At 31.6% G+C, this 144,179-nt stretch overlaps 8 protein-coding genes and 2 long non-coding RNA genes across 21 annotated transcripts; 3 read left to right on the top strand and 7 right to left on the bottom strand.

Annotated features, from left to right (window-relative positions):
- Positions 1 to 5,586: 5,586 nt before the first annotated feature.
- LOC103497191 (zinc finger protein CONSTANS-LIKE 3-like) lies at positions 5,587 to 8,794 on the top strand. Its single transcript, XM_008459295.3, has 3 exons — positions 5,587 to 6,032; positions 6,352 to 6,501; positions 8,409 to 8,794. The coding sequence occupies exons 1-3, from the start codon at positions 5,634 to 5,636 to the stop codon at positions 8,607 to 8,609; spliced, it is 750 nt and encodes a 249-aa protein (XP_008457517.1). The 5' UTR covers positions 5,587 to 5,633; the 3' UTR covers positions 8,610 to 8,794.
- An 8,172-nt stretch (positions 8,795 to 16,966) lies between these two features.
- Positions 16,967 to 22,984, bottom strand: LOC103497190 (calcium-transporting ATPase 4, endoplasmic reticulum-type-like). 3 transcript variants are annotated; one of them, XM_008459294.3, is made up of 9 exons: positions 22,838 to 22,984; positions 21,036 to 22,468; positions 20,454 to 20,526; positions 20,246 to 20,367; positions 19,428 to 19,712; positions 18,919 to 19,302; positions 18,483 to 18,592; positions 18,000 to 18,228; positions 16,967 to 17,890 (listed from the first exon to the last, which is right to left on the bottom strand). In XM_008459294.3, the coding sequence occupies exons 2-9, from the start codon at positions 22,443 to 22,445 to the stop codon at positions 17,306 to 17,308; spliced, it is 3,198 nt and encodes a 1,065-aa protein (XP_008457516.1). In that variant the 5' UTR covers positions 22,446 to 22,468; positions 22,838 to 22,984; the 3' UTR covers positions 16,967 to 17,305. The 3 variants fall into 3 exon arrangements, with proteins under 3 accessions (XP_008457516.1, XP_050936377.1, XP_016902118.1); XM_051080420.1 differs by having other exon boundaries at positions 21,036 to 22,536; positions 22,838 to 22,950; XM_017046629.2 differs by having other exon boundaries at positions 22,810 to 22,905.
- Positions 22,985 to 31,496: 8,512 nt separating this feature from the next.
- Positions 31,497 to 32,075, bottom strand: LOC127144456 (uncharacterized). Its single transcript, XR_007816108.1, has 3 exons — positions 31,913 to 32,075; positions 31,735 to 31,808; positions 31,497 to 31,659 (listed from the first exon to the last, which is right to left on the bottom strand). It is a non-coding gene; the product is annotated as an uncharacterized LOC127144456 (long non-coding RNA).
- Positions 32,076 to 46,927: 14,852 nt separating this feature from the next.
- LOC103497245 (uncharacterized) lies at positions 46,928 to 47,338 on the top strand. The gene has a single exon (XM_008459356.2). The coding sequence runs from the start codon at positions 46,928 to 46,930 to the stop codon at positions 47,336 to 47,338; it is 411 nt and encodes a 136-aa protein (XP_008457578.2).
- Positions 47,339 to 64,519: 17,181 nt separating this feature from the next.
- Positions 64,520 to 82,691, bottom strand: LOC103497188 (E3 UFM1-protein ligase 1 homolog). Of its 2 annotated transcripts, XR_007816107.1 has the most exons (21): positions 82,449 to 82,691; positions 81,869 to 82,180; positions 81,521 to 81,787; positions 81,156 to 81,203; positions 76,690 to 76,755; positions 76,489 to 76,592; positions 76,149 to 76,242; positions 76,010 to 76,066; positions 75,017 to 75,455; positions 74,774 to 74,928; positions 74,546 to 74,611; positions 74,390 to 74,458; positions 74,195 to 74,287; positions 73,965 to 74,030; positions 72,713 to 72,759; positions 72,559 to 72,622; positions 72,113 to 72,190; positions 71,954 to 72,016; positions 65,724 to 65,816; positions 64,884 to 65,029; positions 64,520 to 64,784 (listed from the first exon to the last, which is right to left on the bottom strand). XR_007816107.1 is itself a non-coding variant. In XM_008459292.3 (20 exons), the coding sequence occupies exons 1-20, from the start codon at positions 82,620 to 82,622 to the stop codon at positions 64,937 to 64,939; spliced, it is 2,448 nt and encodes an 815-aa protein (XP_008457514.2). In that variant the 5' UTR covers positions 82,623 to 82,691; the 3' UTR covers positions 64,520 to 64,936. The 2 variants fall into 2 exon arrangements, 1 of the variants encoding a protein (XP_008457514.2); XM_008459292.3 differs by having other exon boundaries at positions 64,520 to 65,029.
- Positions 82,692 to 85,731: 3,040 nt separating this feature from the next.
- On the bottom strand, positions 85,732 to 89,806 carry LOC127144455 (glycosyltransferase BC10-like). 6 transcript variants are annotated; one of them, XR_007816105.1, is made up of 10 exons: positions 89,415 to 89,804; positions 89,196 to 89,300; positions 89,047 to 89,127; positions 88,745 to 88,786; positions 88,606 to 88,662; positions 87,487 to 87,556; positions 86,981 to 87,041; positions 86,462 to 86,521; positions 86,271 to 86,330; positions 85,732 to 85,981 (listed from the first exon to the last, which is right to left on the bottom strand). XR_007816105.1 is itself a non-coding variant. In XM_051080419.1 (9 exons), the coding sequence occupies exons 1-6, from the start codon at positions 89,238 to 89,240 to the stop codon at positions 87,001 to 87,003; spliced, it is 336 nt and encodes a 111-aa protein (XP_050936376.1). In that variant the 5' UTR covers positions 89,241 to 89,806; the 3' UTR covers positions 85,732 to 85,981; positions 86,271 to 86,330; positions 86,462 to 86,521; positions 86,981 to 87,000. The 6 variants fall into 6 exon arrangements, 2 of the variants coding, with proteins under 2 accessions (XP_050936376.1, XP_050936375.1); XR_007816106.1 differs by having other exon boundaries at positions 89,196 to 89,277; XR_007816104.1 differs by having other exon boundaries at positions 89,047 to 89,277; positions 89,415 to 89,791.
- A 16,392-nt stretch (positions 89,807 to 106,198) lies between these two features.
- LOC103497187 (uncharacterized) lies at positions 106,199 to 107,780 on the top strand. The gene is made up of 2 exons (XR_007816102.1): positions 106,199 to 107,074; positions 107,207 to 107,780. It is a non-coding gene; the product is annotated as an uncharacterized LOC103497187 (long non-coding RNA).
- A 1,339-nt stretch (positions 107,781 to 109,119) lies between these two features.
- On the bottom strand, positions 109,120 to 112,559 carry LOC103497243 (phenolic glucoside malonyltransferase 2-like). Its single transcript, XM_051080417.1, has 2 exons — positions 111,982 to 112,559; positions 109,120 to 110,220 (listed from the first exon to the last, which is right to left on the bottom strand). The coding sequence occupies exons 1-2, from the start codon at positions 112,420 to 112,422 to the stop codon at positions 109,291 to 109,293; spliced, it is 1,371 nt and encodes a 456-aa protein (XP_050936374.1). The 5' UTR covers positions 112,423 to 112,559; the 3' UTR covers positions 109,120 to 109,290.
- Positions 112,560 to 113,728: 1,169 nt separating this feature from the next.
- LOC127143771 (phenolic glucoside malonyltransferase 2-like) lies at positions 113,729 to 118,148 on the bottom strand. The gene is made up of 2 exons (XM_008459288.3): positions 117,528 to 118,148; positions 113,729 to 114,858 (listed from the first exon to the last, which is right to left on the bottom strand). Exons 1-2 carry the CDS (start codon positions 117,966 to 117,968, stop codon positions 113,929 to 113,931), a joined length of 1,371 nt encoding a protein of 456 aa, XP_008457510.2. The 5' UTR covers positions 117,969 to 118,148; the 3' UTR covers positions 113,729 to 113,928.
- A 2,145-nt stretch (positions 118,149 to 120,293) lies between these two features.
- On the bottom strand, positions 120,294 to 131,920 carry LOC103497183 (phenolic glucoside malonyltransferase 1-like). 4 transcript variants are annotated; one of them, XM_051080416.1, is made up of 3 exons: positions 131,350 to 131,913; positions 129,733 to 129,890; positions 120,294 to 121,158 (listed from the first exon to the last, which is right to left on the bottom strand). In XM_051080416.1, the coding sequence occupies exons 1-3, from the start codon at positions 131,788 to 131,790 to the stop codon at positions 120,387 to 120,389; spliced, it is 1,371 nt and encodes a 456-aa protein (XP_050936373.1). In that variant the 5' UTR covers positions 131,791 to 131,913; the 3' UTR covers positions 120,294 to 120,386. The 4 variants fall into 4 exon arrangements, with proteins under 4 accessions (XP_050936373.1, XP_050936371.1, XP_050936372.1 ...); XM_051080414.1 differs by having other exon boundaries at positions 120,294 to 121,100; positions 129,675 to 129,890; positions 131,350 to 131,909; XM_051080415.1 differs by lacking the exon at positions 129,733 to 129,890 and having other exon boundaries at positions 120,294 to 121,316; positions 131,350 to 131,920.
- Positions 131,921 to 144,179: the final 12,259 nt, after the last annotated feature.

Raw genomic sequence — 144,179 nt, 5'->3', positions numbered from 1 at the left:
AAAATATTTGAGCAATCCGAATGTCGTTGTGAATGTTTGAGCAAAATATTTTAGGAAAAAAAAATTAGAAATTACATATTTAAAAATATATATAAAAAAGAATTCCCAACGCCGCGTCATGCGTCGACATAAGGTCCGTTGGGAGAGGAACTCCCGACACTACCTTGGCCGACACATGTCATGACGTCGGGAGAGGCATTCCCGACACAGTGTTAGTACGGCGTTGGGAATGCCTCTCTCGACTCATTTCTCCCGATCCCGTGAAAAACGTCGGCATATCCTTTTTCGACATTTTTTTCACTTTCCCCAATGTTTTTGTGCGTCGGGAGGACCCCCATCTCTTGTAGTGTCATTTAGATTCCTGTACAAACTAATATAAACTTGAAGAGTTGAGAAAATAATTTATTTTCAAATACAATAATCAATTACCAGATGCATGTTTTCATATATGCTAAATAACTAAGTTACATACTAGTTGGAAATGCTTCATTGAAAACTGATATCTCAACGGAACAAGTTGTCACCAATGAGTTTTTGGGATATGTTAGAAGCGTGTGGTAGAACAAATAGATTCGAGTTATAAAAACCCTAAAAAATGAAAAATATTTTCCTTGCTGGTTGAGGATGTGAATACGAGGGAAGAAACCATGGACATGATCAGTAGTTTAATTAGTGAAAAAAGGTGTCAATATCTAAATATAATAACGAAATTTCAATAAAGTATGTCATGACATAAAAAACGAAGGAACTTGAATTAATATAGTAAAATTAAATGTTCTAATAGTACAACCAGTAGGGGTGGGGGAACTTATTGAATAAGTCGAGAAAAAACATAGAAATTAAAAGAAAACAACAAAAATAAAACCCTATTAAAATTTACATGGAGAACTTCCAACTAATCAAAAGAAAACCACGTCCTATTTGAAAGAAATTTCATTATGTGAAAAGTTATTATAATCACACCAAAATCTCTCACCGACTTCAATTATATTAAAAAAAAAGTCTCTCAAAGCATTATACAACTCCCATCACTAAATCAAATATACTAAGATCAAAGTATTCATAATTGAGATGATTATAATTAAAAAAACTAAGAACTTAAATAATCTTTCAAATATTGCAAGACAAATATTCTTTTAATATTTTGTCAAAACCTAACAAAAGTTTCCATATCAAAACAATCCTCCTCCCCAAAAAATAAGCAAACATGCAACCTCAGGATCAAATTACTCTCATTACCGATGGAATTTATCAAATATGCGTAGTATAAGAACCCATAAAATCCAAAGAAATATTTATCAAGGAATAGTTGAATATCAAATAAAAGATGCATCATCTCAATGTATCATACAAAATCTCACATTTGAAAAGATAGAGAGAACCGTGCATTATATAAAATTAATTTTCTTATTATTGAGTACAACATGTAATATACACACACTTTTTATATATATTTTTTCAGTTAAAAAAAATGAAACCCAACTAATAAAATGGGCTTATATATATATATATATATATATATATTATTTTACAAAACCCAAGAAGTTATAAAACTTGTGGTACAAAAAGAGCCATATATATAGAAAAGAAAAAACATATATTTATATATATATATTGTAGCATTGGGTCAAATGAAGAGTGGAGATGGTAGGATATAATTATTATTAGGCACAAAACATTGAGAAGGGGCCCCTTTTTCCAATTAATTCTTTAAATTTCCCTTATACTAGGGAATAGCTTAGCTAGGTAGTTCATTTGTTAAATTAATATTGTGTTCCACTACCACCATGAACATGAATATAAATATGAATATGATTGTGATTATGATTATGATGATGTCAAATCTTACCAGCCTTTTGCTTAATAACCAAAAACAAAGACAGATATTTGCCCCACCACTACCACCACTTCTTCACTATATAGTTTAATGCATCCCCATGTGACCCTCATATATACTTCAATCATAAGTCTATATTTCACTAATTAAACTTAAAATTGTGTCTAAGGCCTCTCTTTATTTTTAGGACATTCATTCTCAAACTATAGCTTATTTTTAAATTAAGTTTTACTAACTTTTACAATAATGTTGTTAGTTAAGTTTTATAACTTTTTGACCATGGGTTAACATTGTGTTTGGGATGAATTTTGAAAAAAAATAATATATATATATATATATATATATATATATATATTAAATCCAATACTTGGTTAAAGAAAATGTTAGTGAATCTTCCTTTTAAGAAGTTGCTTTAGAATTTGCATGGTCATTTTGAACTAGGTGTGTATAGGAAAGGTATTCTCTGAGAAACTTCTTTAGGATAAATAATTTTTGAAAAAAGAAAAAGTACTTCAACCATAAGTGTTAAAGTAAAAGAGGTGCGACTTAGACGCAAGAAATGATCGCTATCTCTGATTACACTTTGCATTCTTGAACCTACATCATGATCAAGACTACAAAAATAAATGATGGGACTTTACAAGAAAAATGCATTTTTTGTGTCACTCTCCCAAACTCTGATTTTGAAGAAGTGCTTTTAACTACTACAAAGTTCGGTCCACAAAAGTTATTTCAAAATAAAATAATGTGAGAGTTGAATTAGGAATGATATATTTGAAAACAATACTATTTTTCCTTTTCCTTTTTTTAGAAGGAGTAATTAAATGTTTACTTAAGTATTTTTTTTTTTTTTTGAATTTTTTCTAAGACACTCCTAAGATAATTAAATTCACCTATAATAAAAGATTTTATTTGTACACTCTAAATGTATTTTAACCATTTGAAAAAGTCATTCAAAAAGTTAATAAATTTTACAACCTAACACACTCATCAATCTATTATAATTCAAAATTTTGCACTTTTGACCATGAAAAGGATTGGTGATTTATTGGGTCCAAAGTTATATGGTGAAAATGAGTTCATGTTTATATATAATTAATGAGGAATATATTAATATTAATTAGTACAAGATCGATATTGAAGAAAGTCTAAGGTTTAAGAAGGTTAGATGCTTGGACTTGAAATATCAAATCATGATGATTTTCCATTTGAAAATAGAATAATTTAGAAATGAAACTTGATATCATGCATATGCAAATGGCTATGAGGTGCAAAGAGATGGCAGGGGACCTCCAAATAGCATCTTTCTCCCAACTCACAAAGTAGGCCCATCAAAATCACCTATATCACTTCAAAAACCACTTTCTATTAACTTTACCTTTTTAATTTCAAATACATACATATATATACATACATAAGAAAATAATATATAGGAAAAATGGATTTATACTTATAAATTTCTGGACTATCACTTTAAATTAATCCCAAACTGATCACACTATGGTTTCATGAAGCATAATTTGGATAATGAACTAGAAATACACACATCCATTAATGATCTAAACGTAAAGCATCGATAACAATAGGAGGCAGCTTACTGCATAAATAACGTTACAATGAGAGACTTTATTCGAACAAGACAAACTTAAATGTGAAACATAATTGCTTTGAAATTAGAATATAAAGAGGAGAAAAAAGCATGGAGAATGAAAAACAAATTGGGGAAAGTAGATGAGTAGTTTTTGATAGACTATAATTAATTGTTTGTGATATAATTAATATAAAAGATTTAAATTGTTTAATTTAATTAAAAGAATATAATTAATTGTTTGTGATATAATTAATATAATGTATATAGTTACAAAATAATATATAAATAAATTTTGAATAAGATTCAAAATTATATAATATGGGAGATATATTTGAATAAAATTCGAACAATAAATAATAAATAATATGACTAAATTTTATATTAAAAAAGAAATATGCATTTCAATATGATTCAAAATGTTTAATTAAATATAAGATAAAAGATAATTAATTAATGAAAAATTATTTAAAATGACAAAAATTCTAAAAATATTAACAAATATAGTAAAATTTCACAATCTGTTAGTAATAGATCACAATACACCAATATAGACTATTATATAATAGATAAATATACTACTATATGATAGACCAAGATACATATAAACACATTAGTCTATATATATTAGTTTTTTTGTAGATAGACTACGATATTTTGTTATATTTTGTAAATATTTTCCTATATTTAAAAATATATCTTAATTAATTAATATATTTAAATTAAATTAAATTATTAACTTCCACGTACTACACAGAGGTGTAGGTCAGGGAAGTTCACTCGCTTTCTTAAATGTGAAAGGTTTGCGTTATATCAAGGGGTTGTTGAATTTCACGTAATTTTGGCTCTCTAAAATTCTTGAACTCTCTTAATTATTGACAACGAAAAAAATTTCTATCAAAACAGTTCTCCCTTCTTATTCAATAAAGTTCCCACAAGCGTTGAACCTTGTCAAAGGATAGTAGGGACGATCTTGCGGAAACGTTTTTGAACATGAAAAGTGTTATGTGAATCCGACCAAAGTCTCACATTGGTTAGATAAGGGATGAGTATATAAGTGAGGACAACTATCTCCATTGATATGAGGTCTTTTGGGTTGATACCAAAAGCAAAGCCATGGGGTGTATATCCAAAGTGGATAATATCATACCATTGTGAAGATATTTAGGGGGTTTGTTGTCCTAACAAGTGGTATCAGAGTCATGCCTCTAATTTAATCATGCTAGTATTATCCTCAGGTGTCGAATAAAGATGTAGTAGAGCCTTGAAAGCCTCAAAAGTAGGTAAAACCATGAAATCCGTGGTTAGACTCTATCAAATAGGCAGATGCTCCGAGAAGAGGAGTTAGCTCAGATAGAGCTTAGTGAATGGGATGACTATTTAAGAGAAGGATCGTGCTAATCGATTTTCCTTCAAGAAGGGAAATAATCTTACAAAAATCAAGGAGATCAAAGACTTGGGTTCTTTACGTGGTTGGATTTAATAAAAATTATTAAAGTTATTTTGAGTGGTTGGCCAAACACTTTACAATACCTTCAAAAAAATATTTTACTTTTAAAATTAAATACCGAAAGAAAATGTACTTAAACATTCTCTAAGTCTAAATAGTTAACTCAACCCAAGATATTATATTCCTTTAAACATATAAATTCTAAATTTGAAATGCCATAAATATATCCTTAAAAGATGCCATAAATACACATTGAAAATCCCATATAAACACATGAATTTATTTTGTTAGAAGTAAATACAAATATATACAACTAAGAATTAGAGAGCTCTAGCTAGTTGACTCTTTGAACAAAATGGGATATGTCAAAAGAATTGGAAAAAGGAACACCCTTTTTCAACTTATATTGAAAGGGATATAGATATCATTATCTTTGAGAGCCAAGAAACCAAATTTATCACAATGGAAACGTTTAGAGAGAGAGATACTAAAAGATCCTTTTTTTTTTTTTTAGTCAAAAAGATTGTGCAAAGGACACAAGTCTTCCTTCATAGAGATACAAAAAAAAATAAAAAAATAAAATAAAAATAAAAAGATTGTTATTATTATTTGGATTCTCAAGAAAAAGAAGTAAAAATGGTCAACCCTCTCCCAATCCTACATAACCCCCTCTATCTCCCATCCCTTCCTTTCATTCCACAAACCCAATAAAAATTCAAACTCTTCTCCCTCCTCCTTCTTCCCTCCGCCACCACATCATGCATAGCTTCTCCCCCGCCGTTGACACCTCCATCTTCCACCTCCACTCCCCCGACCTCATTGTTTCGTCGTCGCCGCCACTCTTTCCATCATTCCCTAACTTCTCCTCTTCTCATTCCTCTTCCTTTCTCCTAGCATATAGCCAGCTCGCTCTGGACCCGGTGCTCGAGTCACCTGACCTTTTACCCTTAGAGGTGATCAGTTATAGTGGTAGTAGTGGACCTTGTAGTAGCTACGGGTCTCCCACGTCATCGCAACCTGCCCTAATACAGCGGAGCATGAGTAGCCAATCACTCCAAAAGGATAGGGTAAGGCATGGACCGGGTGCTAGGATTTCCTCGTTGATCGACACGGATATGCCGGCCGTGAGAAGGGTTTACAGCTCCGGTGATTTGCAGGTGAACCCCAAAATTGGCTGCAAAATTATAGTGTTTCATTATTCTTTCGCACTTATTAAGACATTGCATCTTAACACTTATTGTCTTTGAGAATCATCTGACTCTTTATAAAATCATAATCAAACACACCAATTATTTGTCCCACATTTGTCAAACACACCAATTATTTTACAATTTGAGCAAATATAATTAATGGTATAATTATTGTAGCTAACATATATGTTTTGAAATCTATTTATTTTACCATTAAGTAAATAATATGTTTCTCTTGTAAATAGAGAACAATATACTAAAAAGAATTTCATATGAAATAATTCAGGGAAGAACAGAAAGAGGATGCTCAAGTGAAAGCAGTTTGATAATAGAAGGAATGACCAAAGCTTGTAGATATAGTCCTGAAGAGAAGAAAGAGAGAATTGAAAGATATAAATCCAAAAGAAATCAAAGGAATTTTAATAAGAAGATTAAGGTAATTATTTATTTTTCACATTATTATTATTAAGTGCATTTTTAAACGACCAAAATATTTACAAAATATATTAAAATCTTAGATATATTTTGTAAATATTTTCAACGATTTTTTCATTTACAATAATTTTTTTATTATTGTTCTACAACCAATACTTTTTTTTTTAGGATAATTAGAATGGATAACAATTGTTAGAATAATTATTAACTATGTAGCAACATTTTAAAAAATTGCAAATATAGCAAAATCTATCGGTGATAGACTTCTATCGTTGATAGACTCCTATGGTTTATCAGTGATAGACCAACATTTACTACATGATCTATCGATGATAGACTCCTATCATTGATAGATTTTGACAAATTTTGCTATATTTGTAAATTTTTTAAAATGTTGCTATATACTTAATTATTTTGAATATAATTGCTACATTTGCAACTATCCCTTTTTTAAAAAAAGAAAAAGTGAATTTTATGTTTAATAAATAGTAGACAATATAGATTCGTGAATTTTAAAAATAAAAGCTATCGTTAGAGAACAAATTTAAAAGTCTATTAACCTATTAGACTCGAAATTTAAATCTATAGATCTATTATAAAGTTTAAAACATATTTGACACGGTTGAATAATTAGACTTGAAACTTAACCTACTATATTTTATATTTAAAAAACATTTCTTCTTCTTTCCCTGCTTTCTTTTTCCTTTCTACCTTTTACGTAAACTATTACTATGATAAACACATAAATTATAATTGGGATTAACTATTAATTCTTTTAGAAAAAAGTTTATTATGCGATGTATATTTTCAGAGTTAAAATCAATTTTATTTCATATTATCTATCTACCATATATGGTGATAGGCCTATCACACATATAGTAATAATCTATCGAAGAAAATTAAAAACAATCATTACCACAAAGTTATGATCATCAAAATTTCACTTTGAGATTAAAATATAACTAAGTAGGCAAATAATTAGTGCTTTTTTTTCCTACATGAATATGATTTAGAAAGAGAAGAAATAAAGAGACAAGATATTTCTAAAATAATTGAACCATTTTGGAAGTTAAAAGACAAAGTGGAGTGAAAAATGATTGTGGATAGGGTTTCTATTCATATGTAGCTAACAATAGTGATATGTTATTTTTCCACTCCAATCACATTTTTAATTGAATTTTTCTTCAATATTCTCCTCCTTCAAATAAAAAGTTGTTTAAAACAAAAACAATTCATTAATTTGAACTTTTTAATATTGTCACACTTCTGTATTTGTGTCTAATCAATGCTTAGATTCTTTTAAAAAATTCTAGTTACCTTTGTTTTTTGATTTTGTTTTTAATAAGTTCCTAAATTTTTAAGTTTATATAAAACGTGTCATTCAACGAACTATTTTAAAAGTTTATGAACTTAATATCCATATAATATTAAATTTAGAGAACTATTTGATATATTTTTCTAATAAGTTGAACTTAGTAGATAGGGGAATTATAAAAAAATTAGCAAATTTGACATAATATTTACAAAATAAAGCAAAATTTCATATTCTATTAATGATGGACATGGATAGTTACTGATATGATTCTATTAGTGATATTGATAGACAATGATAGAAGTCTATCAGTGTCTATAATTAAGAGAATCTAAAATGTTGCTATATGTCGTAAATATTTTAGTTTATTTTACTATATTTAAAAATGCTCCTAGTAGATACGTAAACATGAAAGTTCAAATACAATTAGATTATATATATTTTTAAAGTTGGAAAATGAAAGCTATATATGGATTAATTAATTTAACGGTAACTTTTATTTATATTTTCATAATTAGTCTCCATCTTTAATGAAACACCACTTGTTAATCCAATCACCACTTGTTAATCTAATCATTTGTTACATAAATTGATAGTATGAGTGTAGAAAAACATTGGCGGATAGTAGAAGACGAATAAGAGGAAGATTCGCAAGAAACGAAGAAATTGAAAACAGTAACTCCACCAGCTCTCCATTAGAGGCATGGAGCTGTTATGATAATCCCATGGTGAAGGAATTAGACACCACCCAAGATGATGGCTCATGGATCACCTTCCTTGATTCTTACCATTGTTAAATTAATAAATTAAAAAAAAAAATTGAACCATCCAACTTTTGAAATGGTAAAAATGATATCTTCTTCTTTTTTGTATCGTTGAACTTTGTAAATTGAAATCCACTTTGAACGTACTATTGTAACACACATGTGCATTGTGCATATTTTTGTATACGTAATATCAATTATTACTTTGATTTTGCCAATTCCATGGCCTATTTAAATTTCATGTTAAAGACTAAGTAATTTTCAAAATGTTTGTTTTAGTTCAAACTATATTATTTTAGTCGTCGTTTGAAGTACTTTAGGAATAATTTTGCCAATAGAAAAACTGTAACGTTATTTGATAATAGTGAGTGATTAAAAAATAAATTGAAAATGAGCTAATATAAAGAATAGACGTTTGAAGAATATAAAAACTATATAATAACACAGACACTAAATTAGGATTTAAATAAAACATAGATAGTTTTAATCATCATGTTCAGCCCCTTGTAAAGTATGCAAATTTAGAGTGTATTATTTGGATTTTTTTTCATTTTGGTTTCTAATTTTATGTTTTAAAAATATTTTTTCAAAAATATTTTGATTTTTTTATTTCTCAATTTGAACTATGTCTCTTTTGCTTTAATTTCTTTTAAGAAAAAAAAATAGAAAGCAAATTAAAGACCATTATGAAAGGAAGAAGACATCTTTCTTTTTTTTTTTTTAATGAAAAGAACTAATACACGAACATTAGAATATATAAATGTCACCAAATAGGCACTCTACTAAGATAAACTTATTGCCTACAAAAATATAAATATAGAAAATATTAGAATATGTTATCAAAAAAAAAAAGAATAAAATGATATTTTAAAAGATACTTTTCCCTCTAAACTTTTAGAATTGGTTTATGCTGAATAATAATAATAATTTAGTGGTTGCAATTTTAAGGATGATACTTTCAATTTACTTTACTTTATATTTTAGTCATTTTAAATATATATAAATCAACAATGTCGTAGAGATAGGTGATTGAATCTCTCTCCTCTAGGATGAAAGATCATATCAAATATCATTTTCAATTATCTTCATTTTTTACGAATGTATATATTACAGATGGAAATTCTCAATGATAATCATAAAATTCTATACTTGAATTACATTATCAATATCTAAATATTACATCTATAAATTCCCTTTTAAACATATGTAGTATATAAAATATAGGTTTTGTTTAGACTAACCTTGCTTAAAAAAAACATATGAATAGTTTTGTAAATATAATATAAAAACATAATATAATATAGCTTGTATACTTTTATTCTTGTATTATATTCTTATTTTATAACAACATGATGATTCTTAATTTACCAACTTCATTTGTAAAATAGTAGACTAATTTTTGGGGTTTTTTTAAAAATATAAAATTTTGACAAATTATTAGAACAAAGCAAAAAAACAAAAAAAAAAAATTACGTTCGATTTTTATATGAAGCGTAAATATTTTGTCGACAATTTTTTCTCATTTTTATTTTTATAATTTTATTTATAATTAATTTTTCCTTTTTAAGTGATTTTGTTTCTATTTTTGGAAAAATCTGTCTCAATTAATTTTATCTGTAGACTTTCATTCAATTTATATATACATTATATTGTGATTTTATTTTTCGTATAATTATCACTCTTTTGCATAGATAGTGGAGTTATATTACATTTTTAATAAAATTTAAACAACACTTTTATCATGATTTGCAAAATTGAGTATGTTATACTCCATATAAAATTTGTTCTCAACTAAGTTTAGTAAATAAACGTTTGAATCGATCTAAACTCTTAAAGAATAAAAGTCAATCGGTTAGTTTAGTCCTTTTAATATTTTTTTAGAATTTTCTCAAATCGATGCCAACCGACCCCTCTAACATTTTAAAACTATAAATTCTTTTTTTTTTAACTCTCTCTAAAATTATCGTTTATCATTTATAAAAATTTTGCTTACCAAATGGCAGTTGTGGCCAATAATGAAAATTAGGATATAACATCGTTTTACACCATATTGTTGTCATCTAACATTTTTTTTTAAAAAAGATATACTCGAAACTACGAAGGAAGCTTTAAACATTTATACAAGGTGAAGGGCAAAACCCTAATTTCGAAAAAATTAGAGCTAGCTTTTAATTTTGTTAAAATGGATAGTATTTGTAAATTTGGCGAATGTATTAGGATATTTTGTACTATTTTCTAAAACGTAAGAGCATGATTTTCAAGATAAGTGAATTATAGATCGAAATACCATTTAGATTTTAATATTTTGAAATTTGTTCAATTTAAGTTTATATAATTTTAAATGTGTAATTTTAGTTGGCGTACTTTCATTAATTTCATAATTATTGAAATTTGATAAATAATAATAATCATAATTTTTATATAAGAAATATAATATGTGAATAGGTTTTCAAAATTGATAGCTTCGTAATAAAAGGTGTTTTAAAAAACCAACAAAATATTTGGGAAGAGGGAAAACAATTTTAAGTCTATTGTAAATAGAATGGTATCAAATTAGATATATTTAAAAATATAAGAACTAAAATTTAAACGGACAACGAAAGTATAGACCAACATGTTATCGCAACAAGGAGTGCAACAAAAATTCAAAAACTTGATCCAATTAAAATCAATCCATCGGTTTGGTTTAATTTAGTATTTGTAAATTTGGCGAATGTATTAGGATATTTTGTACTATTTTCTAAAACGTAAGAACATGATTTTCAAGATAAGTGAATTATAGATCGAAATACCATTTAGATTTTAATATTTTGAAATTTGTTCAATTTAAGTTCATATAATTTTAAATGTGTAATTTTAGTTGGCGTACTTTTAGTAATTTCATAATTATTGAAATTTGGTAAATAATAATAATCATAAATGTGTAATTTTAGTTGGCGTACTTTCAGTAATTTCATATAAATGTCACCAAAATTGATAGTAAAAGTGTTTGGCGTACATAATAAAAGGTGTTTAAAAAAACCAACAAAATATTTGGGAAGAAGGAAAAAAATTCAAGTCTATTGTAAATAGAATGGTATCAAATTAGATATATTTAAAAATATAAGAACTAAAATTTAAACGGACAACAAAAGTATAGACCAACATGTTATCGCAACAAGGAGTGCAACAAAAATTCAAAAACTTGATCCAATTAAAATCAATCCATCGATTTGGTTTATTTTTCCAATATAAAGTTGGACATATCGAATTGGTTTAGTTTTTATTGGTAAATAAGTCAAAAACCAAACTGAGTTGCAAGAATGTGAATATATCCTTAAATAAAACATCTACCGATTATTACTTTAAGTATTTTATTGTGTTGGATGAACGTAGATTGAATTATTACTTTTACTTTTAGTATTTTAATTATTATGCATATGGAAAATGTAAGTAATTTGCTATTAAGAAAGAAAAAGACTCAATTATTATTGAAAGTAAAAAAGAAAATTGATATAACTATCAACCTTAACCTTCAAACTTATATAGGTTAAATTAATTTGCATATCTCCCATGAAAAAAATGATCACAATTTTGAGATCACTAAAACTATACTTTAAAGGCCATATGATTATATATATCTTAAAAGGAAAAGAATGTGAAAAGGATGAAGGCAAAGTCATTATATAGTTGAGAAAGAAACAGGAAAGGGGAAAGTGGTGATAGAGATGACAATCACAATCACACAATTACTTTTCACAATATATATATATAAATCTTGAAGTTGATGAAGACATATATACTTTGAAATATAAACTATTTTGCCTAATTTTGTGTACTATTTGACAAGACAAAAATCAAGTGCTCTTTCATTTTCACTTCCCTAACTCAACACACAATAATATTTCTATACCCAACTCTTTTTGTTTATTCAACTTCATATCTTTCATGAATCTTTTATTCTACTTGTCTATTCAAAATAAACAACAATAGTAAGAAGTCTTTCTTAAGTTACCATTTCAAAAAAAAAAAAAAAAAAAAAAAGATTTGATCTTCTACTTTACGATTATTTTATTAAAGATAAAACAAGTTTCTTTGTATGTTTATTAGATTCACTTTTAATAGTTATTTCCTCTACTCAATTTGTGATAGCAATTTAATGTTGGAAAGATAGATTCATATATACTATTATGCTTTATGGCCGGAAACACTGAACCTTTTTTCAACTTTGACTTATTTGATTCTATTCACGTCTCTTCAAATTGAGAAAATGAAAGAAAAAAAAATTGTTTAATTTTAAGTGATGTAATTCAAAATGAGATTGTAAGAACAAAATTGTAACGCATTCTTTAAGCAATATGCATAATTTATTCTCACTTACATGCATTGTAGAAAAATTTTCAAAAGATCATCTAATATAGGATTGTTCCAAATTAAACACACTTAATTTAAAGTTTCTACGATTAAACCACTGAAAAATAAAAACGTACACTTTATCAATATATAAATAATAAATTTTATTTCCTTAATATCCCTCTTAAATCATGACAAAGCCTATGTGTATATATATATTCAACCTAAAATTTTATGAAGGATAGGTAAAGTAGTGGGTAAAGTACAATAATAATAATCTTTAATCTCTTTTTCCTCTCTTCTTCCCACCTAAATTATATTAATAATTGATGGAAATATCTCTTTTCTTTCCTTCACTGTCAATAATCCTAATTTAATGTAATTATAACTAAATTCTTTTTAAGTTAAGATTTTTCTTTCTAATTTAACAAACTGTGTGTTCACACACTTTTTTTTAAAAAAATATTCTGTTAATGAAAATAAGTGCAAATATAATAATTATATTTAAAATAATTAAGTATATAATAATCATTTAAAAAAATACAAATATAATAAAATCTATCGATAATAAGAATGTATCACTGATAATCTATGTATCAAATATTGGTCTATCACTGATAAGTCATAAGAATATCAGCGATAGACTTTGCTATATTTGTAATTTTTTTAAAAATATTATTATACGTTTAATAATTATTTTAAAAATTGGTACGTAACTACTCTAAAATTTGAAGAAAAAAAAAAGAAGAAGAAGAAAAAGAAAGAATATATAGTAGTAAAAATAAGAAGAAATAATAAGAAGTTGAATTTTGATGGTTTTTGGAACAACAACTAATTCAACCCCCACTTGGAGAGGGATATAAAGTAAAATAGCGACGTTTCACGATATCACCATTTGTGCTACCCCTCAACCTTAGCCCCAAAATCATGATGTTCATACCCTATAGCAAATTTATATTTTAAAACTTATACTAAGTTCCAGTCATTAATTTTAATTTGTTTCTAATTTTTGTTTTATGGTAAAAACTTATATAATTACTTAAAGTTAGTTTAATTTCTACATTTTGTTTGGCCACCATAGTAACTTCTAAATTTTAAGATGTAACATTTCATCTCACTAGTAAACTTAAAACTTGGTAAAATGATTAACAATATGTTAATTAAACTACAAATGAAACGGCATGTTATTTAGTATTACTATTAAATGAACCTAAAATCTTACAAAGTTTAATAAAAAGGGTCTCTACATATATACAAGATCTCATTCTTAACCTACCATAAAACAAATAATATAAACTAAAAAAAAGAAGTTAATCAAACAAACAATATAGAATGATAGTATAATATAAGAATGAATAATTAAATTTTTCTCCACATGTGACATCCATTTTACACACCAATGCCCCACCACCAACCCTCCGGCATATATTTTTTTTCCTTTCTCCAATCAATCAATAAATATATATATATATATATATATATATATATTATTTTCCCTTTTTTTCCCACATATTATTAATTTAAAACAATTTTTAAAAGAGAGAGAGAGAGAGAAAGTTGATTTCATGTTACTAAATCATAGCACTGAAAAACTTAATGAGAAAAAAAAAAAAAAAAAGGTTAAGACAAAGGCTACTTGGGGATGAACTTTAGAGAATGTGGCCGGCGGCGACGGTGGCCCGCCCACTGATTTTAATGGCTTCTTCTTTTTACAATTGATCAATATAACAAACTAATAATAATAATAATAATAATAATAATAATAATAATGGGCCAATAAAACATCCACTCCCATTTGTTTGGTTTAATTATTTACTCATTGCATCATAATTAATTATTATTAAGTTTTAATGTTGTTCTTAGGACAGGATCTAGCTCGGCTAATCAACATTTTTAATTTAACTTAGGATTCTCTAAGCAATAGTTTAAGAAATTATTAATACACATGTTCCTCTTTATTTCTTCATGTGGGGCTGGGATGTTTATATTAATAACTTAATATATACCATCGATGGAAAGAATATATGTGTAATGTATATATGTGTAATGTATGAGTTAGAGAAATATATAAATGAAAATCAAGATCATATAAAAGGATCGATCGTAAATATATGAGAGTATAGGGTTAAAAAAAATTTTAAGTAACTCAAAGTGTTGGTTGGCGGCTTAGAGTAAGCAAATTATTCTTGAAAATTTTCTTATAAAATATGGTAATATGTAAGTTAGGTGTTAAAACATGTTGAAAGAATATCAAGAAACATTAAAATTATTTTATGCCAAAATCTTGATCTAATGATCTCGGACATAACAGATTATGATATGTCTAACTTAGATGTTAAGTTAGAGTTAGAAATGTGAATGTGGATGCGGAGAATGAAAACATTTTTCATTTAATAATAGCACATATTTTTTAGATATACTTTTATAGCTTACTTTTGTTTTTATGTGGTTCTTTTAAAACTACTTTTGCTAACATATCTATTCATTTATGTGAATCCAGCTTTTAAATAAAACTTAAGAATATCGAAAACACAAAGGGTAAAGTTAGAAAATTGAAAGAGTATTGGGAAACTAAAATAGAGAACACATATTATAATTAACCTTCCATTTACATGTTTTCCCATATTTGTTGGATTTAAGTTTTATATTTTGTGAAGTTAAGTTACATTTAATAATATAATATAATACGTCTACTTTTATTTCCCTAAGTTTTTGGTATAAAGAGGAAAGCCTAACTTCGCTTCTCACCTTGCCGTAAGGGTAAGGGTTGGGAGGATAGACTTTCATTCTTTCTATCTTTTTCTTCCTTTACCTTCTCTGTGTTTATATTTAAACAAGAAGTAGGGTATATTTAATGTAGATTATGATTTAAATTGGAAAAAGACTTTAGTGTATATATATCTATATATATATCTATATATCTATATATATATATCTATATATCTATATATATATAAAAGTATAGCCAAAGTGATTATTCACTAATTTAAGCTACTCATATGTGAATATAAATGTCATTTATTTACAAATAAGTACTAATGGTTCGACTTATATTGGTGAAATTATCTTTTATGGGCATATTGCTCATAGACATGTGTGATAATATACCAAACTAGGTTTTTTTTTATATTCAATTTGAGTCTCTTTTCTATTGCATTCGATTCTTCTTTAATGTTGCTTTTGCATCGTATATTTGGTTGCAATGTCACGAACTTCATGTTTTGTAATTTTTCATAGATTTAGAAGATTGTATTTAGAATCTTTATGTTAAAGTTGCTTATACCTTAAATTTTAAGTGAAAAAATATATATTTAATGTATCAGTTTGATGTATTGTTATACACTATCGCACTCATATCTCGTATATGTATGTGTTTATCCATTGTACCTCCTATCTATCCCAGTTTTTTAGGAATTGATGTATATATCGTATCGTATCCCATATCTATATGTACCTATCCTTCGTAGGTTCTATCTTTTTCCATGTTTGTTGTGTTGACCGTTTACTCTTGCAACTATTGTAACATTATTTATAACTAAGTCATAGTGTGTCAGATAACCCTTCTTTCATCTGCTATGCATATAGGTTATTAGTTCTGAAATATTTCACAATATTCTAATGGAAAGTATCTCATGGCTTCTACTTGGACCACTGTGTTAAGATGGTCCACTGATCTTTGAATGCCCAAGCCCATTAGAATACAAGGGTTGAAAAAAAGGGCGCACTGTTTGAAGGCCCAAGCCCAATATAATATAAGGGATGAAAGACAGTAAATTAGCTAAGCCTGATAATTCAAATTGCTACCGTCCTATTTTAATAATTACAAAGAAAGTTGGGTTAAAAAGGTAGTGACTACTCAATAATTTGGTTCATTGATTGAGGAAGTGATTTTGTGAATCCATAATTGAATCAACACCTTGAAATTTTGAACAAATATTTCAATCTCAAAGCAAGTACTAAAATAATTATAACTTCTTTAGTTGGCTAAAGTAAAGAAATGGAAGGTTCGTGTATATAAATGCAAATGGCAGTAATAAAAGAATGGAATTCACTTTGAATTAAGCAACAATGAGACCACATCCTTCAATTTTTCACTAATTGGGGAGTTAACTAAAAGATGTTCTTAGGAATGAAAACAAATCTAAGTTTTACTGTTTCACAGTAGTAATAATATGCTCTGCCACAACAGCTTCAAAAATATTGTTGATGGTAAAATGTGAGTTAAAGAAATGGGAGTTCGTAAAACAAGACCCACCCATTTTCTCTACCGCCAATATACTCTTCTTCATTTCAACTTTTTCAGAAACATCAACTCTACTTTTCCACTCTGTCACTAATAATGATGATTTCGTAAATGCCATTGACGATGATATACCTCTCTCTACTTCCCGAAATGTTTACTCTGATTTCTGCTTCGATGATCTGCTCGGGCGAGAAGTCCTCAAACCACTCGTGAGTCTTCCAATGAATTTCAGAATCTCATCAATTATGATTACGGGCAATGCCACAGCTAGAACCAAGAGCCATTCGTTCAAGGACAGCGGGACAATGCCGAAAATCTTGGCAAGGAATGGCACATACAGAATCAAGAAATGCAAGCCGAATGAAACTGACATTGCAAGGAGGAGCCAGGGGTTAACCCAAGGGGGCATTGTCAACAAGCTACCATCCTCGGAGAGGGCATTGAGGGAATTGAACATCTCGATGGCGACCAGAACAGAAAGTGAGAGGGTTGATGCCTTGATCTTGCCTGAGCGGAAGTACTCGCATGGATCTGAATCGAAGTTGAAGACTTCATCCCCGGCTGTGAAGGGTGACACGGAGAATCCTTCCCAAGACGGGCACTGACCCCAGTTGGCAAGCTGAGAGTAAGAGACGAGACTGTGACCATCTCCAGACAGGTCAATGCCCAAGAATGAACCATGTGTGTACCAAATAATAAAAACGCCTACAGTTGCTAACCCTACGTAGAGTCCAATCACCTGTGCACCAACGTAAGAAAATTATGGGAAAAGTACAAAATGATATCATTTCACACAAAAAGGTATTTTCTTATATAGTTAGTTAAAGGAAGCGTGATGGAGCAAATACCAAATAGCGGATCAAAATCCAGGTTGTGATCAACGAGTCATCACTTTTCCTTGGCGGTTTCTTCATTATATCGTTATCAGGTGGATTAAATCCTAATGCAGTAGCTGGGGGTCCATCTGTAACAAGATTAACCCAGAGAAGCTGAACAGGGATCATCCCTTCGGGAATACCCAGTGCTGCTGTCAAAAATATCGATGCAACCTCACCGATGTTCGAGGAAATCATGTACCTACAATCATTGTTTCGCATTTGAAAGCAATTGTCAAATCCTAAATCCTGTGAAGACGCCTGAATTGTTTTCAAAATAAGTCTTCAGGCAAAATGCGGAAGTTGAAACTGTTTACACTTATAACTGAAATCACGCATGCCTACTTGAGATATTCATGTTTGATGGCAATGAAAGACCAACTGAACTATGTAAAATGTCATACTAAAACATTATCAACGAAAATGGATAAGAGCTGGTTCACGTGGAAGAAAAACCTGATAAAAGCCTTCATGTTGTCGTAAATTGATCTTCCTTCACCAACTGCAGCGACTATGGTACTAAAATTGTCATCGGCAAGAACCATATCAGAGGCTTCCTTTGCAACCTGGAAAGATAAAGTCATATGTGGGGCCAGATGTTAAAAACACAGACACCAAGCAATGTAGATGTACAAAATGCAAAAACAACCAAGATTGATTTACATGCCTCTTCTTTTTACCCTTCTTTTCTCATGGTGAAAATCTGAACATTTAACATTTTGGTCCAAATATAATGGCTACCACAAGCATTTCAGTTTGCTCTAAACAGGATAAGTAGTACATTCGCTCCAAACAGGATGAAGGGGAAAAAAGTGCAGGGTATATAATACGTATGACACAGTGACTTATTTGAAATTCTGTTTCACAGGAAAGAACACATCAAAGTTTGTACCTCTGTCCCAGCAATGCCCATCGCAATCCCAATATCAGCCAACTTCAAGGCAGGTGCATCATTGACTCCATCTCCTGTCATTGCAACAACTTCACCATCTTCCTTGAGCAATCTTACTATCTCTTGTTTATGTCTTGGTTCAGCCCTAGAGAAAAGAAGTCCTCCATCTTGTCTTAGATGAAATTTCTGATCCTCCCGGCTCATTGTCATGAATTGTTTACCAGTTAAACTTCTGGAATTTATAGCTTCATGTTGTCCAAATACACCTATTTCTCGACATATAGCTTCAGCTGTGTTCTGGTTGTCTCCTGTGATAACCATGACGCGAATACCAGCAGCTTTACAGTCTTCAATTGCTTGATGAACCTCTTTTCGAGGAGGATCCTATAAGAACAAATTGTGGAGCAAGCTCAAGCGATTGAAAAACTATAAAAAATAATAATAAGTACTAACGATTACAAAATATCAAGAATAAATAAACTATAAAACATTCACGCTGAGCCACTCACCCTTAACCCAACAAATCCAGCAAAAATAAGATTGCTTTCAATTGTAGAGTATTTGGATGGGTCAAGTAGAAGCTGATGTGCTGGATGATCTTCGTCACCAACAGTATAGTCAGAAAATTCTGGAAGATATTCCTTGTATGCAAAACCTAAACACCTTAGTGCACTAGAAGACATCTCACGCAAACAATCTAAGAGATATTTCTTCGAGTCTGAGTCCAAATTCACTATAGTTCCATCAAGCAGCTGAATAAATGAACTCCGATCCAGAAGATTTTCAACAGCACCCTGCCACAGTTCAGTGAATAACCATCTTAAAAAATGATAATTACCATAACACAATGAGGAGAGAGATGAGTGATTCAAAGAAGCAGTGAAGAAAATAATGAGAAAGAAACAAGCGACTACAATAGTACGGAATTACTTTACAATAATGAAGGCTTAAAAGATGAGGTACAAAAGTCACAAGGTTGATTGATATCAATCAAGCGTTACAACCTAAAAAGTTCTGTAACCATTTCAATCCTCTTTCATGAGCTACTATGTGGGGTGAGGCACAAAAGTCACAAGGTTGATTGAAATCAAGCGCTACAACCTAAAATGTTTTGTAACCATTTCAATCTTCTCTTTCATAAGCACTATGCGAGAAGACCCAAAGTAGAGGTGAGACGCAGAGGGAAATAGCACAGCACATTCATATAAAAGAGAAAAATTAAAATTTTAAAAATAAGCAAAATAATACAATATCTAAAAGTAGGAATTAAAATAAAATTTTTGACCAAACCAAATAAGGCTTAAATAATCAGATTATCAGAATATACCTTCACGAGTAATGATTTCTTCCCTGATTTAGAATTTGTGATAACTCCCATGGATTTACGGTCCCGGTCAAACTCCAAAGTAGCAATGCGCTGCTCATTCTTGTTCCAAGCTTGGCAGCATCCTTATTTAATCATATTACCGCGTCAAAGACATGTCAACATAAAGATGCATAATAAAATAAGAGAATAATAGCAGTCAAGAACTTACGCAGGACATCCCCATTAGTTTCAACTGAACTTGAGTCATATCCTTCAGGAAGCCCCATCTTTTCCACAAGAACCTTCGCATGCAGACAACGAAAGGAATCAGTAAGAAAGCTACATAAAATGTACAACACAAATTATTTGTTGGCATCTGGCCCTTGTCTTTATTTTCAGCACATCTTAACAACGTTTCTTCATACTCTATCAACAGGCAGATCCATAAAACAAAAGAAAAGAAGCTTATCAAACATTACACTCTAAAATAACCACTTCTTCACTATTGTTGTGGAGAAAAATGTATCAGAGGTTACTTAAAGAAGACTTGAATCTTCCTTCTCTTTCCAAATTTCTTCTTTTTTCATGAGTTGAGCTCGTTATTAATTGTCCAATCAGCCTCATAATTTTCTGTTCTAAGCATAAAAACATTTAGCTTTCAAGGACATGCCAAGTCACTCTTAGATATCCTAAACATCATCTAGGGGCTAGTCTTCGACATACAAAACTGCTACCAGAGTTAAGAGATGAGACAATTAACTAAGTGACATACAATCAAATGCATCAAAAAGTCATGAGAATATTTGGTCACCTTCAGAGCTGCTTCAGTAGGCATTCCACTTGCAACAAAATGATGGCCAGATTTTTCAACACCTGCATCATTACAAACGGCAGCAATCTTTGCCAACATTTGCAGATTAGCATCCAGTTGACCTTCAAGCCAACCAATTATTTTTCCATCCAAAGGATCATATGTCGTCCCCTCCACATCAAAGGCTCGTAGAGTACCAACACGAGAACCAAGAGCCACAATTTTCGCCACAGCCATCTGATTAGTCGTTAGAGTACCTGTCTTATCAGAACATATCACAGTTGTACAGCCAAGTGTTTCAACACTGGGCAGCTTACGAACAAGGGCATTTTTTTGGGCCATCTTCCTAGTGCCAAGTGCCAAGCATGTTGTTATGACCGCAGGTAAACCTTCAGGAATTGCTGCCACAGCCAAAGCCACAGCAATCTCAAAGTAATATGTACATTTCTCAAACGAAAACTTAAAATTTGCAGGCCAACCATCGACGTATTCCCAAGTGAGGAAGTATTTGACATTAATAAGCCAGACTAGAGCACAGATCACTCCAATTATTGCTGTTAAAAGCTCTCCAAACTCATTCAACTTCTTCTTCAATGGTGTATCATCTTCACTCTGGGCTGCTTCTTGTATCTGACAATGCACCTGTCCGAGTTCAGTGCTCATTCCTGTTTGGGTAACAATGCAAATACAATTCCCATTTACAACTGTTGTCCCTGCAAAAACCATACACTTTTTCCCCTGTATATCTGTATCTTCTGGCACAGTCTTAGAGGTCTTGCTCACTGCTTCACTCTCACCTGTCAAGGAACCTTGCTCAACTCGAAAAGTAGAGCTGATTAAACGCAATACTCTCATGTCAGCAGGCACCTTATCCCCAACTCTCAGTTCTACTATATCACCAGGAACAAGTTCTTTTGCAACAATTGAAGTTCGTTTACCATTTCGTAACACTGAAGCCTGTTCAGACTGAATTTCTTTAAGAGCTTCCAATGCTTTCTCGGCATTGTTCTCTTGCCAAATGCCAACAATGGCATTAACAATCAATATCAAGAAAATAACTAGAGGCTCCACAAATGCTGTGATCTCCATCTCACCTCCTTCCTCTCCATCATACCACGCAAGAACAAAAGATACAACTGCTGCGGCTAATAGAATCCTAACTAGTGTGTCATTAAATTGTTCTAAAATCAGTTTAAAGATTGAAGTACCTTCATGTTTCTCCAACTCATTGTAACCATAGATCTTTCTCTTGTTTTCAACCTCTTCAGTTGATAATCCAAGATCAGGGTTCACTTGGTATATCTCTAAGCATTCTTGAACATCTCTTGCCCAGGCTGGATAAGTTTCTTTCTTGGATGAGTTAGCAGCAAAAATCTCTTTTTTCCCGTAGTTTTCACCGCCTCTACCCATTTAGATTACCAAATCAATATCGCCTGCAAATGAGCAGTTAATTCGGACGAAATCCAACTCAAGAAAACCCCATTAACAAAAAAAATCAGAACTGCAAAATCAAACACCCAAATCTCAGTTTAATCCACTAAGAATCCACAATACCCGAACATTAACACTAAGAAATGAAATCATACAAAACAAAGAACACCCATTTCATCTATCTTACTAAAAACCCAACTGAAAATATATAAAAAAAAAAAAAAACCATCGAAATTCAAACGAAATTAAAGCCGTTAATCCACAGATCCACAAGAAACAACAAGATCCTCTACAATCAAACATGATCAAAAACAAGAAATCAAGAGTGAAAAGAAATCATTACAATCTCAAAAATCAGACAACATAGTTACCAGAATTCCTGGATCTTTGAAGCAAGAAAAGCTTCCGTTTCTCTCTCTAAACTACGAATCGAGAGAGAGAAGTAGAGAGAAGTAGAGAGAGAATCAAACCTAAATAAGGAACGATTCAACCGCATAATCCGCTGCATCCGATACTACGGAGCACGAAGTGTAATATCATTACATTGGGACACGTGTTGGAAAGTGGTGGTAGTAAGAGTGATTTGTGGTGAAGGTGTAGGGTAAGAGAAATGTGGGATCCACATGGAATATGGTTTTTTAATCGTTATTAAAAGAAAAAAAAAAAAAAAAAAAAAGAAAAGAAGAAGAAGAGGAAGCCCACGAAGCTTCGTACTAATTTTCACTTTGGAATACCAAACTTGGGGATTTGGAAAAGGTACATTTGCTTATATACCCTTGTATTTTTGTTGAATTTCAAATAAGGGCTTGATTCGTTACGAAGCTTTACGTCATCCTCCACTTTGCCCTTTGGGGTTTCATTTTTGAATCTGCGTTGAATAATGATGCCGTTTTGGAATTTTGTTTCAAAACACTACATATTCATTTTTATATTTACTTTAATCATCCAAACCCTATGCTATAATAATATTAATAATTTTCCTTTTTTTATTTTCACATGACATCCTAATTAACTTCCTAAGTAACACTACTCACCCATTAATTCTTAATCTTAAATTTATTTTAGGTTTTTCCAAATTACTGATTTTAGCAAACTTTGGCTTTTGTTTTCTATAATGATCTAAATTTTGGATAATTTAGAATTGTGTTATATATATAGTAAAATGACTAATTGATTTATAAATATAATAAAATGGCCAAAAAAACAATATTTTTTTTTTTTTTGATATTTTTCTATATTGGTTGATCATTTTTCTATTTAAAATTCTCTAAAAAAAGAGAAAACATAATAAATATGGTATTGTAGGTTGTGGCCTCAATCCAATTTTCTTTTAAGTTAAGATATGTAATATGTATTATGTTTTAAATTATAAGAAACAAAATACTAATACTAATACTAAGTACATAATTCATTCAAAATAAATCTTCTATCCCCTAAAACATTTTCATAAATCAATTTATGTTATTGCTTCAAAACTTTAATTAACAAAACTTCATATCAATTTAATATTTAATGGATAATTATCCTCCGTTATCAAACATATCTCAAACAATTAAATAATTGGAGACTTGACTTCTTTCTTTTTAAAATCACAGGGAACAAAATTAAACTTTAAATTTAATTTTTCTATATATATATATATATATATATATGAGATTATTTCATTGTTTAAACTGTCATCTAATCACATTTTTTATAGATCTTGTTTTTTTTAAAAGAATAGGTAAATATTGCAATTAATTATCGATGTTCTTTTTTCTATTTTAGGTACTAAAATTTTCAAATGTAAAATTTGAATAGTAGGTAGAAATTAAAAAAAAAATTATTATTATTATTATTGTGATATATTCATTAGTTAATTTGATTTAAGTGAAAATAATAATAATAATAATAATAATAACAACAACAACAAGAAGAATTCATTACAATTCATTTTACAGATTTTACATGTGAATGTCGAAAACCTTCCTATGGTTTATCGAAAAAGAAACAAAATACCATAAGTTAGTAGGTAAAGTACACTTACCGGAAAATCAAAGGTTCTTATATTCCTTTCATCTTTTAGTTGTTGAATCTTGTTCTTTTTTAGTCTATGAATTTATTCTTATGGTTTACCTTTTATTTTTTGTAGTAGTATAATTTGATTATATCGATCTTTTGAATGTAAGTTAACTGGATATAACTCCCAAGACATCAAAGAATCGAGATTGCATTTGAATGATAGAAATTTTGAATATATTAAAGTATAGTTAAGAAAGATATAGAATGGTTAAAAGTTACAAAACATTGATTAATAACAAGAGGTACCTTTTTTTTCATGTAGCTCGATCAATTGTAGAAACTCTATTGTTAAACATGCTTAGTTGGAGTAACTCTACGTTTGGTGAATTCCTAAAAAGTTTCCAGAAAAACGTGTGAGTGAAAATCACATAACATACTGAAATGATCTGTGTTGGGTTATGGGGATAATTTTTACTCTATTTGAAGCATTCAAGGCAAGTAAGAATGATATAACAAGTTGCAGGAGATGCAGAGAAAGTAAGGACAACACAATAAGTAGTAGGAGATGTAAAAAAATATGTCAGGACAATTAAGTGTGTCAGATCAAATTTCTGAATTATGGACATGAGGCACGTTACACTACATATCGGGACAATATTTCAAAGTTATCTAGTTTTGTTGAGGAGATTATGTTCTTGTATGAGGTAGATTGTTTGGTGTTCGAGATTGACAAACGAAGTGGCCAGCCACGAAATGCATGGCAAGTGTTGAGTTTGAAAATTATAGATGTTTTCTTTTTGTTTTGGAAATTTTATTCACCTTCTTTGTTTGAGGGAGGAGGATGATTAGTTATTTCTAAGGATGATAATTTTTTTTCTTGATATGGGTGTTGTATTCTCCAAATAAATAAATCAATAAATAACTTTAAATTGAGAAATCAAATAATGTCATCTATGATCCATTTAAGTTGAGATCCAATCGGTCAATTTGTGGTATGCCATATAAAATTAGTCCAATCAAGATTTGAAGATGAGACATATAGGTTAAAACTGAATCAAATTGTATACCTAATATGCATGTAGGCCCATGACACAAGTTGGTCCCAATCATTCACATAAAAATTGAACCAATCAAATTGTACCATTTGTATTGAGATGACGTAAAATCCTCCAATTTAATTGAGCCACGTGGCCATGGACTTCAACCAAGTAGGCCAGGTCTCTCCACCTTTTTCAACCATACATAATTCCTCTTGTTCCGTTTTTCATTTATAATGTTTTTACGACTATCACCTACACCTACATCTAATTCTACCTTTAAACTCATTTTATGAACCAATCGTATCACCTACAATATTGATATGATTTTCATCTTTTTTTTTTTTCTAAGAATGTACACGTTGAAATATGTTAATTGTTCATTCATCACACGAATCATGATGGGAGATTGTGATCACGCAATCCTAACTACTACATGACGATGATGTTTGACTACACGATCCTAGTATTACATAACACCAAGATTAATTAACACTTCTTACGTTAAACCATAATTTTAATAGCAATGACTAAAAGACTACTTCTAAATTTTATTTTTATTTACTAGATGACATAATATATTAAATATATTATTATCTATTAATTTAAACTTTGATCCTCAATTGTAAAATCTAATAATAATTTTAAGATTTTGTAGTTGCACAAGATAATAAGATAATGTTAATAATAAAAATCATTTGATTGGTTTGGTAAAATAAAAATTTAGATGAGGGACAAGCAAATATATTTTAATTTTGCATTTAATGAGTGGTTAGTGGCATATTAGTAAGATCACATGAGAAAAAGGTTGGATCTTTTTCTTTTCTTTTCAAACTTTACATCATATTTTTCTTAGTAGATGACTTCTAGCCATTAGCATTCATAATAGTACATATACTCTTCTCATGAAATAAAGATAATTTAATATTTGATCTATCAAATTCTTCTCAAATTGACTATTCTCATCTTTGGAGTATTTTTAAATATAACCAAATGAACTACAATATCAAAACATAACAAAATATTAGATTTTATCAATTATAGACCTAGATGAAAAAATTGATAGAAGTTTATTAATATCTATTGTATTTGATAGAATCTAAAATTTTCAGCAATTTTGTTCTTTTATAATAATTTTCCTCAACTTTTTTATGGTTTTAAGTGAATACTTTAATTTTTGTTGAGTAGTTATAAATATAGCAATCAGATTCCAATTAGTAGTAGATACACATCACAATAAGTTATAGACCGTATTTCTAGCATAAGTTTATCAAGAGTAATATGTATCTATTAATAAAGACTCTATCGCTGATAAATTTTGTTATATTTATAATCTTTTAAGAATGTTGCAATACAAAACCAAAGCAAATTTTCTTTTTTACAATACTTGAGACGAGATAATCATACCATTAATGTAAACTCAAAGTTTACAGAACAATCTTTATGCCCATTTTTATTAAAATAAAAAAAACTCCTTTAAATGATAAAATTATTAAACATATTTATAGAGTAAAATGTGAGAGACCTATCAACAATAGACTATGATTAATTATGATAGACTATTATTTGTATCTATCAATGACACAGATAGACGCATATAATCACGATAGACTATTATTAATATCTATCGATGACACAGATAGATGCATAATCCTTAATCAACAATAATATTTTACTATAACAAAATATTAAAAGGAAAAGGTAGAATGAGGTAAGATGATAGGAAAAGAGTTATATGGGATGCAAGCAAAGTGGAATAGCCAAAGATTGCATAGATGTCGTGTTGGTATAAGACAAGCCAAGAGGAAAGAAGGAATTGCAAGAACAGCATCTTTTCACATGTCACTTTCTAAGTTTGAGTTCATTTAGTTTTCTTTTACCTTTTTGGTTTCTAATTCTTTTAACAAATTTTGTTGTTTTCCTTTTTGATTAAGAAAACTTAAATTTATAATTTCAACCATTAACTTTACAAACTATTTTCTGTTTTAAAGTCTTATTCACTTTGAATATTATTATTATTATTATTATTATTATTATTATTTCATTTTCCAAATATAATAAAATCGAGGGGTCCTTTTACAAGTAGAACAAAACGACAAAAGATTTACACTATATAGAACAATTCAAAAAATGAAAAAAGCCCACAAACTCACCGTGTAAAATACAAAAAATACCTCATCAACGCAACGTAAGCGTAATATATTTGGTATAAGAACACACGCATAATATATTTGGTACACGATCATTTAAATTTGTCTATTGTTTGGTACACGATCGTTTAGATTTGGGTAGATAAATCGTTTTTCTTTTGGTGCACAATCGTTTAGATTTGGCTAGACGATTTTTTTAAATTTTTTTTGTATGTGATCGTTTACTTTTTTTACACGATCATTTATTTTTTTCAAGATTCTTTAGTACACGATCGTTTAGATTTGGATAAACAATTTTTTTTTAATTATTTCGGTATGCGATCGTTTAGATTTATCTACATGATGGTTTGTTTTTTTACACGATTGTTTACTTTTTGGTTACTCCAATAAAAATGATTTTTTTCAAGATTCTTTATACACGATCTTTTAGATTCTACTATTTTTTATACGCGATAGTTTAGATTTTATTACCCAAATTTTAAAAAGAAGAAAGACGATAGAAAGAAATCGCAGATGAAAAAAAAGAAGAGGAAAAGAAGAAAGACAATGGAAAGATTAAACGACGTACAAAAAGAAGAGGAAAAGAAGAAAGACAATGGAAAGAAATCGCAAAGAAAAAAAAAGAAGAAAGACGATGGAAAGAAATAGCAGCAGAAAAAAAAAAGAGAAGAGGAACAGAAAAAAGACGATGAAAAGATTAAACGATGTAAAAAAGAATCGAAAAAAAAGAAAGACGATGGAAAGAAATCGCTGCAAAGAAAAAAAAAAGAGAATAAAAGAAATTGCAGCAAAGAGGAGAAGAAGACGGAAGGGCAAACTTAGAATATTTAAAAAATGACTAATTTTATGGACTTTGTTACACGAGCCATAAATAATTTGATGTTTTATTACCTTCATGAAAATTTCCCTAAAATCAATCAAAATATTTACAACTATAGCAAAATATCACAATTTATTTTCTATGAATCGTAATAAACTACTATTTATATCTATTACGACACAAATACACACAAATATTAGTTAATATGATCTATAGCGGATAAATGTTAATATTTTATTATATTTATAAATATTTTTAATAGATTTTTTTAAACGATATTTTTTCCCTTATTTACTGGCAATTGTTTCATCTTATTAATATCATTTTAGTAGCTTCATCCATTTTTCTTCTATTTAATGTTGGGGTGACATTATTGTTTAAAAATGTTTTTTTTTTAAATATTATTGTTTTCAAAAGCTATTTTTATGGTCTCCTTAGCTCATAAGTTTTGTTTGATGAATAATTGAATATGAATATTAAAGATCTAAAAGTTGAAATTTTGAGATGTTTAACATTTAAGATCATTGACATCTTGAAATTAAAATATTGGATTTGTCTTACAACTTTTGTCTACAAAAACTATAACTTTAATCCATTAAAATAAGAATAAAAATCAACAAATACTTTACATCAAAATATTAATTAAATGTAATTTTGAAGATTAAAGAAATTGAATTACTAAAAGACAATAAATTAATTACAAAGTAATTAAAATATTACTAATACACAATTAAATTAGTAATCATAAAGATTTATATTAAATATCTAGAATATACACTAAAATTTAGTGGAAAAAAAATACATTTTTGGTAGGTGCTATTACGCTTTAAAGTTTTGAGTTTGGTTTAGTTCGGTTGTTAGATTTCGAAATGTTAGAAATTTAGGTTTGAGTTTTGTTTCCAATTTAGTTTCTAGGTTTAAAGATTTATATTTTTGACATCACTTTTTTCCCTAAATACTAAAATTTGATCATTCCATCAAAGCTTTTGACTTTCACTTGTGACAAATCGAAGGGTTGGGAATTATTATCATTTTAATGATTTATAGTTACTATTTTCAATAGAAAATATGATAATCATTATTACTTTATAATTACAATATTACAAAAAATCGAAGGTCTACTGATGCAAAAAACGGTGTCGGGACAAGTATCGTCGTAAGAAGTGTCCTTTTGCGACGCCTTGAAGGAAGCGTCGACAGTATGGATCTCTGGTGATGTCGCACAAACAACGTCAATAGAGGGTTTAACTTCCACGACAGAATGCAAGTACGTGTCATCGTTTTCTCAATTACTACCAACGTTGCATGCAAGACGTCGTGAGTGGTCAACTTTTTGTCGACGTTCCTTTGACCACATCGGCAAAGGGGAACATTTAAAAAATTCTGACAAAAATATCATGATGCCGGCTTGTATGGCGTCATGAGAGCTGAAACGTCTGCCGACGTGGGCTGTTGACATCGCGAGATGTGTGACATTTTGACTTTGACAGGGTTCTCATGAAGTTGGATTGCATGGCGTCGTGAGAGGTCAAACGTCTGCTGACGTGTGCAGTTCACATTGTGAGATATGTGACGTTTTGACTAATTTTGACAGTATTCTCCAGATGCCATAAATGACTATGTCACGAGTTTAGGATCCTATGTCGACGTCATAAGTGAAATGTCGAGAGTTCCTTTATAAATACCCAAACTTGCGTTCTGTAATTCAAAGAACTAAGAAAGAAAGAAGTTTTCAGCTAAGAGATCCTTTTCGGCTAAGAGAGATAGGAAGGGAAGGCCGAGAGAGAAGTCGTCACTGAGAGCTTTCTTTGAAGGGAAGGGAGTTGCCATCGAGAGTCACCGCCGCCCACTCCATTTTTTATATATATGTCATTATATTGTCTATTCATATATTTCATGCTTGTTTTGTTTAATTGATGCCCTTGTACTAGTCTTTATAAAATTTGATGCATATGTTTATTTGATGCCCTTATATTAGTCTCTAAACGCCTTGTTCTGTTTAGTGCATATTTTGATGCTTTTGAATGTATATTGTATATATTTTTGATACCAAAATTGTTGTGTATTTTAGAATTATGTGCAATGGAGGAACTCAAACAAAGGAAAGGAAGTTGAACATTATTTTAGCTAGTATGATCATAGAGACATGGTGTAACGACCCAACTCCTTATTCTGAGCCGAAGTCATTACTAAATGTAAACTACATGATTTAAGTCATAAAGTTTAGTTAAAACGAATAAAACCTCAGAATTTTATTTATAAAACCAAATCCGGGTAATATGCAAAATGTAAATAATGTTAAAATCCTACTCGGGCCCTATCTACTTTTAAAGAAATGAAATAGTAAATAAGGAAGAAAATAAAACTCAAGTACTAAATGTCTAAAACGGGGGTAAGCGGAAGCAGAAATCCCTATGGCTCGCCACGGTCACTTCTGGTCGCTCGCCAGCTTGCCCTTGCCCTACCTCGACCTCTACCTGAAAACATGTCATGGAAAGAGTGAGTATAAAATACTCAGTAAGGGACCCACTACTAGTCCCATTAGGTGCCTGTTAACTTCCTATTAGAGTCCTGAAACTGGTACCCCCATAACTGGCACGTCCCCGAACACGTGCAACACGCGCCCCCGTAGGGGCAAGCTGGTCCTTGGTAATTCCCAAGGGAATACCTAAGACGCTCGGGCTGTGAGCGGTCCCGTCGGATCACTCACGTCATGTCTGTGTCAATGTCAATGTCAGACTGGTAATCCCGTCAGACTACGCAGTTATAAGGGGGAGCGACCCTGTCGGGTCTCTCCATCATGTCTGTGTCATAAAGGTGGTGATCCCGAAGGACACCCATGTGGGTACGACTCTAATAAGGAGCTAACATACACCCTAACCATAGCATGCATATACATAACATTATCATGTAATCATATCACATCTCATCACCACAACCAAACATAAAGTCATAATCAGCCGTCACACATTAACCGTGTCATCATAATAAGTCACATCAGTAGTCACATCATGCCCTCATTAATTATACTATCGTTATGCAATGTAGTCCTCAAGTGCATAACTAGGAATGCATACAGTCTCATGATTCTAGTCGTAGAGCTAGTAGTAGAAATCTCTTACCTGGAGATTTGGTTGACGAGTCCTAATAGTAAGAAAAAGATGTGCTTTCCAAGCAGCGGGGCCCTAAATGATTAGGAACAACAATTAAAACCTAACCTTCACGTAACAGAGGTCCAAGAGTCGATTGAAGCAACTTACCCAAGATCAAGGTTGCGCTAACACCCTTTAAGTCGAGAAATCCCACGCTCCAACACCAATTGGTCCAACCGACCCTTTCAGAAAAATAATTTAATTTAATCCAAAAATTAAATTATTTAAAACTAAAATTACTCTTCGTTGGGTATGCCAAAACCCAACTAACTTACCAAAAACTTACCAAAGACACGTGGGGAAAGACCAAAAACTAGGTGGCTCCAAAAAGCTTGGCGGCTCGGCTGGATGAATAGGGATCGGCTTGGCAGCTCGACTGGGAAAGCAGGTGTCGGCTCGGCACAGGACAAAGGGCGCTGGCGCGGCTTCAGGCGTCGAGTGGACGCGCGGGCGTGGGTCGGCACGCGGGCGTGCGAGCGAGCAGATGGGTCGGGTCGCGAAGCGGGCGCCCATGCGGCGACTTCACGCGGTGAAGTCACACAGCTGCGGGTCGGCTCCGACGGATCGGGCGGGCGACGGCTGCGACGCTGGGCGCGGACTTTGACGACGCGGCGTTGGCTGGAAATCGACGGTGGATCGGGCGGCCTACTGCGAAGACGCTATGACTGCGATCGATGGCTCTGCTTCACGCGAGAGGGCTGGCGCGGGGCGGACGAAGAACCGGCTCGGATTTATGGCTGACTCCCGAACGTTCTGGCTGGAAGCCGGCGGCGCGGCGAGGCTGAGGTCGGCAGCTAGGGTTTCAAAACAATTTCTTCTTTTTTTTTTCTTCCAAAATTTCTCTAGGTTTCTCTCTCCTTTTTCTTTTCCAAAAATTTTACTTTTGGTATACGGGTCCCAAGGTTCATTTAAACCCCTAATAACTCCACATTCTCTCTCCTCCTCCGAATCTCATCAAATCCCCCCTTTTTCTCTCTTTTTAAAATAATTCTTCCTTTCTCTTCCCTAATTAATTCCTCACCTCTCTCTCCTTAACCAACCAACCTTAATCTTTAACAAATAACTTCACCAATTTATTTCCAAATAAAATAATTAAAATCCAACTAAACAAATAACTCTAATCCTTAATTAATTATAAGGTTAATTATAAGGTCAAAAGAAAAAATCAAATTCCATAAACAAATTCGAAATTTACCTAATTACTCTTAAGACGATAAAATAAAAAAACGATCTGTTGGGGCGTTACAAATGGACAAGATGTGTAAAGAGGGTAGTTGGACATTATTACGAGCCGCGTCCAGAGAAATACAAACTTGCTTCAAACAGAAAGAACCTTTACTCTGGTGGTTCAGAAAATTGATTCAAAAGAGAGGAGTAGAAAATGACAAGATCAGGAATCGAACAAATAAGCCATAGAAAGTTTCTCACTAGCATATTACCTAATATGTTTAAGTTTGATGGAATGATTAAACATTACCTAATATGCTCACAAGTGGAGAAATTGGCATCGACGCTGAGAACTATGTTTAAGTTTTTATTTTTACTCTGTATTATTCATGTAGTTTCTAAATTTACAAATGTGTACTTTTGTAATATTTAAATTAATAATAAATTTGATTTTTTATTTTAATAATTTCTTTTTAATTTTACGTTAATTGTAATTCAATTTAGATTTTTAATAATTTTTTACTTACTTTATGTTAATTAATAAAATTTAGAATTTTAACAGTTTTTTAATTAATTTTACGTTAATTAATAAAAAATTAAATTAGATAACACACTATCGACACTGCATATTAATTAGATGCCGTCAACGTATTTGCAACGTTGGCAGTAAGGTATTTGCGACGTCATTAACAAGCATGGGTAGTTCATCACTACCGACGTGTTGACCAGGTCGACGAAGAGTGCGTCGGCAGTAACCCTTTGTCGATGCCATGTCTTTCGTGCATCGGGAGAGCCTTTCATGATGTGTTTCTCACGATGATCTTGCCAACGTCCGTTTCTTTGTCGGTATAGCCTCTATCGATGCTTTCCTAGCTTTTGCCGACACATCTCTGCATCGGCATACCCCTTACTTCTTGTAGTGTAAACTAAATATTGTAATTGTTTTATGGTTAAAATGTTATGTCTTAATAGCATAATAGATCTAAAATTAAATTTAGATCTAAAACTGTTATTCCTTTTCTATATATTTGAGAAAAAGATTTTGGTATGAGGAAATTTTCTTCTTTTCATACTTTTGATTTTTTCATTGAACAACATTTTCCTTGATTCCATTCCTTACATCGGTGAGTGCATGCTTGAGTTGAAAAGTTGTGTTAACCTTGAGAGTAACTGAAATATCACTATAACAAGTCTAGGTATTGCAGCCGACACATTAAAGCTCAGAGTAGGCTTGAAATGTTGGGTTTTATGTCCTAAAACTTGTAGATAGTAAATATAATCAATTGACCGTTATTAATAAAGTGTTTTATGATTATAATTTCAATAAGTCTTATTGATTATATTATTAGTTGTCTTAATAACCTAAATCCAATAAACTAACATCCTAAGCTGTTTGATGAGTCTTGAACAGTATGTAGAGACATATGGGGATCAATGTACAAGATCAGCTTAAAGGGTCTATAGTATAGGGTTAAGGTTGGGTACCTTATCCTGTTAACAATATGGATACGACTCACTTTGTATTTGATACAAACACATTGATTCAATGCGTTCATGTATGCGACATGCGAGTGAGGGTATCTTATGCAATGAGTTTGCATAAGATTGGACCACGAAATAGTAATCACTAGATGTAACTCCATTAACTAGTTGTATTTCTATTTCATTAGGATGACCTAGGTGACTTAGTCTTAATCCTGAGTGTATTATGAACTCCTGTTTGCGAGGGATTGTCCTTTGATTTGTACGGGTGAGAGTGGCCAAATTGCTGACTCAATATGCTTATCATTTTGGGGACAAGACCGAGTGGGAAGCTGGAAACATAATCACACAAGATGGAATTCACTCCTTCCCACCTTTAGGGTAAGTAGATAAGTGTTTCCTTAAATGGTGTCTCTAGGACTTGAACAAAGGGCCCTACTCTCTCTATGACACGAGAGGGGTTTCTATTTAGTGGTTGGACCATAAACAAGTTGTTTGAGGAGCACTGGTATTTAAGGACTAGAAGTAACCCAAGGGTAAAACAATAATTTGACCCAGCTGGTTTTACGAACACTTGTGAATGACTAACTTACTGGTATTGGTCTATATCTGTGGACATAGAAATATATCTACAGTGAGAAGAGTTCAGCTGTGAGTCTTTAGTGGAGTGTACACACAGTTAGCGAATATTGATTAATGTGGTTAATGAGTTTTAATTAATCTCATATCGTTGTAGCTTCTGATCTGTAGGTCCATTAGGTCCCCTTCCTAGCTCATAAAGAGTAATGAGATTTATTTATATTGGTTGTAATTTGAAATGTTTAAATTTACTTTGGGAATTAATATAATGTATATTGATACATTATAATATAAAGTTTATATTTTAATTAGACTTTATTATATAAAATTAATTTTGGATATGATTCAAAATTAAATTACGAGAGAATAAAATATTTGAATGAGTTCAAATATTAGTTTAATGTGAATTAGATTCATATAAAAGCTATATGTTAAAATTTAATGTGTATGTGATACATATTAAACGTCTCTTAAAGATTCACGAACAGTGTGAGCATTGCACACATCTATTTCTTCAGTCGAGATCCACAAAATACCCAAATATTTTTCTAAGAAAACTTACATAATTCTTTTATTTACTCAGAGGTTTGCTGTTAACTATTAATCTTGAGATGCATGAGTGTTATACTGTCTTGCTCAATCCGGATGTACATATAGGAGATTACACCACACAATATTTGGATGAATAAAATCTTTCCTTAACGAGATTATTTTTGCCAACTAAAATAATCTTTTTATAAAAAAAATCTTCATAAGGAAATCTTTCTTAATTTGATAAAATAATATTTTCTGAACAAATAAACATCTTTTATGAAGAACGTCCCACCAAATAACCAATACTCCCTCTTGGGACCTGCTTCCATTATTTGTTCAGTCATGCACAAAAGACACTAGTTGGTCCAACAATCATAATCATTAATAGATAATAGTGTTGTAAACAAAAGAAAAGTTAAACAAACAACTGAATAACTGCTGCTACATAAACAAATATTATGCAGCTCAAAATAGTTTTGCAAAAAAAAAAAATTGTAGAACTTCCTCCCTCTTGCATGCAGACAAATAATTAGGAAGTTGGAGTAGACCTAGAAGACACTGAAGATTCAAGTAGAGTCTGAACAACATCAAGAATAGTATCAATAGCCACACGTCTGCTAGTAAGACCAGCAATCATTTCATTTAAATTAAAAATCGCCACACTGAGAGACCGCGATTCATCAAATAGAAGTTGCAGTAGTCAAGAGGCTAGCTCAGAAGGTAGATGAAGACCAGATGAGGGAATGTTCAAATTTGTAGTAGGCTGAGAACCAACTCTAAGAGGACAGAAAACGGAGGGAAGACTAGGCACATGTGATCCTTGAAACAATTTATAACTAAGTGAAATGGTGCGAGGTGCAGGTCCTTGGATATCCTCATCAGTGTCTATGGATGTTGAGACAGTAAAAATGCACAGAGTAATCGAGGAAAACAAATAAGGATATTTACTCCAAAAGTATCAACATGGTGTAGCACATGCTGAAAAATAAAATCTCCAACACCAATTTTAGATCCAGTACTAATTAAAAATAGAAGATTAGCCGAAGTAGTAGAGATTGTAGAAAGATGAGTAGTAGGATGCCATTTTGTAATGCCTATCTTGTGTAAAATAGCATATTTGATACTCAGTTTCATTACAGGAAACTGTCCATTAGACGACCATCGACGAACTGACCCACCAAAAAGTTCCAACGCAAGTTGCTCAGGAAGTGGTAGAGTGACAAAATAATCAACAGGTAAGGAATGCTTCAAGAACTAATTGAGAAGAGCAGGAGAAATTTCAAAGTACTTACCCCGAACATGTACATTTTGGTATTTAGGGGAGCCATGATCATTGAGATTAGCAGACATATTAACTATAAACTCACTTCAGATAAGAAGGCCCAACATCTGTGATTGTGGGTAACATACTTCCAATTGTAATAAGATAAAAAATGGCCTTACAAGAGCAATGTTGATCAGAGATGATAACTTCATCCGCAATCCGCTGCTTTACAACAAATTTCTACTTGTGTCCATAATCTTTCAAATAAAACAAAATCCCATCTATAGGAACTATAGGAACATTCAGAGGCACCTTGCATCTACCAGCCTTAGTCGTCATTACTTTCTGGTTGTGGCAGGGGCCCGATACATCTTGTGAGGCAGATTTTCAGAAGGGACCGGAATAGAACCAGATTAGGGAAGTGAGTAGTAGTTTTAGAAGCAGTAGTGTGATGAGATGAGGTAGGTGTAGAAAGCAGAGGCTCTTGAGTAGTAATAGTTTGCAATGGTGCATACTTAGGTAACGAATTAATAGCAAGGGGCGCATAGGAGGTACCTTCTCCATGGGGAGCAGGAACATGATGAAACTCAACAAATAGATCATTAATAGGTTCATCAGACGAATGGGGAACTTGAGAGGACAAAAGAGTAGCAGAAGATAGAAACTTGCCAGAAGGAGAAAAACCTAAACTGGAGGAAGGCAAACCAAACAGTTCGTCGTACAGTTCTTCTGAGTTTTTTGGTTGGAGGGTTTGAACTTCTTGTCTGTGGTAGGGCTCTTGACATGAGTGGCAGATGCAAAGGTAGTGGCTTTTCCTTTGAGCACATCAAAGACAAAATTGCCTTCATCTAAAGACGAAGGTTCAGAAGCAACATCTTCTTCGGACTTAGAATTGGAGATGATGACCCTAGGTTTACGTTGAGAATCAGGTCTACTACAGGCAGAAGGAGATACCTAAGAGACAGTAGCTGTGGTGCATTTTAATGTTGTTTTGAGACGTCTTGAGGCTGGTGTACAAGTACATTAAGCATGCAGAACCTCGATAGATTTTGAAGAAGATACAGGTGGGAGTTCACTTGTATGGTGCAAACGTTGATAGGGATGGCGAGCCAAAATCATCTTGGACCTTTTATGTTTGGAAGTAGGGTTTGTTGAAGAAGATGGTGTCGACATTGGGGGAAAGTAAGGTTGATAGTAGGATTTTCTGGTGGTGACCATGATGAAATCCTTTCGGTCAAATAGCAGTCGTGAAGGAGAACGAAGCATCTTCACAGGCGAAAAGATAGACAAAGATGAAGCGTTAATGTAGATCTGCAATTCAAATTTAAACTAATTTCTTGCAAGCTAGGTAACGGTAAAGAGGCCCAATATAAAATAGGACCAGGCCCGATATAATTGCTTGTGAGATGCTATTTATTAAAAGCACACAGACCAAGCCCAATACGAAAATTTTCAAATAGATTAACTTCCAAAGGTTTTGTCAGTATATCGGCAAGCTAGACAAAACTACGAACATGTTTGAGAGATATTTCTTTATTTTCAACAAGTTCTCTTATAAAGTGATGGCGAATATCAGTATGTTTCATTTGGCTGTGTTGCACAGGATTTTTGGATAAATATATATAGCACTTATGTTGTCACAGTATAGTACCATGGTATCTTGAGGAATACTGTATTCTGACATCTGTTTCATCCATAACCATTGTGTACAACTGCTACCAGCAGCTATGTATTCGACTTCTGCTGTAGATAAAAATATGCTATTTTGTTTCTTACTGAACCAAGCTATTAAATTATTACCTAGAAAGAAGCACCTACCAAAGGTATTTTTACGATCTTCAGCACATCCTGCCCAATCAGCATCGTAGTATCCTACTAAAAAAAGGTAGTGTCTAGGTCGAAGTCTAAAGTTCCAACGATATATTTTAAAATGCGTATGGCACATTTGAGATGAGACATCCTTGGATCAGCTTGGTATCTGGCATAGACACCAACTAAAAACGCAATATCAGGCCTGCTGGCAATGAGATACAAGAGACTGCCTATAATGTTGTGGTAAAGGCTTTCATCAACCTTTTCTCCTGAACTGTCTTTAGATACTTTGAATTGAGTTGCAGCTGGAGTACGTTTTACTTTAGCCTTTTCGAGACCAAATTTCTTTACCAAATTTCGTGCATATTTTTCTTGTGAGATGAAAATCCTTGTAGCACATTGAAGAATTTGAAATCCAAGAAAGAAGGACAATTTGCCGACCATACTCATTTCAAATTCAGTCTTCATTTGGTTCATAAAGAAATTTATTAGAGACTGAAGTTGGCCTCCAAATATGATGTTTTCGACATATACTTGAGCTACAATAAACACGTTACCATATTTTTTTGATAAACATAGTCTTGTCTATACCTCCCCGGGTAAAACCTTGAGAAGATAGAAAGATTGATAGACGATCATACCACGCACGTGGAGCTTGTTTGAGTCCATAGAGAGCCTTATGCAATTTGTACACATGATTAGGATACACTGGTTCAATGAATCCTTTGGGTTGAGCAACATATACATCTTTGAATATATAGCCATTTAGGAATGCACTTTTTACATCCATTTGAAATAGTTTAATTTTTCGAACACATGTCAGGCCTAACAGTAGCTGAATTGCCTGAATGGCTACTAGATTAGTAAACTTAATAAACCTTCAGTTAACCAATAGAGGATACACCTACTAGATCAGATAAAGATTTTAACAGAATAAACACGCAAGATTGTTAATTTAGTTCGATGAAACAACATCTACGTCTGAGGGGTCATTGACCCAAAGCTAGGGCTTTTATTAATTTGATATAGATCATAACAATAGTCTTATGATCTTTAGTGCATAGATTACACACGTTTTAATTAATACTCTATACTGTAAGTGATGCTATTTACAAAGTAACCTAGATCACTTAGAACAAATCAAATAAGATATACTTTTTCTCTTTCAAGTATTTCTTCTAGCTTGATATTACATAAAGTATTAGGAAATTCTCATCCTTAATTAAACGTCTCTCAAAGATTCACGAACAATGCGAACATCACACACATCTATTTCTTCAGTCGAGATCCACAGAACACCCAAATGTTTTTCTAAGCAAACTTACACAGTTCTTTTCTTTACTCAAAGGTTTGTTGTAAACTATTAATCTTGAGATGCTTGAGTGTTGTACTGCCTTGCTTCAATCCAAACGTGTATATAAAATTACACCACGCAATATTCGGATGAATAAAATCTTTGTCATATAAAATCTTTCCTTAACAAGATTATTTTTGCCAACTAAAATAATTTTTTTATAAGAAAATTTTCATAACAAAATCTTTCTAATTAATTTGATAAAATAATATTTTCTGAACAAATGAACATCTTTAATGAAGAAGGTCTCACCAAATAACCAACAGATTTTATACGGTGGAGAGTCACGGTTTTCACAAGTTCAAACATTATGAAATGTTGTAAAAGTTGGTAGGAAAAAAAACCCTGAAATTTGAAGATAGATGCGAGTGGACATTTTCAAAGTTCAAGCGACTGCTCCCTTGTTTTGGGCAAAAAATGAAGATTCCTGCAGGGTTTTCAGCTGCTCTATCCTTTGAGATACCTTAATTCCATTGACGTTAGTTGTAAAGTGCTAGCTTCTAATACTGCTTTCCAAGTTATATACTTTTCTACATAACTGCTTTTTCTGACTTTGATTTTCACATTTCAGTTTAATTGCTTCTAGAAAGAGGTCACATTGGCTTTCATTTTCAAGGATTAATGAAGGAGTTATGGTTGCTGCTGATTCTCAATGCTTCCATGGGAGGGATGCTAGATATGTACGCTTAGTTTATAATTACTTCATCGTTAGAATGCCTTTTGAATCTTTTACTTAACACTTTGAATGATCAACGTGTTAGAGTTTTGGGTAACATTGTTCGACCTAAGAACCAATTTTAATGGTAAATATATATTGTATTATATGTTATTTATAATTTTGGGTCTAAAGTTTAGAAGGGTGCATTGTATATACGCCCTCTAACTTGATTGACGCTTTTGTATATGTATTATTATATGATATTTCTCTCTAATAATAAAACTCCTCTTTCTCTATGTTTGTGAATGTAGCCAATAGTTAGTTTAGTGAATCACTTAGTTAATAATAAAACTCCTTGTTTTCTTTTATCGTAGATTAGATTTTAAAGATGGAACCTATGTTATCTCTAATATGGTATTATATCGCATCAATCAAACCTAAACGAACATTATTCAATGTCCACATATAAAAATAAAATAAAAATTCAATCTAAAATAATAAACTTAAAGTACATCATCTTAAAAGAACACATGTTAAAAATTTCACACCGAAAAATTGATGGACCTCACAATGTTTATAATATGCAAATAAAGAATTCCCATCTCATTATCATTTAATTAGTTTTGAGATAGAATCTCATGTTATCTAGCTAATATCTCTTTGCTCTAGAAACTGTGGGTGTCTCTACCAGCTGGCCTCGACCTATGTTTATATTGGAAGCACAACCACTTTTCTTAGAAACAAGCATAAAGACAAGACACAGCTGCACTTTGCAAATTTCCAGAATTGTAAATGTGGAGTTCTTAAATTTCTTTACTATATGCTTTCATTCCCATGGTAGACAGACACATTATATTTCACTTTTAGTAAAAGAAACAAATTTAAAAAGACAACATATCTAGAAAATTATGGCATTGTCATTCATATTCAATATTAGAAAACAACCAAAATTAGCTAGTCTACCAATGCATTTCTTTAAACACTCGATTATATAACATTATAGTAAAATGGAGCTATATTCATGTTGACACGTTATATAAAATAGATATTTAGAATCCAATAATTTTGCAGTGAAATGGTGACCATTGTGTTTGTTAGCCATATGGGGTCTGTATAAAGTAAACAATAACACATTTGTAAGATAGTGAGGAGAGAATAAAGGTATTATTGTTGAGTTAATGGGGAATAGAAACATAGAAGGGTGGGTGGAACAAGCACTATCATCTATGTCTTCATCAGCATTCACCTTTTCTTATTAAAAGGCATCATCTTATGTGACCACTAAATGTGTGGCATGCAGCTTTTGACTTTAATTTTATTGTTACCTTTTCATCCCTCCCATTGAAGAATTCAATTAAACTAATCCAAAACCAATGTCTTTTATGTTTAATTAGTTTGAGACACTGTTGGTATCTTTTAAATAAGTCATCGATGGATATGTTTTTTTTTAAAAAAAAAAATCATTCGATATAAACACGAGTAATTGAGAAGAAATTGTTGTGGTATTTAGTGTAACATTACAACTTTAAAACATAAGTAGAGACAAAATAGACAACAAAACAAAATTTGTAGTCTATGAGTTTGTTACAAATCAGTCCATTGGTGAAGACTTAATTTAGGGTTGTGTAGATGACATCGAAGCCAATCCAAATTTGTTTTGGTGTATTTTTATTGTCCATTTTGGTTGGCTCTTTGTACAAAAACTTTATACTATTTTTCATATAATGCAATTCAAGAACTATTTATAAGGCTCTCATTTTTATTATATTATATATTATATAATTGGTTTTGTCACATATTCTCACTTTCCTTCCTTTCCTTTATATTTCTTTCTTTTATTATATAATATAGTATATTATCATTTGGTTAAGGTTTGGACTTTAATTTTATAAACAAATTCTACTATATATGATAACCTTAGTAATATATAATGGCCACAATTCTATGATACTTCAAATGTAAAGTATTTGATGACTTTTTTTTTATTGAACAAATATTTTTTATCCTTAAACTTTTATAAAAGTATTAATTTAATCATTCAATGTTGATTTATAGTAAATTTAATTCTTCTATTTCTAATTTAAAAAATCATCGTAAATGACAAAACTAGAAATATTTACAAAATTTTCTTACGGAATATATGTATTTTCTTGGATGTGTATCTACCATTGGTGGTGCATGCTAACCCATTGATCCAATATGATGGTGCATGGTACGTATAGCTTTGGTTGTTAGCTAGGCCTAGCAATGTGTGGCATTTCCAATTACTAGTCTTGTAAAATATGCCAAATTGTGCAACTTTCATGTTGTTGATTATTTCTATGCCTTTAACACTACTATAAATTTGGGATACAGTTGAAATAATAAAAGAAAAGAAGGTATAAATGAAGTAAAATGTGTTGTTTAAAATAAAAAAATGCGTAATTTTGGTAGGAAAAAAATGTTAATTTCGTATTTCTTGACGGTGTTTAATATAATGTCATAAAATTAATTTTTAATTTCCAATTTTGATGATTGCATTCCATAATTAATCCCATACGATGATCAATTCATTGTTGAGATCATCTTCGAGTACGAGGATCTCAAAATATTTTAATGATCAATAGGAGACAACCTGTTTTTGTTAACATCAAATGAGCCCACATAAGAAGGAAAGAAAGTGTCACATTAGGGTTCAGAGACTATACACTTACTTTCAAAGTGATGTATGCTTACCCTTGAACTTTAATTAAAAAAAAAAAAGATTTACCAAGATTATATTGAAATCATTATTCTTTCTCATTAATGTAAGGGACCTAAATTGAGGAAATTTTATCTTGATAAAAATGATTAAACTTCAATATTATAATATTACTAGTCATGCCAGTTTATATGAATGATGAATTAATGTGCTATGTGTTTCTTTCAATTTTTACCTATTAGGTGCACCATCAAATTTATATCTTATTTTAACGAGAAAACTCGCTCTTTTTGGAACAAAATTTCAAGATTAGTCAAGGATATAAAAATTAATGAAACTTTTCACGATTTAAGAGCATAATTGATATGCATCAATTTGGAGTCCAATTGTTACACGTATGTATATTGATGAAATTTTTTGAAAAGATTATTATTACGAAATATTCATCCAGCTGTGATTTTGGAAAGAAGAGAAGATAAGCAAATAAGTTGTGTGTTGTCATCTTAGGCAAGATGGCTAGGCGATTCGATTCAATCTCCCATACGCAATATGCCGTTCTAGACAAGATGGCTACAAGATTTACTGTAATCTTCACGCACATGCCACCATCCTTGGCGAGATGGTTAGGCGATATGATGTAATAATGACATTATATGTATATTTAATAAAAGAATCAAACGATTTAATTTCATTTTATATTTAATTTCTAATGTTTCTTCCTTTTAATTACCAACAGTTTCAAAAGTAAATTTTCCCATTTAATTACTAACGTTTATTTTCTTTTCCGCCACTATATAAACACTTCTACTTCTTCATTTCGGATCGAAGATGGAAAAAACGAGAAAAGCATTCTTTCAAACTTTCTTTCTGTGAGCTTTCCAAGCAATCAAAGTGTCTATTTGAGTGTTGGTATTTCAATAAGTTTATGTGCAATTCTAATTGAAGAACACAGTTGCTTTATCCTGGGGACGACGAGACTATATAAAACTGTTTGTTCAAAAGGAGCAAAGTCACGAAACATCTTAAAGAAAGCGAGATCTGCGACTCAACCTTCTTTCTCTAACTTGTTCTTCTATTGTAGTTAGGCATTTTGACCAGGAGACTTGATTAGTAGGTGAGGTGATCATTCTATGATTTGACCAGTAGGCAAGCTGATTAGTGAAGGCGTCCAGAAGACATACTGTTTAGGCGTAACACTAACTCCACCAAGCAAGTTAGCACGCGGGTTGTTTATGCGTTACTTCTTCTCTTCTCGACACATCACTCCTTCTTGGCGTTTTAACGTAACAATGTAGAATTAAAGTAGGTATTTTACATAACCAATAACAAATAAGAAACCAGGTGTGTATATGCACATGTTTATGAATTTGGTATTGAGACTAGTGCAAAAATTTATTTATTTACTTTTAATTGTGAATCATGCCAATTTAATTTAGTAGACATTTATATTAGCCACACATTTAGTTAATCTCATGAGTGAAGGTAAATTTAATTAATATATATCATTCAACAGTCCCCTTCATTTTTAGGTTTTAAATATGAAGAAAACACCACAAATGAAAATGCATATTAATCGGGGAGAGGAAACAATGTAAAAGTTTAAACATTGTACATGGTCTCCCTCAATTAATCTACTTTGATATCATCTTAAATCACCAATTCACTAAAAAACTTAAGTCAACGATTAAAGGTAAATTTACTATATATCATTCAACATGTAAAATTAGTAAGTGATGCACTAGTTTGATACATAACATGATTTGCACACCCAAATAATCACTACAAGAAAAGGGAGATCTCCCGAAGTGCAAAAGCATCGGGAGATATACGCGAAATTGTTGGGAAAGGATCTCCCGACGCCAAAACGTGTGTCAGGACGAAAGTCACGCAAAATGAATTGGAAGAAAATTCTCCGACACACAAAAACGAAGTGTCGGAAGATCCTAGACATATCCCGACTTTGTACCTACACATATCTCGACGTTATATACATCGTTGGAATATGTCTAGGGTCTCCCGACGCTTCATTTTGTGTGCTGAGAAATCCTCTATTTTTTTAAAAAAGTACATTCCATCTCTATCTCCATCATCTATCGTCTTCATTGCTTGGGTAACCATCCATTTCATCATCTTCTTCAACTTCCTTCTTCAACATCCATTTCATCATCGTCTTCAATGCATCATCCATTCCATCAGTTTTTGCAACTTCCATCTCCTTTTTTGCTGACACATTAGCAGTAAGTAAACAAAAAAAAAAAGAAAAAAAAATCATACTTTACCTTTCTAAACTCACCATTGTTGCAAAAAACATGAAGAGCAATTACAACCCCATTCCAAACTCTTTAATATAACAAAAACAGAAATCAAGAAATATTGGAAGAGTCTGAATGAAAAAAAAAACCCATTGATAGAAAATGAAATTAAGAACAAATTCAAAGGGGGTTGTATTTAGGATTTTAAACTTTGAATTACCTCCCGCTAAGAGGTCGTGACAGAAACGAAGATGGAGGTAGTGGCCGCGACGAATAGAGCGATGGACAACTCTAGTACACTCCATTTCTACCCATCCCTTTCCCCTTCTTCGCAGATCTGTGAAGAGGGAAATGGGAAGAAGAGAGAGTTTTGTAAAAGCTAACTCCCGACGTTATAGTTAAAGCGTCGGGATATATCCAAGAATACCCGATGCTTTACCTAAAGCATCGGGATATATCCGAGAACTCCCGATGCTTTAAGTAAAGCATTGGGAATTCTTGTCCCTCCCGACACCTCAATTTGCGCGTCGAGAGAGGCCCAAACTCCTGACGCCATATCTCCTGACGGTGTAAGCAACGTCGGGAGATCCAAAATTTCTTGTAGTGAATGATGATAGAATCAAATTGTATTTTCTTTACAATGATTTTTGGAATTAGAGAATGAAATCTCTAATCTTGAAGTTGATTGTACAAGTTTTATACTAGCCAAGTTATTCAGAGTTTAGCCATACATTGAACAGGTTTAACTTTTTCATAATCTATACATAAGTATATTTTGCAAAATAAAAATTTGAAAAACTACTTTCATTGTCTATATATATAACATTTATCATCTAAAACAAAGTCTCATTAATTTTTATTAGTGGATCACATGGTCCACATATAAATGAATGAGTAGACCAACTTAAAGGTGATGCATCAAATGAACCGAAGTAAATTTCATGTATTAGAAAATGTTAATGTAACATTTTCATAACTACAAGAGTACTATATTCTTAATTATTGCGTCCTTCATATAAATTTAACTAACATTAGTCTATTTTATTGTTAAGTGTCCTATTCTATTTATAATAATAGGGTGATGTGACATATAATACATAAAACCAATGTTAATGTTAGTACTACAAATTTTTCCATAGATATTGTACACCAATTTCCTTTTTCTTTCTTTTTTTTTTTTTTGGTTAGAAAATGAGTTTTAATTGGAAATATAAGAGATTAAATTACCTAATTAAATTGAGAATCACAATAACTTCTAAATAATAAAGAATCAAGCATACAATATAAGGACAAATTTGTAATTCAACAAAATAATAATAATTCAATAATTAGTCCATCATTCTTAGTTGTTATTTCTTAACAATTAAACTAATCTCTCTCTCTTGCAATTTATTTTTTGGCATTAATCATCTTTCTTAGTTGTAATCTCAATTACACAACAAAAACCCATTTCCCCATTCTCTAAGATCTCTAGAATTCCATCGTTCTCGCCGGAATTTTTTCGCCGGCGATACGTACGATGGCCTCCGTCTGCATATCCGAATGCGTCGACAACGCCTGCATCGTTTCTGCTGCGCAGCCCACGTACGTCAACCTGCAGCGGTGGTCGGAGGAGGAGAAGTGGTCTACAGAGCGCCGCCGTCCAAGGCCGAGAGCGGCGGAGGGAATCTCTCGCCGGCAAATGTACTTGCGGAGTTACACCTTCTCTAGAGAGGACACCGTTGTCCCTGAGACTACAACTCAGAATTGCTTTGGGAAGATCAGGCGGCGGCGCCATAGGCCAGCGAGGATTCGCGGCAGCCGTAGGAGGAGCCGATGTTTCGCCATGGTGAAAGCCGCCGCCACTCAGGCTTCTTCCGGCGCCTTGCTCTTAATGTTCCGACGGTTGCTTTGTTGCGTGGCGAAAGTTGACGGTCGCTCACGAGCGTAAGTGTTTGTGAATTTTGTGAAATCAAAGGTTTCTTTTTTCTCTTCTTTTCCTTTTCTTTTCGTTTTTAATGAAATAGCCAACTATGAAATAAAGGTAAGGAAACATAGAAATCCTCTCCCTCGAGCCTCGAGGGGCACCATCACCATCTTAGTTGGGATGACAATGGGTCATTTTCACTTTGGCACCTACATATACATTCGACGAGTCATTCCATGGAGTGTCAATTGATTTACATTCAACCTCCTCAATAACCACATACATACACAAATCTAAATATTGTGAGCTTACATCTCCACCTCCCAAATTTCATTTCCTTCCTATTGTGTAAAAATCGATATATAATTATAAATAAACATTGTTAATTATCTGCCTTGTTAATATATGTGTTTGTATGTATATATATATATATATATATAAATATATATATATATATATATATATATTTGTCTTGTGGTTTCTAAAGTCCAAATAAGTGAAGATTTGGAAAGTGTATCTATATTTAACTAGTTGAGTTCTTGTATGATTGATCGAGTACTGCAGCATTCTCCACCCTTATCACGACTACCTTTGAGATTGATTGTAAAGTAGTTAATTTCTTTTTTTTTTCTTTTTTGCTATAAAATATGTTTGTAATCCATCAAACTAACTTACTTATTTTGATGTTGTGATAGCTGTATTCGAGAGTATAAGATTTTAATATAAGATTAATTTGAGGGATTAAAAGTTACATTTTTATGAATTTAAAAAATGACAAAATAAATAAATAAATTTAAGATTAGAATCACCCATAAACATGCACCAAGAATGAAAAGATGTCAAATTCAACCACTTGTCAATAATTTGAGCTTAACCCTTTGATTAATCATGATATCAACAAGATTTGAAATAGCTTCTCTACGAGGTTGAAGATTTGAAATCCTCGAAATGCCAATGACAAACTCTAATGAAAAAACATTGCATCTTTTTATCACCCGCTACCATGAGAGCATCACTCTCCTCCTTCTCCATTGCACCCATCTTCGTCCTTTTAATATGTATTCTTTTCTTTGACGAGTCGATGTTTAAATTTACTATTTTAAGTATGTATTCTCTATTGTTAGATGATATTATATTAAATTTAGTTTTACTTGCAGCTTAAACTAATTCATTAATAATTTAAGATTCTATCAACTAAGATAAATTTTTTGAATCCTCAGTATACTTTTCCTGGTTATAAGTTAGGTTAATGAGACCTAACGGATTTTAATTTTTATTTCCTTTAGGCAAAACATTGAGCTTTTTTATAAAAGGAATAATTATTATTACACGGCCAAGTTTGATAGTTAGATTGGAAAAAATAGATCATCATATTTCCCTTTTTTTTCTTTTTATATCAAGATTTGTATCTAAATGCAAATGGCATTTAGTGGATGTACCCATTTGACATACAAACTACCTCCACCCATTCAATTCAATTTTATGGAATGTAGCCAAAGATTAAAATATTCATGAAAATATCGATATATTCGTAGATAAATTTATAAATTCAAGGGTTGGATTCGATATTAAATATCTATGGATATGTTACCTATCTAGTTTAATAAGAATAGAGAATACTAACGACTATATTTATAACTTAGTTTAGAGTAAAAACAACTTAATTATATTAAACTAAATAAATTTTGTAAATTTAATAAATATGTGTCTATATCAAATTTTAATACTTGATTGTAGTTAAAAGGAATAAAAAAGAAAAGAGAGAAAAAGAAAAGGAGAGAATACACCAATTTGATTAATTTGATGTGTAACCTCTCCCACCAAGACACTCATATTTCTTCAACTTTTGTAGGAGTTACATTCTATCCACACACACACATATATATAAATAAAAGTATAGAATATAAAACTATTAAAAGTCTCCAAACAAAATTAAAAAAAAAAAAGATTTAATGTTTTTCTTCATATCCACCAAATGAAAGTAATTATACATTATTTAAAATTGAAATGACAAGTTTTATGAGGTGAACATTTTTTTTTTGCTATGGTGAACTTGAAATGAAAATGTTTATTTTTTATCCACCTAGTTATACACATGGCGATTTTGCATGCATTATTAATGCCATTTTTTTTCCAAAAATTTTATTTTTAGTGTTAATTAATTAATTGTATTTGACTCATTTGATTTAAAAATTGATGTGATAAGATTTTATATTATTTGATGTTTTTTTTATAAAATGTAAATGATCTAATTATCTAAGTCAATGATGATATGCTAATAAACAATTTTGTGGTCATTATTCATTCGAATAATGGCTTATATATATATAAATATACTATAATGTTTATGTTATCTTCTAATTCCCTACTCTAATTCTCTCTCTAATGTATTTCAAAATGATTGAAATATTATGTATTGAATTTCTCTCAATCACTAATATTATGTTTTTAATAGAAATATGTGTGCGACTTTTTTTTTTCCAAAAAATATATAAATATTAGTTTGGTTGGACAATCTTTTTTTAAAATAAAAAATGAATATTCAAACTACAAACCTCTAGATCGAAAATACATATATTATATATCAGTTTAGTTACATTCGTTTTAATTAGTAAAATTGTCCATTAATTAGTATATAGAATAATTTTTAATGATACTTAATGATATTACCTTGTCTCTATATGAAGTATGTAGCCTTTCAATCAATAGTTTGTATTGATTAAATTGCTTCAAATTTAAAAGTTGAGTAATTTTTGAAAACAAAAAATAATGTAGATGTATCGTATAGTGTATAAATGTAACGCCCAACAATTCGATATCTCTTTTGGGTTTTGTCCATTGTCATTAATGTTAAGCGGGGTTATGGAAATTTTAGATTTATTGGAAGAACCTTACCATTTGGATTTTCTTGAGTAATTAAAGTTGGGAATCCTCATTTGTTTAGGATAATAAGTATCATTTTTCCATTTATTTATTTATCTTATTATTTTAATTTTATTTTGTTGGAAATAATTAGGGAAGCCCATATTAAACTAAAGTTGGTTGTTTTGGTGAGATTTGGAGAGAGAGAGAGGAGGGGTTGTTTTGGGAAAGAAAAGAGTCATTTTTTTTTATAAAAGAGCCTTGGGACTCGTGCGTAAAGAGGAAGAGAAAGAAAAAAAAAATCAATCAAAGAAAGAAAGAGGGGAAAAGAAAAAAAAGAAAAAGGAATTTTTTTTTGAAACCCTAGCCGCCGCACGCCGCCGCCGCCGCCGCGAACCCGAGCCGCCAAGCATCTCCCCTCTCTGTTCAGCAGCGCAGCCGAGCCTACAGCCGAAACCGAGCCGTCGCCGAGCTTCCAGCCGCGTCGGAAGAATCGCCCAAGCCGATCCAGCAGCCGAGCGTCCGTCGGAGCAGCCGTCTCTCGCACGCCGAAGCCGAGTCGAAGCCACCTTCGCGCGTCCGCAGCCAACCCGTCAGCCAGCCGAGTCGCGCCGCTTCGATCCGATGCAAGCGCAGCCGAAACGCAAGTCTGTAGCCGTCGCCGAGCGAAGCCGCGGTAGCCGGACCACCAGCAGCCGCCGCGCCACCCGAAATCCGGAAGCCGACGCCTCGCGCGCAAAGATCCGACCGAAGACCCGCCCCGCGACCCGAACCGACGCGTGCCACCTTCCGGAACCCGACCCGCGCCCGCGTGCACCCGTGCGCGAGCCGCGTCCGCGTGTGAAGCCGCGCCGCGCGCTTCTGCGTAGCCGAGCCGCGTCTCCCTCCTGTTGCAAGCCGAGCCGCACGCGTAATCCCTGTGCCGAGCCGAGCCGCGCCTGCGCCAAGCCGAGCCGGTCCCTGTCCTCTTCCAGCCGAGCCGCCAGGACTAATTTGGCTCCTTCCACCTAATTTTTGGTAATTAAATCAATTATTTTGGCATTATCCAGTAAGATTCAATATTTTGGGCACTAGTTAATTTAATTTGGAATTAAATTAGATCATTTTTCCTTAAGGGACGTCTTGGACCAAGTAACTGCTGCAGCGGGGGATTTCTTCAGTAGGGGCTTGAGCACTGCAATCTCCTTCTAGGGTAAGTCATTTCGAATGAGTCTTGAACCGTTAATCGTGGGCGACCTAATTACGAATTTTGGCATATTAAACAGTTATGACCTCGTCGCTTGGAAAGCGTACTGCCTCGCGGTTAGGACTCGTCAAGTAAATCTCCAGGTAAGAGATTCTACTACTAGCTCCATGCTTAGAAATATGAGATGATGTATACTCCAATTTTGCATGTTGAGGATTGGACGGTACGATGCCTGAAATCAATGTTAGTATGATGTAAATGACGGTATGGTTATACTATAGCCTGTTATGTGTGGCGAGAGCTGTTATAGCTATACGACGAATGTCGAGACGGAGAGGGCAGAGATGATTTATATGATATGTTATATGCTGATGCCATGTGTATGTATACTGCAATTAGGGTACCTGTTAGCTTGATCTGTTAGAGTCGTACCTGCATGGGTGTCCTTCGGGATCACCACCTATTGAGGACTGTGTGGTCCGACGGGACGCCAGTCTAGCATGGATATAGATATGACTCGAGTGACTCGACGGGGTCCTCGCATCCCGACTGTCCTAGGTGTCCCCCGGGGCACCGAAGACCAGAGTTACGTTCCTACGGAAGCGCATGATTGCACGTGTTCGGGAACGTGCCAGAGATTGGGTACCAGTTATCAGGACTCTAACAGGAAGTTAACAGGCACCTAGTGGGACTAGTAGTGGGTCCCTTACTGAGTATTTTTATACTCACTCTCTTCGTTTTATGTTTTCAGGTAGAGGACGGGGCAAGGGCAAGGGCAAGCTGGCGAGCGACCCGAAGTGAGACCGTGGAGGGCCATAGGGACTACCGCTTCCGCTTATTCTTATTTCAGATTTTCGCATTTGAATTTGAGTACTTTTCATCACTTACCATCTTTTATGTAGATAGGGCCCGAGTAGGATTTCAGAACGCTTTTACATTTTTGCATGACTACCTTGTTTAAATTTTATAAATAAAATTTCTTAAACCGTATGCGTTTTGAAATTTTTTTTATGACTTAAACCACTTGTTCTATATTTGGTAATGACTTCGATTCAGTATAAGGAGTTGGGTCGTTACAATAAATGTGTTGCGTGATATATATTGTAACATGATTACTAAGAAATAAAATAATTTAGAATCAAACAATTATAAGTAGAGATAGGGAGGTGCAAAAGATGGACAGTTTAGTTCGGTTATATCACATACATCTAAAGGATTATGTGCTTGGTAGAAATAAACTATCATAAGTTACAACAGAATACTTTATTCAATAGATTCCTTCCTTGATTTCAAAACCTAGGCTTCTCTTATGCTTAAAATTCCTTCATTTCCACAATACTCCTTTTTCAAACTTTGTATGAAAAACCTTTCGATACAAAAAGAATAAGAGCAAATCTTGATGAAGTCGCAAATGGAGAGTTGATTGAGGAAAGGGGAAGGCTTCCCATCCGATTGCCAATCTAAGAACGATATCCACTTGTTCTTTATTTGTCTTGAACGATTCTAAGAGAAGACTACTATTCCCACAAACCAACCCTAGATTCTTTCCATGTACTTTATCTTCACTTACATGCTTAAGAAAATTTCTAGCCGGTCACTCAACATATAAGAATTCTCCAAGCTAAGCACATTTAATTAGTTTTGGAGTTCCTACAGTTGAGCCATAAAAAATAAAGGTATACCTTTAGTTTATTAGATTCAAGATTATAGAATTTATTTTCACTAATTAGTCCTCCATAACAATTTTATTGGATAGAATAAGATTTTAAATTACAAGCTACAAGTTTTAGGACATAAATTGTAATAAAAATTTAATTAGTCCCTATAACGTATAATTAGAATTTAATCCCCTTTGTTTGATCAAATTATAGAAAATAGTCTTGCTTAGAGACTTTACTAATGTTTTTCAAATCCTAAAAACTATATATGAGGTTTTATCAAACTATAGGAGGCTAAACCCTAAACCCTTTCGTGAAACCATATGGACTAAATTTGCAGTTTAACCAAAATCTTAAATTTTTATAAATAAATGGACATGTGAGATTAGTTTTATGATTTATAAATATATAGCAACAAAAATATTTAAACATTTTTTAAAATTAGAATACAATTTTTGAATAAGCTACCAAATTCATATATGAAAACATAAAACATAACTGTCCTTTTTTTTTTTTTTTTAAATCTTTTGTTTTTATATTTTCTACCAAATTGCAGGGCATAAAGTTTTTTTTTTTATATCGTCATCGACACTAGCTAGGCACTCCACTTTATCGATCTTCCTCAATCTCATAAATTCTCCCAATATACTCATCCTCACATCATTAGAGTATTAGTAGGCCTCCCTATACATGAGTGGCATAAGAAATATCATTGTACTCTTGCTCATTTAAGGCTCTAAAGTGCATCAACTACCACGTTAAAGTTGATATCATTTATACAGATGTGCCTGATCATTTTCAACCACTTGAGCTACTTCTATCTTATCCAACGGCCCCTCTCTAATAACGTAACTCATCTCAAAGAACTTCTCCTCACCTTAATTACAGACTCTAAATACACTCTTTTAAATGGTTTTCTAAGGAAGGATCCTCCTCTTTTGGAGTTGGATTATTAGAGAATCATATTAAAGATAACTTGATGGATAAAAGTTAGAATTGAAAGGTAGAGCAGGTGGTGGTGGTGGTGGTGTTATTGGACCTGGAAAGGAAATTTGGTGTTGTGAAATTTTCATTCTGTTCTAGTAGTATATATGATCATAATTATATTCTACCAACACACTACAACAACCAATAAAACACTCAAAAAAGATACGATCCCAACGAAGTATGTGCTCAAACAATTGATTTGATAATTTTTTGAATGTTTTAGTTTTATTTAGTGGACCGACTTTAATTCAAACTACGTAAATTATTCCAATTAAGAAAGCAAGTAAAATCATCAATAAGAAGATTTTCAACAGAAAGACGTCCCAGGGTATAGAATTTCATCAATAAATATGCCAAACTCATTTTTTTTTTAATTCATGAACCAATCATCATTGCAACTTCTAAATTTAGAAATCTTTTATTCGGATCTCATCTTTTTCCAAATCAATCTTTTCTTTCACACATGTGTATATATATAATAGCTAGGGAAACAAAACTGTAAATTATTTACTGCCCGTATAACAAATTCTATAAATTTAGTTATTTTTTTTAAATATTTCAGATTTGCCCTTTCATCTTTCTTTTCTTCATCACGATTCGTTCCTCAAGTTATTTCGTCTTTCCCGTCTTCCCCTGCGATTTCGTCTTTCTTGATCTTTTCTCTTTTTCTTTTTTACGATTTCTTTCCATCATCTTTCTTATTTTTCAATTCTTTATTTATGCCGTTTAATTTTTACTTCGTTTTTTTTCTCTTTCTTTTCGTTTTTTTTCACTTCAACTTCTTTCTATCGGCTTTTTACGTTTCCTCTTCTTATTTTCTTTTTTTTACGTGTTTACATCTGGGTAACCAAATTTAAACCACTGTGTATATGTTTGTGTACAACAAAATAGCAAAATCTAATAAAGAATTTTGAAAAAAAAAATCATTTAGATTGGAGTAGCCAAATGTAAACGATCGTGTAAAAAAATAAAAGATCGAGTATAAAAAATCTTCAAACGATGGTGTAAAAAAGTGAACAATCATGTAAAGAAATATAAATTATCAATATACCAAAAGAATTAAAAAAAATTATGTACCAATTTTATTTTTTAAAAAATCATTTAGATTTGGGTCCCCAAATCTAAACCATGTAATAAAATTAAACGGTGGAATTGATAAATTGTACCCATATCTAAACGATCACGTATAAATTGTAGTCATATCTAAACGATCGCATTGTAGCATCGCGTATAAATTATAGCAATATCTAAACGATCGCATATAAATTATGGTCATATTTAAACGATCAATAACCAAATTTAAACGATCGCAAATATATTAGCCACGCATTGTTGACAGAGCATTTTTAGTATTTTACACGGTGGATCTCTGGACTTTTTTCATTTTCGAAATTGTTCTATAGAGTGTAAATATTTTGCCGTTTTTTATATTTTTTAAAAGACCCTAATAGTTAATTACTAATATCTTGAAACTAGACAATCAAGCAAACATATTAAAACCCCTCATCAACAACAGTTTCAATTGTTTCCCAATTTACAACGATATAATCCAGCATGCATCTTGATCAATTTTAGATCTTCTTGCATACACGAAGATATAATAGACCAAAATATATTATCTCCATCAATTGTTGAACAAGCAATAAAAAACAATAAGAATAGTCATGCCAAAAAGTATTAAACCTAATTCAATTCAACAATACAAAAGAGTCCACTAGGAATTACTAAAACTTTCCAACATCACGAAGTAATTAAGACTAAAAATTTTCCACCCTTTAAAAAGTTTTTTTAGAATATATTATAGGTTAATTCTCATAAATATAACAAACACCAAACTATTTACTGTCCGTGTAACAAACTTCGTGAAGTTAGTAATATTTTTAAGTATTTCAAGTTTGCTCTTCTATCTTTCTTCTCTTCCTCGTTACGATTTCTTTTATCGCGATTTCTTTTATCGCGATTTCTTTCATCATCTTTCTCCTAGCTGCAATTTCTTTTCGTCGTCTTTCTTTTTTTTTTGTTCTTTTTTTATGCTGTTTAATCTTTCTATTGTCTTTCTTCTTTTCCTCTTCTTTTTTCTTTGTGCTGTGAACTTTTTCCATCGTCTTTCTTCTTTTTCTCTTATTTTTTTATGTCGTTTAAATTTGGATAACCAAATCTAAATGATCGTGTATAACAAATAGCAAAATCTAAAATATCGTGTATAAAGAATCTTGAAAAAAAAATAATTTAGATTGGACTAGCTAAGCGATCGTGTAAAAAAAGTAAACGATCGTGTAAAAAAAATAAATCATCGCATAGAGAAATCTAGTGTATCAAAAGAACTAAAAAAACCGTATACCAAATTTTGAAAAAAATAATTGTTTAGATTTGAGTCCCCAAACCAAATTTAAACGTAACCAAATTAAATTGTAGAATTGAAAAAATAAATTGTAGTCATATCTAAACGATCGTGTACCAAACAATAATCAAATCTAAGCGTTGCAAATATATTACGCGCAGGTTGTTGACGGGGTATTTTTGGTATTTTACATGGTAGGCCTTTGAGCTTTTTTCGTTTTCAAAATTGTTCTATACAATGTAAATAATTTGCTACTTTGTTATAGTTTTTTAAAAGATCCCTTTTACAATCAATTTAAAAATAAATATATATGTTGTAAAGAAAACTTAAAAATTAAAGTGAATTACTTTATGTTTGAAAAGATAAACGACTAAAATGGCTATCTATCATCACCTTTTAGGTCAACTTTAATTAACTTAATTTGTGTAGCATAAACTTCAGAAGATGGTCACCGGCCTCTAAGCTTAATTATTAAGCCCAATAATTATACTAAAATCTCCCACGCTCCTTTCCACCGCATATAACTTTTTGTCTACTTTATACAAATATATTCTTCACTTCTTCACTTTCAAGTTTTAAAATTTTAAAAAATTAATACTCTTATCTTTGTCTTTAGTTTTAGTTTTGATTGTTGTTTTTCTTAAAATATATTATTTTTCAATCTCATTTTTTAAAAATACATTTTGAAAAGTTACCAAATACCTCTAAATTTTAAAGTGATTTTTTCTTTTTTTCAAATTTAAACACTTTAAAAGGTAATCAAAACACTCTGGTTTTACAAAACACCAAAATGGTTGGAACACCACCAGTTAGGCAGTCTTCCCATCTTCTTAGTAATTAAGGCTTAATTGGAGAGAAATTTGAAGTTTTTCTTTCTTCACCGTTTAAAAAAGTAGGTTACAGAGTGGTCACTCTTTTGCAAGTTGAAGAAACATATGAAGAGAGAGTAGGAAACATGGGATCAATCCGCATTCCACTAAATAACTCCCCCTCATGGGTGTAATTATATTTACATTTAATTTAATTTAAGATTAATATATATATACTGTTAAAAGAAAATGAAAAAGTATATGAAGTTTATATTTTTTTTAAATTATTTAGGTTTACCCTTCTCCTTTTATCATATTTCCTCTCCTCTTCCTCTGTCATTTTTTTTCTTTTCGTCGTCTTTCTTTTCTTTTTTTTTTTTCGTTTTCAAACTGTTATTTGGTTGTTCAAGATCGTATACTAAATATAAAATATCTTGAAAAAAATATCGTTTATATTTTAGTAGCCAAATCTAAACGATCGTATACCAAAAAATCTTTAAAGAATCGCTTAGATTTTGGTAGCCAAATCTAAATGATTGTGTACAAAAAAATAAATGATCGTATAGCTAAATCTAAACGATCGTATATCAAAAGAATCTTGAAAAAAATCATTTAGCCAAATCTAATAGTCAAATCTAAACAATCCAAAGAATCTTGAAAAATAAAATCGTTTAGATTTGGGTAACGATCATGTACCAAATTAAACGATCGTGTGCAGAGAATTTTTTAAAAAAATCATTTAGATTTAGCTATTCAAATCTAAACAATCAAATCTAAACGATCATGTGCCAAACAATAGCCAAATCTAAATGATTCTATACCAAATATATTATGCACGTTGTTCACAACGTGGTTAACGGGACATTTTTTGTATTTTTCATGGTGGGCCTGTAGGCTTTTTCCAATTTTGGAAATTGTTCTATATAGTATAAATATTTTGCCGCTCTGTTATATTTTTTAAAAGACCACACTAAAAGCCCATAGGCCCACAGTGGAAAATACCAAAAAACTTTCGTCAACCACGTCGTCAACAATGCGCATAATATATTTGGTACACGATCATTTAAATTTGGCTATTTTTTGTTACACGATCGTTTAGATGTGGTCCTTTAGATTTGGATAGCCAAATTTAAACGATTTATTTTTTAAATGTACATTTGGCAACGATTTTATTTTTCAAGATTTGGTACACGATCGTTTAAATTGGCTAAACGATTTTTTTAAAAATTCTTTTAGCACACCATCGTGTAGATTTGGCCGCTACCACAATCTTAAAGATTTTTTTAGGATTATTTGTACAGGATCGTTTAGATTTGACTATTTTTTTACACGATCGTTTAGATTTGATTACCGCAATCTTAACGATTTTTTTAGGATTCTTTGTACAGGATCGTTTAGATTTGACTATTTTTTTACACGATCGTTTAGATTTAACTATCCAAATCGTTGTTTTTTTCTAGTCTTTTATATTTAGTACATGATCTGGAACAACCAAATAAAAAAGTTTGAAAAAATAGATCTTTTATATTTGATACACGATGAACCAAATAATACTATAAAAAAAGAAGGAAAAAAACGATGAAACAGACGAAGATGGAAGAAAGGAAAAAAAATGATGGAATAGACGAAGAAGAGAAGAAAGACGGAATGACAAATTTGGAATATTTAAAAAATGACTAACTTTATGGGCTTCGTTATACATGCCGTAAATATTTTACCGCTTTGTTATATTTATGAAAATTTCTCTTAATTAATTAATAAAATTATCTTTAATTAATATTTTATTTAAATCATATTTAAATGAATATTTCTCACATAACCTACAATCTTAATTCAATTAATCTAAGCAAATTGAATTAAATAAAACAATTAATTAATTTCAAAACTAAATATAAGATATTTAATTTAATTTATATTTAAATCAAATTTATATATATTTTTTTTGCAACCTATCGTTTTAATGTGTATCATATACACATTAATTTTAACCTATAGTTTTAATACGAATTTAATTCATATTAAATTATAACATTTGAACTAATGATTCAAATATTCTATTCTCTCCTAAATCAATTTTGACAAATTCAAATTTAAATTTGTATCGTAGAATTTAATTAAAATATAAATTTTATACTATAATGTATCATCATATATACTTTATATATATTATTTCCCTAGGTGAATATGAATAATGAATCAAATTTCATCCAAGATATAATAACCTTATTACCCTCAGTACAAACTAGGAACATAACCTAATGAATCTACAAATCAGAAACTACAACGATATGAGATTAATTGGCTAAACTCATTAATCAGATTAATCAACATTCGTTAACTATGTGTACACTCCACTAAAAGAGTCACATATATGAACTCTTCTCACTATATATATATATATATTTCTATCTCCATGAATATAGATCAACAATAAGAAGTTAGTCCTTCACGAATGTCCTTAACACAAACTGGGTCAAATTCTCGTTTTACCCCTAAGTTACTTCTTAGTTCTTAAATGCTAGTGTTCCTCTAATTAACAACTTGTTTATGATCAAACCAATAAACAGAAACCCATCATATGCTATAGAGAGAGTAGGCCCTTTGTTCAAGTATGGAGACACTATTTAAATGAACACTTATCTACTTATCCTAAAATCGAGGAGTTAATTCCATCTTGTATGATTATGCTCCCAACTCCTCGCTTGGTCTTGTCCCAAAAATGGTAGGCTTATTGAGTCGACAATCTGGTCACTTTCGCTCGCACAAATCAAAGGACAATCTCTCACGAATAAAATTTCATAATATGTTAAAAATTAAGACTAAGTTGCCTTAGGTCATTCTATTGAAATAGAAACCTAACTAGTCAATAAAGTTACATCTAGTTCTTACTATTCACTACAAGAAATCGAGGCTTTTCCGATGCCAAAAAGGACGTCAACACAAAGAACATCGGGAATAAGGGTATTCCCAATGTCGGACAACGCGTCGTGAAAGCCACGTTGGAGAAAACCCTACTCCCGATGCCACGCACAATGCGTTGGGAGTGGCGTCAGGAAAAAAGGTATTTCCGATGCGTCAAACATGCATCGGCCAAACGACGTCGAGAATAAGGCCAAATTAAATTTAAAATACACCTTATTCCCGACCCCATGCATAGTGCGTCGGGAATGACGTTGGGAATAAGGGGTTTTCCTGACGCATTATTACGCATCGAAAAAACCTTTTAATGAGCGTTAAGAATACCTTTATTCCTGACGCCATAAAGAGGATCTTCTAACGTTTTCGTGCTGCGTCGAGAGATCCCCTTTATAAACATTTTAGTTCTGTTTTACACAGGACTGAAAACAAAAGGGAAAGGGAGAAGAGAGAAACAAAGATTTGTCGCCGTCCGTCCATTCTGTCGTCGTTGTCGTCCCTCGCCGTCTGCCACCTTAGGTAAGTTTAAATATAAAGTTTGTTTAGTTTAAATATAAGTTTTAGGATTTTTTTTAAGAATTTTTTTTAGGATTTTGTTTTGGAATATATTTTTGTTTCTTAAATGTATTTTTGTATAGAATGTGTGTAATTTGTGGTTGAATTGAAATTTGAAGGGTTTAGGGTTTATAGTTAAATTGAAAATTGAATTGGAGGGGGGGGGGGGGTGTTATAGTTGAATTGAAATTTGAAGGGGGTTTGGTTAATTTGAAATTTGAAGAAGGTTATACTAAAATTGAAATTTGAAGGGGGGATTACTAGCTAAATTGAAATTTGAAGGGGGGTTACTAGCTAAATGAAATTTTTGTAGGGGATTATGGTTGAATTCAAATTTGAATTGAGGGGAGGGGGTTATGGTTGCATTCAAATTTGAATGGAGTTTATGTTTTGAATTGAAAATGTAATGTGTGTTAAGATTTGTTTTGATTATCCTGCAGTTATGGTAGTCTATTTGTATTGAATATCTTTGTTGTTGATTTGAAATGGCTATCTTGCAGCTATGGTAACCTTTTTTTTTTTGAATTTGTTTCTGTTTGGGATGACTATCCTGCAGTTATGGTAGCTTTTTTTTTGTTTTGAATTTGCTTCTGTTTGGGATGGTTTCAAGGGGTGGTAGTAGGATAGCTTGAAGTATTTTGTTGTTATAATTAGGTTGTGTTGGCTATCCTGCAGTTATGGTAACTTCTGTAGTTTGGAGATATTTGTTAGCTTCATAAGTGGAACGAATGCAAAAGCTAATAGAAGACTTCACACGTCCACAACAGGGACCACCAGCTCTGCGGTACGTATATATGTCTCCATTATTCTTAAGTTTTTACAATGATAGTATACAGGGAACATATGGATATATGTACTAAACTTAGTTACTTTTATATCATTGTAGAACCGAAGGTGTAGAATGATGCGTATGCGCCTCGTTGGGAGACTTTTTGTTATGTTTGCGTTTTTTTGTATTATGAGAACTACATTTTTTGTCTTAAACTTACTAATATTTTTTTAACCTTATTCGTATTATTAATTCTAAATCTTTTTTTTTTAATTTGTGCTTGTATTTCTTGATTTATTAATTTATATTGAATTTCTTTTAATTTAATCCAAAACGTCGGAAAAATATTTGAGCAATCCAAATGTCTTTGTGAATGTTTGAGCAAAATATTTTGGAAAAAAAATTAGAAATTACATATTTAAAAAAAATATAAAAAGGAATTTCTGACACAATGAAACGTCGAGACTACGATGCATAAGACACGTCAGGGAAGGATTTTCCGACACACAAAAGACGTCGGGAAAAACATCGGAAGAGGCATTCCTGACGTCGCGTCATGCGTCGGCATAAGGTCCGTCGGGAGAGGAACTCCCAATGCCACTTTGGCCGACACATGTCACGGCATCGGGAGAGGCATTCCCGACGCCTGTTGGTACGGAGTCGGGAATGCCTCTCTCGACGTTATTTCCATCGCCGTAAAAAACGTCGGCATATCATTTTCCAACATTTTTTCACTTTTTCCGACGTTTTTGTGCGTCAGGAGTACCCCCGTCTCTTGTAGTGATTTCGTAGTTCAGTCTTATGCAAACTCATCATATATGATACCCCTATACAAACGTGTTGGATCATTGCGTTTATATCAAATACAAAGTGACTCAGATCCATTGTGGTACCAGGTAAAGGTACATAATCTTATCCTTATATTATAGACTCTTTAAGTTGTATCTTGAACATTGATCATTGTATGTTACCATATACAGTTGAAGATTCATAAGACAACTTAGGATAAAATAATCAATAACATTTCTTGAAATTACTATAATAACATTTTATTAATAGCAGTTAATGAATTATATTTACTATCTACGAGTTTGAGGACAGAAACCAATCGTTGTTACCATTTATCTACACCTTATTACCCTTATCACTAGTTTTGGATGGAAATCGTGATTGTTTTGTTTCAAAAATACTTTTGAATTATAAAAAAAGTTTCAGAAATACCTTTGAACTTTAAAGAACATATAAAAATAACCTTATTGTAAATATATGAATAGAAACCATTAGCAAAAGTATTTCTAACTTTCAAAAAGTTGCCTAAATAACTAGAAAATGTTAATTACGCTCTTACCACATTTATCTACACCACACTATTTTTATAGTTAGTTTTGGATAAAAACTGTTAAATGTTGTTTCAAAAATTAACACTTAAACTTTTAAAGTTTAGAAAACGCCCTTCAATTTTTAGAAGATGATTACACTTATTTATTAATTTATGAACACAAATCGTTAATCCAATCTTTACAAAAATATCTCCAAACTATCAACAAAAAAGTTGCATAAGTGACCTTAGATTTTTAAAAAAAAATGTTAATCCTACCATTTATCTACACCCCATCGCCTCTCTCTTCCATTTCCTCTATATCTCCTCTACTTCAAGTTGTATAATATTTTTTCTTTAAAAATAAGGATGAACGTAAATCGGAGAGAATCAAATATATAGAAGTCATTTTTCTATAAGTTCAACCAAATTTTCAATAATCCATCTTCTTATACTTATTCACGGCATAAAATTAAACCATCGAATTGATTCTGAAATATGAACAGCTTAAGTAATATATGACAGTTGTTACCCCCAATTGAATATAAAATTCCGAGACTATAGTAACTCGTAAAGAGAAAAACAACACAACAACGTTTGGGAACCCAGTTCGATGAAGTTACATCTGGTTGCAGGTTGCCTAGGATAGAAAATTGTATTAATAACAAATACACTCAGTGTTGAATACATGGTTATGACTGAAGTAACAGCACTTAGACACATTTGTTTTTGTAGTGCACTAAAACTGTTTCAATAGAACTTGATTATGATATAACAAAATCAGAGAATGAGACGAAGCTCCCCCTTAATTATTGCATTAATCAAGGATGTATTCAACTTCAACTTACTGAAAGTTTCTTCAATCAATCTACTTTGCTTTCTTCTCGAAAACCACACCGAAGAACTGTTTTAACTAGGTATTTTTTCTTGATTTCTCATCACCTTGCTATCTTCGAGCATAACCAATAATACATTAAAATCTTAACTACTTTGAGTCATCTTTTAAGGAAAATCTTAACCAATATCTTAACTGATTTGTTAAGTAAAATAAATATGCATAAATAAAAAGATGGGGCCATTTTGTTAATAGATTCACTCACAAAAATTTAAACTTCTAATTGTCATTTGATTTCCAGTTTTTTAGTTTCTAATAATTAAGCTATAAACATTGCTTCCATTCAAATATTTCTATGTTTGTATTATCTACTTTCTATTGATATTTTTAATAAACCAAGTCGAGTTTTAGAAACTAAAAAAGATTGTTCGACAACTATATGCTTTAACTTTTGAAAATTACATTTGTTTCTCACAATTTATCACCATATTTTCTAAGTAGACATTCGAATTCTCGACCAATATTTTAAAACAAAAGTAAGTTTTTAAAAATATTCTTTTTTGTTTTAAAATTTGACTTTGATTTCTAACACACTTGTAAAATGTACATAACAAATTATCGAAACTAACAAATGAAAGCGCTTTATAGGTTTAAATTCTAAAAATTAAAGACCAAAAACTATGGGAACCATTATATTTTTTGTGTTTTGTTTCTTAAAATTAAGTCAGATTTCTTTATTGAATTAAAAAAAACCACAAAAAACAAAATTATTTTCAAACAAAACCTAAATAATTAGGAAATGAGATTATAGGGTTTAACTTTTAGATTTACTTTCAAGCTACAGACATCTTCGTCGTTAACTATTTGTGCTACGGACACATAATAACACATACCATAAACCCATTGCTTAAAGTTTAAAAATAAATGGATACTTGCAACTATAATATCTAAAATGTGTCCCATCCGGAATTGAATTCGAGTAATACCATCGAAATGTATTAGCTTCTAAAATGGAGTATAATTTCAACTATGTATTCACATGAAAACTGCTAAATTCCCAAATTACACAACTTTTTGGCATTATCTATTACAATCAAAGATTAATATGAAGAAACTATAATCAAATAACATTAGACCAACGCCATAGATGATAATTCATAGCGGTTTCTTTTACTGAACAAGTGAGCAAGCGATCAACCAAATTGTTGTGTGGCCAATTCGAGTAATCCCTCAGCTTGACCATACACAGTTGATCGTCCTAAATTTATGTTAGACGATGTGTTGCTACCCAATGTGATTCCATTTCCAAGGATGTTAGGGTAAGAGAACTTACTGAAATTTTGCAATAAAGGAACCAGGAGACGAGATCGATGTCGTATGATGTAATTAGGCATATAAAACCAGCCCTTTAAGTGCTGGGATTTGACTTTCCAAAAACTCCCTTTTGGTCAATATTCTGTCGGATGAACAGTCGTCTTCCTGAAAGATTACATGTATAGAAACATTGATTAGTGCTTTCTTCAGAAAATGATTTATCCTAACACCAGGTCGAAAGAAATGTAAACATACTTAATAATATAGGCCTTATAAGTTTAATAAGGTAACATAGTTTGAAATTATATTTAATGTAGAAGCTCTTTTTTCTCTCCTTCGACAAGTATGTAAGAACATGATTAGAGACTGAATAATATAGGTCTGATATTTGAAAATTAAACTTATAAACATGATTAAAAATAGATAACAAAAAAAAAAAAAAAAAAACTCATAAAGGGAGTGAAAATAGTGTTGGTAGGTTTTTCAAAATCCAAATAGTCACTAAGCTGAGCCTATAAAATTGTTTTTGGGATTTAGCTACAATTAAAATGTGTAGGAAAGAAAGATGAAAACTATTGTAAAGAAGTTGGGACAAAACAAGCTTAATTTTCGAAAAGCAAAATGCTTATCAAACTGGATCACAGTGAACCATCTGCGGTAAAATAAAATTAAAGAAAACAAGAACTATAGAACTATTAACACTAATTTAACTTATACGTATCTAGCTAGATTCGGAATGTCGGGAGGTTAACTACATGTTGGATAAAAACAAATCGGTAAATATAGACTAATCTTCCTAGTTCATGATGCAGAGTCAAAATGCTAAATCAATGATCTGATAAGGAGAACTATCACATACATCACCAACAGCAGCCGAAATAAGAGACAGCAGGGTCACTGTCGCAGTTTGGTAATCTGATAAGATCTTGTGTGCTGAATCATCCAGTTTATCCTGAAAATTAGCACACAACTTCAGAGGGGGAGCCTCCGCAATCCCAAATATAATTAATGATTTAAATCTATGCATGATAACAGATTAAACTGACCTATCCAAAAGTGGAATGCAGGTCTATCACAAATCAAAAGCATATGTATGAACTAAACATAAAGTAATATATTTACAAATCAAATACTTTGAAAGATATTGAAAGAAAACAGCAGTAGCTGAGCTGAGAGTATGAATGATAAGCTGGATTTTGCTTGTTCTCTCTCCCAAGGTACTGGAATTTGGATTAAGAGGCCACTCAAAGAGTCCTTACTCGAGCTTAAAGTGATTAAGGAGTAAGGAGAACTGATGAGGCAGTGAGCCATCCTGAAAGTTCCACTTCATTAAGATGAAGCCAAAGCCAAAGGCTCCAAGCCTGATTTTTAGAGCACCACAAGCTAGCCACTGAGTTATTAGGAATCGTGGATAAGTGAAACAAGGATGAATAAAATCAACATGACTCCAAACAAAAGTATGTAGTGATGGAAAGGATCTACAAGGAGCTTTGATTGAACCAATAGTAGAAATAGGTTACTGATGGTTGGAAAGAGTTGGATAATGTTTTGCTTCAGCAATTTTCCTCCAAAGAGTTCGTTCCTCACAGAGAAAATGCCAAATCCATTTGGCTAATACCGTTGATTTTCTGTACTTAATACTACCAATTCCCAGACCACCCATTCGGGGGGTTAACTGTGTATTTTCCAAATTGACATTGTTCATACATATAATATCACCCTTTGCACCTTCCCAGAGAAAACTGATGGAGACCGGTATTTGAACATCAAGAATTATCCTTATTGATGATTTGTAAGGATGAAATTGAAAGTACAATGTAGTAAGAATTGAGAAATCGAATTGAGAGAATCTCAATTCGGAAAACTAGGGCTAACCATCTGTTATCCTATCTCTCAAAGGATGGAACAGAGAACTAACTTATTTTCTGAAAAGTTAACAAACTCTCCCTCTCACCATGAAAGGCTATTTTTACTTGCAGTAAAACAGAACAATTTAACTAACTAACCACCACTTCCCTACTCTCATCTCCTTTTACACGTGCTAAGCTTTTCTTTCCTCTCCTGCCGTACTGTAATATGATACGGGGTCTATCATTACAAATTTATATTTCCCCTCAAAACTCACCTTGTCCTCAAGGTGGAAATCCAGAAACAATTGTTGAACTTGTTCATAGTTTCCCCAGGTAGCTTCGTGTCTGGGCAGTCCTTTCCAACTCAATAGCACCTCCCATCCTCCCATCTTATTCTTCTGATACCCATACACTTAATCAGGTATGGCCTTCCATTCATGATTCTCTGTCATGTATGGTGTAATAGGCTGGACTGCAACATGTTCTCCCAGCATCTTCTTCAGCTGTAATACATGGAAAACTGATCGCTGCGGTGCTGGGCAATTCCAGTTTATATGCTATTGGTCACATCCTTTCAGCGATCTTATAAGGACCAAAAAATTAGGAGACAGCTTCTCATTTCTTTTCTTCCTCAAGGATACCGGCCTATATGGCCTTATCTTCAAGAATACCATATCTCCCACCTGATATTCTACCTCTCTTATTTTCAAATGTGCGTATTTCTTCATCTTCTCTTGTGCGATTTTCAAATGTTTTTTCCTAGTGCTACATCCCTTTCTTTCAGCTACTCATCCAAGGTAGAGTTTGAAGTTTCTCTACCTCCGTAATACCATAAACAACTTGAAACGGTGTTTAATCCTAATGATCTTTGGTACGTCATGTTGTACCAATATTCCGCCCAATGCAACCATCTCACCCACTCCTTTAGTCTCTCTCCACAAAAACAACGCAAGTAACTCTCAACTCTCCGATTTACTACTTCAGTTTGGCTGTCGGACTGCAGATGATAGGCTGAACTTCTATTCAGTCCCAGCTAGTCTGAACATCTCTTTCCAAAAATTACTTAGGAATACTTTATCCCTATCAGAAACTATGGAATTAGGGTATCCATGCAGTCTCACAACCACCTTAACAAACAATTCAACCATGGACTTAGCTGTAAAAGGGTGCTTCAATGCTAAAAAATGCGCATGTTTACTGAGCCGGTCCACCACCACTAATATCACTTCAAATCCACTCGCCTTTGGTAATCCTTCCACAAAATCCATGGAGATGCCACTCCATATTTGTTTAGGAATTTCAAGAGGAAGTAGTAGTCCTGCTGGGAATATGGCTAAAGATTTATTTCACTGGCAGACCATACACTCTTCACAGTACTTTTTCACGTCTTGTTTCATCCCTTCCCAATAGAGTTCTCTTGTCAGCCTCTTGTACGTTCTTAAGAACCCTGAATAGCCCCCAAAAACTGAATCATGGTACGTGCGTAGTATGATAGGTATTAATGTTGATGACTTGCATATCACCGATCTATACTTATATCTTAACATCACTTGCTGCATAGAGAACTTCCCTTCTGTTTCCACTTCTTGATTATCTAATTAAGATATTACCTTCTTCAACCTGATGTCTTTCTCCGGCTCTTCCTTGATTACTTTTAAATCAATCATGGTTGGGGCAGATAGATTGTATAGATGGACAGTTGGAGGCATCCTCAATAGTGCATCCGTAGCCTTATTCTCTGATCTGGGCTTATACACCACCTCAAATGAGTAACCAAGTAGTTTGGTTATCCATTTCTGGTACTGAGGTTGAATCACCCTCTGTTCTAGCAGGAATTTTAATGACCTCTGATATCTTCACTAGGAATTTATTCCCCAAAAAGGTACGGTCTCCACTTTTGGACGGCTAACACTACAACCATTAGCTCCCTTTCATAAACCAGTTTTGCCCTATCTCTCATGGCTAAGGGGTAACTATAGTATGCAATGGGTCTTTTGGCTTGGATTAACACTGCTCCTATGTCGTACCCTGAAGCATCAGTTTCTATTTCAAAAGGTAAATTGAAATCTGGTAGAGGTAGCACAGGCAAAGTCATCATAGCATTCTTCAATCCCACAAACGCTTCTTCTGCCTCTTCTGACCATTTAAATGCCCCAACCTTCAATAATTGTGTTAATGGTGCCGCCATAGTTCCATAGTGATGTACAAAACGCATGTAATAACCAATTAAGCCCATAAAACCCCGTACTTCTCTAACATTAGTAGGAGTTGGCCACTCTGTAATAGCTCGTATCTTCTCCAGGTCCACTTCAACTCCTTGCCATGAGATAATGTGCCCCAAGTACTCTACCCTTGTCTTAACGAAGCTGCATTTTTTCTTGTTGGCATAAAGCTCATTTTCTCAACACTTCCAATACCATTTCCAAATGCTGCAGATGTTCTTCTAGGTTCTTGCTGTAGATTAATATATAATCAAAGAATACTAGCACGAATTTCCTTAAGTACGGTAGAAAAATAGTATTCATCAATGATTGGAACGTTGAAGGTGCATTGGTCAGCCCAAATGGCATAAACAAAAACTCATAGTGCCCTTCAGGTGTCCAAAAGGCTGTCTTCTCTACATCATCTGCACACATACGTATTTGATGGTAACCTGCCTTCAAGTCAATCTTGGAAAACATGGCTGCACCATTCAATTTGTCAAACAGCTCTTCAATCACTGATATGGGGAACTTGAATGCTCTCTGTAGTCTACACAGAAACGCCAGCTCCCATACTTTTTCTTGACTAATAAAACAGGACTGGAATATGGGCTGGTACTCGATCTCATCACTCCAGAGGAAAGCATCTCATCCACTAACTTTTCCATCTCTTCTTTTTGTTGGTACGTATACCTGTAGGGCAGCACATTAATAGGATCAATCCCCTTTTTAAGTGTATTTGATCAATTTCTCTCCTCAGGTGTAGTTTTTCAGACCAGTCAAAGACATCTTCATACTTATCTAAGACTGCTGGAATAGATTCCTCTACAGTGAACACTTCATCAATTCCATAGAATTCTGCCATAGTCATCCCCCTATTAATGCTCTGCACTCTATTAAGAACCCTTGATTCGCCTCCCCTCATGTTTTAATCATATTCTTCAGACTTACTCTGGATTTAGTGAGACTAGGCTCGCCCTTAATACTCACCTTCTTGCCTTGATGTATGAACATCATGGTTAAATTCCTCCGATCTACTTCAGTTACTCTCAAGGAATAAACTATTGCATTCCAAGTATAACATCTACACCCCCAAATTCTAGAGGTAAGAAGTTCTCCCTCGATCTCTATTCGTTTAATGACAATTCTATTGCTTCATGATTTACTTTACAACCTACTTAAAAGGAAAGGAATTTATGAGATGTTTTTAAAAGACTCTTATAATCATTAAAACCTTTTTTGTGATTTTCAAAGACTATTACAAACATTAATATCGATTCTAGGATTTAGATAAATTATTAATTTATGATTTACTTTACTATTCAAAACATTAATATCCGGCTGGGGTTTGACTCGAAAGAATGCCTAAATCTGCAGGTTGAAGTAAGTGGGAACCTAAACCATTCCCCACTATGCGGTTAAATGAACAATTGAGTCACTTTTCGCCATAGGCTGAATTCACTCTTTTTAATGAAATGACAAATATAACAAAAGTGGAGATTCTCCTTTTTATCTCATTTTTCAGTAAGGCAGAATAACGATGCTCAAAAGGAGTAAAGAGCTCCTTCTCTGGGTGAACCTACTGAACCTACTAAAAGAAAAGGAAGAAGACTTATTAGGAGAAGTCCAAAGGAGCCCACAATGAAAGGCTATTTATACTTGCACTAAAACAGAACAAATTAACTAACGAACCACCACTTCCAGACTCTCATCTCCTTATACACGTGCTAAGCTTTTCTTTCCTCTCCTGCTGTACTGTAATATGATAGGGGGTCTATCAAAAACCTCTGAAGGACTTGTCAATCAACTTGGCTACCTTACAAGGTAATGTGAATAAAGAAAGTAAAAAGAGGCATACTAGAAAGAGTTGATTGAATACAGGTATGTCTACCTCCTTTGAAGTTTGAAATAAAAGAGCTTCCAACAGTGCAGTTTACGTTGTAATTTAAAGGTAAGTTAGCCTTCTCAGCAAATTCATGCTGAGCAGAATTCTCCGGAATTCAATCAAAATTGAATTCATAATTATTTGACAGAGCATCTACGACTCCTTGAGTATTGAATGCTAGCTAACATTGAGTAGCAGAAGTTAATACAGAAAAAACCTATAGCATATTTCCAAAATAGATTCTGTTTTGATGAAATTCAGTCTAGATTTAGCGAACATTTCCTTACTAGATACTGCCCGACGATAAATCTTTTCTTCTTATCCCACGGTTTGGGATTCAGAATGCCTTCTATCCCTCCCCTTTTTTCCAGTTTTTTTTTCTTTTTGATCTAACTAAGATCAGTGTTTCCTATTAAATGAAGAAGCAAAACAAGTATGGTTATCAAAGCTACACAAGTTCAAGAACTATGAGTAGAGTCTAGAATTCTAGCCACCTCACACGAGTACTCGTTGATATTGCTTTGAATGAAACCTACAAAATTGCAGCAACTAATTTGAAAATATTAAGTACGGAAAAACAAACCTATTCTCTGACATAATGATAGAAGACGAGCTTTTTGAAACCTATATGGACCAACTACTTGTATTGTTGCCACTTTATCCTATCTTTTCTAATAGTGTGTCACGCTACCAAGAGGAAAGGTCTCAGATCTACCTCTCTCGGAGTCTAACTCTTTTGTTGGGAATCGGAGTGTAATTCCAGGAGTTAGATCAACTTATTCTCCATTTTCAGTCATAAAAACTTGATTTTTATTTTTTTTGGATAACGACCATACAAATATCAGACTTCAATAGGGTAGTCATCCAATAATTCTCCTCCATCATTTCCATACCCAAACACTAAGATTTGCATATAGTAGTTCTTGCAGTAAAGACCAATAGGATGACTAGCTAAAAATAGTGACATTTCGGTCTCAATGAGTACAACAGGAAATTCTTGCTCTCTTCCAAATCGGACTCTAGGTTGCTTACCTAAAGAACATACGAGTACAAAAATGATTTGCAACTTTATTAAAACAAGCACAATTACTCTAATTAAAAAAATCTGAATATTCCACTTCATCTTCCTTTATCAAGTTTTATGAAAAAATACCTTCAACCGAGAAATAGCAACAGAGATCGCCCTTCCAGGAGCTTGAAGAGCTTTATGATAAATCTATCAAAGGAAACCAAGATCAACAGGTCGAAAAGCAAAGAGATCTTTCTGCAGGTACAGTTAGTTTAATTCATTTTATAGTCAAGCTTCACTAACCTGTACGTATAGAAGGGAAACAACTTTGGGTAGAAGAGCAATTGGATCCATTTCAGCAGAAACTTGAGATGTCAACTCCTGACATTTGAAAAAAAAAATGGTGACTAAGGAAGAGTGTCGGATAATAACCCATTTTAACATCTTTACTATAAATATTATACAGTTGTCTTTCTTACCTTAGCTGTTTAGGTTTTTATTAGTGTTATAATTCTAGATGGTAAGGTGTAATATTGTTTCCTCAACGGTGACTACTTTCCTAAACTAAAAATGTAAGTCCCAGTTACATAAGTAACCTATTGCACATTTTTATTATTAATGAAATCATCATTTGGAAGAAGAAGAAAAGAAAACACTAGTAAATGATAAAATCTTGTAGTAAATGGAAGTCCAGAAGTTTCAAACTTTGGAACCATAAAATCAGAATACAATCTTGCAGAATAACTTACCTTACGATATGAATGCAAAAGAGTCCTCTCTAATTTCTTGTCAAGTTTTTTCGAGATCATTCCACTGAACCAAATGCAAATTCATAAGCTGAGCACAGTGTGATAATGACTAACGTTCTTATGGAGATGAATACTAAATAAATGGAAAGGCTACCTCTCTTCTACTAAATCCCCCAGTGCATTTATGAAGGTTTCCACCCGCTGTTAAATAGAACACTAAAACTCTGAGTCATAACATTCATAAACATTCTCTTTCTAAATTATTAATTAGTAATTAGATGCTAGAATACCGATACACCAGCTTCTACAAGAAATAAGTTGCATTAAACAGGTAAGCTATAATTAATCTACAATTACGACTACAGTTACAGTAATCGTTACTATGCTGAAAAATCAAGATAATGATCAGAAAACCAAATAATGTGGCAACTTCAACGATAAATAAGTAAAGCTTTAGTGCTGTGGGAAGAAACTTGAAAGAAAAAAAAGAAAAAGAAAGAAAACAAACAAGGTTGATTGAAATTAACAAATAGTATAAATACGGTTGTAAAATTCATTCATTTTCAAAAAGACATAAAATATAACGTCCTACTTAAGTTAAACCAAATATTCGATCTAGATACTAAATGTAGTTTTCCAGTCAAATCAAGTACAAAGAACATACATACCTGATCCAAAATGAAGTTTATATTTTGAATTAAATACTTCTAAAGAGATAAGAACAATAAATGGTATCTCATTGTTCTCTAACAAACAAAGAAAACTTAAGTGATGGAACAGATAGTGATGCTAGACAACAATGGAAAATTCTGTGGAGATTTAATTTCCAATTTCAGAGTTCATAGATCTTGGTGGGCGGTGGTCAAAATCTTGGAGCAGAAGATAAGACAAGACGGGGAAAAAGATAATAGAAAGATAAAGCAGCACTTTGGCAATCAATCTAGGATTTAATATTTTAATCCGTCCAGAATTTCCAACTTAAATACATTATATGTTAGAACACTCTGCAACAGTTTATGCTTCTGTATTCTTTGATGAGAAACTGCATTTCCATTGTGTAAGAGTGATTTTTTTTAAAAGAAAAAACTCCGAGATTACTGTTTTCTGCATCAAATTCTTAAAAAACGCATCGACTAATTTCTTTAATTGCGTAAACTCTAGCTGGCAATAACTCTGAAGAACGAAAAACAAAAAGACAGAGAGAGAGCCATCATGTGGAAGCAGAAATTGTCTGCCAAACAATTTTCTAAAGTATTGAAAATCATTGTCAACAAAAAACCTTTTTTTGCCCAAAAAAAACCTTTTTTTTTTTGTCCAAAAAAACAATTTTTCTTTAATTTTTAAAAATAATAAATAATAAATAAAGTAATCAACAAGCTAAATCTTCTTGGCAATCAATCACTTACCTTCCCTTCCAAAGCTTCAGCTACAGTGACCGCCTTATTTGACAGTGATCCAGGAAAGCTCTTAGCCTAAAATGCAACGCACAAAATTACAATATTACTTTGAACATATCATTTCTTGAAAACAAGCCCAAGTGATTTAGAAGTTTTAAAAGAAAGAAAAACATGATAATCTGTCGTTTATTTTTCCAAATCGTAATATAATGATTCATGTAAAGGTTTTTTATTCATACAATTGTAATTCTTTCTCCAGTACTAAGTGCGACTGGTTCAGAATTCTGCAATTCTGCAACTTCAATTCCATTCTTCAACTTGTTGTGCAAGTCCTACATTACAAAACACATAGCAAAATTGAAATATTAATTATCATCTCATCATTGACTTTTAATTCAATTAAAGTATTAAAAGAGAGAATTTTATAACTTTACCAAATTATGAAAAAGCATATCCACTATCGGTGCAGCTGTTGTTCTTAACAAATGCCGGTGCAAAATGACCTGTAAAAGCATTCCCAATATCTCTTGCGGTTATAACAGTTCACATTCACTTCACTTTAAAAGTTATATACCAAACTTCATACTTACAGAAATTGACTGGTCATCTTCAAATAAATCTAAAGCTTTTTCGTACAGCTGCAAATTTAAGAAAGACTGCAAGGAAAAATGCAAGCTTAACTTACAATTTCTTATGTGTAGGTTTCAATAACACATCATAAGCTTCACAAACTTCCCGTTAGAAACAGAATGATGCAATGTTGAAGTCAAATATATATATATGAAGCCACCAGCATTGGGCAATATAACTGTATTTACCTCGTCAAGTTTCTGTTGGGTATTGTCAAGTAAACGTTTCATTTTCTCAGCATTTTCTGTAAATAATGCCTTCCTTCTCTCCCTCCACAAATTGTTCAGCATAGGTCGAAGATGATTTGCCAAAGGTTGGACGATTATTGTAGGATCATCTATGCCTGATATAATTCAGTACGTCAGAACAATAACTAAAATGGATGCAAAATACTACAAAATTTAGAATTCTATTGAAAACAAGTTTCAAACCATGTTCCTCAAGATCAGGTATAAGTGTTTTGATCTTCTCAATAACCCATTCTTCGGTAGGGTAATTAATATTGCTCTCTTTTGTTTTAACTGATTCCTTTTTACCCCCTGTTTTCGTCTCTGCCACTTGCACATTGGATGTACCCCTAGTTTTCCTCTGGTTTTTCTTGGATTTTGTTGAAGATTCCTGGTCATCGAGAGCACCTTCAGCAGTAGTAGATTGAGTATTTCCAACTGATTTACCCTTCTTTTTCTTTGATTTTTTCTCCACGATCTCTCCAGTTTTACCACTATCATTTCCCATTTCAATTGACTCGGTAGACATGCTAGGATCAATTCCAAGTTTACTACTGCTCTGTGAGTCTCCAGAAAAAATGCCAGTAGAAGATCCTGGGACAATTATGGTCTCCATCTCCTTCTCCATGCGATCAAATAGATCCTGGTTTATGCAGATACAAGATTATGTAATATACTAATTTAAACAAATAATTTGAAGAGTGGAACTAAGTTCAAGAGTTCTTTCAATGTTCCGTTTTAGCTTTGTGCAACTCCTTATGAGTCATTTATCCATCATCTTCTAGGGAATTTCACCACTAATTTCACATAATTCAGGGATACGGCTACAAATTCAAACTCCTTAATTCGTGCAGGAAAGATATTAGAGGCACAGGAGAGAATATAGATCAAGTTAAAGTCTGATGACAAGATCTACAATGCAAGCCTCAAGACATTTAAAATGGTCAATAAAGTTTATTCAACAATCAACCTCCCAAGTTATCATGTAAAAACCACAATCTCGCTCCCCCTCAACTCCTTAAGCACTTCCATGATATAAACTAGCAATCCTGGCAAGACTAGTAAACTGAATGCAAACTACTACACAACTAACATCTAGTAATGAATTGCTACTCAAAATCACAGAAGATGGTAGGAATCCATAGATTCTTTTTATGGAACTGAAGGACAACAAAATTATAAAAGAAAAAGCCATACCTTGATAAAAATATTGCTGAATATAAATGAATCACCAAATATGAGAGCTTTATTAGACTGCAAAGCAAGAGAAACATAATAATTTTATACTTATCAATGTTGTTAAATGATGATAGCACAATTTTGCAATTATACTCACCTTTAGTGCTCCCTGAACAGATGGGCAAGATAACAAAACTTTAGACGCATCTTGGGGCTCAAATGATGAAGGAAGTACTAGAAGAGAATTGGCCCTGCACGATTATAGAAAAAATATGTAAGAAAAACATGGACATAACTATTAACATAAAAGGTAACTTAATCATTTAAGAAGAGATAAAAATAAAGGAAAATTTATTATTAACTATCATGTTCCTTTCAGCCCTTGCATATTTACAGGTCTAAATAGTATTTTAAAATCAAATAAGTTCCAAATATTTACAAACAACAAATTCAAAAGAAAAGTTATATATTACAATTTACAACAAGATACGTCTTACCAGCTTCCACGCTCAAGGATATCCTCAATGGCAGAATCCAACATTTCAATAATTGAAGGGTGAATGAATGTAGTACTTAAAGGTATGCCATCAGTATATCTGGACTAGAATGAAGCAAGATCTCTATCATAAGTTTATGATGTAAGCACAGAAATTCCATTATTTTAAAGCACGAAACTTAAGATAAAAGTAGCTAAGTACCTGCAAGAACTGAATGGGGTTGGGAATCCCAAGTTTTCGTAGAAACTCATAGCTAATAACCGAATTCTGCATTAAATTATAGAAATAATATAAATGAGGCTGGTTAGATTATATAATTAAATATGGCTTCACCCGCTAGCTTAAGCTTCTGGGTTAGTTGGTGATTTAAAATGGTGTCAAAGCAGGTGGTCCAAGAAGGTCTTGTGTTCAAGCCCCTTCAATGTTAGTTCCTTCCCAATTAAAATTGATTTCCACTTGTTGGCTTTCACATATTTCAAACCCACAATTATAGGGAAGTTAGATGTTATATAATTATATTTGCCTTCATCCACTAGCTTAAGCTTTTTGGTCAATTGATGATTCAAGAAAAGCATAGTATTACAAAGCAAAAAAATTTCCCAAAGCTCTCCTCAATCTCAACTTCTTTATGTTTTCAATAATAGCCACAATTAATTCTTCCAAAAGTGTAACTAATAGTGAAGGAGGAGTGGAGGTGGAGGGAGAGGAAAGCAGAGAGAGATAAGAGAAAAAGAAGGCAACATAGTAATAACTAAATAAAACCTCACCTAATAGACAAGTTAATCTTACGTCATCTATCGACCCAAAAGCTTAAGCTGATGGGTGAATACAAATTTGATATAATATCTAACAGTTAATATATGCATTATAAATTTTTTTTTATAAGAAACATTAAAGTACATTCCAAAAAGGCCAAGGTACAAACTGATGGTTGGAGTAGAGGAACCTCCCTACAGAATATACAAAGAGAGCCTTTAAATCCTTAATAATTATCAGTAGACTATAACTGCAAAATAATTTAGTATTGACATCCACCAAGAACCTGAATTTTGTCAGAACTACAACAGATATCAAAACTTAGGAATGTATCTACAAAGGTTTTAGCATTCCTTTCCTTCCGCAGATGTCCCAGGAGAGCTCTCATGGCATAGCTACCTACCACCTTGGCTTTTCCTTTAAGATTCCACCCATCATTCCTTCCCAAAGCCTTACTCCTAAACACATCCTACACCCTCACGACAAAAGAAGCCAACCTCTTTATTTTCTTTGCAATCTATCATCAATATTTAGACTTCCAAAGACCGTGACCAAAGAAAAACTTGGATAAAGTTCGGCCATTTGTCCTTCCAAATCAACCTAATTAGGTTCGAACCAACCCTGGTAATTTTATAAGAAGGAGACTGAAGATCCAATCACCAATCTACATTAATAACTTTCAGATCCCTCTAACGACCATAAAATTTCATCCATTCCTTCCACCAGATGCACTGCATTGTTTCTATCTACCAAAGCCATCCAACTAATTAACTCTGTCAAAAAGAGCCCTTCTAAGGACTACATTCCAAACTTCACTATCATTATCTAAACAATCATAACTATAGGCCTCTTTTTTGCATCCATCATTATGTCTATCTATCAAAGCCATCCACTTAGCCTTGGGCCTATCAATCAACAGATTCCAAAAAGCTTTTCTTTGGTGACTCCAGCCTAAAGAAAAACCAAGGTAACTAATCAGAAATGCTCCCATTTTACATTGAAACTCCTCTGCCCATTCTTCAACTCCCTCCTTACTCATATTGAAACCGATAAGCGAGATTTTAGCCACATTCAACATCAAACCAGAACCGTTCAAAAAAAGATTCAAAATATCCCACCAATTTCCAAAAGGAGACATCTGGGCAAAAATTCACTGTACCATCAACATAATGAAGAATGGGAATTAATAATTCATACCACTTGTCACCACAACAAAGCCATACAGATTCCTTTTCTCAAGACAGAATTGAAACATTAAACTAACAGTGTCTCCATTAATGCTGGAAAGAAAGGGAGATCATATCCCTGCCATAGACCCCTACAAGCTGAAAATTTTTGTAACACTCTTGGCCTGTGGCGTTACAGGTGGTATCAGAGCGGAACCTCTCCCAGTAAGATGTGGTTCGGGGACGAACCAAGTGGAAGCTGGTGGGCATATAACACCCTGAGTTTAGGAGGGAGACACGAATGAACCGATATTACATCTGAATGAGAAGGGTCCTAAGGACATGAAAATAAGGTTAAGAAAGACTTAAAAGAATTAAAAATTAATACCTATACGAACAAGGTGCACCTTCCTTTTTGGTGGCTCGATCATAGGAACTCCACAATTAAGCGTGCTTAGCTTGGATCAATTTTATGTTGGGTGTCCTCTTGGGAATTTTCCTAGGATGCATGTGAGTGAAGACAAAACATGCTAAAATGACTCGTGTTGGTTTGTGGGAAAAACTTTCACTCTAGTAAGCCTTTAAGACAATAAGGATGATGTTGTTAGGTCACAGGGGATGCAGGGGAATGTCGAGGATCCGAATTCCGAATCCTGGGCCTGGGGCGTTACAATTTTCCTCTTGGTCTTCCATTGATCAAAATGGAGAAGTCCATTTTCTCCACATTCTACCAAAGCCTTTCAGTTTCAAAACTACATCAAGGAAATCTCAGCTAAACTTCATAAGCCTCCTCTAAATCAAGCTATAAGGCAAAACCCCTTTCATGAGAAGCTTTTCAAAACTCTACTGACTCTACAGCCACCAAGATAGCGTCCAATATTTGTCTACCTGTCATAAAGGCAGCCTGACAATCACTTATTGTATTAGGAAGAGCCTTTTTAAGTCTTTCAGCAAAAACTTTTGCTGCATATGCTACAATTTTATTCAAAGAGGAGATCAAGCTATGGGTCAAAAGTCACCAACTCTTGAGGCAATCTTCTTCTTAGGGTTTCGTTTTCTTTTCTTTTTCTTTTTTTCTTTTTTTCTCAGAAACACACTTTGATTATCTAAAGATTGGTTGCAAAAAGAAAAAGGAGGCACGGATATCCACACACACCAAATGGTCAGAAAAGATGAGCCCCAGCTCATGACATTTTGAGAGAGACTATAATTACGAAACAATTTAGAATTCATGGACCAAGAAAAAGCAAAAAGAATGGCGGGATCCCAAAACATCTCCCTGTTAGACTAATGGTTGTTGAAGATTTTTGAATTCCTTTCAAACCAAAGTATTGAATGAAAAGAAAAGACCAGACTGAACCAAAAATCTTTGCTTTCCCTTTAAAGCGCATGCCACCAAAGAGCTAAAAAAGGGCCTCCGACACTTTGCTACAAATCAAGCAAATATTAGTTTTGTTAGTTTGTCTATTTTTAGGTTCGAGTAAGATCATTTTGTTAGTTCGTTTATGCATGATGCCTTTTTCAAAGAATTTGTGGAGCACTTCTATTAAGTCAGCCTTAAAATTTTTCCAATTTTTTATTCATGCAACTCCCACATCATCCCATAGGCCAGGGGATTTGAGGTTTCCAATATCTTTGATTGCTTAAAGGATCACTTCCTCTTGAAATGTACTCTCCAAACCCACCCTAATTTCCACTGTAAATGAAGACACAACATTATCTGCCTTAAATAAGTTCTGAAAGAAACCAATAATCTCTCCCTACTTTTCCAGAGGATAAGAACTCCCCAGACTCGCTTTCAAGAGTAGCAATAAAGGCTTTACTTATCCTTGCCACCCACCTATGAAGAAAGAGGTGTTTTCGTCCCCCTCCTTCAACCAATTTATCTTACACCACTGCCTCAAAATGTGCTGCTCACTAATGTTTAACTACAGCAAGGAAGCCTTTAACCTGGTTTTTTGTTCCATTACCTGAGGCAAAATGATCTCTTGCTCTTTTACTTCATCAATAACCATCTGCCAAGAAAATTCTGCTTCATAACAATCATATTCCTAAAATATCCTTTGTTCCACTTCATAATACTAATACAGGATTTCAAACCCCTCAGTTTGTCCATGTATTGGTGTCCTGCCCAATCATTCGGATTCTGTTCAGATCACCAAATCATAACCTTCCTTCTAAAGCTCACACCATTAATTTATTTCCAGAAAAAGCTCACATCATTAACAGCACCTATGTTATAAAAGAACCTACCTTTTTGTATATAAAATCTAAATAAGATTAGGATACCAAACCAACTATAATATATGTATATATCTTACATAGATTTAATGTATATTCTGTGATATATAAGTTTAGGCACTCACAGTCACAACTGACCAGAAAATATATATAACCTCTGTGCATGTGTTTTATTATTAAGAATGACAAACATATAAATAGCATAAATTTACCAAGAAGAGAAGGAAAGATAAAGGTTCCCACTTCTAAGCTAAAAGGGATTAGCAAATAGTTACCTACTTGACCAGTTGACCTAAGCTAAGGAGAGTAATTAAAGAAATTCATATAGAAGCATGGATGAAAATCAAATCTTTTATCTATGCTTCATATATAAGAGTATCATAGAGGACATCTATGATTCCTTTCAAATGAAACTCATACACAAAATTAATTCTAGAAATGAGAGAGAAATTCATATTCATAATTCCACAACATAAATACAGTAGGATAATAAGAACTACATACCTGTGAGAAGAAAGAATCAATGGATTCTTTTTGAGCAATGGAAAATATCTGCATCGTAATTTCACATTAAACAAAAAACTGCATTAGATTTTTAAACATAGATGAGGAACTAAAGAAATTTATATGACGGCTACCATATCTATCCTCTTATAAACCCAGATTTTTTTTACTTTCAATCTCCATTGTCAGACAACTATTTTAGATCTTCTTTTTTTTCTTCCTATTGAAACTAAAAATAACTACCATGATGAGCAGGCATTCAGCCAGCACGAGAACTCATGAAAAAGTATGGAGATAACTGAACTGCAAATATGCATTCGATAAAAAAAAATGCAAATGTACAAATTGAAAGTTCAATGACATACATTTGGTGTCCAATGAACCCCTGCACGAAGTGAACCAAGAACCTCATTTTCCTTCATAATTCCATTGAAAAGAGACTGGAAAAATGAAGCATCAACAGCTATGCCACTAGCTCCGTCAATGCCTTGCAAGAGTTGCTGTAAAGAGCTCCATATGACAGTTAAATTTGTAGGAACGGTAATAGCTCTGGTGGCACCACGAACCATGGCAGAAACCCGTGCAACATAAGCTGGGGTATACAGCTGACCACCTTCTAGCCTACCTTTTACCTAAATCCACAAAACCACAGTGAAATTTGTTTTCCTTCTAATCCTAAATTTGGCTGATCATGATAGCAGAACAGAAATTACCAGCGTCCCAAGCCGTTGATCCAACATGGATGCAAGCAATTCTGAACCAACTTGCAACTCCGCAGCAATTTCAGCCAAAGCAATTTGACTAGACTCCTGAAGCCGCTCATTTATTTCTTCCGCCACAGAATCCCAATAAGATTGAGATATAATTTCCCCTTGAATCAACGTAAGTTGGGGATCATCTGATACAATCCGTTCAGCTTGCTTCTCGATATAATACAGATCCACGCCAATAGTATCCGCAAGATCTATCAAAGAAATACGTCCTAACTTCTCAATCTCAGCCAATATTTCACGCCGCAAGTGCTCCTACAGTATTAACAGGCATTAGAACAACAATGAACTCGAATTGAGTTGCAATAATCTCTTCTTCCAAGTCAGTAATATCATATATCCAACATTACAGGAATTAAGCTTCATACGAGGTGGATAAAATCAGACCAAGCAGCTTCAAATTGTACAATTTGGCCAATTTAACAACTTTCCAATTACATTCCATCAGTTTAACAGAATCAGATATACATGCAATAAAAAATTGATTGCATTATACAAGATCAATAAAGAAATATAATCATACAGGAGTGATATATTCTTTGCCGGTAACGGTGTGGAGGAGCTCAAAATCGAGGATACGAAGCTCCTGAAGCTTTTGGACCAATTCCACAACATTTCTTTCCGATAATCGAATGCTTGACTTAGCTTGTTGTGCAAATTCAAACTGTCTCTGAAGTTCTAGCAATTCATCGTCCATGTTGCCTTTGGGATCGCGGAGCTCACCGGAAACAGAGCCTAAGAACACACACACAAAATTGAATTTTGATTCTTAGATAGATAGCCTATTTATTTGGAAATGGGACACTTTTCCAAAAACCTATTCATAAATTGGGATACTTTTCCAATATCTTCAATGTTTTTAATTATAGGCTTGTCTTTGTGTTTTCTTTGGATATGATTGTAAACCAATGGTTAATTCTATGTGTGGATGTCATTTTTGGTTGAATCCTTTATTTCCATTATAACTCATTGCTTTTGAATTAATAAAATTCCATCGATTTTGAATTTATGAGATTCATCTATTATTTTTCAATTATGTATTTTAAAGCGTGTTTCAGTCATGTGAATACCTTAAGACTTTAAGCTAAGGCTCGAGCTAATGTTAAATTATCACATGTTACTTTGATCACCTTCGTAATTTTTTGGTTGAGTTTATTGTTTATCTTAATAAGTTGAATTGTCCCCTTAATAACATATTAGACAGCTTCTTAATACGAAAGAAGATTGAGATAAATGTGGATTTCAATGCAAGTGCACACTATCAACAAGTATCACTAATAGAAACCCAAAAGAATGGATATAACAAAACTATAAATTGAAATTAGATTTTCCTCAAGAATGAAAAACCTTGTGCAAGACACTTTGGGGTGGTTTGGGCCCCAAACTAAGGACTGGAGTGGAGTGGGCTATTATATATAGCTTACTCTTTGTTTGCAGCCCGTGTTATGTAATTCCTAGTACTATAGTTTCTATAATCTATAGTATATATTAGGGGTTTCAATTAAAATAGTCTATTGCGAGATGATATATTACCTAAATTTCATTAATCTTGAACAATATTTTTCTTAATTATCAACAATCATATTTATTATATCAATGGTAACCTCCTTAATTATTAATAAATATATATTTGTATTTATTAATGTAATATTTATTAACTTTAGAATAAATTTAAATATGGTATAAATTATTATCTTATATGGTAATAATATTTTTAATTATCCTACAAAAATAAATATTTTCAATTTAATGCTCAACCAAAAGTTAATTTCTCACGATCATTAATTCTAGCGCCGATATTCTTCTTCGATTTCTATTATATAAAAAAAAAAAAACGTTCTTTCCTCTTCCCTTCTGATTTTCTTTTTGTGATATAGTTAGTCTTTTTTTTTCGTATATTATTTATTCTTTTGTTTCGTAGCATATTTTTTTTCCTTAAAAAATTTATGTTTTCTTCTTCCGTTTCATAGCATGTATTTTTTCCTTAAAAAATTTGTTCTTTCTTCTTCCGTTTCATAACATATATTTCAGTAATGTTTCTTCTATTTTGATTCTTCACATATGCTACTAAATAATACATTTATGTTTTGTGATTTGTTACATATATTATTGCATATATTCAATAATACATATATAGATTTTTTTCTCATGTTCTGTAATTTTTTCTTATTCAATTTAACAAATTGAAAACACAACCTTTCATTCATAAAATATACAATGTATTATTTCATATATATTAGTCATAAATCAATTTAACATATCCTATTTTTCGGTAAATGTATGTCAATTTATATGTATTATTGTATATATGAAAGGGTATATATACACTAAATAACATAACTGATATATCATATTTTTCGAAAATTATATGTCAACATATATTTATAAATTGTATATATCAAGTGGTCTATATCTAAATGCAATATTACAAAATCGAAGTTTAAAACGTTTTAGGAAATCTATGATGTAATGGAGTAAGAAAAAATATGAGGAATTGAGGAAGATAACTAACTGAAAATATGAGGATAACAAAAAAAAGAACGAAATAAACTGAGAATCGGTGAAGAACAAAATCGAAATCGGTGATGGAGGAAATAAGATTATGTGAATTAGGAAACTGGATGTACCGAAATTGAAAGAATGTTGCGATTTTTTGGTGACAGAATCAGGTTTACTTGAAGAAAACATATGATATTCTACGGTTACTGGATGTCTATATATATATATATATATATTATAGTAAATAAGAAGGGGTATATATCTAAAAAACATAACACACAGATCATATTCGTCAATTACTATATGTCAATTTATGTATATTATTGTATATATGAAGGGGTATATATTTAAAAAATAATAGAACACACATATCATATTAATCGGTTACTGTATCTCCATTATTGTATATATAAAGGGGTATATATAAACTAATTCACATAATAGACAATTGAAATTCCTTGGAGACTGTATGTAATAAATATATGCATTGTTATATATATGAAGTGGTATATGTCTAAAACAAATATTTCAAAATATAACGTTAAACGTTATAGAAATATTACGATTTAATGGAGTACAAAAAAATATAATGAATTGAGGAAGACAATTAATTGGATGCATAAGGAGAACGAAAGGTGAAATAAATTGAGATTTTGTGAATAACGGAATCGGAGTCAGTGATGGACGAAATATAAGGAGATGAATAATGAAACTGGATGGAATTGGTGAAGAAATTCGATAACTTTCTGACCAAGGATGTGCCAGAATTGGTGGAGAAATTAAATAAATTGCAGGCGCACTACAAGAAATTTGGCCTTTAATGTCGGTTTAAAACCGACATTAAAGGCCTTTAATGTCGCTTGGCGACCGACATCTTTGCGAGCGTTATTAAAGGGCTTTAATGTCGGTTGGGCTTCAATGTCGGTTTATAACCGACATTAAAGACATCTTTAATGTCGGTTATAAACCGACATTAAAGCCCTTCAATGTCGGTTATAAACCGACATCTTTGAAGGTGTTATTGAAGGCCTTTAATGTCGGTTCATCTTTAATGTCGGTGGATAACCGACATTAAATATGTCTTTAATGTCACTTATGATACATCTTTAATGTCGTTTTTCCACTGACATTAAAGATGTCTTTAATTTTTTTTTAACCGACATTAAAGCTGTCTTTAATGTCGTTTTTTCAAATTTATTTTTATTAAATCCTTGCATTATTGTCCATTTTGTATGACACCAAATAGTTAAAAATGAAATCTTTTACTTGTACATATACAAAATGAAATCTTAATAATGTGACATTTATATACAACTTTGATCCAAAAACAGAAATTATGAAGCTTAATTATTACACTGATCATCCTTTGGAAAAAAAGAAAGAAAGAAAGAAAAAGAATATATTGAGAGAGCAATAGCTAAAACTGCAACTAATAGCAAAGTAGAACGCTTCACAAATGACCAACTTCAAGATCTTGTCACAAAGATGAGGGTCTGGCTAATTGTACTCACTTGCAACCATTTCTTCTATTGCAGTCATTTGTTTAGTGATAACTCCCTGTAAAAGACATCAAGATGGTTGAATTGATAAGTAACAATGTTATGACCTAGTTGCTAGTAGAAATATCAAAATATCAAAATATCAGTCCCAATATTTTCTTACTAATACTCAATATTCACACTCAGTAATCTTTTTTCCTTCTACCGCTTACACCACCTAAAAGGCCATTGCCATATTGACAAAGATTTATATGCAAAGATCCTAGACGATATTAATAAGTGAGTGTATGTAATTAATAATAGTGTGCCTTGAAAAATGAACGGTACAAGAGACTTTTCCAACGTACTAAATGTGGTAACTCCAACTCTACAAGCACTTCACGAACAAGTTTGCAAAAAGGAGAACCCTGTGAGATGAAAGAAACATAGAGATTTAAAATATTGTTCAAGGGAAGAGAACCATAAAAATATCCACTTCAAGTCATGAAATATAATGAACTTATAACAATAAATTTTGAAAAAAGTCCGATTAAATGACCTCATATGCCCATATTTCTAGTGGAGCAGGTGGAAGCTTTGATGGCTTATAGATAGAACCCTGCAAATAACATAAGCAACAAATGGGCAAGCTATAAGTTTCTGGTTCCTAACGGTGCATGTTTGAGACTGGTTTCGAAATTATTAATCTTTTTTTATATATTCAAATCGATCATACAAATTAATAAAATTAGTTTTAGATGATAAGAAACATGTTTAAGAGTGATTTTGACTATTTTAGAATCATTCCCAAAACATATCCTTGGTTACTTTCCAAAATAAGATTATATACAAAATTACTAAGAATCATAACTTAAACAAGTAAAAATTTGAAAATATCTAATCCTGCCTGGACGACCAATCATAGCAAAGCCTTCTGACAATGTCTGCAACAAAAAACTTTGTTAAATATAGCCCGATAAAGAAACTTCCAACCCTACCCAATCTCAATTTTTCTACAGTTCAACAAATACATCGAAACGAAAAGGAAACAAAAAGAAAAGAGGTGTCAACTACTAACCGTCAAAAGTCTTGTTTCCATCACCTACATGAACACAAGGAAAGAGGTACATTTCCATCACCTACATGAACACAAGGCATCATGAAGAACTAGAATGAGACACGGCTAGATATAGTATATTTTGATCACTAAGACTGCTATATAGTGGTTAAACGCACAAAATTTAAGTTTTAGGAGTGTAATGCTCGACATTGAAGAAAAATTCTTTTGCCTAACTAGTTCAACATTGGCATGCTGGCAAAACTTTTAAAATTATCAGCCTTCTCATTTTCTTTTGACCACTTTTTGATTTATGTGTGTCATCCTAGCACAGAAGCCATGATAATCCCAATTTTATTAAATGTCTCCAAAGGAACAACTTTTCATTTTCTTTGCAACATAAGGAAGGAACGATCAACTTTAATGAACAAAAAGAAATCTTTAACTTGAGTAAGCACACAATAAGAAATAATGAGAAAAATAAAAGTAGGATCAAATTGATCATATCAATTGTGATGAGTCCACACCATAGTTCTGAACCAGATACTTGATTATGTCATCTGATTCATACATTGAAACTCCTGTGTTTGGATCAACCTGCAACCAAATACCAAACACAAAGCTTTACACTTGATCAAACGTAGCAGGTTAATTTGACAGGTTGCAACCAAGCCATGCACAACTAAAGCAATAGATTAAGAAAACTAATAGCAATCTGTACATTGTCGGGAAGGAGGAAACTGGAAATGTTCAATTTTTAAGTAGTGGAATAATTGAGCTTCCAAGGTCATCAATCATTTGGGATGCAAACTTTTGGTGACGAGTTAAAAAATCATATTTTGAGATGCATTGGAAAATAAATAAAAATACAGTAAACCAACAAAATTCATGCTGGATATGTCATATTTTAGCCTCCTTCATTTTTGTTTTGTATGCAAGGCATCAAAGGGGTCATCACAAGATTGAAACTATTGACACCAACTAGACAACATTCACATGTGTGATGTGCCTGGATCATCATGTGTGGCAAGTGAAATAATATTCTAAAAAGACCTCAACCATCAGGAGTTTAGTGATAACTATGCAAAGGAACCAATGAAAAACAATGGAGATGCAAGAACCTTCATTTGATAAAGTTTTTTGGGGAAAAATTACCTTCCGACAAAATGGACAACTATATCCGTTGATATACAAGACTATATATATAAAGTTTTTCTTTGAATTTGTAAATTGTGATGTTTGAAACCATAATTAGGTATAATTCACAAGAAATTTATAATTTGGTAGTTTCCATTCATTCTATTTATTTTATAATATAAAATTGAGTGACTTTTTTTAGTAACACTTTACGTGAACAAATTAAATTTGGCCTCTTTTATTACAAAAAGGTTCTTAGTTTGCGATGGAATTCCATTGTTGAAGACTTCTATACTCAACAAAAAGGGAAAACAAAACAAAACAAAACAATGGACTCTAAATGGATTAATTACTTGAATGATGTTGCACATTTAACAATGGCCTTCCAGAGGGACTAACAAAATTTTGATTTACAGTTTTAAACTTTGAATGTTTTCGTTGTGGTTGAATACAATTTTCAAGTGCAAGTGAGAAGTAAAAGGCAAAAGAAGACCACAAAAGCAACTTACTGAAAGTAAAGTCTGGACATAATGCTCATCTGGTATGCAGTTGCGATGATACTTCTCCTAATTTACAATACCATTTTTTGTCAACCTTCTGTTTCTAAATCAACTACATTACAATTTACTCTTAACCAAAATGACTTACTGTTGTTTTCCTTCTAGTATCGTGGTCCGCTGGCGGCCATCGCTGCAAAAGGGAGAAAAGATAAATCTCATCATCATGAGATGATATTACAAATACTGCTTGATTATTATGGTGACTATTCGGTTTTTTTTTTTTTTTTTAAAAAAACTATGAAAAAACAGTTTCTTAAAACTTATTTTTGGTTTTCGAATTTGGCTAAGATGTTTAGGTTAATTTTTAAAAATTTAAAAACCAAAAACAAAATAGCTAAAAAAAAAAAAGAGCTTAAATTGAATTAATTACTTGATAACTTTATTCCGCACCTTACAAAATTTCTTAAAGAGAGGGAATATTATTTCATCATTCACTACAACTTCAGCATGTCTCCTCACCAAAGTAATCCACTGGAACAAAAATTCATCAATACTCAAAGACAAATATGTTATTTTACAAGTAAACAAAGAGGCTAAACCTGAGAACCCTTTCGCCATTTTTCCTGAGATATCACCGGCAACATCTCGGGATTATATCGACCTTCGTTAACATTCAAAAAACTACGCTACACAGAGAAGACAACCTGCTTAAAATCAACATCATTTCAATGCTAATACTAAAGTAGGAAAACACTTGTAAAATCATCAAAAGTTCTCATGTATCAGATTTATGACAAAAGTTCTCATGTCTACCAGACCTTCGCCTCCCCGTTCTTCAGACACCGCCGCCCAACCCCTTCTTGCAAACCGATCAGATCCACTGCCTAGCTCAATCGACTCGTTCTTCATCTCCATTTGTTGTTTAAAGGGCGGCAACGGAAGAAGCTGCCTCCGATGATAGCACGGCGACGAGTTCACACGCATTGGCGACTGATCAAAGAAGAGAGGGGAGAAAGTGATGAGATTGAGAAAGCAAGAAAGGGAAGAAATGTTGAGAGAAAACCTTCATAGGGTTTGGTAGAGAAGAAAGGAGAAAAGAGTAAAGTGTAGGGTTTGGTAGAGAAGAAAGGAGAAAAGAGTAAAGTAAGAGAGAGAAAAATTCACCTTTTTACAAAATTAAAAAAATAAAAAATAAAATAAAAAGACCTTTAATGTCGGTTCTAAATAACATGATGTTTAATGTCGGTTTTAAACCGACATTAAAGATAAAGCTTTAATGTCGGTTTAAAACCGACATTAAACATCCGCCTTTTGAAAACCGACATTAAAGCTTATTTTTCATTTTTTCCACCCGACATTAAAGACCAGATTTCTTCTAGTGGCGGCGGATGTAACAGAGAAGAATGATTGTTGACGACGGAGATGAGGATGTAAGAATTATGCGGCTGATGAACAATTAAGAAAGAGAATTTTGAAAATTATTTCCATATTCAAAAATATATTATTTGATGATAATTTAAAATAAATTATATAAGGTAACTTTTTCATTAATAATTAAGATTTTACATTAATTAAGATCATAATTAAGAAAGTTATAATTTATACAATAATGATAAATATAATGTAAATAAGGCGACATATACTTTTTAATTTCGAATTACCTATACAATTAATGTTAATCATAAGGTTAAAATTGTCCTACAAATATGTGAATTCCTAATTAAGTAAAAAAAAATTATTTTAAGATATTTGTGAGATTTCATAGTCAAATTAAATCTTTTCTCTAAATCTTTCTATATATAAAAGGATGCAAGTGGAGAAATTTTTTAGCCTCATTTTACTCTTTCATTATAACTTTTCTTTTTAGTCTTGCTTTAGTGACAATTTTGTCTTTCACATAGATTTAATGCTTATGGTCATTTTCATAATAACTTTTAATGTTTGCTTCAGTGGAAATGATTTTTTTTGAACTTTTCATCTTCTTATTATAATTTTTCTCAAAATTTAAAATTTTCTCTCCAATTAACTATGTTATTTAAATTTATCCAAACTCATTTATATTCCTCTCTCCATTTATCTTCTATTTCCCAACTATTCACACTTCCTTCCCTCATATTAACTCTTTCCTATCTCTTTCAACCTTTCAAATTCTTCCTTTTCAAATCTTTGGACATAAATATCTCATTCATTCATGTTCACAAGTCACAATAAAATGCTAAGGGTGAAAAAGAAATCAAATCATTTATGCTTGTGATATGGGTCAATTCCTTCTTTGCTTCTGATGTGAGTTGTCACAGAAATGGTCATATCCCTTATTTCTTGATATGTTTGTTGGTTCTTTATTGTTCAAAATCTTAATTGCATCAATTAATACTCTCATCCATCCACTCTAAATATGTTCTATGCTTTTCTCATTCCATTGCATCCTTGCTTTTTCTGCATATACAACCTTTTTTTACTTCATTTGGTATGTTTACCATATTCTTCATTCGCATGTCTGCTTAAGTGTATTCACATTTTAGTTATTGTCTTCCCTGACCTGTTTAGAGCTGTTGTGTTTCTTATTGCTTCCACCTCAATGCTGGTTTTAAAAGACAAAAAAAAAAAATGTTACTGTCCATTTTGTTTTTGCACTTGTTTCAGTCAAGTTAGACTTTGAAGTTGTCCATGGTATTTGTTACTTCTTTGAAAGCATATTTATAAAGAAATTCTTCCTTTCCAGGTATTTTGTTATTGCCTTCTTAAAATTGCACGTTTGAAGACATTTTGTCGTACATGAAATTCTAGTTCAGAATATAGGATGAATTTCAATCCTTTAAGGCTCTTTTTTTTTTATTTTATTTACTTGCTGGCTCTTATTTTATCCTTCACGATTTTATGGTTTTATGCAATTATAAGTGTTAATTTCAGTTATGCAATCGGTATGTCATCCCAACTTTTCTTATTTTTCTTTTCTTGTTTCTATCCGACTAGAATTCATCTAAGTTTATTTTTTGGTGTTCATTGTTTCAGGACGCTCAAGTTCAACATTTTCTCTTCTGAGATACTAGGGTTCCTTTGCATTGAATTTTTTTTCTCGTTCATTTGAATCATAATTATTTTACTATATTGTAATATTTAGTAATCTTTTGCACAAAACATGTTGTCTCAAATCATGTATGTGGACTTGCTATTAATTTTTTTACTTAATATATTCTTATCATTTACGTATCATTGATACATTACTAACATCCAATCCTTTATGAAATCTAGACTTTAGAAAAGTTTGAATTCACAATTTTATTTTAAAGTATTTCTTAGGCATATCGACTATGTAGAAATAAGTTAGGAAAACATTTTCAAAACTACATGATTTCGCGTTTCTCAGTCTTCATAGATAATAATAAGTTACAAATAATAAATGCAGAAATAAATCGAGAAAAGTAAAGAATTACGAATATGGTTATAAAAACACATGTAAAAAATAAATTTTACAAATACTTTGTAATGCATTTTATGGGGTGTTTTCAAACATTTGAAAAAGGGAATAACACTTTCAATTCAATTTGCTTTCAAATTCCAACAATAAAAAAATGTCATATAATGCATAATTTTCAAATTCAAAACAAATATCGAATTACCACAATAGATTGGATTCGAGAGTGACAAATAGAAGAGGGAACGAGGGAGTTCGATTTTGTTCTCCAAAACAGAAGTTCTTTTTTTTTTTTTTTTTTTTTTTTTGATATCTGACAAATATTTTTATTTACAAAATAGAAGAGAGAAATATTTTTGATTTACAAAATGGAAGAGAGAAATTTTTTTACTTTATAATTCAAGAGAAAGAAACAAACATATGGGAAGAATTTTCGATTTTCAACATGAAAGAGAGAGGCAAACATTTCGTCATACTCTTTGCTTTAGGTATATAGCTCTACATTTGTTTCCTAAAAAAATTGTTAACTCAAATCACATAAATTGTTTGTCCTCGTGTCATATGAGGTTTGGTTATTATGTATGAAATTTTGTCGAAAGAAAAATATGTTTGTAATTTTTTTTTAATGAACCATGTCATGTTAGGTTTGGTAATAATTTTCATGTTTCAGAATTAAGGAAGCTCTATATTTTTTTAAAACTAAGTACCAAAACCAAGTACTTAACGAACCATGCAATTGAGCAGGTTATTGGTCTTGATCTTGCAATAGATCAAGAAGACATTGCATGCTACCATACTAACCATGTTCACAATCTCCCAATGTCAGTTCCTAGTTACGTTGGAGTTACTAATGAACGACAACAAGAGGATACAACATACACCCTTTGACACTAGGCATAGAATTAGGTAGTTAGCATACTTTCACATAATCCATGAGTCCGACCTAGTCTGTCGTCAAAGTACTTGAATGGATAGAAGATATTTTGCCATTCTATGCCACCTACTTAGAACTACTACTTGGTTAGGGTCGACAAAAATCGTAGATGCTGAGGAGATGGTCGCCATGTTCCTCCACATACTGGTACACGACATGAAGAATGAGTCATTCAAAGGGAGTTTGTGCAGTCTAGTGAGACAATTTCACAACACTTCAACATAGTCTTTTTTGCAGTGCTACGCCTACATAATGAGTTGTTGAAAAAACTATAACCAGTAACAGATGTATGCACAGATCCCTGATGGAAGTGGTTTTAGGTAGGATGTTTTATCTATAGTCGGTACATGGACATGTCCCATTTGCAATCTGCATATTCACCGTTTTGCTACAATGCAAAATTGTCTTGGTGTATTAGATGACATATACGTAAAGGTGAACGTGCTCGCAATGGATCGTTCGAGATATAGGACATGGAAGGACGAAGTTGCCATAAACATCCTGGGTGTATATGATACAAAAGGTGATTTTGTGTTCATCTTAGCCGGCTAGGAAGGATCCGCAATCGACTTGTGCATCCTTGAGATTCTATTTCAAGACCTTAATGAACTAAAGGTTTCGAAGGATAACTACAACACATCCTTCCTTGTAAATATATTTTCAATTTCTGCAGTTACGACATTTGAAACGTTCAATATCCCAACAAGGTATTACTACCTATATGATGCCGGTTACGCCAATGCTGAGGTTTTTTTTGGCTCTATACAGAGGACAAAGATACCACCTACAACAGTGACGAGGTGTAGGTAATGCACCTACAACAACACGAGAGTTTTTCAATATGAAATATTCTTCTGCACGAAATGTGATTGAAAGAGCATTCAATCTATTGAAGAGTCGCTGAGCAATCCTTCAAGGAAAGTCACACTACCCAGTCCAGGTCCAATGTTGCACGATAATGACGTGTTGCCTACTGCACAACCTCATCAATAGAGAGATTATGACGAATGCATATATGGCAAAGGATTACGATGAGGGTGATTTGACGTACGCAACGACTACAGGTGATGACATTCACTACATTGAGACCTCTAACGAATGGAGTCAATAGAGAAATGACCTGGCCGAAGAAATGTTCAGTGAATGAGAGTTATGTAATCAGTAGTACCCTCAAGTAATCAATAGTACCCTTTTACGTAATTTGTTAATGATGTACACTACTTTTTTTCCATACGTTTTGATTTTTTTGTGAATGTATATGTCTAGCTATGACATCAATGAATAACTGACAAATCACTTGAAGCACAATCTATTATGTTACATACTTTCTACCTTATGTAACTCGCTTTATTAACATGTTTACGTATATTTATTAGTATGACAAGTTCTTCTCGAGCCCTTAAACACATCTGAACGAAAGAGAAAAAGTCTAACCTGGTCGAGTGCTTAGTGGAGTTGGTCTCTGTTGATGGCTGGAAGTTAGATAATAGTACCTTCAGACATGGGTACTTGGCATAACTACAAAGAATGATGATAGAGAAGCTGCTAGGATGTAACATTCAGGGTTCGCTGACAATTGAGTATCAGATAAAAACTCTAAAGAGAATGTTCCAGCCCATAGTAGAAAGAACGACTCATCATGTAGCGAGTTTAGTTGGAACGATGAATTCAAGTGCATCATCGCTAAGAAGGAATTGTTCAATTGGGTGAAGATATGTTATTCATTCTGTCAACCATTATTCGCTTATAATCGTAATAAAAAACTGATAATTTATTGAAACATTTGCACAGAGTCATCCTGCCGCCAAAGGCCTCATAAACAAATCCTTTCCCTATTACGACGACCTATCCTACATTTTTGGAAAAGATCATGCTACGGGAGCACGCATAGAGATATTCGCGATGTGGGATCAAATGTGCCAAGAGGGTACAGGGGATTTCTTGCTGATGATGCAAACGATCCGGAGATCCCTACAACGTATAGTTAGGGACTAAACATATCACATGACGACATCATGAGCACACGACTTGGTCGCTCAAGTGAAGGTAAGAAGTAAGAGGAAGTGGGGAGGCTAGACGACTAAAACTGTCAACATCATTCGCAATGCAATAGAATATGCGAAAGACCAGCTGAAGGCCATTGCAGAGTGGATGAATGTACAACATCAAGTACTACAAGAAATCGAGATTCTCCCGATGCAAAAAAAGACATCAGAAGAACAAATGTCGGGATACGCATTATCCCGAAGCCACTTTTCACACATCGGGCGAATGGCCTTTTCCCGACGCTATGATAAAGTCATCAAGAAAGAGGATGTAGGGCATCGGGAATGATAACTTCTTTCGACGTAGCATGCACGCATCAGAAACTGTCGTCAGAAATTTTTAAACATTAATTATGTCAGATAGATATTCCCGACGCATCTTGCATGCATCGGAGACGTTGTTGGGAGTAAGGAAAGCTCCTGATGCTATTTTTAGTTCGTTAAGAATGACATCGAGAGTAATGGGAGATCCCAACGCCATTAGTGATTCGTCAGGAATAACGTCGAGAGTAGGGAAATCTTCCGATGTTTTCGTGCTGCGTTGGGAGTTCCCCTATAAAATTGATATTTTAGTTCTGTGAAACACAGAATCGAAACGAAAGAGAAAAATGAGGAGAGATCATTCCACGATGAAATGAAGAGAAGAGAACGCCCAACTCTAGCCGCTGTGAGCCTGTCGTTGTCCCTCTCCCATCATCTGCGACCGCACATCTCTATTTGAGGTAAGTTTAAAATCCTAAATCTTTAAAAATGTTAGTTTAGGTTAGGTTTATTTAAATAGTTTAGGTTTTTGTTTTTTAAAATTAATTTTAAGATTTTAATGATGAATTAGTTTTAGTATATTGTTTAGGAATAGATTTTGGTTTTTGAAATGAGAATTTTGAATGTGGGTTGAAAGGAGGGGATATTTGAGAAATAGATTTGGAGAATTGAAATTTTGAATGTGTGGGTTGAATTTGAAGAGGAGGAGTGAGATTTAATTGAATATTTAAAGGGGGTGGTTGAAAATTAAAGGGGAAGGGGAAGGGGGTTGAATTGAAATTTTGAAGGGGTTTGAGGGTTTAAATTGAAATTTGAGGAATTAGGATTGAAAATTTAAGAGGTGGAGGGGGGGGGGGGGGGGGGGGGGAGGAGCAATGGCTATTATTGTGTTAAAAATTTTGTAATATGTGTTAAGATTCGTTTTGGCTATCCTGCTATTATGGTAACCTTTAGTTCAATTCTAGTAGTTTATTTCTTAGTAGTTTTGAATAACTTTGTTGTTGATTTGGGATGACTATCCCGCGATTATGGTAGACTTTTTTGTTTTGAATTTGTTTGTATTTCTGAGGGTTTGAAGAGGTGGTAGGGATAGCTTGTAAGGTAGTGTTGTTGGAAAGGGTGGGTAGGATGCAAAGATTGAAGTTGTTTGTGGTTAATAATTAGGTTGTGCTGGCTATCATGCAGTTATGGTAGCCTCTGTAGTTTGAAGTTAGTTTTAGTGAAAATTTTGAGAAATTGTATATTCAAGGGGAGTAAGTTTAGAATTGTGAGAGGAGAGGAATATGTTTCTAATCAAATCTATTTATGTTTTAGGGACTTAAATGATGGACAAAGGTTGGATGAAACTTAGGAATAATTTTTTCCTTGAGTATAGAGAGGGAGTGACCCAATAATTGCCTATAGATGAATAAGTTGTCCTTGCAAGGGATGTATGAACTTAAATTGGAACTAACTAGAAGATGTAGAATGACATCTACTGACTATTAGAATATCCCCTACTACACAGAATGAGTTTATCATGGAGAGTCATTAAGCTTTAGAGGTACAGAAAACTTTGAGAAAGGAATTAGTAGTAACCCTTTTGATGAAGAAACTAGTAGTAGATAGTTTAATGAATAAAATTATATGTTTAATATGCTGAATGATTTATAAGCCTCGATTGAAAAGGAAGAGAAAATAGAGGAACGTCGTTTGGATGATGAAATGTCGAGGAATATTGGGGTAGATATAGATGAAGATAGATAAACATATTTCAAGACTTATTGAATGAAACACGTAATGAGTTGTATCCCGGTTGTTCTGAATTTTCGTCCTTGAATTTTTTGGTTAAGGTTATGCATATGAAGTTCAGTAACAAGTCGTTCGACATGACGTTAGAACTCTTAAGAGCAGTGTTTTCAATGTGTAGTAGTATTATCCCTAGTTCACTTAAAGAAGCCAAACGAAAACTTTGTGACTTGGGCTTGGATTACAAGACTATTCACGCGTGCAAGTACGACTGTGTATTGTACTGGAAAGAGTTTGCTGATTTACAACTTTATCCTATATGTGGCGAGACTCGGTACAAGGTTAATCATAATAGAGGGAAAAGATTTTGCACAAGGTATTATGCCAATTTCCTTTAGTATGAGATTACAACGCTTGTTTGTATCGCAGGAAGAGTCCACTGACATGAGATGACATAGGGATAAATATGTTGAAACAGATGATGTGTTGAGACATCCAGTTGATGCACAAGGATGAAAACACTTTGATTCTAAATTTTCTGATTTTGCTTCTGATCCACGGAACATGCGTTTGGGGTTGACTTCAGATGGGTTTAACCCATTTGGTCAAATGAGTACCTTATACAGTATGTGACATGTTGTGTTACTTCCTTACAATTTGCCACCATGGAAATGCATGAAAGAGACAAATTTCTTCATGTCACTGCTCATACCCGGTTCTAGATCTTCTGGTAGGAAAATTGATGTTGTCTCCAACCATTGATTGAGAAATTGAAAGAGTTATGGACTTTCGAGGTGCGTACGTATGACTCTCTTATAGGTCAGTTCTTTCAGCTACATGCAACCTTGTTGTTGACGATTAATGACTTTCCGGCGTATGGTGACCTATCAGGGTGGAGTACAAAAATTATCGGGTATGTTCCATATGCATGGGTGATAAATCGTCATTGGGGATATGAGGTAGAATATCTTTCATGGGACATAGACATTATCTTTCAGAAAACCACGTGTGGCGTAGAAGTAGGCTACACGATGGAAAGGTAAAGCGTAGGGCTCCTCCAATGGTGATGAATGTGCACGAAATCTTAGAATATCTAGATTAGTTGGAGTTTCCAATTATGAGTAAACATCATTCAATAAAGGATAAGGAAAGAAAGAGAGCTCTTAATTTGACGAAGAGAAGTATTTTTTTCAAACTTTCTTACTGGTCGAGACTACTATTACGTCACAAACTTGACGTAATGCACATTGAGATGAATGTTTGTGACAATTTGGTTGTTATGTTGTTGAATATCAAAGGGAAAACCAAGGATACCACAAATGCCTGGTTGGACCTACAAGATTTGAAGATAAGAAAGGATTTACACCTTATAGAAGTTGGTAACCGATTGGTCAAGCCACACTCGAGTTACACGTTAACTAGCAGTGAACGAGTTGAGCTTTGCAAATTCTTGAAATCAGTTAAGTTTTTTTATGGATTTGTTTCCAATATATCATGATGTATGCATGAAAGAGAGGAGAAAATATCAAGACTAAAAACGCACGATTGTCATGTTTTATAACATGGATTGCTACCTATTTTTATTCGAGCATTCTTATCGAAAAACGTGTATATTGCTATTATCCAATACCGTTGTAGAGGACGAGGTAATTGGTGAGTTCGAAAATTTCAAGCAAAAAGTATGACTCTTAGGTGCGTTAAGTCTTCTTACTATATCACAGGAAAAGAAACACCTCTTCCATTAGTACATACTCAACAATGTAGACGAAATATCGAAGTATCACAAGTAAGCATTCCTTATCTTCTGAATTTTTAGGTATAGTTGTTGAGTATTTGTTATACATTGTTGTTACACAAATTAAACTCATAATCATCCCCGTCAGGAAACATTTGAGGCTAATACGTCGACATGCTCAAAATGTTATGAATTTGTATAAAAGACATCAACAGGGATTTCCTGAATGGTTTCGAGCACAGATATATAGCAAGTTTTCGTGTGACATGTATGCACTAACGTATTTAAGCACGTGAATGTGTATAATCGTTGTCACATTGATTTTAGGCTACAGAACTGCGTGAGTTTGAAAATCTATCTCATGAATTCTTCTCACTTGCGATGGGACCATCATTTGACGTTCGTTATTACAATGAATGCATCGTGGATAGACTGAGATTTCACAGATCAAAACTTGATTTTTGACACACTACACAAAACAGTGGACTGATGGTCATTAGTGAAAGTGATGCAAATGAAAGTGGCGACAATAATTTCTACGGTGTTCTGGACGAAGTGTTGCACGTTCAATATCCATTGGAAAGAAATGTCTGGCTATTTTAGTATAAGTGGTATGACATGGACGTCAATAAAAGTCAAAGAACACACGTTGAACTAGAGTACAAATCTCTCAACATGTCTCGCTTTTGGTTTGTCGAGGAACCTGTAATTCTTGTGATGTAAGCATATCAAGTTTTTTATCTAGATGATCCAAAAAATGGTAGCAATTGGAAAGTTGTGCAAGTCGTCCAGAATAAGCATATATAGGATATGCTAGAAGTAGACGAGTTGAGAATGAGCACCTGAATGTACTAGAAATCATCGACAGCCATCGAGTGGATGAACACATCGAGGTGACACTCTGTGCAGGACTGACGTTGATCCCACAATTGTTGAAAGGCCGATTGTGCATCATGTCATCGACGGCGTGGATGAACACTTGTCACATGCAAGTGGAACAAGCAACAACGATGAATTATAGTGACGAACCACGTACCCACATATTTATGTAGCTTATATATTTCGATGCTAGCTATGTGTTCATATTTGCGTATTGAATGTTTGTTTTTTATGTCCACAGGCATTATGTCATCATTCCCACGCACTAATTTCTTCAAGATGGATGCCATGTTCCTCGAGTTTACAGAGAATCTAAATAACCTTGTGAGGTCTTGCAGGTGAGCGACAATTCGAGTAAGTCTAATAATGGTATACATTTTAACTTAGGATTATTTCAAGTTTTCTTCTAACATTATATGTTCTTATAATTTATTGAGCAGAGTTGTCTTCTTAACCATCTGCGACTCTGACTCATAGGAGACGTGTGCAGTCTCAACTCTTAGAGTTGGAGTGCTACGTTGCCGTTAATGGGTGGATTCCAATGACGATCACCCCTAAGTGTGGAGAAGCCTATTTTCTCACACTCCGTTCGCTTCATCCAGGCAATAGGCGTGTGTGTGCGAAAGACATTTTTCGTCCGCTGCCTTAAATGGACAGACGTAAGCAGAGAATACATCGAGGTGGTCAAGGGCGACCTTCAGGTAAGTCCATTAACATTTATGATTTCATTCGAAACATATTTAAGTTAACCAAGCTAATGTGTTGTTTTTCTAATGTGTAGCGGTTTTTTATGCTTGATTTGAATGATCAAGCAATGAATAGGTTCGTTAAGCATCAAATGCTTAACACCTTTAAAAAGTTTAGGGGTGACTGTCACATGCACTTCACAAAGTACAGCGACCCTAAGGAGGCTCACTACTTGAGTCGTGCATTCCAGGTGAGCAACTGAACCCTTTGTCATAGTTAATTATGATTTCAACTTTTAATATGTATAATAAATAAACAATATAATTATTTTCATGCATGAGCAATCATGGACGAACAAGGCTGCTAGACAGAACCAGTCTTATAATCAAAGCAGCGGGTCGAAGTCGTTTCTACGACAGCATGAGCTCGTTGAGAAAAGAGGGGAACCAATTGACCGTGTGAAGTTGTTCCCGCAAACATACGTTCGAGATGGGACGTTCGTGTCCAAGGCTGCGGAGGATATGCATGTAAGTTATCCAATCAACACTTCTGGTCTTATTTGTCCTCTTTAAAATATAATATATTTCTTACTTAGTAAGATAGTTTCTAAATTTTGTTGCAGCATCAAATGCTAGAACTTCAGTCTCAGCCTACCCTAGAGGGTAGTCAGCCACACTCTGGAAATGAGATATGCGAGATGGTGTTAGGTAGACGATCGGGTTACTCAAAAGGCCTTGGTTGGGGACCCAAGCCGAAGGCCTACAAGACGACTAGTGCGAGCAATTCGACGACATCATGTCCGTAGTCCACAGTAGAGCTTCATTTACAGGCTAAGCTTGATTAAGCTATGCAACAAATTGAAGAACAAATAAGAAATCATGAAGCGTTAGTATCAGAAGTGGAACAAATGTGGAAGCTGATAGATGACATGACTCGAGCACAACAAGGACCACCACATGATCCTAGCTTTGCGGTTCGTATATGTGTTTCTATTATTCTTAAGTTTTTGACATGATAGTATACAGTGATGATATGCATATATATGTACTAAAATTAGCCACTTTTATATCATTGTAAGACCCACGGTGTAGAATGGGGTACGAGACTCGTTAGAAGACGTACGACTTTCTTCGTGCTTTTTTTTAACGAGGAATACTTTATATTTGTATTATGAACCCTGTTACATTTTTTGAACTTCTTGTATTATGAACCTTGTTACATTTTTTGAACTTCTTTGTATTATGAATATTAAATTTTTTGTTGAATTTGTGTTTGTATTTCGTAATTTACTAATTTATTTTGAATTCTCTTTAATTGAATCGAAAATGAATGTGAATATTTCAAGAAATAGAGACTCGATTGAAAAACATTATAGAAAAATATTTCAGAAAAAAAATAAAATTTACATATTTAAAATATAAAAATTACATATTAAAAATATTTTCTGACGCAGTACAAACATCGAAAATATGCTGCAAACGTCACGTCGGATATAAACACGTTGGAAGTAGTTATTCTCGACGCATGAATGATGTTAGAACTGCGCACGTCGGGAATTACTTATTACGGACGCAGAAAGGAACGTAGGGAAGACCGTCGGTAAAGGTGACGTTGGGAGAAGGTTATTCCCAATGCCTTGTTGGTGACACGTTTCCTCTAACGGTCTTCTCGACGTTCCTTTCTGCTTCGGAAATTTTTTTCTGACATCTTTACCACTTTTGCTGACTTTTTGATGCGTCGGGAGTCTCCCCGGTTCTTGTAGTGAAGTAGAGGACGACTACAGTGCAGAAATCATGAAACAATAGCAGGGAATCCTTGAATTAAGTAATTGCCATAGGGTGTGGCTCATGCGGATAATGGGGCACAATGTGCATGATATGAAAGCATTCTTGCGGGTACCCAACGAGCTTAAATTGGACTCTGTACCATGATGCTGGAAGATAACGTTTGATAGATTGTCCACTTCAGTCGTTTCTTCCTTCTGTCTAATCATCTGATTTAATGTATTTGTCTTGATTCCTTAATCTACTGTAAAAGATTGTGGTACAAAGCTTATATATATTAATGAATTTATGTTCGGGTAAATGCGAATTGGAAATATTTTTTGTGCCTTGCTTTATTACCAAAGTAACAAATCGCAGCGATGTATGCTTAAACTAGTATGGAGCACAATAACCTAATTTAATGATGTAAGCATTCTGTTGAGGTAGGTCCAAATTTAATCAATTAAGGATCCTAAGTAAGCAATGTTAATAATGTCAGTCTGTAATTACATGTTTTTCAATACATATGTACGCCAAAAAAGTAGTGAAAAGTAACGTTTCAAGCTAAATTTGTGAAATAAACGTCGTAATTAATTAAGAAGATTAAAGAAAATAATTTTAAGAAAAATAGTGTATTTCATGGAAAATATGTATGCATGAAAAAAAGATTAGTGCAACACAAGCTCGAAAGCTTAATTTATGATATATATTTATGAACGTCGTAAGTTTATTAGGATTTTTTTTTTAATTTGATGACCATACATATGCATGAAAAAAATCGTGAAAAATCTACGATTGAGTTCCTGGGTTTATTAAATGAATATCATAATTACAAATATTTAATAAAACCAATTTAAGAAAAATGTATATTGTATGTATAGTATATATGTTAAAAAATGTAGTGGAAAACCCATATTATAATAGTGTACACTCCAAACACAACTTATAATAACATAAATTATAATAGTCTGCACCCCAAACACAAACTATAATAATCTGCACCTCAAACGTTGACTATTATAACACAGAGTGCTATAATAGTCACGCATAATATTATAACACAGAGTATAATAGTCTCTTCAGTATAGACTATCATAACATAGATTATAATAGTCTGTGCCCCAAACACAGACTATTATAATACTCATACTATATTATAAGTCATACCTCATCCCAAATGCCCATTTTGGTTTTGGTTAGAGAATATCATCTATCTACCATGCAATTGGAACTTCGACTCAAATTTAAAATGGTGAATTGGATTCAACACCTATTTGACCATCTATGAAATCCAAGTCTAAGTCTAAGTCTATGAAGTATCTTTAAAAATCTAAGCATGTATTTGGGATTGCTTTTGGGAAAATAGAAGCAATCTTTTTTTGCATTTGGTAAAACATATTTAATTAAAATCAATTTTAAAAACATCTTAATTCCACGCCTACTTCAAAAGCAAAATCATACCGGCTTTTAAATTGAAAAACTTACATACATGTAACAAAATACCAAACTATTTACAGCCCGTATAACAAAGTCCATAAAGTTAGCCATTTTTTTAATATTCCAAGTTTGCCCTTCCATCTTTTTCTCTTCCTTGCGATGAAATCATCTTCTTCCTTCTGCGATTTCTTTCATCTTCCTCCTCATGCGATTTCTTTCATCTTCCTCCTCATGCGATTTCTTTCATCATCTTTCTTCTTTTCCTCTTCTTCTTTTCTGCGATTTTTTCCATAATCTTTCTTATTTTTCAAATTTTTTTACGTCGTTAAATCTTTCCATCGTTTTTCTTCTTTTTCTCTTTTTTTTTTTCCGCTACGATTTCTTTCCATCGTCCTTCTTTTCTGATTCTTTTTTACATCATTTAATCTTTCCATCGTCTTTCTTCTTTTCTTTTTTTTTTTCCTGTGATTTATTTCAATCGTCTTTCTTCTTTTCCTCTTCTTTTTTACGTCGTTTGGATTTGGATAACCAAATCTAAATGACCGTGTACAAAAAAATAACAAATCTAAAAAATCGTGTATAAAAAACATTGAAAAAAATCATTTAGATTGGAGTAGCCAAATGTAAACGATCGTGTAAAAGAAATAAATCATCGGTAGACAAATCTAAACGATCGTGTACCAAAAGAATTAAAAAAACTCATTTAGTCAAATCTAAACGATCGTGTAACTAGACAAATCTGAACGATCGTATAAAAAAAATAAACGATCGTGTAGCAAAAGAATTTTAAAAAATCGTTTAGCCAAATCTAAACGATTGTGTACCAAGTTTACCCAAATCTAAATGATCAAATCTAAACGATCGTGTAACTAAATTTAAACGTAACCAAATTAAACGATCGTGTAACAAAATTAAACGATAGAATTTAAAAAATAAATTGTAGCCATATCTAAACGATCGTGTACCAAACAATAACCAAATCCAAATCTAAACGACCGTATAACCAAATTTAAACTTAACCAAATTAAACGATCGTGTAACAAAATAAAATGATATAGAATTGAAAAAATAAATTGTAGTCATATCTAAACAATCGTGTACCAAACAATAGCCAAATCAAAATCTAAACGACCGTGTAACCAAATTTAAACTTAACCAAATTAAACGATTGTGTAACAAAATTAAACGATACAATTGAAAAATAAATTATAGTCATATCTAAACGATCGTGTACCAAACGATAGCCAAATCTAAATGATCGCAAACATATTATGCGCACGTTGTTGACGGCGTAGTTGATAGGGCATTTTTGGTATTTTATACGGTGAGCCTCTGGGCTTTTTCCATTTTTGAAATTGTTCTATACAATGTAAATATTTTACCGCTTTTTTATATTTCTGGAAAGACCCCTTTTAAATTATCCTAAAATCAAGTATATTTTTCTATTAATTTTTCTTTCAATTATTTTAAAAGTTATAATAATCTCAAAAAAGTCATTAAACCTCTCGATATATACATATGTATAGTTAATGGGAACTTAGGTGAATAAAAACATAATCTAAGGCTCCAAATGTTTTGCCTTGCTTATGTCTAAGCTATTTTTCCTAGAATGTTTTTAATGAAAAACAAGTCTAATTATTTGACCCATTTGATATTACAATTAACTTTGATGTATTAATATAATAGAAATGAAATCAAATAAAAGTAAACCATTCATGAAAAATGAGCAAAGATATTCTTGGTGCCATACATGAAAATCTTAGGATGTGTTTAGAATGCATTTTGAAAGTGTTTAATTTAAGAAATAAGTTAGCTTTGGAAAAAATTGAAGTGATTGACAAACTCTCATAATAGCTTTTGAAAAGTATTTTTAACCATTTTTTTTCAAGTGAGTTTAAATAAAAATGAGTTCTTTTGAACCAAAAAAAAGAAAAATTCTCAAGTTAATCAAAACCGAACCTTAATATGTTTCTTTAGGATAGTTACGTATTTGAAACCCACAGCGAAGAATTTAGCTATTGGTAAAAGAAAAATAAAAACAAAGCAATAGATAATGGAAAACGTTATAAAAATAAAAATAGATAAAAGATGAAAAAAATGAAATAACTTTATATTAATTACTAATGGAAATGATCAAGAACATCACTAGCAAAAAAAAAAAAAAAAAAAAAAAGAAATCTGTAAAATTAATAAAGAAAGTTGTTAGAATAAAATATTTTAAATGTATATAATAGATTAATCCAAAATCATTATGTCAAATTGTCAAGAATAAGTCCCTACAAGAAAGGGGCTTTTTTGATTGTTTGAGAGGATAGTCCTTTTACAATGGGCTATTGAAAAGAAAAAAAAAAAAAAAGAGAAAAATCCCTAAAAAGAAAAAGGGTAATTATAATAGGTAGCAAATTTTAGAATAATTATTAAGTATGTAGCAATATTTTAAAAAAATTGCAAATATAGCAAAGTCTATCAGTGATACACTTCTATCGTTGATAGACTCTTATGGTTTATCAGTGATAGACCAACATTTGCTACATGGTCTATCGGTGATAGACTCCTATCATTGATAGATTTTGCTATATTTGCAATTTTTTTAAAATGTTGCTATATACTTAATTATTTTGAATATAATTGCTACATTTGCAACTATCCCAAAGAAAAAAAGGGGTAAAATATACGTTTCCTCTTTTTTTTTTTTTTTTTTTCGCGCATTGCCATCGTTCGTCTGAAGGGGTCTGAAGAACGAAAGGGGCTGCTCTGAAGAACGAAAATCCCTTGTCCCTAGCTCTCACGATCTCTGTTCGTCTCTTTACTGCCGATGGCCATTCTCGACGACGGTCGTTCTATCGACGACCGTTCAACCGAAAAACAGAGCGAAAAATCCCTCCCTCTCTCGATGGCTGTTCGACCGACGACGACGACAACGTCTCTCCTGGTAAGTAACATTCTCTATTTCTCGAATTTCTCCTATTTCATTGTTAAGATAGTGATAGTGTCGGTAAGTAACGGTTGAAGTTTGTTGTTGTCATAAAGAAGAGGCTTAGAGAAACCATTATTAAAATTTATAAGGTTAAGAAAGAGAAAGAACATAAGTGTTGTTGGACAGTTCACCGGCCTTGTCTTGCTCTAATCTACCATAATGTTGTGCTTTGCAACAAACATAAACACTTAACAACTTGATGTGTTTCTTAAATCAAAATTTCTCGTATGTATGATTGTTTAGGTTTTGTGTAGAACTGATTTGTGAACTTTTTGTTGCTTGTCATTATGTTTTCTATAATGAAAGTTTCCTAAAGAAAGTTGCCAGCAATTTGAATTTTTTGTTGCTTGTCGGTTGTGTTTGCGAAGTCATATTTTTGCGCCTGCCCGATATCAACCTTCCTTTGTCTGCTGAGCGCAAGTCACCGCAACAATGGACTGGCTGGAAATTTCATGGGATGAATTACATATAAAGGAGCATGTTGGAGCTAGTAATTTCACATCTTGTCATATCTGCTCGTATTAAATTTATAAACAGATGGCCGATTCTGAACTTTTCCCTTTAATGTTCTTTCATGCTCATTTGGTACAGTGCATCATGCTGAATGGCATGGATCGGTTAGTCTCTTTTATCTTATCTCTAACTCATGGTTCAACATTCATGTTCAGTTCATAGTGCAACAAGTTCCAACAGACAACTTTTAATCTAATATTTCATTACCTTGTTTATTTTCTATGGAGAATTGTTAGATGGAATGCTAGTTTTCTTTTGGAGTTGTCAGCTTTTGGAGCCATTGCAGAGCCCTCTACCAAATTGCTTGGTATAATAAGTACATATCTGGTATTGCAAAATACTATGTTCACTCATTCATATTCCTGAATAAATGTGTAATCATGGGATAATTATTTGGCTGTGTATGTTAGATTTCCTTTGGGGCAATACCAAATGTGAGAACCAAAGGGAGAGCATCAGTATGTGTTGCTAACATTCTAAATCATTTGCAAAGAGAGGAGCCTGTTAACTCAAATGATGTAAATGTTGAACTTGAAGGCATGCCGTTCTCTCTTTCTTTTCAATTTCCTTTAAAGAATTTATGAAAGGATTGATTTATTCATTTTATTTCAGATGGTTGTGTAAGAGATAAATACACCTATTCTTATGGATAGGGAGTTCTTGTACTGATTGTTAACATCTATGGCTATTCAGCATGTTGTAGTTCTTGTACGGATTGTTAGAGTGGCTGCTTTTATATGGTGGACAAGACGTGATATAGATCAAAGCAATGTCTGTCTTTATTAAATCTTTCGCATTTTCAACCTCAAATCTTGAGCTACTTCTAAATGACATACCGTCACTTCTTATCTTGCATTTGTAGTGCCCTAACTGCGGAAATAAATTTCAAATATTCAAGTAGTTGTCGCCTGCACAAGCATTGGAATGTATTATGAATTTTGTTCCTGAATGTGGATCAATTTTTATGTACATGTGCGGCCGTTGAAATAAGAGAGTATCGGTATTGTAGCCGAAGAGCTCTCTTCCTTTGCCTGTAATTCTTAAATTGTTGCGACTAATCTTTGCAGTATGTCGATATTTTGGGTGAATTGCTGCAAAAACTTACGAGTGTATGTTTCTTTATAGTTTGTTCATGACTTTTATAGCAATGGACTAATTTGTGATTGGATGAAGTACTTGATAAATGTAGAATGTTAACTCCATTACTTAGGTTGTTCAGGTAGTGGAGAGTTCTTTATTAGTTTTATGTTGTCAACTATTAATGTTTTCTATATATTCTTCCCCAGTTATTTTGAATATGGGTAGTTAACTTGATTTGATTCCTTTATTGTTTGTTCTCTTTTTGAAATCACAGTTTAAGGAAATGGGCAGAAGAAGTAGGCCTACTGAATCTTTTAAGGCGTCTGACCAGGCTACAGAGAAGAAGAAAGGATTGGTTGAAAATAATACTAACTTTAACATTCACATCAAAATGACTTGGAGCATTGAATAACCAAAACCAAATTCAAAAAAGTTACCCTATTTGGTATTTCTCCACCTACCTTTACCCTATTAGTCGTATAATCGGACTAACGACTCAGGAAAGCGATATGACATATAGTTCCTTGTTAAAAGTACCACACACTCTTATGGTGAGTCGTGACAATGTGGACAACCTTACAAGTATGTTTTAAGGTTGTTAACGTTAGGGTTTTTTTTTTTTATCATTACATAATGTGTGTTTAATATAACTATCGTTTCATTGACCACGAAATGTAGAGAAAAAAATGATTTTGACAAAATGCGAAAGTTTGACCAAATTCCATTAAGATCACAAAACATAGGCAACAACCCAAACAACAAACTTAATCGTGAAAAAAACGATGGACTTTTTAGATCATTGCCATTAATCTATTGTTTTTCATACTATGATTGTCATCTTTAATTTTCACATAAACACTTAAATTTTCAGTTAAATTCTATATATTTTTTAACTATCTTTTCAGTTTGATTATTTGAAACATTGTTAGAAAATGGATAATAAGACAGAAATCTTCTTAACAAAAATAAGGTTCACAGACTTAATTTCCAAATTTGGTTTTAAAACAAAATTAAAATGTTTATAGTCCTTAACTACAAAAAAAAATTAACAATATTAAAATTTATCAAATCCAAACAAACATAAAACCATAGTTAAAATGAAACAAGTCTTATAACATGTACGTGGATAAAAATAGAATAGTATTTTAACCTATTAAATTAAACATTATTATTAAAAATGTAGCGAAAGCTCAAAATGCTAACAAAATATTTAGAAACAATTATCCCTATGATGATCATTTCAAATAGATTCAAAGCCTTGATTAAATATAGCAACAAAAGCATCCATTTCATCTCTTTCCTTAACAACACCAATCTCCATTACCACATCACTATTTCTACTATCAGTTAAGGAAAAAAAATATGGTGATTCAGCTGACAAAATCTCCACTTTCTTTGGCTTTCCAAATCCAAAATCAGCATTATAAACTCCAAATCTTGGTGAACCAGCTAGAGAAACGCCTTGGGCTTTAGAATAATCAAATGTCAATTGACTCATTATTGATCCCCAATTCTCACAACCATTTAAAGCTTGATCATCCAAATTTCTAATACCTTTTAAAATCTGATCACAAGCCAATATTATTCCATTTTCACTCAAAAGTCCAAATCTTTCCAGTCGAACAAACCCAGCAACCAAACAATTCCCAAAGTAATTCAATGGCACTTGTGGTTTTAAACGAATTCTTGCATCAGCTGCAAACACAAACCATAATTCCCCTTCTTTTAAACCTTCTAATTTGGCTGTACAAACACAAAGATAAGCTGTTGCTATTGCAAATGAAGATATGTGAGAAGAAGAAGAATCAAAAATTTCATTTTCGATCTTCTTGTTCAAGATCCATTCCTTTAGGTTTTGAATGTTTTGGTGTGTGAATTCTAAAGTGCTTCTAATTAAACCATGTTTTGTTTGGGGGAATTTAAGGTTTAAGCTTTTATTGTTGGGTCCTTCTACTTCTTGCCATGCTTTTGCATAGAGTTTTGCAAGATCTTTTGGATCATTTATAACTGACCTATCATATAATGGCATTTGCTTGGAGATTGGTACAAAGGATTCTTCAATGCAAATTTGAGCCCATGATTTGATGAATGAAGTTGAGCTTCTTCCATCTAAGATTCCATGGTGATGGGTTATTCCAATGGAAAAACCTTTGTTCTGAAATTTAGTTACCTATATTGAGAATATAAATAATTAATTAATTGTGAGTGTATAAATATAACAATCAAGTTTAAAGTAATTACATATATTATACAATGCAAAATAAGTTTTATATATAGAAAACATTGGAATAATCTATCACTAACAATAGTCTATCATTAATATTGAGAAGGTAAATGATTAAGTAATTGGTACAATTGTAAGTATTCCAAAATTTATATTTGGCTTTTAGAATTTACCAGTGATATATAGACGATGTCACTAATAATATTGTATCAGTGAAAGAAGTTCTATCACTAATATTTTACTATATTTGTAATTCTTTTAGCACTTGTAATTATAATAGTTATATTCATTATAATAGTTCTTATAATTACTTGTAATTAAATAATAACTTAATGGGTTAGTATTTAACCATGCATTTAAGTGTTTAATGCAGTACCTATTTTCTTCCTTTCAATTTAGTCGTTTAAAATGTTTCAATTTAGTTTTTTTTTTTTTTTTATTTCTTTTTTGTTTCTCAATTTAGTCTATGATGGTTAGTGAATAATGTCAAGAAAATTTTTAGAAAGGAAAAGAAAAAGGCTATCTAAGCAAACAAAAAGTTGAAATTTCAACTAATTTCTTAGGAACAAAATAGGGAGAAGAAATTAGAAACTTCCCTTTTTTAATGACTTTTCTTTTCTTTTAAATGTTTTCTACCAAATGTACTAATCAATAATCTCAATGATATAAATATAGTTTAAAATAATGCTTACTAATTAAACTTTTTCTAAATTTTGGTTCTTACAATTTTTCCACAAATACCCATTGAAATTGACGTTTTATATATCAATATTTTCGTCAAAAGTTTCATATATTAAAACTTCAATATTTTTCATTGCTTTTGATATTTTAAACCTTGAGGTGAAGCCATCTATTGTGCAACCTCACAAGCATCTAATAGAAATATGGCATGTGACATTTTTAATTTTTATTTTAAATGATCATTTTAATTCTTTCTTTTTTTCGAGTGTAAAGGAGGGAAGAGTATTCGATTAATTGTACCTAATCATTATTCGTATGTATGTAATTTCTGAAAAGTTTATCTTCTAAAATTAAAATATATTCAATTGATCAAAGAATGAAATCAAGAACTTTTAGAAGAAGTTTGGTTCAAGGAGTTTGTTATTATAACCTTAAGTTATGATAGTTGGATTTATAATAACGTTCAAATTGAGGCTTAGATTATAATTTTAGTTTGGTTAAATAATATATGTTTGAGTTGTAAATTGTTTTAGTTTGAAAAATAATAGTAAATATTGCAACAAAAATATTAAAAAACAATGAATAATAAAATTTTAGATTTTATTATTAATAGAATTTAAAAATTGTCTATATTTATAGATAAATCAACAGTTTTGTCATTTGCGATAAGTTTTCTGAAAATTTTTATCGAATTGATAAATTAAATACAAATATAATTTGTGTTCATAAAATTTCCGACCCAATCAAACAAAGTCTATTTTAATTCCCAAACATTTTATTCTCATCCATTTTATTTCCAACCATACATAAATTTCTACAAACAATTTTGAAAAACTTATATATATATAAAAAATGTTAAATTAGTAAATAAAATAAGTAATTATGATTTTCAAATAGGTAAACATATCTATATTTATGTTTTAGATTAGTGATATTTAGATATTGATTCAATCATGGAAATATGTACATGCAGATGCAAATCTGATACTATATTATTACATACTTAAAGAATTAATGGTTAAGAACCTGGATAGCAATAACTGCAGCACGGTCATGAGAGACTGACAATTGAGGAACAAGAGGATGAAATTCTGAAACTTCCCGAAGCCCGTTACCAGAAAGATGATAAAAATCACTATCGGACTCTGCCACCGTCATGGAAATCCCATCGCCTTCGACAAATTCAATGATGGGTGTATCGGATTGCGATGGCCAAACGAGGTTGCCAGCCAAAGGAAGGTAGTGACGAAGAGCAAGAGACAGAGAGCTCTTGAGCTTCGGAACAATGACATCGTGAAACGAGATCTCATTCGATGGAAATTCGTAGAAAAAAAGACGTTGGGTTGGAAGAAACCTTAGCCACAACAAATCAAAGAAAGTGAGGGGAAGAGATGAGGGCGCCGCCGCCGTCGGAGGAGGAGGGATTTTGCAGACGTCAATTAATTTTAGAGAGGAAAAGTTAGCCATCAAAATAAAAAGAAAGTGGGGATAATTGATTAGATTTTTTCAGAACTTTGGGGGTGCTCTTCTAAATGTCCAAAATGACTGAAAGAACATACAAATGACGGCCAATTTGACTTTCATCTTTGCTTCTTACTTGTTGAAAAATTTCAAAAATATCTCTAATATCATTCGTATGGAATACACCGAGAACTAATAAAATATTTATAAAATATAACAAAATTTTGAATCTATCACCGTTAGAATTTGAAATTTTAATATATTTTTAACCGTTTTTTCCTTTAGGATAATTTTTTTAGTATAAATGTTTATCGCATCTGATTTTAGTTCATATTTAGTTGTCCTTTCACTGTAGGATTATCTATTAAATACAAGAGAGATTGGTTTGATATTTTTGGAAAAAGTAAAATCATTTAAAGAAAACTGGATGATATTCACATGGGGGAGAAGAAGACTACGGTGAAGAAGAGATTTTTGCAAACTCTAATTTTTGGGTACAGATAGGTGTGGGCCAGAATTCACGTGGGTCACTAAAGAAATTGTCGTTGCTTGTTCACCGTGGTCACCCACCATCGTCCCTTCGTCGTGGGTCACTGGCCTTCTGCCGTCGCAAAATAGGAATTTTATGGTTGAGGTAGACGGTGGGCTTTTGTGCTTTCGGAGAGACGAAGACAAAAGTGTTGGGAGAGTGATTTTTTGTTTTATTAATTATTTAATGAAAAGGGATTATTGGGAAATTAAAAATAGAGGGAAAAAATTAAAGGAGTTGGACACATTTTCTTTTCTGTTGGATATAAATGATCTTTTACAGATAAAAATTACCTGCGTCACTAAATAATAAAGTTTTTTAGTTTTGACGTTTTAGGGATTTTTATATCACATAATGTGTGTTTCGTACCACTACTATATTATTGACCACAAAATATAGAATAAAAATGATTTACAAAAAATATAGAAGTGAGTATATATTTCATTACTGTTACAAAACGTAGACAAGAACCCAAGCAATCAACTTTACCGTCAAAAGGGGCCAGACTTTTTAGATCATTGTCATTAATTTATTGCTTTCCCCTAAAGTGAACATGCCCCTAAGTTATATGCTTTTTACCCCTTTTTCTTTTTTCTCTTCATCATCATCCTTTTCTTATTACAAACATTTTGATTTTCAACTAATTGAATTTTTTATTTATTTTATAAACTATAAAACATTGGTAGAAAATAGATAATAAAACAAAGACTCTTCTAAACAAAAGTAGTGTTTACAAACTTAATTTCAAAACAAAAATGTTTATAATCCTTAACTACAAACAAATTGGCAATAAGCAAATAATGGTAAAATTTATTAAATCACTCATACATAAAAGTACCATTACTAAAATGAAACAAGTCTTACAAAATACAAAAATAGCATAGTACTTTTAACCTCTATTAAATTAAACATCATTATTAAAAATGTAGCAAAACTCAAAAAGCGGACAAATTAATCTTTGGAAACTCCCAATCATGATGATTTCAAATAGATTCAAAGCCATGATTAAATATAGCAATAAAAGCTTCCATTTCATCTTTTTCCTTAACAACACCAATCTCCATTACCACATCACTATTTCTACTATCAATCAAAGAAAAAACATTTGGTAATTCACTTGACACAATCTCCACTTTCTTTGGCTTTCCAAATCCAAAGTCAACATTATAAACTCCAAATCTTGGTGAACCAGATAAAGAAATGACTTGTGATTTTGAATAATCAATTGTCACTTGGCTCATCCTTAACCCCCAATTCTCACACCCATTTAAAACTCCATCATCCAAATTTCTAATAGCCTTTGAAATCTCATCACAAGCCAAAATTATTCCATTTTCACTCAAAAGTTCAAACCGTTCAAGTCGAAGAAACACACCAACCAAACAATTCCCAAAGTAATTCAATGGCACTTGTGGCTTTAAACGAGTTCTTGCATCAGCTGCAAAAGCAAAACATAGTTTCCCTTCTTTTAAACCTTCTAATTTGGCTGTACATACACAAAGATAAGCCGTTGCTATTACAAATGAAGATATGTGAGAAGAAGAAGAATCAAAATTTTCATTCTTGCTCTTCTCTTTCAAGATCCATTCCTTTAGCTTTTGCATGCTTTGGTGTGTGAATTCCAAAGTGCTTCTAATTAAACCATGTTTTGTTTTGGGGAATTTGAGGTTTAAGCTTTTGTTGTTGGGTCCTTCCAGGTCTTTCCATGCTTTTGCATAGATTTTTGCAAAATCTTTTGGATCAGTTATAACTGACCTATCATATAATGACATTTGTTTGGGGGTTGGTATAGAGGATTCTTCCATACAAATTTGAGCCCATGATTTGATAAATGAAGTTGAGCTTCTTCCATCTATGATTGCATGGTGATTGGTTATTCCAATGGAAAAACCTTTATTTTGAAATTTAGTTACCTATATATTGAGGATATAAATAATTAATTAATTGTCGCAATGCAAATATAGCAATCATGTTTGAAGTATTTACATATACAATACAATGAAAAATAAGTCAATTACTAATAATAGTCTATCGTTAATATTAAGAATATAAATGATTAAGTAATTGATACACAATTGCAAGTATTCCAAGTTTTATATTTGGCTTTCAGAGTCTACCAGTGATTTATAGATGATATCACTAATAAAAGTGCATCACTAATAATATTCTATCAGTAAAATGAATATATGATCGCTAATAGAGAAATCAATTACGATAACATCTATCACCAAAGAATATTTTACTATATCTTTAATTCTTTAACGATACGGTTATTATACACTACTTATAATTTGACCATAAAAGTTATATTCATTACAATAATTCTTATAATTATTAATTAAATAATACCTTTTAATGGGTTAGTACTAATTAACCATGCATTTAATGTGGTACATATCATTTTTCCTTTCAATTTAGTCCTTCAAAAAGTTTGCATTTAGTATTTCCTTTTTTGTTTGTTTTCTCAATTTAGTCTATGATGGTTGGTGAATAATGCCAAGAAGATTCTTTAGAAAAAAAAAAAAGGAAAAAGGCTATCTAAGCAAACAAAAAGTAGAAACTTCCCTTTTTCAATGACTTTTCTTTTCTTTTAAACGTTTTCTACTTAATGTACTAATCAATAATCTCAATAATATAGATAGAGTTTAAATAATAAATTATTTAACATATTTGAAAATAATGTTTACTAATTTAACTTTTTTTTTTTTTTTTTTTTAACTTTTGGTTTTTCTCATTTTTCTGCTAATATCCATTTAAATCGATGTTTTATTCATATTTTTATCTAAATTTTTATAAAATTAAAATCTCAATATTTCGATTAATTTTGATATTTAACTTTAGGGAGCCATCTCATTACCACCCAATAGAAATATGACACGTGGCATTTTAATTTTTTCAAACAATCTTTTTTTATCTTTTCTTTTAGTATGAAAGAGAGAATATTCATTTAATTGCACCTGATAATAAATTTCTGAAAAGTTTATCTTCTAAAATTGAAATATGTTAAATACAAAGAACGAAATCAAGATTTTTTTAGAAAACTATTAAATTAAAGAGTTTGTTATTATAATCTTAAGTTATTATAGTTGGATTACAATAGTTTCTGTTTGATATTTAGATTATAATTTCAGTTAGGTTTAAAATAACATATGTTTGAGTTATAAACTGATTTAACTTGAGAAGAAATAGTGAACATTGTAGCAAAGATCAAAAGGATAATAGAATATAAAAGAATTTAAACTATAACAAATTAAAGTTCCGTTCGTATTGACTTAAAAGAAAAATGTTTTTCAAAAAAATTATTTTTGTTTAAACTTATTTTTATAAAACATTATTTAAAATAAATTTAAAATCTTATTTTGAGTTACTTTTAAACATTATAGTCTTTTAAAATAATTTATTTTTTAAAATTAAATATTGAAAATGGGATTCAAATACAAATTTTATATTATTTCATGGGAAGGAGGAATGATATATTTTCACCATATTTGGTGTTAAGTTTTTGATGTTGGGAATGATAATATTTATTCTAAAAGCATTTCACATTCTCTTTCCATGGAGTTTTTCATAACCTTCCAAATAGGTGAGTTCTCTCTCTCTCTCTCTCTCTCTCTTACTTTTTCTTTTTTTGGTTTTATTTATTTTTTCTTCTTCCTTCTTATTATTTAATTCAAACAATTTTATAAATATGTTTAAAATAAGTCATATATAAATGACATGTATAATTAACTTTTGTTAATAATGATGCTAATATAATAAGTTATTCTATTATTATAAATTAAAATGAACAATTAATCATAATTATAATGGTTTAATTTTTTTTGACTATATATATTGACACCATTGATTATTTAGGTTTTTTTAAAAATAGAAAAGATCAGTAAACCATTTACCCTCTATTTCTACGAAGTCTAAATACTTTATCAAATCTTCTATTTTATCAAATCTTCTATTTTTGACAATTTACTATTATTTTTTAGAGTTGTTTTCAAATATGAAAAAATGAACCAAAATATTTATAAAATGTAGTAAAATTTAGGAGTTTTTTCATCAATGTTTATCATGACAGTATCAGTATCTACCATTAATAGAATTTGAAAATTTATATTATTTATAAATATTGTCAGCAATTTATATTATTTATAGATATTTTCAGCAATTTTTATTATTTACAATCATTTTCCTAAGATTTTTCTATGCTTAATTTTATAAGTTAAATACAAATATAATTTTTGTTCATAAAATTCTAACACAATCAAACAAATTTTCTATTTCCAAACATTTTATTGCCATCCATCTTATTCTTTAGACATAACTTTATTCCCAAAGCAGATACAAATTTCTACCGACATTTTTTAAAAACTTATAAAAACAAAATAATAATAATAAATTAGTAATTAAATATTTTATTATTTGTAAATAAGTAATTTATTATTTTCAAATTATTAATCGTATATTAATGATCATATTTTGAAGCTTATATAATAGAGATATTGATTCACCTGTTGAAAACATCTACATGTAGATGCTAATCTAATACCATATGATGTCTACTTTAAGAATTTAGTGGTTAATTAAGAACCTGAATAGCAGTGGCTGCAGCACGGTCATTAGAGACTGTCAATTCAGGAACAAGAGGATGAAATTTCGAAACTTCCCGAAATCCGTTACCAGAAAGATGATAAAAGTCCCCGTCGCACTCCGCTATCGTCACAAAAACCCCATCACCTTCGACAAATTCAATGATGGGTACATCAGATTGAGATGGCCAAACGAGGTTACCAACAAGAGGAAGATAGTGGCGAAGAGTAAGAGACAGAGAACTCTTGAGTTTTGGAACAATGACGTCGTGAAACGAGATCTCATCCAATGGAAATTCGTAGAAGAAAAGACGTTGGGTTGGATGAAACCTTAGCCACGCCAAATCAAAGAAAGTGAGGGGAAGAGAAGAGGGCGCTGCTGCTGTCGGTGGAGGAGAGACTTTGCAGACGTCAATCAAGTTTAGAGAAGGAAAGTTAGCCATCGAAAATAAAAAGAAAGTGAGAAGATGATGGATTAGATTTTTCAAAACTTTGGGTGCTTCAATTGTCCAAAAACATCTCAAAGATCGTACAAATGATGACGAATTGGCTTTCGTCTTTGCTTTTTACTCCTAGGAAAAGGAACATCTTTTAGAATTTTGAAAACATTCATGATTTGCCAATACACTAAAATAAATAAAAATATGATAAAAGTTTAGATTTATTACCAATAATATCAACATAAAAAAGAAGACATATCATTGATAAGATATGAAATTTTACTATATTTTGGAAATATTTTCAATATTTTTTCATTTACAATAATTTTCCTAATATAAATGTGTTACTACATCTCATTTTTGTCATAAAATATAAATATTTTACCAACTTCATAAATTATATTCTTAGATATTTATTTCAAAATGTAATATTATACCTATCCTTTCAACTGTAATTCATATTCAGTTGTCTTTATATATCATAAATAACCGTACAATTATCTAAGAGAAATACGCTGGATTATTAATGATATTCACGTGGGGAAGAAACGTGTTACATACACAAAAATCAATTTTAATTTAGTATAAATTTTAAGTTTAGTTTATCTTGTTTAGAAAAAAAAATTAGAATTTAAAGTCTTAGAGTTTAATAAAATTTTCATGTTTTATTAAATCATTTTTCATTTTCAACTCATAGGTTTAAATTTGTAATTTATCCTTCAATTCATAAAAAAAACAATAAATTAAAAAAAAAATTGTTAAGATAATTGGTTAATCTACGCTTAAAAGGATAGTAGGGTATTGAATACAATTATACTAAGTAATAAGTCTTAACGACCGTTGTCAAATTTAATCACGAATAGACCATGAATTAGTTAGCGATTGATTTTTAACTAATCAATTTCAAATTGACATATAGTGAGAATTACATATACAAAACCCAATTTTAATACAACAATCTCAGACTCTGTTTAAGAAATAAGTTAGCTTTGAAAAAAAATTGAAGTGATCGACAATCATTCAAAATAGCTTTTAAAGTGTATTTTTAACAATTTTTATTAAATGAGGTTTTTTAAAAAAAAAACATTTCTTAAAGTCAATCGAACCATCCTTTCTAAGAATATTTACGCATTTGAAACCCATAGCGAAGGATTTAGCTCTTGATAAAAGAAAATAAAAACAAAGAAATAGATAATGGAAAACGTTATAAAAGTAAAAACGAGATAAAAGATGTATTAAGTACTAATGGAAATGATGAAGAACAACGCTAGAGAGAAGAAAAAACAAATGAAATGTGTAAAAAATAAAGAAAGCTTTTAAGATTCTAGCAATTCTTCGCACTGATTCTTTCAAAATTATTGTAAGCCACGCCATTCACATTGAAGCATTTATTGTTGCAACTTATTAGGTTTTCTTTCCCTTAATGGCTTTGATGGTCATATAATCGAACTAACTCAAGAAAGTGAAATGATATATATATATATATATATATATATATATATATATATATATATAGTCCCTTGTTAAAGTACCGCTCAAACTCACTCCTGTGGTGAATCATGACAGTATTGTTTCAAGATTGTTGACGTTATTAGGGGGTTTTTTCATCGTATTATGTGTGTTTTGTACCATATCTATCGTTTCACTACCTACATAATGTATAGAAAAAAATTATTTAGAAAAAAATGTGGAAGTGATTTAGTACGACTATAAAACATAGACAACGCAGACAACAAACTTTGATGTCAAAAGGGGCCCGACTTTTTAGATATTATTGCCATTAACTTATTGTTTTCCCTTGAAGGTTAACATGTCCTTTAATTAGGTTACATTTTTTACTTTATTTTTTTCTTACTATGATTCTCATCTTTCTCTTATTAGAAACATTTAAATTTTCAGTTAATTAAATTCTATATTATTTAAACTATTTTTTTAGCTGGATTGTTTAAAACATTTGGTAGAAAATGAATAATAAGATAAAGGAATCTTCTAAAAAAATAGTTTTATTGATACCATAAAAATTTTGAATGTATTTTGTATTGCTTATTTATGTTCTCGTTGATAAAGGTAAACATTTATACACATTACAAATGTATGAATATGGTAAAAATTTACAATGAATCAATTTACAATAAATGGCTGGAAGAAGATTGTGGATCTTGAAATATCTTCTAATATTTACAAACTTTAATTTAGTCATTAACTACAAAGAAATTAACAATAAAGCAACTAATGTTAAAATTTATTAAATCGGACATACATATAAGTACCGTCATCAAAATGAAACAAGTCTTATAAACTACACATGTCGACAAAAATAGAAGAGTATTTTAACCAATTAAATTGAAAATTATTATTAAAAATGTTGCAAAACTCAAAAGACCAACAAAATCTTTAGAAACGTTCCCAATGATGATAGTTTCAAATAAATTCAAAGCCTTGATTAAATATATCAACAAAAGCTTCTATTTCATCTCTTTCCTTAACAACACCAATCTCCATTACCACATCACTATTTCTACTATCAGTCAAAGAAAAAACATATGGTGATTCAGCCGACACAATCTCCACTTTCTTTGGCTTTCCAAATCCAAAATCAGCATTATAAACTCCAAATCTTGGTGAACCAGATAAAGAAATGACTTGTACTTTTGAATAATTAGTTGTCAATTGGCTCATCTGTGACCCCCAATTCTCACACCCATTTAAAGCTCCATCATCCAAATTTCTAATAGCTTTTGAAATCTCATCACAAGCTAAAATTATTCCATTTTCACTCAAAAGTTCAAACCTTTCAAGACAAACAACAGCACCAACCAAACAATTCCCAAAGTAATTCAATGGCACTTGTGGCTTTAAACGAGTTCTTCCATCAGCTGCAAACCCAAACCATAATTTTCCTTCTTTTAAACCTTCTAATTTGGCTGTACAAATACAAAGATAAGCTGTTGCTATTGCAAAAGAAGATATGCGACAAGAAGAAGAATCAAAATTTTCATTTTTGATCTTCTCGTTCAAGATCCATTCTTTTAGCTTTTGAATGTTTTGGTGTGTGAATTCTAAAGTGCTTCTAATTAAACCATGTTTTGTTTCGGGGATTTTAAGGTTTAAGCTTTTGTTGTTGGGTCCTTCTAGGTCTTGCCATACTTTTGCATAGAGTTTTGCAAGATCTTTTGGATCATTTATAACTGACCTATCATATAATGGCATTTCCTTGGGGGTTGGTATTGAGGATTCTTCCATGCAAATTTGAGCCCATGATTTGATAAATGAAGTTGAGCTTCTTCCATCTATGATTGCATGGTGATTGGTTATTCCAATGGAGAATCCTTTGTTTTGAAATTTAGTTACCTATATTGAAAATATAAATAATTGATTAATTGTCCTCGTGCGAATATAACAATTTGGTTTAATATATTCACAAATATGATACAATACAAGATAAGTTATATATATATAGTAAAACATTGGAATAACCGATCACTAATAATAGTCTATCACTAATATTGAGAATATAAATGATTAAGTAATTGATATAATTGCAAGTATTCCAAGATTTATATTTGGCTTTCAAAGTCGACCAATGATACATAGGACAATATTATTATTACTAATAGATGTCTATCATTGACAATATTTTATCTCTGTATAAAAAAATATATCAATAATAAAAAAATCTATTACGATAACGTCTATCACCAAAGAATATATTACTATACTTGTAATTCTTTAACTATATTGTTATTATACACCTATTTAAAAGTTACATTCATTATAATAATTCTTATAATTACTCCTGGTTAAGTACTAGTTAAGTAATACCTTAATGGGTTAGTACTTAACCATACAATATTTTATGCAGAACATATCCTTTTTCCTTTTGATTTAGTCCTTTAAATAGTTTCAGTTTCGTATTTTATTTTATTTTTGTTTGTTTATGTTTCTCAATTTAGTAAATGATAGTGAATAATGTCAAGAAAATATTTAGAAAGAAAAAGAAAAAGGCTATCTGACCAAACAAAAAGTAGAAATTTCAACTAATTTCCTAGAAACAAATAGGGAGAAGAAATTAGAAACTTTCCCTCTTTAATGACTTTTTTGTTTCTTTCAAATTACAAAGATAAGGATTAAAATATTAAAATGTCAATGATATAAATATAGTTTAAATAATAAATTCGTTAACTTGTTTGAAAATAACGTTTGCTAATTTAACTTTCTTTGAATTGTCTGTTTCTATAACTTCTCCACAAATATTTATTAAAATTGACGTTTTACCAACATTTCTATAGAAATTTTCATAAAATTAAAATCTCAATACTTCTATTGATTTTGATATTTTTAAATTTTGAGTACTGCATTCATCTATTATGCAATCTGACAAGCATCCAATACAAATGTGGTAAATGATATTTTTTAAAACTTTTTTCAGAGAATATTTGGTTAATTGCACCTCTTCATTATTCATTTATATGTAATTTCTACAATATTTATCTTCTAAAATTGAAATATGTTAAACTCAAAAGAATTAAATAATACAAAAGAATGAAATATAAGTTTTAGAAGAGGTTTGAATAAGGGGGATTTGTTATTTTAATTTTAGTTTATTATAGTTGGATTATAATAATTTGTGTTTGAGATTTAGATTATAATTTTAGTTAGCTTGGTTTAAAATAAATGTATTTGAATCATAAACTATTTTAATTTAAACATAAAATAGTAAATAATATAAAAAACGAGGAAGGTTCAGATAGTAAAAACTATGCGAAATTGAATAGTAACATACAAGTTTTATATTATTTTGCTTTGTGGTGACCCTTTATTTTGTGGGAAGGAGGAACGATATACTTTCAACATATTTGGGTATAAGTTTTCAATCCTGTGAATGATAATATTTATTCCAAAGGCATTTCATATTCTCTTTCCATGGAGGTCGTTTTTCATAACCCTCCAAATAGGTGAGTTCTCTCTCTCTCTCTCTCTCTTACTTTTTATTTTTTTATTTTTTTATTTTTATTTTATTTATTTTTTCTTGTTTCTTCTTATTATTTAAATTCAATTTTTTTTTTATAAATCTTATCGAGAAAAATTGTCAAAGATAAAATATTTGAAAAAATATTTATACTTTACAAAAAAAATTAGGTATATTTTTTTTTTCTTCAAGTGATTTTATTATATAAAACGTAAATATTTGTCTAATTTTTCTATTTTTTGAAAAAATCACTATGTTTACGCTAAGCCATTTATAAATGACATGTATAATTAATTTTTATTAGTAATAATGCTAATATAAAAATTTATTCTATTATTATCAATTAAAATGAAAAAAAACATAATTATAATTGCTTAAACTTTTTTTATTTGACAATTATACATTTACACCATACATTATTTAGAGTTGTTTTAAAATATTAAAAAATGAACCAAAATATTAATAAAATATAATAAAATTCTAAATTTAATAATGGATAGAATTTGCATTACACTTTTTGGAGATATTTTCATCAATTATGTGATTTACGATGATTTTTCTAAGATTTCTATACTTAATATCATAAATTAAATACAAATATAAATTTTGTTTTGGTGATTGATATTTTTTATGCTTATATTTTGTTATTCACCCATTGAAAGCATCTACGTGCATAAGCAAATCTTGTTATTATATCTACTTAAGAACTAGTGGTTAAGAACCTGGATAGCAATGACTGCAGCACGATCATGAGAGACTGGCAATTCAGGAACAAGAGGATGAAATTCCAAAACTTCCCGAAATCCGTTACCAGAAAGATGATAGAAATCACCGTCGAATTCCGCCACCGTCATTGAAACCCCATCGCCTTCGACAAATTCAACGACGGGTATATCGGATTGAGATGGCCAAACGAGGTTGCCAGCCAAAGGAAAATAATGACGAAGAGTAAGAGATAGAGTGCTCTTGAGTTTTGGAACAATGACGTCGTGAAACGAGATCTCATTCGATGAAAATTCGTAGAAAAAAAGACGTTGGATTGGATGAAACCTTAGCCATATCAAATCAAAGAAAGTAAGGGGAAGAGATGACGGTGCCGCCGCTGTCGGAGGAGGAGAGACTTTGCAGACGTCAATTAATTTTAGAGAAGGAAAGTTAGCCATTGAAAATAAAAAGAAACTGAGGAGATAATTGATTAGACTTTTTCAAAACTTCTGAGTGCTTTTAAAGTTGGAAAACGACAAAAAGAACATAGAAATGATGACGAATTGGCTTTCATCTTTGCTTTTTAACTTGTGGAAGGGAAAATCTTCTAGATTTTCGAAAATATCGTTAGTATTGTTTTTATGAAATATAATAAAATAAATTAAAATATTTATAATTTATCCTATAAAGATATTAATTTTATTGATCTATTGTAGTCATTGTAGATTATAATATTTTGTTGTAAATATTCAAAATAATATGAGGATGCATTTTTAAATATAGTAAAATAAACAAAAAAAATTTATAAAATATCGTAAAATTTCATATCAATCTTATATTATATTGAGAGACCAAAGAAAAATATCAATAACTTTCGTAAATAAAATTTTAAGTTTTACTATGTTTTGTTAATATATTCATCAGTCATGTCTAATTCCTATAATATAAATGTCTATTCTATCTTATTTTAGAATGAAATGTAGATATTTTGTTACTTTATAAATTATATTTAATTTTTAAATATTTATTTGAAGTTACCCTCATTGATTTCTTTCTCAATAGAAATATTTATTTCAAATTAATACTATACCTATCCTTACAACTTTAATTCATATTTAGTTATCATGTATTAATTGTATGATTATTTATTAAATATAAGAGAAATAAAATCGTTTAAAGAAAAGTCGATGATATTAACGTGAAGAGAAATGCAATCCATACAAAAATCAAATGTAATTTAGTATAAATTTCAAATTTAGTTTATCTTGATCAGAAAAAGAAATAGAATTTGAAAGTTTAGAATTTAGGGTTTAGGAGTTAATTAATAAAATCTTTCATGTTTTATCAAATCATATTTCATTTTCAATTTATAGGTTACTTTATATATAAAAAAAAGGTTAAATTGAAAAAACTTATGTTAAGATAATTGGGTAACCTACACTTGGAAAGATATAGTAGGCATTGGATACAACTATATTAAGCAATTAGTTTTAACCATAATGTCAAAATTAATGACGAATAGATGATGAATTAATTAGTGATTGATTTTTCAAATTGACATATTGGGAAAATTAAACCTACAAAACCAATTTTAATTCAACCTTTCCTTTTCCTCTCTCTCCTTAAAAGAAAATTGGCTCTGGAGAAGGCAGTGGGTTAGTTATTTGAACAAAATCATGTTAAGTAAAGTAATTAATGTCATTGGTGTCAAAATTAATCACGAATAGAGAATGAATAAATTAGAGAGGGACCCTAAACCTTATAAGTATTAGGGTTAACACGGTTGAAAATTTTAGCTATAGACAAAGAAATAAAAGCAAGTCAGTGTTAGGATAAAGGAAGAAATAAATGTTTTTGGTAGTGAGTGGCGTGTAAAACGAGAATTCCTTGTGCTTAGCAATAGCTGGCATGGAAATATGGGAATTAACTTAAAAACAAAACAATAATAATAAAATAACATTCGGATTATAAAATTATTGTATTTTGAATAATAATATAAAGTTGAAGTTTACAATTGCGTTTTCTCTTTGTCTTTCATGTTCTAGATTTTTGTATTTCACACCCCATGTGGAATAAGTATGGAATACAAAATTTTCTTGCTCACAAATATTTGAGGTATTTTTTTATTTTAGAGATGTAGAAGGGGGCTAACATCTCACTATTAATTATAAAATCCAAATTTTAAATTGGATAATATTTTAGGCAATGTTGCGACAACATATTCTGAATTGAAAGAGTAAAAACCTTCATATGTATTTATATAGTAGACTATATACCAAGTAATATCCCAAGGCATGCACGGATGTGGGTAAAATGAGGGGACATGACCTAATCTACTCACCAAAGCACAAATATGATTCATCCACTGCATTTTTAAAACATTTAGTAGAAAATGGATAAGAAGATAAATAATCTTCTAAAAGAAGATAGTTGTAACGCCCAAAAAATTTAGATAATTTTAGAGTCAGTTATCTTAATTTGGTTTATCTAGATTTAATTTATTGGACGTTATTTTGAATCCAATTAATGAGAATTATTTGAGTTATGTGAGAATTGAAATTAATTAAATATTTCTTGAATGAATATTTAATTAATTAAATGAATATTTAATTAATTAAAGGTTTTGGCATGTGGAGTTTGTCGAGTTTTTAGATTCAATGATAGGTTAAAGGATTAAGTAAAGTTGTGGATTTTTAGTGTTGTTGAAGTTGAATTTAATTAAATAATTATGGACGTTATTTAATTAAATTGTGGGGTGAAAAGTTTGTTGGAGATTTAATAATTATATGTATATGTGGAAATATATATATAATTATTATGTTAAAGGAAAAGATAATTATATTTGTTGAAGTATAATTATTTAAGGAAAAGATAGTTGTATTTTGGGGAAATGATATTTAGTAAGGAGAAAAAGTAAAATAATTATATTTTGGAAAAATACAATTATTTGTAAAAGGATAATTACTTTGGAGAAAGATAAATAATAATTAGTTATTGTGGAAGATAATTAATTATTATGCAGAAAGATAAATATTGATTCTGGAGTGAAATTGTTATGGTTGGGTTAAGATAATTCATGTTGGAAGTTATAAGTGATTTATTGGAAAAGATTTGATTGATTAAAAGAATTGAGGATTTAAGTTAATTTGAGATTTTGGAGGGAAAAGTTAGTTTTGGTGGAATTGTAATTAATTGAGTATATATATGTGGATATATATATTTAATTAATAATATGGAAAAGTGAAGTTAATTATATGATGGAATATAATTATATTTGTTTAGAAAAGAAGATAATCCATGAGAAGAGAGATGGTTGATTTGATTGGACGAAAAAGATATATATTTATTTAAAAGAGAAAATGATGGTTTAAATAAATATATATGTTTATTGTAGATTTTGGTGAGAGAAAAATAATAATAATAAAGAAGTATTATTATTATTATTAATGGTTATAAATGCCTTAATAAATGTCTAAGATTAAGGCATTTATTTAGAAAAGATAATGGGAATAAAGATATATGTATATTTTTTTTGTATTATTTATATATATCCTAAAAGGAAAAGGAAAAGGAAATAATAATAATTATTATTCTTTGGAAGCTTGAGGATTTAAAGTGATGAATTTTTCATCAAGGATAAGAGGATTTTTCAACCTCCATCTGATTAACCTTGGTAAGCCAATAAAATTAAATTAATATTTTATTAATTTAATTTTGGATCTATTTAGAGTTTTTGTAAAGGTTCAATTGGCTAAACTTTTTAAGATTTAAATCTTGGATTTTTCCCAATCAAGGTTGAATTGGTTTCAACCCCTTTTTTTTAGAAAGTTAATTAATTTGGGAGAATTTTTGGATGTTAGCCAATTGCTAATTTCATTAATTAAGATACTAAGTTTTCCTTTTATTATTAGGATCAAGTTAATTGGAGAATTTTTACTATCAACTAGGGAGTACCTTGTTTGGCTAAAATCTCCAGGTAAGAGATTCTCCTACTAGACCTTCGAACTGAATTCAAGAGACCGCATGTAATTATGATTATGCATTGATGGTAGCTAAAATGCATAACTTGATGCTACTGATAATGACTGTCATTGTATTGATGTTGATGATGATGACTGAGATTATTATGTTGATGATTGATGATGATGACTGATGTTATGTTAATGATCGGTAGTATGTTGTTGATGACTGTTGATGATTGTTAATGCATGATATATTAATCACATGATTAAGGACGTTAAGATTAATACTCATGCCATGTTATGATGTTATGTTATGCTACATGCTATGGATAAGGTGTTCTGTTAACTTTGTCTATTAGAGTCGTACCTGCATGAGTGTCCTTCGGGATCACCACCTATTTAGGACTGTGTGGTCCGACGGGACGCCAGTCTAGCATGGATATAGATATGATTCGAGTGATTCGACGGGGTCCTCGCATCCCGATTGTCTTAGTGTTACCCCCGAGTTCACTACAGACCAGCATGTCCTAGGTGCTTCCCCGGGACACCGAAGACCAGATTTTCGTTCCTACGGGAGCGCATGTTGCACGTGTTCGGGAACGTGCCAGAGATTGGGTACCATTTTCAGGACTCTAATGGGAAGTTAACAGACACCTAGCGGGACTAGTAGTAGGTTCCTTACTGAGTATATGTTTATACTCACTCTTTCTATGTTTAACATTTCAGGCGAAGGTAAAGGTAGAGGAAAGCTGGCGAGCGACAGAGAAGGATCCGTGACATGCCATATGGGGACTCAGTTTTGCTTCCGCGTTTATGTTTCAGTGTTTTAATATTCCATTTTTAATGAAAATTTATTCTTCCCTCGTTTCAAAAAAGTGTCTCTTGTCATTGTTTCTTTTTAGTAACGACCTCAGCTTAGTATAAAGAGTTGGGTCGTTACAATAGTGTTACTGATACCATAAAAGTTTCTGAATGTATTTTGTATTGCTTACTTGTGTTCTCGTTGATAAAGGTAAACATTTTTATAGATTATAAATGTGTGAATATGGTAAATATTACAAAGAATCAATTTTCAATAAATGCCTAAATAATGGGAGAAGATTGTGGATCTTGAAATATCTCTTAATATTTACGGACTTTAATTTAGTTATTAACTACAAAGAAATTAACAATAAAGCAACTAATGTTAAAATTTATTAAATCGGACATACATACAAGTACCATTACTAAAATGAAACAAGTCTTATAAACTATACGTGTTGACAAAAATAGAAGAGTATTTTAACCAATTAAATTGAAAATGTAGCAAAACTCAAAAGAACAACAAAATCTTTAGAAACAATCCCAATAATGATAGTTTCAAATAGATTCAAAGCCTTGATTAAATGTAGCAACAAAAGCTTCTATTTCATCCCTTTCCTTAACAACACCAATCTCCATTACCACATCACTATTTCTACTATCAGCCAAAGAAAAAACATATGGTGATTCAGCTGACACAATCTCCACTTTCTTTGGCTTTCCAAATCCAAAATCAGCATTATAAACTCCAAATCTTGGTGAACCAGATAGAGAAATGACTTGTACTTTTGAATAATTAGCTGTCATTTGGCTCATCTGTGACCCCCAATTCTCACTCCCATTTAAAGCTCCATCATCCAAATTTCTAATAGCTTTTGAAATCTCATCACAAGCCAATATTATTCCATTTTCACTCAAAAGTTCAAACCTTTCAAGACAAACAAAAGCACCAACCAAACAATTCCCAAAGTAATTCAATGGCACTTGTGGCTTTAAACGAGTTCTTCCATCAGCTGCAAACGCAAACCATAATTTCCCTTCTTTTAAACCTTCTAATTTAGCTGTACAAATACAAAGATAAGCTGTTGCTATTGCAAAAGAAGATATGTGAGAAGAAGAAGAATCAAAATTTTCATTTTTGATCTTCTTGTTCAAGATCCATTCTTTTAGCTTTTGAATGTTTTGGTGTGTGAATTCTAAAGTGCTTCTAATTAAACCATGTTTTGTTTCGGGCATTTTAAGGTTTAAGCTTTTGTTGTTGGGTCCTTCTAGGTCTTGCCATGCTTTTGCATAGAGTTTTGCAAGACCTTTTGGATCATTTATAACTGACCTATCATATAATGGCATTTCCTTGGGGGTTGGTATAGAGGATTCTTCCATGCAAATTTGAGCCCATGATTTAATGAATGAAGTTGAGCTTCTTCCATCTATGATTGCATGGTGATTGGTTATTCCAATGGAAAAACCTTTGTTCTGAAATTTAGTTACCTATATTGAGAATATAAATAATTAATTAAATGTGAGTGTGCAAATATAGCAATCACGTTTAAAGTATTTAAAGATATAATACAATAAGTTATACATATAGCAAAACATTGGAGTAACCAATCACTAATAATGGTCTATCACTAATATTAAAAATATAATGAGGAAGGTTAGACAGTAAAATCTATGCCAAATTGAGTAGTAACATACAAGTTTTATATTATTTTGCTTTGAGTGACCCTTTATTTTGTGGGAAGGAGGAATGATATCTTTTCAACATATTTGGGTATAAGTTTTCAATCTTGTGAACACCGACGGCTCGAGCCCCCCCTCGATTTTATTGTCTTTATATAATATATATAAAGAAAGCTACTTAATTACTAATATTTACCATTAGCTTAGTGGTTACTTTGATTGTTAGCCCTCCTTTCCATGGTTGAAATCTTATCTTTGTAATTTATTTTCCATATTTTTCTTTTAGCCCCCGTCAATATATTTTCTAGATCCGTCGTGAATGATAATATTCATTCCAAAAGCATTTCATATTCTCTTTCCATGGAGGTCGTTTTTCATAACCTTCCAAATTATGTGAGTTTTCTCTCTTTCTCTTACTTTTTTACTTTTTTACTTTTTATTTTTATCTTTTTCATTTTATTTATTTTTTCTTGTTTCTTCATATTACTAAATACCAACCATTTTTATAAATATTTTAAGAAAATTGTCAAAAATAAAATATTTGATAAAACATTTATACTTTATAAAAAATTAAATGTAAATTTTTTTTTCTTCAAGTGATTTTATTATATGTAAATATTTGTCTAATTTTTCTATTTTTGAAAAAATCACTATATTTACACTAAGCCATTTATAAATGACATGTATAATTAGTTTTTATTAGTAATAATGCTAATATAATAATTTATTATATTATTTATCAATTAAAATGGAAAAACATAATTATAATTGCTTGAACTCTTTTTATTTGACAAATATTCATTTACACCATAAATTATTTAGAGTTGTTTTAAAATATTAAAAATATAAAATATAAAATTTTATAATTGATAGAATTTTCATCATATTATTTACGATCATTTTTCTAAAATTTTTTATACTTAATAGCATAAATTAAATACAAATATAATTTTTGTTCATAAATTATTCTAACACAATCGCACAAAGTCATCTTTAATTCCCAAACATATTGTTCTCATTAATCTTATTCTTAGACATACTTTATTTCCAAGCATATATAAATTTCTTCTGAAAAATCTTATGAAAAAAAAATAATCTTCATTATTTTAAATAAGTAATTCGTTATTTTCAAATAAATACAATTTATAGATATTGGTGAGTGATATTTTGATGCTTGTATTTTGTTATTACTCGTCCAAAATATCTATATGCATAAGCAAATATGAAATCATGTTATTATATCTACTTATAATTAGTGGTTAAGAACCTGGATAGCAATGACTGCAGCACGATCATAAGAGATTGGCAATTCAGGAACAAGAGGATGAAATTCCAAAACTTCTCGAAACCCGTTACCAGAAAGATGATTGAAGTCACCGTCAAACTCCGCCACTGTCATGGAAACCCCATCGCCTTCGACAAATTCTACGACGGGTACATCAAATTGAGATGGCCAAACGAGATTGCCAGCCAGAGGAAGATAATGACGAAGAGTAAGAGATAGAGAGCTCTTGAGTTTTGGAACAATGGTGTCGTGAAACGAAATCTCGTTTGATGGAAATTCGTAGAACAAAAGACGTTGGATTGGATGAAACCTTAGCCACATCAAATCAAAGAAAGTGAGGGGAAGAGATGACGGTGCCGCCGCTGTCGGAGAAGGAGAGACTTTGCAGACGTCAATTAACTTTAGAGAAGAAAAGTTAGCCATTGATAATAAAAAGAAACTGATGGGATAATCAATTAGATTTTTTCAAAACTTTGGGTGGTTTTAAAGTTGGAAACGACTAAAAGAACATACAAATGATGACGAATTGGCTTCCGTCTTTGCTTTTTACTTGCTGGAAGGGAAAATCTTCTAGACTTTCCAAATATTGTAAGTATTGTTTTTATGAAATATAACAAAAATAACTTATAATATTTATAATTATCTGATAATATTGATCTACTATGTCTAAATTAGATTACAATACTTTGTTGTAAATATTTAGAATAATTTCTTTGTAATATGAGAATATATTTTTAAATATAATAAAATAAATAAAAAAATTTATAAAATATAACAAAATTTCAGATTAATGATCACTAATAATTGTGAGAGATAAAAAAAAGTTTATCGTCGTAATAATAAAATATCATTCAACAGTAATTTTATTTATAATAATTTCTATAATATAATTGTCTATTCTATCTGATTTTGCAATGAAAAATATTTTGTTAATTTTGTAAATTATATTTAATTTTTAAATATTTATCTGAAGTTACCCTTATTGGGTTCTTTCTCAAAAGAAATAATTGTTTCAAATTAATACTATACCTATCCTTACAACTTTAATTCATATTATGTATTAATTGTATGATTATTTATTAAATATAAGAGAAATAAAATAATTTAAAAAAAACTCGATGATGTTAACATGGAGAGAAATGCGATCCATATACAAAAATCAAATATAATTTAGTATAAATTTCAAATTTAGTTTATCTTGTTTAGAAAAGAGATAGAATTTGAAGTTTTAGAGTTTAGGGTTTAGGAGTTAATTAATGAAATCTTTCCTGTTTTATCAAATCATTTTTTTTTCAATTTAAACGTTAATTTATATAAAAAAGAAAGTTAGACTGAAAAAGCTTTAGTTAAGATAATTGGTTAACCTACGTTTAGAAAGATATAGTAGGACATTGAATACAACTATACCAAGTAATTAGTTTTAACCACAATATCAGAATTAATAACGAATAGATCATGAATTAATCAGTGATTGATATTTCAAATTGACATATCGTGAAAATTAAAACATACACAACCAATTTTAATTCAACCTTTCCTTTTTCTCTCTCCCTTTAAAGATAATTGGCTCTAGAAAAGGCAGTGGGTTAGTTATTTGAACAAAATCATGTTAAGTAAAGTAATTAAGGTCATTGGTGTCAAAACTAATCACGAATAGGGAATGAATTAATTAGAGAGGGACCCAAAACCTTGTAATTATTAGGGTTAACACGGTTGAAAATTTGAGGTACAGACAAAGAAATAAAAGCAAGCCACTGTTAGGATAAAGAAAGAAATGAATGTTTTGGTAGTGAGTGGCGTGTAAAACAAGAATTCCTTGTGCTTTAGCCGGCATGCAAATATGGGAATTAACTTAAAAACAAAACAATAACAATAAAATAACATTCGGATTGTAAAATTATTGTATTTAGAATAATATATATAAAGTTGAGGTTTACAATTCCGTTTTCTCTTTGTCTTTCATGTTCTAGATTTTTGTATTTCACACCCCATGTGGAATGAGTATGGAATACAAAGTTTTCTTGCTCACAAATATTTGAGATATTTTTTATTTTAGAGATGTAGAAGGGGGCTAACATCTCACTATTAATTATAACATCCAAATTTTAAATTGGATAATATTTTAGGCAATGTTGCGACAATATATTCTGAATTGAAAGAGTAAAAACCTTCATATGTATTTATATAGTAGACTATATACCAAGTAATATCCCAAGGCATGCATGGATGTGGGTAAAATGAGGGGACATGACCTAATCTACTCACTAAAGCACAAATATGATTCATCCACTGCATTTTTAATATAAAAATTAAGAAATCTAACATGCAGTTTTTAACGAGTTTGACCTCTTTAGCATTATACTCGACCATAATAGAACAAGCGAGAGAGTAATTTTAACGAAGGGAGATTATGTAGCTTTTAATTTCATGATTATATAATAAAACTCTAACCATGTATAAATCAATAAATATCAAGATTGTTGAATTAGAAGATCTTCACGAATTAAATTTAGTTAGAGAATAACATAAATTGATCCATTAATGCTCTTTTAAAGGATTGTGTTTCTCTCATTTTACATTTCTTGAAAACGTAATGAAGTTTGTTGATATGGGGAAGAGTATTATTGAGAAATAAAATCTAACGCGTAGTTTTTAACCAGTTTGACCTTTTTAGCGTTAGACTCAACCATAATAGAACAAGCGAGAGAATAATTTTAACGGAAGAGAGGGAAATTATGTAAGTTCTAATTTCATGATTATACAATAAAACTCTAATCGGCCAATAAATATCAAGACCTTTGAATTAGAAGATTTCACGAATTAAATTTAGTTAGAGAATAACATAAATTGATCCATGAATGATCTTCTAAAGGATTGTGTTTCTCTCACTTGATATTCTTTAAAACGTAATGAAATTTGTTGATATGAGAAAGTAAACTTAATTAAGTCTCCCTAGGAGTCTATTTATGGATAACATCAATCATGTTGTTTAATTATGACATTAAGTGACAGATCTAAAAAATTTATACAGGAACACTATATAATTAAGCACACTAGAAAATGTTTAAAAGATATTAATAGTTTCAAAAATGAATTAATTTAATATTTATTAAAATTGGCCTACAAGTTTTCATGTTTTGAAATCGATTCATGATAAGTTTATTATCTAACTTATCTAATAAATCTTTTCCCAAGATAAGCTACAAAACAATCACATAGATCGAAAAGTATTAACACTAAAAAGGTTAAGAAGAATTTGAACTTAATTGATATGATACGTATATTCTAACGATGAAAAAAATATCTTGTAGCCTACTAGTCTTTAATTTTGAAATTAAATAAAATAAATTTATATACATAAGTAAGGTAAATATGAACTTAAAAATTACATTAAAAAGGGAAGAAAAATAAAAAAAAAAAAGATAATAATACCTCTTTCATAAAATATTGTTGAGAGATTGAAAGTTTAGATCATCGATTTTGCTGTTTTTTTTTTTCTAAATATTTGTTATCTTTGTTAGATAACAAATTATGGGAAATAATTTATTAGGGTTTTATCTTAGTTAGGTTTTTTTTCCTCTTTTTTAAAAAATTATCTTCCTTTTATGACATTATTGAAATTTGGGATGAATCCACAACCTTATAGTTATAAAGTGCGGCACAACCACTATGTTACAATCATACTATGTTTAAAATAAAACATTACTTAACATATATTGTAATTTGATACTTCAAAATTAATATTAAAATACAAAAATTGATAATGTGAAGGGACACGTGACTATTGGCCCCATAAATAAATCCATCCCTAATGACATCATCTTTTTACCTAATGAGCCTAATAAAATAATAAGCTCGAAAGAGATAAAATATCATATAATACACATAGGTCAACATTAATAATAATATTATATTTAAAATAAATCTAACAGATTAAGTCCCTGATGATTGTTTGGAGACTCAGGTGCATTTGGGGAGAGGAGTTATGGGGGATAAAGATTATGACGATAATCTTAGGATTATAATATACATTTGAAGAAATATTTATTATTGTAGTATTATTATAATATACGTTTGGGAAAAGAATTATGTTACATAATTTTTTCATATATAATAAAGAATATTAATATAATATGTAATTATAATAAATCTTATTACTTTTTGTAAATATGTTTTGCAAAGACAATGCCCATTTTCAAATTTTTTTAACATTGGGCATTATGTGCGAATAAATTATAATTTTTTTAATTCTAAATGCAATACATAAATTACGTATATTTAACAATTGATTCAAACCAATAACTGACAACATAATTTCATTCAAACAAAACAATATATGAAAAATAAAATAGTTTGTAGGAAGAAAGCTATAAATTGAAGTGATCAATTACATGGAACACAATTAAGGATAAAAAATTATTAATTTTTTTAAAATTCATATTCGAAATCCAATACACAAATTTTGTATATTTAATTAACCAAATCATCCTAGTTTTTGTAAAACAATTTGAAGTAATTTCTTTAAATACGACGTCCATTTTCAATCTTTTTTACGTAATCGTTACGTGCGAGTAAATTATTAATATTTTTAAAAAAATTTATATTCTTAATCCTTTTCACAAATAAATTACCTGATTCAAGAGTAAAAGAAAAAAGAAAAAATTTAAATTCATGTAATTATACCAAATTCGAAACTTAAAAACAAGTTATGTTTTTTAAATAAAAAAGCTTAAAATTGACAAAACTCATAAATATAAAACTTATATACGTAAAAAAGATGGATTAAATAATATTTAAAAACTTAAATAGATTAATTATAAATAATGATGAACGGAGAAAAATTAAGAAAGGATCGAGGAAGGGTTATGATAACCCGTAACCCTATTCCTTTCCCTCCTCCAATCAAGGAACTTAATAGGTCATTCATTGATAAGTTATCAAAGTTACAAAGCAAACCCACTCCATGCCACCCAGCCACCAATTTAGCCTTTGATATCGGTGCAAAAAAGAAGACACACATGTACGTTGTCAAAATTTAACTATTTTACAACGTTCAAACAAAAGGTTTCAAGAAGCTACATTGACTCGACTAGCTCGACTTAAAGTCTTTGTGTGGAAGAATCTACATGATCAACATTAAATTAAAATTTTAAACGTAACCTTTCTTTTCAAAACATCCCAAAGACGTATTTTAATTTTGATCCACTAAATATTTCATGAATTTTTAATTACCTACAAAGAAGATCCACCACAATATTATAATCTTACACGTCATAAAAGAGAAACCACACATTAAAGTTATTCTTTTTCTTTCATGTGTAATATTTTTAAATTGTATGTTATTTTCCCACTGCAATATATTTATTTTACTTATACTTACAACTAGAGTTCACAATATTCACTACCATAAACCTAGATTCACTTTAGTAAAGGATATATATATATATACTTTGTTTTGAAGCTGTGTTACGATTAATTCTAGAATACCCACTAAGCGTGGGGTTAGATATTTTTGTTTCACATATGTTATATTTGGGTGTTAGGTTGAAGATTTAAAAGACTTTAATTAAGGTGTTGTGTCTGATAATAGTTGGGTATTTGAAAGTAGTTTCTGGTGAGTATTAGATCATGGATTACATAAAATGGTTATGGAGATTGGATCTTAAGTTTTAGGATTTGGATAGAATGTATATTTTATTCTACAAAGTTTGAAGGTCGTCCTTAAAGATTTAAAATGGATCATAAATTTGAGAAATGTTACTAAATGATACTGAATTAATTTTGACCATTAATAATTGACTAACGAAAAAGTAAAGTGACATGATAAATTTTTTAATCACTTTTATATTATTTTGATTTTTTGTTTTTCTTTCTACCTCCTTCTTTCTCTCTCCCATGCATCTCTCTAAACAAGTTTCTGAATTAATTTTAATCGAAAGAAGCAAAACTCATCATTTTTATTGGTAATAAATGTTAAATATTTTAAGCGCAATTTTGTGCCGAACTAATGTTTCAATGATAGTTTTGCGACAAAACAAATTAAAATAAATCTTTGTTTTCTGCAGCCATTGATAGTCTTTAAACAAGTTTCTCAATTTTCGTTTCATTTTCCTTTGAGTATGAGAACTCCAATGAACCCTCATTTCTCTCAAACTCCCAAACCTCATAACCTAAAAATCAAGATTACAACCCAAAATGATGGATTTAGGATTTGTTTTCACATAAGAGGAGAAAGGTTTTGAGCATGGAGTTCATAGTTCCAGGATTAAACAAGTCGGAAAAAATGGATGAGGAAGGAAGGTATGTGATAAAATTTAAAGGCCCTCCCTTTGAAAGCTCGGGCGGCCATGAAGGAACAACTATATTTCAAAGAAATGAAGGGGAGACAGAGAGAAGAGGAGGAGAGAAAGAGGAAAGGGTGAGAAAATAAAATTCACCTAAGCTAAGTAAATTAATACCAAAATTGTCACCTTATTTAAAATGTTCAATAGACCACGTCATTTTTTAGTTAGTAACTTAACTCAGGGACAAGTTTTTTTAAACCTTAAAAGACTAAAGTGTCTCTTTTAAAACTCTAAGGGTGTGTTTGAGGTGGGGTTTTAGGGGGGAAAAGAATTAGAAAATTGGGCCAAACACGGTTTGGCCCAAGGAATATGATAAATAATCTTAATCCCTAAATAACCCTATCTTATCATAAAATTATGATAATCCTAATGTTATTATATATAACACTACTATCATAATCCCTCCCTCAAATACATACTATTATAATACTATCTTTTATATTCTTTCCCCCAAACACATATTATCATAACATTAGGATTATCATAATCTTAGAATTATTATAATCATTTTCTCCCATAACTCTTTCTCTCCCCCAAACGCACCCTAAGAATCAAAATAGACACTAACATCAAACTTCATAAACCAAAATTGTATTTTGCCCTTAAAGTTTTAGGGAATCCGTGGAAATAGCAAATATGAGGATAGAAAAAAAAAAAAAACAAACTGTTATATTATTTTGATTTATGACAAAACTAACTTCCATAAATATTTTTCCACTTTTTTTTTGCCCAAAATTACCCTTCCACGGATGATAATTATCCATATACAAATATAATGTATTTGTTGAGATAAAAAACTCAAACAAAATATCACATATCAGGAATACAATGTATTTGTAAACATACCCACTTATGATAATTATAAACTAAATCAAAAAATTATTACATTATTTCAACAATCCCTAAACTTATGCCATTAGTTTCAACATCCCCTAATTATCACGATAAAATTCAACAAATTAACGAAAAATAACTTCAAATATTCAATATTTTATTTCTCCAATTCTAGATTCAAAATTGAATCCCTCCCTAAAATGTAGCCAAAGATAATGCAATAATTAATTATTAGGATAAAAATTAAGAAATTAACGAAAAAGAATTTTAAAAATTCAATTTTTTATTTTTCGAATTATAGATTCAAAATTAAAAACAATTGTTTATTTTTTATACTTATAAAAAGTTGAATGAAATAACCATTACAATATATAAGTCTCAATTCAAATGCACGGCTCATGTAGTGATTGTAGAGGAAGTGCCAATCTTCCATACGTCCCACCAATATGTGTGGTGGATTGGCACGTGCCTATTCAGGGTCGCTGTATTTTTTTAAAATGTCTATGACAGTTGCCCTTGAACTCCTTGAAAGAAGTGAGCATTTGATGCTTAACAAATCTATTCATTACTTGATCGTTGAAATTAAGCACAAAATGGTATTACATATTATCTTGGTTTACTTAAGTATGTTTCAAATGAAATTGAATTGTGTATTACACGTACCTGTAGATCGTCCTTGATGACCTCGATGTATTCTCTCCTAACATCAGCCCACTAAAGGTAGTGAACAGGAAATGTATGCCTTACACACACATGCTAATGACCTGGTTGAACCGAACAACATGTGGAGATATAGGCTTCTATGCTCTAGGGGTTATAGACATGAGAATCAAACCATTGGTGTAGACGTACCTCTCTAACTCCAAGAGTCAATACTACTGACGTCTCCTAGGAGTCGAAGAGGGTTAAGTAGTTTCTACTAAATAAAACATCAAATCGTATAAGAAACAAGTTAAAATAATTATGAGTTAATGTGTCGAGAGACTCAACCAAATTGTCGCCCATTGAGGACGACCCTCCTGTAGCGTTTAAATCCTCACTGAATTCGAGGAACATCTGATATGTCTCCTCAAAACCGCTTTAGAATGATGACATAGTACCTATGGACATAAATAAACAAACATTGATTAAGCAAATACGAATACCTAGTTAGATTGGACATATAAACTAATCAAATATGTGGATATGTGGTTCGTCACTATCATTCATTGTCGCTTGATCCGCTTTGATGTAGCAGTTGTTCATCACCATCGTCTATGAAGTCGTCAGCGACATGACGCACAATCGGTCTTTCAACGACTGTGGGATCAACGTCAAACCTGTACAGAGTGTTGTCCTCAATGTGTTCATCTACTCGATGGTCGCCCATTTATTCAAAACAATTTAGAAATTGTTGTCGCCAATTCCATTGACACTGCTTTCACTGATTACCATGACTCCACTGTTTTATGTAATACGTTAAGAATCATGTTCTACCGTGTGAAATCTCACCCCACCGAAAATGCATCCGTTATAACACCGAACGTCAAGTGATGATCCTCTCGCAAATGAGATAAATAGTGAGACAGATTTTCTATCTCACACAATTTTATAACCTGAAATTGATGTGACAATGACTATATAAATTCACGTTCAAATAGGTTAGTCCGTATATGTCAGTTATCAAATGCGTGCACACTATATACCTAATTTTGGAATCATTCAGGAAATGTTTGTTGATGTCTTTTGTACAAATTAGTAGCGTTTTGAGCTTGTCGACGTATTAACCTCAAATGTTTCCTGACGACGATGATTACAAGTTTGTGTAAGAACAATGTATATAACAAATACTCAACAACTATACTTACCAAATACTTAAACAGTCAAAGGTAAAAAATGCTTACTTGCAATACTTCAATATTTCGTCTACATTGTTGAGGATGTACCAATGAAAGAGGCATTTTTCTTCTTGTGATAGAGTTCGGAGACTTGACGCACCTAATGGTCGTACTTTCTACTTGAAAATTTTAAACTCACCAATAACCTCGTCATCTAAAATGCTATCATCATTTCACTCATCTCTAGTGAATCGAGTCTCAATGCCACTTAGGTAACGCAAAAAAGAAAAAAAAGTGTCTGATTCATTTAGCACATATGCTTCTACTATAGAGCCCTCAGAATGTGCTTTGTTTCGAACACACTGTTCAAAGTGCGTAAACTTCTTTCAATGGGATACATCCAACTATAAGAAATTAAACCTGCAACCTTGATTTCATATGAATGGCAAGGTGTACCATAATGGTGAAGAAGGCAGGTGGAAATATTCTTTCCAACTTTCAAGTATGATCATGATATCTGCTTGCAATCTGTTCAAATCATTTACTCTGATTGTTCTTGCGCACGAGTCATGAAAAAACTACATAGTTCGATAATAGCGGTGTACACATGTTTCAGTAAGAATGTTTGAATACTAATAGGTAGAAGTTGATGTAGCAAAACATGACAGTCGTGCGTTTTGAGATCTAATATTTTTTCGTCTCTTTCCTTCAACGTCGTGAAATGTTAGAATCGAATCCATAAGAAAACTTAATTAATTTCAGGAACTTGCAAAACTTAACTCGCTCGCTGCTAGCCAATGTGTAACTCGCATGTGTGGCTTGACCAATCTGTTATCGACTTTTATAAGGTGTAAATCCTTTCTTGTAGGTCCAACCGAACATTCATGGTATCCTTGGTTTTTCCTTCAATATTCAACAAGGTACCAATCAAGTTGTCACAAACATTCTTCTCAATATGCATTGCATCAAGTTTGTAACTTAACAGTAGTCTCAACTAGTAACGAAGTTAAAAAAAAAAATATTTCTCTTTGTCCAATTAAGAGCACTCTATCTTTTCTTATCTTTTACTGAATGATGTTTACTTATAACAGAAAAGTCCAACTGATCTAGTTGTTCCAATATTTCATGCCTATTCTTTACCACTGGAAGAGGCTTGCGCTCTACCTTTCCATCGTGTAGCCTACTTCTATGCCACATGTGGTTTCTTGGAAGATCGCGTCGATGTCCTATGAAAGATATTTTATCTCGTATCTTGAAAGATGATCTATCTCTCATCCATATGGACATGTCTGATACCCTTTCGTACTCCACCCAGTAGGTCACCATATGTCGAAAAGTCATTAATTGTCCACAACAAGGCTGCATATGTAGCTGGAAGAACTAACCAATAAGAGAATAATACTTATGCACACCGAAATTTCATAACTCTTTGAGTTCCTCAATCAATGGTTGGAGGTAAACATTGATTTCCCTACCAAGAGATCTAGGCCTGGGTATGAGCAATGACATGAAGAAATTTTACTCTTTCATGTATTTTCAAGGTGACAAATTATACAGAATTAACACAACAGGCCTCATACTGTACGAGATACTCATATGACTAAATGGATTAAACCCATTTGAAGCTAACCCCAAACGAAAGTTCTGTGGATCAGAAGCAAATTAGGAAATTCACAATCAAAGTGCTTTCATCCCTCCGCATCAGTTGGATGTCTCAACGCACCATCTGTTTCAACACGTTTATCCGTATGTCATCTCATGTCAACGGACCCTTCTTGTGAGACAAACAAGCGTTGTAATCTCGGTACCAACGGAAAGTGGATCAATACCTTATATATAAATTTTTGCCTCTATTAGAATTAACCTTGTACTAAGCCTTGATACATGTAGGAAAATGTTGCAAATCGCCAAACTCCTTCTAGTACAATATATACACAGTCGTACTTGCACGCATGAATAGTCTCATATCTCAAGCCCAAGTCACGCAATTTTTGTTTGGCTTCATAAAATGAACTAGGGATAGTACTACTAGACATTGGAAACGCTGCTCTTAACAGTTCTAACAACATGTAGAAGGACTTGTTACTCCAACTATTGAAACCTTGACGTGCTTCAACTTAACCAAAAAATTCAATGAGGAAAATTCTAAACAACCAGGGTACAGCTCACTACGTGGTTCATTCAATAAGTCCTAAAATATGTTTGTTGTATTTTGTTCTATATCTATCATAATATTGCACGACCTTTCATTCTCCAAACGACCTTCCTCTACTTTCTTTTCGTATTCAATCGGAGCTTGTAAATCATTCGACATATCAAATATTTGATCTTCTTCATGAAAGTGGCTACTACTAGTTCCTTTTCATCAAAAGGGCTACTACTAGTTCCTTCATCAAAGTTTTTTGTACCTTTATTCAAGTTAACTAGCTTTCCATAATACACTCATTCTATGTAGTAGGGGGATATTCAAATAGTAAGTAGATGTCGTTCCACACCCTATAATGAGTCGTTCCAATTTGAGTTTATACATCTCTTGCATGGACACCTTATTCATCCATAATCATCTACTTGAAACTTGACAACCTCTAAAAATTGGGCCACTCCCTTTTTATACTCAGTATAAAACTTATTCCTAAATTCCATACAACCCTTATCCATCGTTAGAGCCTCTAAAACATAAGTAAGTTTAATTAGTCAAATATTCCTCCCATTATACCTTAAACTTACTTCCCTGAATAAGCAATTCACAATCTCTCAAACTTTTCACCAAAGCTAAGTTTAAACTATAGAGGCTAGCATAACTGTAGAATCACCACAAGCTAACCATAAACAACTTCAATCTTTACAACCTACCTACCCCTTCCAACCTATATACTTTACAAGCTACCTAGCACAACTTTAAACTCACAGAAATACTATCAAATTCAAAACTAAATTGGCACTGAAAAGGCAACTAAATTTGCTGGATAGCCATAATAAATCGATAACAAATGACTTCAAAACTACTACGAAATAAACAACTAAGTTTGAACTAAAGGCTACCTTAACTACAGGATAGTCAAAACAAATCTCAACCACAAATTACAAAATTTATAAAATAATAACAGCCCTCACCCCTCTCAAGTTTTCAATACGACTCCCCCCTTAAATTTTCAATTTTACCCCCCTCAAATTTTCAACCCTAACCCCCTTAAAATTTTCAATTCAAACTCCCACACCTCCTTCCTAAACCCAATTAAACCTCCCCTAAAATTTTCAATTCAATCCCCCTCCCTTTAATTTTCAACCACCCTACTCCCTCTAAAATGTTCAATTCGAACTTTAAATTTTCAATTCAATATAACTTCCCAACTTCAATTTTTCAAATAACCTCCCTTCAAATTTTCAACCCACGTCGTTCAAATTTTCAACTTTAAAACTGAAATATATTAAAAAACAATATAATAAAACTAATTCACAATCGAAGACTTAAAACTAATTCACAATCAAAATCCTAAAACTAATTTTAACAAACAAAAAACTAATTAAACTAAACTAAAAGCCTAAACTAAAACAAATATTTAAACCAAAATACTTATCAGAATAAGGACGAGTGGCGGCAGACTTCGACGAATGATGACGAGGGGCGACGACAACGACAGGTTCTCTTCCATTTCTCCTCCTTCATTCTTTTGCTTTCTCTTCTCTCTTATTTTCGATTATGTGATTCACAGAACTGAAACATCTTTTCAACCCACCCTTCAAATTATCGAAGTTTCTTGACATATATTTCTTGGGATAAAGTTGGTGTTATTGCATGTTTCCTAGTTATAGTTCC

This window comes from Cucumis melo, chromosome 12 (genome assembly GCF_025177605.1).
Source record: "Cucumis melo cultivar AY chromosome 12, USDA_Cmelo_AY_1.0, whole genome shotgun sequence".
Lineage (NCBI taxonomy): Eukaryota > Viridiplantae > Streptophyta > Magnoliopsida > Cucurbitales > Cucurbitaceae > Cucumis > Cucumis melo.
The sequence above is the reverse complement of the archived record's forward strand: the minus strand, read 5'-3'. Positions and strand labels throughout refer to the sequence as shown.

Excerpts from the sequence above, each read along its gene's own strand:
- LOC103497190 (XM_008459294.3), bottom strand. The coding sequence starts at position 22,445 with ATGGGTAGAGGCGGTGAAAACTACGGGAAAAAAGAGATTTTTGCTGCT. Across the intron at positions 18,229-18,482 it reads AACATGAAGGCTTTTATCAG|GTACATGATTTCCTCGAACA; the intron begins GTTTTTCTTCCA and ends CAATGATTGTAG. Across the intron at positions 17,891-17,999 it reads GGATTTTGATCCGCTATTTG|GTGATTGGACTCTACGTAGG; the intron begins GTATTTGCTCCA and ends GTTGGTGCACAG.
- LOC103497183 (XM_051080415.1), bottom strand. The coding sequence starts at position 131,790 with ATGGCTAACTTTTCTTCTCTAAAGTTAATTGACGTCTGCAAAGTCTCT. Across the intron at positions 121,317-131,349 it reads CTGCAGTCATTGCTATCCAG|GTAACTAAATTTCAAAACAA; the intron begins GTTCTTAACCAC and ends TTTTCAATATAG.
- LOC127144455 (XM_051080418.1), bottom strand. The coding sequence starts at position 89,214 with ATGGCGAAAGGGTTCTCAGGTTTAGCCTCTTTGTTTACTTGTAAAATA. Across the intron at positions 88,787-89,046 it reads TCTTTAAGAAATTTTGTAAG|CGATGGCCGCCAGCGGACCA; the intron begins GTGCGGAATAAA and ends TCCCTTTTGCAG. Across the intron at positions 88,663-88,744 it reads ATACTAGAAGGAAAACAACA|GAGAAGTATCATCGCAACTG; the intron begins GTAAGTCATTTT and ends ATTGTAAATTAG.
- LOC103497245 (XM_008459356.2), top strand. The coding sequence starts at position 46,928 with ATGGCCTCCGTCTGCATATCCGAATGCGTCGACAACGCCTGCATCGTT.
- LOC127143771 (XM_008459288.3), bottom strand. The coding sequence starts at position 117,968 with ATGGCTAACTTTCCTTCTCTAAACTTGATTGACGTCTGCAAAGTCTCT. Across the intron at positions 114,859-117,527 it reads CTGCAGCCACTGCTATTCAG|GTAACTAAATTTCAAAATAA; the intron begins GTTCTTAATTAA and ends CTCAATATATAG.
- LOC103497243 (XM_051080417.1), bottom strand. The coding sequence starts at position 112,422 with ATGGCTAACTTTTCCTCTCTAAAATTAATTGACGTCTGCAAAATCCCT. Across the intron at positions 110,221-111,981 it reads CTGCAGTTATTGCTATCCAG|GTAACTAAATTTCAGAACAA; the intron begins GTTCTTAACCAT and ends TTCTCAATATAG.
- LOC103497191 (XM_008459295.3), top strand. The coding sequence starts at position 5,634 with ATGCATAGCTTCTCCCCCGCCGTTGACACCTCCATCTTCCACCTCCAC. Across the intron at positions 6,033-6,351 it reads ACAGCTCCGGTGATTTGCAG|GGAAGAACAGAAAGAGGATG; the intron begins GTGAACCCCAAA and ends GAAATAATTCAG. Across the intron at positions 6,502-8,408 it reads ATTTTAATAAGAAGATTAAG|TATGAGTGTAGAAAAACATT; the intron begins GTAATTATTTAT and ends ATAAATTGATAG.
- LOC103497188 (XM_008459292.3), bottom strand. The coding sequence starts at position 82,622 with ATGGACGATGAATTGCTAGAACTTCAGAGACAGTTTGAATTTGCACAA. Across the intron at positions 72,191-72,558 it reads TTTTGCATTCATATCGTAAG|GAGTTGACATCTCAAGTTTC; the intron begins GTAAGTTATTCT and ends TTCAAATGTCAG. Across the intron at positions 65,030-65,723 it reads TTTCGGCTGCTGTTGGTGAT|GAAGACGACTGTTCATCCGA; the intron begins GTATGTGATAGT and ends GTAATCTTTCAG.